At 39.5% G+C, this 144,179-nt stretch overlaps 6 protein-coding genes across 10 annotated transcripts; 3 read left to right on the top strand and 3 right to left on the bottom strand.

Moving 5' to 3' along the window:
• Positions 1-38,329: 38,329 nt before the first annotated feature.
• LOC147127850 (uncharacterized) lies at positions 38,330-58,973 on the bottom strand. 2 transcript variants are annotated; one of them, XM_086018740.1, is made up of 8 exons: positions 45,585-45,656; positions 45,442-45,481; positions 41,920-42,108; positions 41,632-41,816; positions 41,314-41,570; positions 40,446-40,566; positions 39,604-39,739; positions 38,330-39,506 (listed from the first exon to the last, which is right to left on the bottom strand). In XM_086018740.1, the coding sequence occupies exons 3-8, from the start codon at positions 42,101-42,103 to the stop codon at positions 39,316-39,318; spliced, it is 1,074 nt and encodes a 357-aa protein (XP_085874866.1). In that variant the 5' UTR covers positions 42,104-42,108; positions 45,442-45,481; positions 45,585-45,656; the 3' UTR covers positions 38,330-39,315. The 2 variants fall into 2 exon arrangements, with proteins under 2 accessions (XP_085874866.1, XP_085874865.1); XM_086018739.1 differs by lacking the exons at positions 45,442-45,481; positions 45,585-45,656 and adding an exon at positions 58,661-58,973.
• Positions 52,082-60,374, top strand: katna1 (katanin p60 (ATPase containing) subunit A 1). Its single transcript, XM_086018737.1, has 11 exons — positions 52,082-52,418; positions 52,933-53,098; positions 53,172-53,311; positions 54,644-54,836; positions 55,137-55,252; positions 55,704-55,809; positions 55,895-56,053; positions 56,171-56,297; positions 56,375-56,509; positions 58,242-58,368; positions 59,602-60,374. The coding sequence occupies exons 2-11, from the start codon at positions 52,937-52,939 to the stop codon at positions 59,798-59,800; spliced, it is 1,464 nt and encodes a 487-aa protein (XP_085874863.1). The 5' UTR covers positions 52,082-52,418; positions 52,933-52,936; the 3' UTR covers positions 59,801-60,374.
• A 2,670-nt stretch (positions 60,375-63,044) lies between these two features.
• ginm1 (glycoprotein integral membrane 1) lies at positions 63,045-66,488 on the bottom strand. Its single transcript, XM_086018741.1, has 8 exons — positions 66,326-66,488; positions 66,034-66,099; positions 65,856-65,955; positions 65,623-65,777; positions 65,113-65,272; positions 64,820-65,040; positions 63,936-64,099; positions 63,045-63,802 (listed from the first exon to the last, which is right to left on the bottom strand). Exons 1-8 carry the CDS (start codon positions 66,398-66,400, stop codon positions 63,709-63,711), a joined length of 1,035 nt encoding a protein of 344 aa, XP_085874867.1. The 5' UTR covers positions 66,401-66,488; the 3' UTR covers positions 63,045-63,708.
• Positions 66,427-71,960, top strand: ppil4 (peptidylprolyl isomerase (cyclophilin)-like 4). Its single transcript, XM_086018738.1, has 13 exons — positions 66,427-66,593; positions 66,864-66,931; positions 67,544-67,608; positions 67,688-67,805; positions 67,887-68,029; positions 68,142-68,238; positions 68,322-68,438; positions 68,523-68,647; positions 68,734-68,800; positions 69,697-69,808; positions 69,887-69,983; positions 70,099-70,246; positions 71,178-71,960. The coding sequence occupies exons 1-13, from the start codon at positions 66,524-66,526 to the stop codon at positions 71,370-71,372; spliced, it is 1,422 nt and encodes a 473-aa protein (XP_085874864.1). The 5' UTR covers positions 66,427-66,523; the 3' UTR covers positions 71,373-71,960.
• Positions 71,961-75,465: 3,505 nt separating this feature from the next.
• LOC147127846 (putative ribonuclease ZC3H12D) lies at positions 75,466-89,835 on the top strand. The gene is made up of 6 exons (XM_086019673.1): positions 75,466-75,562; positions 77,789-78,164; positions 82,626-82,765; positions 86,802-87,036; positions 87,134-87,240; positions 87,432-89,835. The coding sequence occupies exons 2-6, from the start codon at positions 77,878-77,880 to the stop codon at positions 88,274-88,276; spliced, it is 1,614 nt and encodes a 537-aa protein (XP_085875799.1). The 5' UTR covers positions 75,466-75,562; positions 77,789-77,877; the 3' UTR covers positions 88,277-89,835.
• Positions 89,836-92,434: 2,599 nt separating this feature from the next.
• Positions 92,435-141,803, bottom strand: tab2 (TGF-beta activated kinase 1 (MAP3K7) binding protein 2). 4 transcript variants are annotated; one of them, XM_086019414.1, is made up of 7 exons: positions 141,465-141,803; positions 104,871-105,062; positions 102,863-104,573; positions 100,026-100,186; positions 99,746-99,839; positions 96,559-96,654; positions 92,435-93,864 (listed from the first exon to the last, which is right to left on the bottom strand). In XM_086019414.1, the coding sequence occupies exons 2-7, from the start codon at positions 104,970-104,972 to the stop codon at positions 93,740-93,742; spliced, it is 2,289 nt and encodes a 762-aa protein (XP_085875540.1). In that variant the 5' UTR covers positions 104,973-105,062; positions 141,465-141,803; the 3' UTR covers positions 92,435-93,739. The 4 variants fall into 4 exon arrangements, with proteins under 4 accessions (XP_085875540.1, XP_085875542.1, XP_085875541.1 ...); XM_086019416.1 differs by lacking the exon at positions 141,465-141,803 and adding an exon at positions 138,805-138,879; XM_086019415.1 differs by lacking the exon at positions 141,465-141,803 and adding an exon at positions 132,168-132,325 and having other exon boundaries at positions 104,871-105,058.
• Between the last annotated feature and the right edge of the window lie 2,376 nt (positions 141,804-144,179).

Below are 144,179 nucleotides of genomic sequence, written 5' to 3'. Positions count from 1 at the left end.
CGATCTCTTCTTCATATTTCTACGCTTGGTAAAAAACACACACTTCTAAAATTACAAATTTGCTCAAATTACCTTTAATTATATGTTATTATCTATCCATCATCCATACCGCTTATCCTCACAAGGGTCGCGGGCGTGCTGGAGCCTATCCCAGCAGTCTTCGGGCAGTAGGCGGGGGACACCCCGAATTGGTTGCCAGCCAATCGCAGGGCACACAGAGACAAACAAACATCCGCATTCACAATCACACCTAGGGGCAATTTAGAGGGTTCAATTAACCTGCCATGCATGTTTTTGGGATGTGAGAGGAAACCGGAATACCCGGAGAAAACCCACGCAGGCACGGTGAGAACATGCAAACTCCACACAGGGAGGCAGGACCCGGGATCGAACCCACGACTTCTGAACTGTGAGGCGGACATGCTAACCAGTCGACCACCGTGCCGCCCTATGTTATTATTAATACTGTAATTAAAGTTATTTGTCTGTGTGAAGACAAAACATTTGTCAACAAGGATTTAACAGGATAATATCAAATATCAGTATGCTATAAATATTTCTATAAATCTATAAATCTCTGCAAGTGTTTTCATTTGAAAATCATCACATTTACAACTGTCCTGGGAAATCACAATGTCCCCTTACTGATAAACTTTTTTTAGAACAGGCCCGCGGGCTACCCTTGGGGTCAGTGGTGGCTATCTAGTGCCATGTCTCCTGCTTGAGAGGTATGGGAAACCTAAGTGATGAAAATATTCATTCCGAGTAAGCGAGCAAAATCATGTTTCAACATCAGCATTGATATTTTTCACTAAGCCCGCCGATTGGCTGACAATCCATCTGGGCCGTACCCCGCCTCTCGCGCAACTCGGCCTTTGATCAACTCCAGCTCACCCACAACCCCAGTGGGGATAAGGAACATAAGGAATGGATGGATGAATGAATTTTATGCTGAAATTAGCATAATTCAAATGCTAACTAATGGCTAATTCAGCCATTAGATTTTAACCCGTCTGCCTAAATCAGAAATTACTCTCATTGCCACTCAACAAATCAAAACACATACTTTATGGTTTTCAGTGTTTTGTTTCTCAAAATCAATTGTGATAAAAGTGGTTGTCAGCTGCTCCCCAAACAAAATGCACAGTTTTTTTTTCCTCTCGGCCTCATACAAAAAAATGTCGGGATAAAATGTGTTTTCATGAAGCCAGTCGTGAAATCGCCTTCAGAGACATAACGAAGATGGCGAACAATGCTTTTAAGTACCCTGAAATATAATCTTGAACATTCCTAAGGGTGTTAAAAGGATCTCATCACAAATACATTTTCTCCATTTTTTTAACTGCCTATCCATCACTTTCTGTTAGCGGTGTCCCTGGTGATCTCTGCATCCTCAGCCACAAAAAGGCAGACAAACGTAGACGGGCCAGTAGAAACCGTCATGGCACAGAATGATGAGCCATCTCGCAACCCCGGCATTCCCTCTGTCCTCAGGTGACCATCCTGTCAAACTACATCCATCCATCCACTCTCTGTACCACTTATCCTCACTAGGGTCACGGGGTGGGCTTTAGCCTATCCCAGAACGAAAAATTTTGCTCAGTATTTTACATATATATTCAAACCTCAATTTAACGAACTGATTGGGGCAAGGGGTAATCCATTACAGGCAATGGTCATCATTTTGTACATTTTTCGTAGCCTAAAAATGTCCACTACAATTCAAAATTGTGAATAAATACACTGTAAAATGAAAAATAAAAATGATAATTTTAGAGATACAAGTTATCCATACTTAGCTTGTCAACCCTTTACACAGTATAGCAGCCACACTCAAGATGAAGATTTTCATTCCTCTGTGCACTTTCTACCCGGTCCACATATAACGGTTTGCTCATGATCTTTTAGCTCATTACTTTGATTTCATCCAGATAGCACACTACCTGCCCAACCACAGATGAGTTGCATTCGCCTTATCTTTCCTTGTTATTTCTTTTAAGGATCATCTCATCTCATCTCATTTCAGTCTACTGCGCCTCTGGCAATGTAGTTCCATTGAGGGAGCAGAATCAACCTTTGTGCCATTTGGAGAATTCCTCTCGCTTTATCGCAAAAGCAAACATATTGTCTGTCAGACATCTTCTATGGCCATAGCTGAAGGCTCACATGTAAAGTTATAGCCAAGATCATTACTCTCTTCTAAGCTAAAATAAATAATAAAATACAATAATAAAATAAGATTCGGTACGAGAACTGTATCATAAATTATGCCGATCAAAAGTGAATACGATCATACGACTGAGTTTTAGTTCACACTGTTAAATTACTTGTTTTTAAATTACTGCATGCCGGTGATTAAAGCTGAATTAAAACGACATTTAAATAATATATTAGTACTTGCAGTATAAGTACCCCTCATTCATAATGTCTTAACCTAAGTCTAGACATTTAGATAGAGACACAACCATGTACAGTAGTTTGACTTAGCGTAAAACATTACAGTACAGTGGAGCTATAGAGTACAGCACATTCGTCCATTCCTGAAGTCGTAAAAGGTGTCATCGAGAGCAGGGAACAATAAGAACGGAACATCTGCTGTGACATAGTCAGGTCAGAGGGGATAAGAACATACCTTCAAGCAATGGTTGCACTCTGGACCTGCCATCAGCAATAGTTTGCACAGAGAAGAATTATATTAGCATGGCTGCATGTGACAGGTAGAAGCCACGGTTGCTACTGTAGAAATGTGTACTGTTTTGATTAGGAATATTGTTGTCGTAACAATTTTGATTCTTGCTGGGCATTATCATTGCACTTATTATTTATTTACTAGAATGTTTCAATTACTACTGAGAAATTCATGGTCATATTCAACCACAGTAATGGTTGAATTACCCATCGGGCACCTGCCGATTCTTTTACTGATATTGTTTATATGAACCATAAATTTGCTCAACAATCAAGATTTATTTTCGTTCAGCTCAAATTGAACGCTGAATTTTAATAACATTGAATGTATGGGGAGGGGTGAATCAGGGCTTCATTAAAATGTAATCAAATAATGGAGAAAAAAAAAGGCAATTAAAAATGGTGCTGAAAAGCCATTTCTTTCCTGGAAATTGCTATTAAAAAAATCTTTATCCAGCCTTCTATTTTCTATACTACGTTTTTAGGGTTAAATGTGACCTGGGTGCTATCCCTGCTGATTCTGGGTTAGAGGCAGGGTACAACCTTGGGTCGCCGACAGCCATCACAGGTTAAAAGCTCTCGTAAAATAATAATCATATACTCTCTGACAAAGCCTGCTGGCCAAATTATCTTTTTTGTAATATATGCGGTTTGCTGGCGATCAGTCCATGATGTACCCAACCTATCACCCACAGTTAGTTGACTCCAGCTCATTCGCAACTCTAGTGAGGATAAGCAGCAGAAAAAAACTGAGACATAAATATTGAGATACTAATTCAAAATAAACATGCTCCTAGTATTACAGTTGTTGTTTTTTTTAACTTTAATATTTTGATAAGCCTATGGACTTTGTCTGCCTTTTATTTCTTTTGTGAAGGAATACTTTGAGATTCATTTTGCTCCTTAGTCTTGCATCTCTGCTTTCCTGCACTTGCATGCAAAACTCTGACATCCTGTTTACAAAATCTAGGTTGTGAAAGATTTAAATGGGGTGCAAACATCTGCATATTCTTCCTTGTGCTTAAGTTAGAAAAGGCACACTTGCTATGCCCTTTTTGGACTGGGCAAATTTTCCCCATTTACTTAAGTGTGTCAATAACGCACCGCCATGAAATGTACGCACTGTCATGTTTTGGGCCTGTCTCCCTCGGCTGGAACTTGGGGGGCGTGTCCTACCTTGCCGCACCTGTGGTGCATTAGCAATCAGTGACTAAAAGGACTGCCACCGCGACAGATCTTCGTCGGATTATTCCCCCTTGCTCGCATTCATTGCCTCAAGTGAAACGATTTTCTAGACATCCTAGCTTGTATCTTGGGTGAGTTTGATTCGCGTGTTTTTGTTCGTGTATAGCTGTTTTTGGTTTGTTTATGCTGACGGGTTTTTGTTTATTTCAAATTGGGTTTTTCCTTGTTCCGTGGTTAACAAGTGATTTCGTATTTTGTCTTTCTCCTCGCATTTTAGCGAGCGTCCTTTTGTTCATTATTTTTCTTAGCAGTGTTTCGCCAGAGACTTCTGTTGTACTTTATTCGGCAGTAATCCTTATTGTAAATAATTTTTTTGTTAAATCAAATTTTTGAGTTCTCTCTGTCTACGTTTGTGGGATCCACTTTATTCCAGTTGTCACTGGAACGTGTCACGCACTGAGTAAAGCGTCCTTGACATGAGGGAGTTCCCTGACTGATCTAACCGTGCCCAGGAGGCTGTACTAATTCTACGTTCAGGTCTGACGTAAAATATCACAACATGCATTTTTGGTCATGTGGTGACTACACTGGGGTATCTTCGAGTGGACAGGAGGAGGGGCTCTTTTCGTCCGACAGAAAAGAAAAAAAAGAGTTTGAACATTGCCAATAATTTTGGTGACCGGTGGTTTTGTTTGCTGCTGGATGCTATTTTGGTTGACAGTCCGCTCACAACATATTCCAACTTCCTTGCTCCCAGTTCGCCAAGCTTTTTTTGTCTCTGTCCTGGCTGGTAAAGGACAACTGGTGTTGCATATACCTCTCGGTGCCACAGACAGCAATGATATTGTCCCACATTGTTTCACGTTTTAATTTCACCACGCTATGCGTGTGTCTTTCTCTTTTTTTTTTTTTTTTTTTAACTATTTGGCTGTGTCTGCTCGCTCTGCACATGCTTGTGATGTAGTAAGTACATCCCCAATGCCGATTGGTTGTCGCTGACATGCCACCGCGAAGTGTTCGCTTCAGCCTATCACGGCGAAGGGGCCAAATTTTGTTTCAAACGCACCCTTACCGGATCACACGATCTACATTGACTGTATGTGGAAACGCTCCGCCAGAAACGCTGTGCACGCCAGGGGCGGAGCCAGAATGTGGCTAATGTTTGGGCCTGAAAAAATCAGGGTGGGCTGAATATTTCTCTCACGTACATTTCTCTCAGGTATATTCAAATAAAATGGCAAACTGAATAATATGAAGTTCAGATCTTCCTTAGACAATACAATTTTATTTCGTAACAGCGAGAGCTGTAACAAAGCACTTTACATACAAAGAATGATGCCATTATTAATATTCAATAAAATAAACGACACAACAAAACACACATTCAAAAATAATTGAATAATAATTTACAAAAAATGTATAAATATTTTTTCATGAATCTCACTGGGTGGACAGTCTGTCAATCTGGGTGGGCCTGTGCACACCCACACCCACCCATGGCTCCGCCCCTGGTGCAAGCATTCAATCTAACCGTAGCATAAAGTCTAGCGCCACTTGAAGTCAAACATCATATTGCACACGTCCTTCCTCCGCTGGTGACAGAGCGAATGCTGACTTGTGCTGTCAGCTTGGAATTTGTCTGAAAGCGACGCTCACAACAACTGCGCTCATTGTAATGATGGCAAGTGTGAGTTCAATTTTTAATCATTTGTTTTTGTTTCATATATATCGGTCCCGAAATCTAAAGAAGTGATGTGCCCACATGTGCAGTGAGACGTTTTGCTAGGCAACACTTAAAAAACGTCTGGCTCACTTGCTTTTCTACTGATGCAAACATGCATTCAGTCATGAACACAGTACTCTGATTCAATTATTTCTATTCTTTTTATTAAATACAGAAATACAAATGCTCTCCAAAGTAGCCTGTTAGATAAGCCGAGCACACATCACTGGTGACGATCAGCATAACTTCCGTATATACTACACAAGTTAATTTCACATTTGTCAAATATTATCGAAATGGATCTTTGTGGAATTTACGTCTCAGGAAAAATCCACAATCTGCGACTTGCAAGAATCCTCAGAATTCTGTGACTCACACCTCTTTGCTCTTTGATGGCTGCGTGCGGATCCCCAGGTTATGCATGACGGGTGTGTCAGAAGTCTTGATGGGAGAATTGCTGCACCTTGAAAATGTGGAAGAAAGGCGCGTAAGAAATTGAATTATGCACAAATGGGACAATATGCCCCATTGTGAGAGATCGCTTACCATATGATGAAGGTAAAAAATAATTCTCAAAATGACCAACACAGCATCCCACAAACAAAATAGTGTCTCCAAAAATCACATCTCCTCCCCTGAACGAGATGTCTGTCATAGTACCAAAACTGACCTATGAGAGGCAGCATGGTGCCACTGGGAATCTTGACTACCAGAATATATAGAAAATACGTATTTTAGTACCGTATTTTACGGACTATAAGGGGCACCTTTATATAAGCCGCTCCCACTCTATTTAGGGAAAAAAAATCAATAAATTAATGAAAAAGACATATATAAGGCGCACCTTTGTATCAGCCGCACCTATCTATGTGGAAAAATAGGGCCCATGCACGGCGCGTCATTGCTGACGTCGCTATCGGGCGGTATATTGGGAGCACACTGGAAGCGACGTGACTACTGTTGTTACATGCAAGACGAACTCGCTGTGTTTCTCGCTTGATTTAGACGGACGAAATATATAAACGTGGTGAACCGGTGCTGTGTTAGGGGGTGCAGCAATGCCACCCACGATCGCAAAGGAAGAATATTTTAAACAAACTGAGTTTTTAAGGGTTTCTTGCTCGGCGGAAGGGCCAAGGGAACGCTCGTTTTGTGAAAAGAAAGTCGGATGGTTTGGTTATCGGCTGTAAGATGAAAACATTTCAACAATAAACAATCTTCCATCTTGGGCAAGAGTTTTTTTCATAGCTTTTCATAGCGGTAGGTTAAAATAAAGTTTCGAATCATATTGCTTTCTCTCTTTTAGTCACATACGTGCATGCACTCGGTGAGTGAGGTAAAAGGAAAAAAGGAATGATCAACGATCACATACACTGTTAAAAAGGAAATAATTACGTTCGTTTGTGTAGCTTAAGTGGGCGGCAAACACACAGCACGTTCCTTAGTCCGAATGACAGTGTTGTTATTGTTTGCCTCCTTCATCAACTACAGGTCCTGCACCTACCCATTTGAGGAGAGGCTAAAGATTTATAATGTTTAAATTGCAAAATGCTAAATTGTAGGCACTACACACAAGGTACGCAAAAATATCCGGCCCACACAAAGGAGGAAGTAGGTCCGGTTCATAGCTCCACTCAGTATTGGGAATTCTGTAGTGATCCAAACCATTTATAAGGTCTATTTTTGCAAGATATTGGTCTCTGGCTTCACTGTCTAATTTATCCTTGTAAAGCCTTGCCAATTTCTTGCATTTTAATATGTTTTTGAATCGACAAATACACAGCCTTTAACATGCCGCTGCCACCGCAGTTTGTCAGATATACTTCCCCATACCACGTATAATTCATAACCTAGTGCATAGCGCCCTTGCCTGTTGAACTCCTCCACCTGCAGTCACATCCTGTTAATGGCAATTGTATTATAAATCCAGTTAGATTGCCCCTACAGGTGGAAGAAAATTCCACAGAATAGCCACACCGGTCTATAAGCCGCATGGTTCAAAACCTAGGAAAAAGGTAGCGGCTTATAGTCCAGAAAATACGGTACTTAAAGCAGCAACTAAACTGACGATTAACTAACCTGGTAACACTGCGGTTTCAAACTATTCTCCTTGACAGTTTTTACTGATTTGCAGAGCTTTGCACTTGACCCTTTTTTGCCCGTCCGGTCGCGACCCTCCACCCTTGACCTGGGTACCCTTCCGGCCACGACCCCCCGGCCATATTCATAAAAATTGTCGGCCCCCGCCCCATTCCGACAACCGCTCACTCAGCCCTCCAAAAAAAAAAAAAAAAAAACATGCATGATGCCCCCGCGGAAGAGATGCTAACGGAAGAGGTTTATTTAAAGACAACTAGCTGGCTAATTTACTATTCAAACCCGCTGTGGACACGCTTCAAATGCGCCACTTACTCACGTACTTACCCAGCTGCGTGTACTAACTTCCATTGCGAGCCCTGGGGTTGGTTTTGTCGTATTGGATAATTATTTGGGTCCAACTGACGACAAGTCTGCAAGCAACAAGTTACCTATTTTCCACACTTCCCCTCCTTCACACTTCCCGGCCTTCAAAATAAAAGCATGCCAGCAAACCACTACACAGCAGTTTTGCTACAGCGTATTTCCGCAAGTAGGAAAGTGCATGATGTGCCATACTTGAGTGCTGCGCGCCGCTTGAATATACTTCCGGACACAAGTTGTTTGGAAGAAGCCTAAAAAGAAGCCTTTCACCGAGTAGACTGAGATGAAATTTGGCCGCCTCGCGAGCACGTCACGCGCATGAGGGTCGATTAGTGGGTCGGACTAAAATCCACTTCCGGCCATGCTTAGTCCAGCCATTATTTTAAATTTGTCGCCCTTCCCACCCCTCCGCCCCAAAAATGGGCATCCGGCCGGGCCAGAGGGTCCAACCGGTCCGGCCCAGGGACGGACTGCCCAGCTCTGCTGATTTGGGTGACATGTTAAACAAACACTCAACACAACCAGTTGGTCCTCTATTTGTGGCCAGCAACAGTGTGATCTTCCAGTCGTCTCCTAATATTCTATTGTTACATTTCACCTCAATCATGCAGTCCATGACAACACACACACAAGGATTTGCAACAGAAAACATCATCACAGGATAATCAGTCAGGATAATCTTTTCAACTTTGATGGATGACACCAATGGGATACAAGAACATTAAATACATTTCAAAATGTATATATTATAAACCTATAAGTAATAAAAATATGAGTATTCTGCAGTTAATTCCTGTAAAAAGTACTTCTGGAAAGGAGTGATTTACACATGCAAGCAATGACCATGCGTAGCTTGGAAAGACACAGATGCGGGGCTCTCTGTGGGAGTGCTAATTAGCCAAGATGTGTTCTTTTCCTTATCGCCGAGCTGACCTTCAACACTCTTCCAATAAACAAGCGCCCGTAAGCCCCCGCACACACATGCTGCAAAATAACACTGTTACTTACCTATAAGTCTCTCTTCTCTATCTGCTTCAGTCTGAAAGCTGAGGACTGTGCGGCAATAATAATTTTGTATGGGCTACACTACCAGGGTGCTAATGAAACCAAATCGCACTCTAATATAGTATGAGCAATTAATTGACCTCATGTAGATTTGTGGTCTTGCACACCCCCTAGAGACAGTCCACGTACCCCCACAGCCAAGGAACCACATACATAACAGACTCATAACTGGTATACATTTATTATTTATTGGGGGCCAGAGAACTGCCAGATCAAGTCTTGCAACAATCAAATACATTTCTAAATAGTGCATAACAATTGGGAAGGTGCCAGCTAAGGTTGGGTGATATTACGGTACTACAGTATCGCGCAGTGTCTACAAATAACAACAGTGTCACTTTCAACACCGTCATAAAAAAAATAAACTGCAGCGCATAAGGACCTGATATGATATTAAATAATGTTTTGATACACTATATAAATGTGTAGTTGTGTTTTCAACTTAATTATTTTCAGGCACGTGATAGTCAGGGGCACGCTCGTAACTCAAGCGCATTGGTCACCCCAAAAATGCAACTGCTACAATGTGGCAACTTTTTTTTTCAGTTGTTAGTTCAACCGCCAACAGTGCAACAAGTTGACATGCTGCTCAAGACATTTCGAAATGCTACAGGGGTTGACAATTATCTGGAAAAAGGAAACAAAATGCGCAGGCGGCCGTCGGTGCATGAATATCGATTGATAAAGCCTTGACTCTGAGCGGCTGACGAGTTAACAGGGAGTCCCGAGATGGTCTCTGTGTTAAAGCCCCGATTGCAAAATGACACGTAGCTTGTATCATAGCTGCATGTCTGATGTTTGTAACAAACCAATATGTCTCAAAATCTCTAAAGAATTCAATGCGTTAAGAGTGAAGAGAGAAAAGAGCACATGCATCATGTGAAACCCAGCTAGCTTAAGAGCACTTAGCGCGAGCGAACCCGGAATTGCTGGCCGGCAATCGAGCTTTCGATTCACCTCTTAAGCTGTCAGCGAAGTCCAGCTAGTAGACAGTTTATCAATGCCGTTGTCTTTGTTATTTCATTGCTAGCCTCTCACAGCGGCATACGAAGAGAGCTTGGCCATTTCTATGCCATAGAGAAGACAAAAACACTTGGGCTAGCTTGACGACACACGGATGCATTTAAAATAGGTCCAAAGGGATAAGCGGTTCAGAAAATGGATGGATGGATGGCTGGTTGGAAGAACTTGATTAGCAGCCTAGCTGCAAAGTCATGGGTGGAGAAACTCAGTGTGGGAGTGGTTTACTTAGTTGGGTAATTTTCAATGTGATGGATGAAAACAATGTCTTATCGCACACTTGAAAAAAAAAAGGGTTTGCTCAACCGTATTAGCTGTAAATGAGCAATTTGGAAAATGAACTGACTCAACTCAACTTTATGTATAGAGCACTTTAAAAACAACCAGAGTTGTGTACAAAGTCCTGTACATAAAGTAAAAATCATACATGTGAAAACAGAGACAGTTAAAACAAATTCACATTAAAAACAGGGAACAATAAAACACTAAAACAATGCATGCTGAGTCCACTTACTTTATCTTCCTATGAGGGGCACCTATGTTCCTGCACTGTCCTTTCTTTTGTTTTTAGGTTGTTTTTTTTTTTTGCAGTAAACATGAGATATTGTATTATCAAAGAGCCCCAGGGCTGATTCAGACAGTGAAACTCCCAAAATAGAGCCACCAACCCACACTACGATGATACATTTTTACCTCAACATGAGAATTTTGCTGCAGCCCCTTTTTCGTCTTCCAGTGAGGAGGTTTACAGTTTTTACTGCTGTCTTAAGCACATTTTTTGTAACTATTGGCTATAGGCTACCATATTTTTTTTTTTTTTACCAGAGTTCCTTGAAGCCATCCATAACACGTTCTCCCTAGCCCTTAAACTCCTCCCACACTAGTTTTTGCCTTACCACGAAAGCTGCATTCACACTTGGACTGCCAATACCTTATAAGCTGCCTAAACTGTGGTTAGCCCATGGATAGGGGGACCCATGTTGTTTCTTCAGGCTGTGACAGGCTGTGACTCATGAACGTATGATTGGCCACCAGGCCCGTGCTTTGTCTGGTCCTTCACTTACCTGTTAGCCTGGGTGACACTACCAAACTATAGCCGGCATATGAAAAATGCCCGGTATGATTCTTTCATTCATTGATAACTTTCATTCATTGATAACTGACTTTTTTTAAATGACCAAAATCCTACATCATGTCTTCTGTTTCTTTTATTCTACTTGCCTTCTCCTTCCTCGCCATTTTTTCCCAGCCCACTTAGTTTCTGTCTCACATTCCTATCACCATCTCAACTTTTCTTGTTACTACCATATTGTGAAGACAGTAACAACGGCTCCTCGTAGTGTTGCAGATCAATTTCACTGCCCGCTGCTATTGAATGGTGTCTTTGTGTTGGAGTAATGTATTACATTCAGCGACCTCCATTCTGCTGCTCGACCCGGTGCTTTACTGGAAGCTATCAACGTTGCCCAGCCTGCTGCAATCTCTCATTTCCTCTTCCATCCGCTGACAGCACTGACACGTTCAATTAAACAAGGCATTGTTGCTTGGGAATTACTATTTCATAATGAGATAGTTGCTTGAGCTCTAAAGAGGTAAGATATCTCAAGGGGTCCATACTGCATATAATGCGAGCAGGCAGCATGTGAAAATAATACCAGGGACCTTCATCAATTGCCAGAGAGACTTTTAACCTGCAGTAAAGCTGCACAGTAGCCAGCAACCATGACGGCTATGTGATTGGATCAGCATCTTCCTCTGTATAAATTGCTTTTCAGTGATGCTGCGGTGTAGGAAAAGGCCAGGTTGCAAACAAGCACCATCTTGCAAAAGCTATATATCTGTATAATATCAACAACAGCAGCAAATTCAACAGCTAGATTTATTATTTATGAAAGAGAGAATATAGGTGTATATTAGGGCTGCCAAGATTAGTCGACTAATCACGATGTCGTCGACGATTTAGATCGTCGACGATTAAGTTAAGTCGTCGACGAGTCGTTTATATATTTATTTATTTGGCGCACTGCTTTTCTCTTGAAACAGCCTCGTCTCGCGCTTTTCCCCGCTGGCAGGTTGACTGTCAAGAGCGCACATGCGCAGTTGCGGTCTTCGTGATCTACACAGAAGCATTGTGGGAATGTGGGTAGTGACGCAGGGTGTATGGCTACCTGGTATTGGTAACAGAGACCTAAAGTTACGGCACATTTCACCCACAAATACTTACGATGCAAACCTCCCTCTCATGGCAGCATGACGGATTCTCGATAATCGAGAAAAGAAGCACGTTGTGGCTGATGCCTTTTTCCATTTCTGACATGTTCAGTCGCGTCTGAAAGCTAGCTGTAGTTAGCACACACATACCGGTTATGATGTGTGTTTGATGTCCTTTATGCTACGCTAACATATTGTAGCGTCTAATATGGATTAAGTAGGCATTAGTCAGCGAACTCGCGTTTTTAACAACCACAACAGTATGCCGTGTTTGACATCGAAGCAGAAAGATCTCTCTTGAACGAGTGATGCGTTCACTGGGAACTGGGAAATTCCAGTATTCAAAGTAACAAAACGTGATTTATATGCCACAAGCCCTCATTGGTGTCACATAACAATAAAACACATAGGTTTTTTGCTATATACTATGTTATAGTACTAACAAAAAAAAATGTAAAAATATGTTCCTCTTAATCGTTAAAAAAAATGTTCCCCTGTTGAATTGATTGTGCAGACCAATTTACTACTAATAAATTACCCATATTTATTAGTGAAGAAGGACAAAACGTTTGGGATAAAGGTTAAATGAAAACAAAACTTAAAACCAATACAAGTGTTTATTTTAGTTTTCTTTAGCACAGTGCTTTTTCCTAATTTACTCCTCTGGTTTCACTACTTTCTACATAAGAAAAATGCTTTGTGCCAAAATAGAGTATTCCTTTTTGTATTTATAGATAGTATAATGGAATCTTAGTGCAACTCTGCATAGTGTAGAGTTTTTGTTTCATTTTAAAATGCACTAAACAATTGCAGCCAAAACTTTTAAAAGACACAATATTGACTTCAATTTAAGCTGCACCATCATTTAAGAACATCTGAGAACTGCTGGTACAAGCCACAAAGTTTAATCAAAGTTGAATGTTGTATCATCTCATTAATTTGTACATACATAAAGTAATCAAGCTGTAAACTAATTATGGTTATATAAGAGCAGCTGCTTGCTGGTGCGACACGCCGCAATTTACATATGATCCGATTAGTCGACTCATTGTGACTACTGTTGGTGATTTGTCAACTACCGAAATAATCGTCTGTGGCAGCCCTAGGGTATATACAAAATTGCTGACAGCGATCATTAGTCACACTGCAAGGCTTGTGTCCCAAAAACATCAATAAAGACATAACTCCTGATCAAAATCTCAAGACCAGTTAAAAAATTGCAAGAATTTGCATTTTGCATTGTTGCATCTTAGGAAGGTTCTAAGTAGAGTTTCAAAATGCAAAAAGAAGAAATAGGAACAAGAGACCAAATGTTTTGAACATTCAATTTATTGAAAAGAACAATTTAACTGAAATAGGCTGATCAAAAGTTTAGGACCACATCTTTTAAAAGCCCAAATCTGTGCAAAAATTTCAAGTAATCACACTGTCGAGACCTCTTGATGGGAAAAGCAAAAAAACGCATTGCCTTCGAACGTGGCAGGATTGTTGAGCTGCATAGACAAGGCCTCTCACAGCGTGCCATCGCTGCTGAGGTTGGACGCAGTAAGACAGTCATTTTGCATTTCTTAAAAGATCCTGAGGTTTATGGAACAAAAAAATCAAGTGGTAGACCCAAAAAAATCTCACCGGCACTGAGCCGGAGGATCCGTAGGGCTGTCCGTCAGGACACGGGACGATCCTCATCCCAAATTAAGGCCATTACTGGTGCTGACTGCAGTCCAATAACCATCAGACGGCATCTGCAAAGGAACGGCTTCAAAAACAAAAAACGTCTTGAAAGGCCACGTCTTCTTCAATGCCACAAAATTGCCTGTTTGGCCTTTGCAAGGGAGCACCAAACATGGGATGTTCAAAGCTAGAACGACACACTCTGTATTTAACAAACATAATGACAACATAACATTAAGTAACATATAAACTGATGAAACTGTTGATTTCAGTTCCAAACGTGGTTTAGTACCGTAATTTGCAGACTATAAGCCGCTACTTTTTTTCCCAAAATTTTGAACCCTACGACGTTGTTTATTGACACATTTGTACTGACAAGCTTCAAGCCGTCAATGGATTTACCCATTGTCTCATGATATATGACCAATGAAATTACCGAACACGTCACAGCGGGCCACTGAAATTGTCAGAGTCCGCCCTCATATTGAATATTCATTAGCCGTTTTCCATTGGAGTGCGCATGCGTGAGGGTGGAGCGGGCTGCCTGAAGAGAAGGAGGAGGAAGTTTGTTTGCGTAGTGGTGCACGGCTGTTTACGGAGCACATGAGAGTGAAAATAAGCATCATGATTTGAGTTTAATGAACATAGGGAACGAGTGCCATAAATACAGCCATCTCTGCAGTGTGACCCCCGTCCGTCTCTCTGTTGTTTGTTTGGCGACTGACAGGACAAGAAGTCCTGCCATGGAGCAACATCCCCTCACGGATTAATATCTAATAAGTCTGTGCATCCCCTGCTGTCTCCCCAACATGTAACAGACTGGTTTCCAAAGGCTGCAGTGCTGCGTGGTGAAGCTCGTAATGAATTTGCCTCATATGACAATGAGAGACTGAGAGGTTCTGGAACGCAAATATGTAATTAGCTGCATTCTGCATTGTTTTTGGGGGCGGAAAGTGTGTCTACTGTTGTTTAAGGTAAATAAAACTTTTTAAAAAGCTATCTGTGTGACGTTTTTCTTTGTAAATATCCCATGTTATAGCGTGGAGACCCGCGGCTATTAATACAAACACCAGTGTGTGTGCAAATTTGTTTTTATGTCAAATTGTTATTGTTTTGTGTAAACGTAGCTGTTGCGACTTTCAATGAGGTGTGTTTTGTAGTGAGGACTTTGTAATAGCGGCACGGTGGTCAACTGGTTAGCACGTTCGCCTCACAGAACATGATCAAATTATAAACTACTTTTTTTTATGTTAAAGGAGCACGATTAAGTTGAGAAGTTTCTACAGTGCACTCGGCTTTTTGTAAATATACTGTAGCTTGGTGAACTGTCCAGTTACAACAATTATTAAACTTATGTAGAAAGGCTGTTGTGTTCAATGCTTTACTAGTGCAATATTTCACATTGCACAGCAAACCTTCTTGTGGTTCCCTGACACTGACCAATATCTGCTGTCCCACAACGTTTCTTTTGATGTATTTTCATGTTTCACCGTGTGAAAAGAACCAGGAATTAGCAGACAAAGTTTAAGAACGCATGAATTAATTTCCATTTGGAAGTATGTTACTACGCATACAGTCATGGAATAATACTTAGGGTGTTTTTTGTTTTTGTATTGGAGCATCGTCAGAACTACATCTAAACGTCAATTTTAGTGATGTGGCACATGACATTGCCAAACACAAATGCACCCCCCACCCTAAATCACCATCTGCCACTTATTAAAAGCTAATGCTGGTAAAAATATTAGATGATGTTAATTTGTGCTAACACTAATGCTCTGATTATCTTTTGTGTTTGAAAGATAGTGCTTCTGCAGTCAATTGAAAGCAGTTGCTTCATTCAGGAACTTTGAAGCAACCGAGTTGCCGATCCAGTGGGAGAGAAACTAGTTGTAGGGTTGATTATTGTTTAAATTAGCACGGCACGCTCACAGACACATTTTCAAAAAATTGATTTGCTTCCCCCACACACACTTGATGGGTGGGCATGAGGCACTGAAGGAACCCTGGAGTGTGCATCTGAGGCAAGTGGAATTTTGTGTTAATTTGCTGTCAGAGTACAGTGTTTGTGTTTAAGAGACATTTGGATTGAATTAATATCAATAAAAGGTTAGTGTAACAGCAACACCACATGATGCCCCTTCAGTTGCTTTCACTTTTCTCTCAACACTGCGATTAAGCATGTGAGCACCTTTGCATGTTTGTTGGAGTGTGCTCTTTGTGTTCCATCTCAGCGTGATCTCCATTTTGCTCCCAGCGTGTATGTCCGGGTTTGGAGGAAGACCTTCAGATTGCCGGTAGTTTTAAACCAGCGCCACATGGATCCGGTGCATAAATATTAACAACCTCAGCATGACAAGAACGTATGAATGCACTCACAATAAAGTCAATCTAAAATATTTCTATAAGTATAAAATGTTGACCTGGTAACAGCTGAAAGCAATAGTGTTTCATAAATTGAATGGTGACAGGCCATCCATCTATATAGTTTATCCTTATTAGGGATATGTGTAGCCATAGCTGACTGAGACAGGGCACAAGGAAAACAATAATACACATTCACACCTAAAGACCATTTAGGACAGGGGTGTCGAACTCGTTTTTTTTCGCACGCCACATTATAGTTTTTGTTTTTTTATAACCAATATAAATGTATGATCACATTATATTATCACATATACACAATAAATTCACGGATAACTCGTTTTGAAATCAGAAGCCAGTAAACAGTTTGTTCAACTATTTTTCAATTTATTTTAAAGGAGGGATCGGTAACAAATGTTTGCAATGTCTCATATGTAGTGATAAAAGTGGAGACAATTTCAAAGGAACATGTCAAGTCAACACACATGATTTGACTTTGCGGGCCACATAAAATGATGTTGCGGGCCGTATCTGCCCCCCCGGGCCTTGAGTTTGACACCCGTGATTTAGAGTCTTCATTGAATGAAACAGGCGTTTTTTTTGGGAATGTAGGAGGAAGCCATTCAAGTTCAAATGTGCTCCTTGCACTTCTTGTAACAACATTCAATAGATCTATAAAGAAACAGGTATTTGTAAGTATTAGAGCAGGGGTCACCAACTCCGGTCCTCGAGGGCACATGTCCTGCAGGTTTTCCATCTCTCCCTGCTGTAACACACCTGTTAAAATGATCAGCTCTGATCAGCTCTGATCATTTTAACAGGTGTGTTACAGCAGGAAGAGATGGAAAACCTGTAGGACAGGTGCCTTCGAGGACTGTAGTTGGTGACCCCTGTATTAGAGGTTCAAAGTCTTCTCATCACAAAGTGTGATCCTGCAATTACTGCTGGATGCTATTGAGTCACATTTTCTCTGATCAAAGTGCAACGTGATGATGAATGTGAAAACAGTCTTGTGGTGCAGAGACAATTAGAATTCTTTTACTCCCATCATGACGACAGTGCCTTCATCTTTTGCATCTTTTGATGTTGCTCATATTAATGAACTACTGTCATTTCCAAAGTCGGAAAACATCATTTCACATAACAAAAACAAAACAATCCTTTATGTCCCTTTGAAGGGAAACTCAATTTACAGTGCTAATTGTTTTCGTACAGCTAAATAAATATAGCCCGGAATTATCCACAGTGAAATGTTTATGATCAAAAGAATTCTGAGATTGAAAAACTATAGTACCCTCTCTTGTTGCCTAATGTGCTTTTCCCCCCTTTCAATTTCTAACGGCAATATTATAAATCAGCGCAGACGACTCAAATCATTCATTATTCATTAAATAACTTAACAACAATGGGTGTAGATACAAACTGCTTCAATTAAAGTGGTATGCAAAAACCTAATCTGAAAAAGTGTAGTATGTTTAGTGCTACCTCTAAACTATCACTTTACTAATATTCCATTTACAGTGGTCGAGTTCCAAAATTGTGAAAATTCCTGCTTTCAAGCACTAATGACACTATATGTATCCCTTTGTTAATGGCTACTCTGCATTATTGTGACTCTCTTCGTACACAAGGTTCCAAATAAATTTACACAATATATCTCAGTGGATAGATTGATTGGTGTGTCGTCATATTAGTCGACACCTCAGTGTTCATTAGAGGGAAGTAGGGAAGCGTGGCCCTCTTCACATTTGCCCTGAGCAGTGATTAAAAGTTAGATATACATTTATTGATAGCAATTTTAAAAAAGGACTCATTAAGAAAACATAACCACATGCCAATTAATACTAGTGCTTTTTCCTTCCTTCAGCACATGAATACAAATGCAGATGGCTTGGAACATGAATCCCAGCTGGTAACAGGAACACAGAGGGACAGGAAACTAGCTGCAAATTATTTTCATCAAGCGTGACACATCTCAGAGAGAGAGAAAAAAAAAGAGAAGTGTTGAAAGCATTAGAATAGCCAACATTGAAACTACTAAATCATTTTATATGTAGCTCTTTCTGCTGTTTCGTATTAGTGTGAGTGTAGAAATTTTTAGGCTGGATGAAGTTTAAACGGTCTACCGTATGTGACCAGAATGACCCATTTTTCACTCAGACACTCTTTTGTATGCATTTTTTGATCAGGAAAATGTAATAAGCTTGCATTTTCAATTTTATCATTTTGTTTTGGAGAAATCAGTAACTGACTACTGTTGTAACGTCTTCTTTTTCTTCCATTTCGACACGCCTCCCTCCCTGCCCCCATAACTTGATGTGACGTCAGCGGAGGAATTGGACATTGTTCAATGACTTATGTTTATGGTACATGCTCCTCAAAAATATATGAAATAATGTGGTGTTCCGCAAGGATCAATTTTAGGCCCTGTTCTATTTCTTTTATTGCTCCCTCTTGGCAGTGTCATCAGACGGCACGGAGTGAACTTTCACAGCTACGCTGACCATACGCATCTGTACGTTTCCTGGTGACACCAGTACAGCGGTTGCTCTTTTTTAGTTGTAATTTTGAAATCAAATCTTGGACGGCGGAGAATACTTAACCCCTACAAAAGTTACGTTTTGGTCATCGGTCCTAAGGCCTAAAGAGAGAAATTTATGACTAAATTACAATTTCTGTCCTTAAACATTCCTCACAGATGGAAAAACCCGGGCGTTATTTTCGACTCTGAGAAAAAAAAAACAATGATGTATTAATTGACCGATTGATAAAGTTGATGAATCAGTGGGACTATGTTATGCCTGGATACATGCTCCTCAAAAATCAATTAAATAATGTGGTGTTCCGCAAGGATCAATTTCAGGCCCTTTGTTCTATTTAATTTATGACTCCCTTTTGGCAGCATCATCAGGAGCTACGGAGTGAAATTTCAGAGCTACGCTGAGGATACGCTGCTATGTGTCTCCTGATGACACCAGTCCAACGGATGCTCTTTTTAATTGTAATTTAGACATCAAATGTTGGATGACATTTCTTCACTTAACCAAAACCAAAGTGAAGTTTTGGTCATCGGTCCAAAGGACAAAAGAGAGAAACTTATGACTAAATTACAATTTCTGTCCTTAAACATCCCTCACAGATGAAAAATCTGGACATTATTTTTTACTTTGAGCTAAAAAAATAACATTTAATCATTGATTGATTGATAAAGGTAATCAATGAGTGGGACTTTCTTTCTTTCGCTGTGAGACACCAAATATTTAAACTAAAGTGAACAACACATTCAACTCATTAGAGATGAATTTTATCATCCGCCAGATTTGTATTTCTTCCACCTCCAAGTATTAATGGTGTTAATTGTGCTTCTGATCATAAATCAATTGTACATTGAACACCATGTACATGATATTTCAAATAAATCAACTGTTCATGAGCATCATTTGACCTTAAAATGAGCATGTCAAGCTTACACACACACACACGCACACACCAACAGACAGTGTTTTCCTGACCACTGAGGTGGGTGATAACCCATGAGAGTTCAGTATTAGAAACTTTCTGCTTGGCTAGGCTGCAGCATTGTTACTAAAGAGCACTGACAAAGAGGAATGCCGTTTATCTCAGATCTGAATCACAGTTGGGTGGCTGCAGTGGACTGCATAACTTCGAAAACTATTGGTTTCATTGAGCGATAGTGATGGATGCATATGAAGACAGAATGGAAGACAGAATAGAATTAAGTGTCGCTGGAAAAAAGGTTGCCCTTCAGAAGGCCTTATGTTGTTTTTTTTAATGCCCTAGATGTGTAAATGCACATACAAATTATTTTGTGACATCAAGCATGAAGTGGCACAGTGGCAGATGTGGCTAGCATGCTTGCTTTTAGAGTGTAGAGGTTTGAATCTTGACTGTGCCTTTCTGTGTGAAATGTGCATATTTAACCTCTGCTTGCATAGATTTGCAGGTTTTAAGAACCATGCATGTGAGCGTAATTGGTGCCTCAAAACTGTGTACGTTTGTTTGTACTGTAAATGGGAAAGGCTGGTTATGTACAAGATAATGGATGGACGTTCCAAAATGTGTCACTGATGACCAAGAGGGTTTGGGAAAAAATAATTGGAAATTAATAAAAAGGTTTCTTAATAAGATGAGTTTTTGTCTTGTGGAAAATAGTCTGTTTTGTGGACGATATGTCATGTAAATGCACCAAAGCTGACTCCAGATTTTGTTACCATGAGGACTTGGCATCGAACTAGGGGTAACAATTGGAGCCATGACCCCCAAATAGCTGCTGCTAAGCACAAGCAAAACACATTGATATTTTCTCTCGTGGAATCAGCCCTTCATCACCGAGCTGTTAAATAATCTACATTAGCAGCAGCAGTGGAAACAGACCATTGTGAGCATCGCTTACAAAAAATTGACGGTCATTATTCATCAACCGTCTGCAGTGCGGGTAACATTCCGTCGTCCGTCATTCGTCTTGTTTTCCGGGGGGAAAAAATAGTACCCGTCTATAGGCCAGTCAGCCTCTATTTTTAAACGGGCATCTGTCTGCGAGTCTGATGAAACTTTCCCTTGCCCCCTGATGCTGAACCAAAATCTGTGGAGTGCTTTGCAGCTATAGCCGGTCTGGTCAAGTAGGACAATGGAGCCCTAAGCCTTACGCTGCACTACCTCTGATAATGAATGGAAGCTGCGTAACCGATACCTTGAGGCAGGGTACTTTTTGGTCGATCACAAATTGTTGTACAAGGTCTGAAAAAATACGCTCTCTGCATGGGGGCTCGCAGAAGAAAAACGCGTGGCCATCATGGCCAACAATGGCGGCAATGTCGTCAAAGCCGCACAGCTCAATTGATAATACTTAAAATGATGAAGATACTAATTAGAGGCAGAACGTTTGACTGTTTTAAAATACTTTTTTTCATTTCGGATTGCAGATAATAATCCAAACACTCTTAACAGTAAAATTTGTAGGTTTCCAAAAGGAAATTCAGTGGGCCTTATCTTTACCATTACTGATCAAAATATACGAAAACGACTCTCCTTCATTGTTGCGATTCTTTATGTATTATCCAGGTTGGCACCTTTGGTCTTGCTCCACTGTCAAATTCATATTTTAAATTTCTGTGCTGATACTTTGACATGAGTGTCAACAGTCAGCGCCCATTTAACAGCCTGTATGTGATGTCCGAGGCAGAAATTGCCCAAAACTGCCTCACTCGTGGTTACATGACATTTAAACTACACCCAGGAGCAAAGAATGGCTCTATAAAATATCACTGGTTATATAAAGGTTTTTTTTCCAGATGGGACTAATTATAGCAGAAGGTCAAGTTTGTATTTTTAATGTTTTACAAGGCATAACTATTCAATGATATGTTGTTATTTTGTCAAACCAGACACATAAGACTTTTTTCCCCCGGGAAATAGAACAATAAACGGAAACAAGCAACATGTATTTCAAAGTGCCAAATGCATCATTGCGGTATAACATCCCTACTGTATGTAGGTATGTAAAGATGAAGATGGAACTGGGTCACAGAGAAGCCCTTCGAAATATACAACCACCAGAGCAATCCTTGGCTGGTTGCAAACATGCAGCCTTAGTCGCCATCTTGAAGTCTCCGGCGATCTCTTCCATTCACTTGTAGTGAGGTAACTGTTTGGCTCCAATAAATTCATAAACTCGACAAATTCTTTCCCAATTTTGACACAGATTGGTTTGGTAGAAACATCAGAAATGCAGTTATTATAGACAGATAGGTCATTTTATTATCAGGGCTTGCATAACATATTAAACATTAAGGGAAGATGAAATGCAATTTTAACTTAAAAAGATCTCCAACAAACAACAGCAACCCAACAACAATGAACTTCACCTTATATTAAATATTCTTTTGTCTTTGCTGCTATATTGTTGAACAGAGTCGAATCAATCGAAAAATAATTTATAGCTTTGAAAACAAGTATTCCAAAATTCTATTTTGACCTTATTTGCGACATGTATTAATGAAGGTCAAAATTGAATTATAGGCTAACTAATGGCTTCATATTTTTATATCTGACCCCAGGGAAGTAATGCCTCGCCAGTCATGAACCTCACCGCACATCTCTGTTATATACAGTATATGTTGTATGCAGTACTGTGTACAGCCAAAGTATATGTATACATACATACAAACTGTACATGTATAGCCAATCATATCATCCCATCTGAATGGTGTTTACTGCAGGCTCTTTTTTTGTGAGGTAGCACTCTCATTTCCATATGAGATGATGCAATCATTTCTCCTGGCATCTTATGATGATTTCATTCTTTTCAATTTCAGCTTCCCCCAGGAGATTTATCCGAGGAAAAACGAGGTCCAAGAAAGAAGTTCAAGTAGTTACTGGAGCAGCATGAAGCATTTCGTGCATGTGTTTGGGGGAAAAAATTGTGCATCCATTCAAAGCTAATTGAGTAGCTTAGTTTTCGCTAATAAAGCAATAAAAATCTTTTGGAAAGGAAATGGGGAAGAGGAAGAAAAAGTTTTGGCCATGGACTTTTTCAGGCAAATCAGAAGTCCTCAGCCATCTGGCTGCACAAAAAAAGCTTGTCAGAGTTTACATCAGTGAGTCAGATGGCTTTTTTTTCTCTTTTTTTTTTTTTTAAACCAAACTAAGGTACGTGTAGTCAATGCTATACAATATACTACTATAGAACAGGTGCTTTTGGTATTACAAGCCAAGTCTAGTATTTTATGTATGTATAATCCTGCTCAAATAAAAACATTGCTGAGCTGTTGACAGTGCAAAATGACATTATACATTTTTCATGTATTTGAAACGAAAGGGAACACTGCCATGGTGTAAGTCACACTTACAGCCACGCCCTTTTTATCCATTTGATGACTTATTCCATTGTAGTGAATAATAATTCTTGAGTCATGGTTACAACTTTTCATTGGCTGTTTTACATTGGCAAATTTTTTCTAATTCATTGTTCAGTTTGCCAGGTCATGGCTACAAAATGTTTATCATGATCATTAGGAGGTGACTTGCTATTTGAAATGTAAAATTATTATATACTTTCACAAAAAAATATATTTTAGTTAACCCTGATTGCCTTACGGTAAAGGTGAATTTCTTCATGCATAAATATATCTTTTAGGCATTAACAAACAAATTGGAAAATATTTTTAGTACAGCAATCTACGACTCAACCGACTCGACCTGTCACATAAATGAAGTGGGTAAACACGACAAATATTTGAATAGGTTCTATTTTGCGCTGTGTCGATACGAGTTGAGGTTGACCTTCATGAAAGTGAGTCGGTTTCTCATTCATATACTGTACATTGCTATCAGCCTTCCTGATTGGCTGCATGTGCATGTAACATACTGCCTATTGCTATCAGCTGTCTCTGACAGCCACTATCAGGTTACTGAGAGTCTTATTATAGGATTTAGACGGATGTTATGGTGCCTGTTCCTGATATTGGATTCTAAGGGGGATTTTAACCCTTTGACCTCTGTTAGCCTAAGATAATTATGCCTGATGCCTCTTGGATATTAATATTTAAAGTAATAATATATTGTCTAGGACTCAATCTGGAATTTCTGGCAAGTACTGGCTGTTTAGCATACACGTTGTACGCTCGGGAAAATGTCCAACCTCAAATCGGGAATATGAAACATGTATGTGTATGTATATATATATATATATATATATATATATATATATATATATATATATATATATATATATATGTATGTATGTGTGTGTGTGTGAAAAACACTTATCTCCAATTTTAACTGTGGAGATTAGGGCTGTTCTATTTCGCCTAACAAGAAAATCCCGATTATTTTCTCTCAAACCCAATTTTACGATTTCGATTTCTTTATGAAATAAAAAAAATAATGAAAAATGAAGTATTTTGAATGTCTTTTATTTCAACTTATTTTTTCTTTCTTTGAACTCAAAATGCCAGTCAATTTAACTTAATACACACAGAACCATCCATTGGGATTAACAGCATTTTACTTACACAATAGATTTCAGATCTGTTCTTAATTAAACCAATAATGAAAGAAGAAAGTGCATATACCATCTGAAATGAAATCATCAACATGAGAGAAGGTAGACAGTCAATTCTGTAAACCAAACAGTCTGTCAGCAAGTCATTTTTCCAACCAGCTTGTGACTAGCCTTTCACCTTTCTCTCTGGTCTTACTTAAACATAAATCAATGATTAGTGCAAAACTGTCACTCAATAATACAATGCACTGTCAATCTTAAAAGTACGGATGTACCAGCTGGCCAGATGTCAGTTGTAGAGGAGAAAAAAAGGGATGCGTTTCAGACGTAGAGTTACTTGCTCGAGGGATGTCTTGTACATGCGGGGCACACACTACACTACAGATTTATGTTTGCCCGACTTATTAACTAAACGCTCACTTGCCTGAGCAAATAGCAGAATTGCCGGTAGCCATAGATGGTGTTGTAGTTTTTCCGGTATGCACGCTCGTGAGAGGTAGCGGAAATGCAGAGGAAACTGGCTTAGATACACCAAAAATTAAAAAAAATCGAAAGTGCAGATTTGAACGTTTTTAACATCGTTTTATCCAGAAAATTTGGTTTCGGTTCAAAATCGATTAATCGAACAGCCCTAATGGAGATTAATTTAAATTTCACTCAGTTAACTCAGTTTTATTTACTTCCTGTAGCAGCTGACCTCTGCTCACTGTGCAGCCAAACCTATAGGAAAGTCACTATCGCAAAGACAGACTTACGTAGTTTTACTTAAAAAGTTGCTTGAGAAATCCCAAATAATTTGCACACTTTGCACAGCCAAATTCAAATACCGTATTAGTTGTACGTCTTTGGTGTATCGTTCAACTGTTGCATTTTGCAGGAAAATAATCGTATTCAAGGATCAAAGAGGGCTATTAGAACAGTTTTTGAATTTAAATCTACTTTTATTTTTTTTCCACATTTATTCCAAGATTTTACTCAAGTAAATAACGGTTACAAGCTTCATAAAAAATTGTAATGGAAAAATATGGTTAATCGCGATTAATTCTGGAAAAGTTTGCGATTAATTAGTTTTAAAAATGGAGAGAGAGAGATGCGATTAATTAGTTTTAAAAATGGGGAGAGAGAGGGGCGGGGGTGCTTGAAACAACTGTTATAGCTACAGTAGCTTGCAGTTGCATCAAAATTTTGGTGACCTTAAGCAGATAAAAGGAAAAGCAGCGTGACTTTTTCCAAGCATGACATCAATGAGTGGTGGTTGCAACATCCCATACACACACTTCCAAGGACGGCAGGACAATATAGCTCAGATATTATATCAGGCAATACAGATTTTTAAAAATACTTGCATGGCAAATTCTGCATCATAGCTAAAGGATTGTGTATCAAATGCGTAGTTTCATTTTGCAAGATAACTTAGACTGCAATTCACATTTTCTTATTGAATTGTATACATACATTGAGTCATGTGACTTTAAAGGATCTTATGAGGGCTCTTGCAATTACTGACTCATCCAGTCAACGTCCTTGTGCTTGTGAGGAGGGTTCCACAAGGACATTGAAATGCTAACACAGGAAGCCGTGACAGTGAGTAACATGGGAGCGGCGGGAGTGGGTGAGATTGTGTGACTGGACTGGGAAAGAGAGACTGAATGAAGCGGAGCTAAAAGAAATAACATGGGATTAATTAGAGCCTACTGAGTAGCTGGTTCTTTACGATCCGCTAATGACTTGTATAAGCAGTAGTCGGATCAACAACTTCAATTTCAATAATGTGTGCTTTGATCCAGTGTTTGTGCTAAAATTAAAAAAAAAAAAAAAAACATCCTATATTTTTTTAACTATATATTTTACTGCATTTGCCCTTGCGAACAGAACCAAGGCAACTTTATGAGGGGTTTTAGTGAGAAGCAGTTTGTAAAATAACACACAAGATCTCCCCTTCCCCAGCATGCATGTAAGAGTGCAATTGGTCATGCCTAGGCACGTTTGCAGCATAGGAGACATGTCGTACAATTACTGTAATGTGATTGCTCCGTTCCTTGCCAGTTATTAATCTCCAGATTGCATAACATAAACAAACACAAAGACTTGAAATAAGACAAAGTCAATGCATGCAGTAAAGATGCGCAATATGAATTAGATGCCATATGCTGTAATTAATGCAATCGCTCCTCTCGGCAGTTAGAAATGTTGCCCGCCACTTTGCACAGTATAAATGACAGAGAACGACTACAAGTAATCACAGTTAGGACGGAATTACAGTTATATAATAAGGTGATGGCAAATGGAAAACAAGATAAAAAACGGACTCTGTAGAGGAAAGCTGTTTTGCGTCATAAATGGAACAATTCGGTGCTATTACACCACCAAAGATTTACAAAGGTGACACGAAAGCTGTTTGTTTTTCCTCATAAGGAATGGTTTTCATGGATGGATGAAAGTGAAATCAATAGTACTAATTGTGTTGTGGCAGCACGGTGGTCGACTGGTTAGCACGTCCGCCTCACAGTTCAGAGGTCGTGGGTTCGATCCTTCTCCGGCCTCCCTATGTGGAGTTTGCATGTTCTCCCCGTGCCTGCGTGGGTTTTCTCCGGGCACTCCGGTTTCCTCCCACATTCCAAAAACATGCTTGGTAGGTTAATTGGACACTCTAAATTGCCCCTAGGTGTGATTGTGACTGCGGATGTTTGTTTGTCTCTGTGTGCTCTGGGATTGGCTGGCAACCAATTCAGGGTGTCCCCCGCCTACTGCTCGAAGACAGCTGGGATAGGCTCCAGCACTCCCTGTACCCTTGTGAGGATAAGTGGTATAGATAATGGATGGATGGATAATTGTGTTGTTGAAAAAAAAAAAAAAAATCCATTTTGTTACAATCTTATGGCATGGGTGCATAAGGTGTGAATAAGATGTTTTCTTCCTCCAAGGGGAGACATGTTTGAGAACCATTGAAATAAGTTAATGGTACTTTGCAGAGCTGCGCAGTCCGTCCCTGGGCCGGACCGGGGGGTGACAAATTTAAAAAGATGGCTGGACTAAGCATGGCCGGAAGTGGATTTTAGTCCGGCCCACTAATCGGCCCTTATGCATGTGGCGTGCTCGCGAGGCGGCCAAATTCATCTCAGCCTACTCGGCGAAAGGCTTCTTTTCAGGCTTCTTTCAAAACAACTTGTGTCTGGGAGTATATTCAAGCTGTGCGCAGCACTCAAGTATGGCACATCATGCACTTTCCTACTTCCGGAAATACAACGTAGCAAAAATGCTGTGTAGTGTTTTGCTGGCATGCTTTTATTTTGAAGGCCGGGAAGTGTGAAGGAGGGGAAGTGTGGAAAATAAGTAACTTGTTAAATGCTTGCAGACTTGTCGTCTGTTGGACCCAAGTAATTATACAATCCGACAAAACCAACTCCAGGGCTCGCAATGGAAGTTAGTACACGCAGCTGGGTAAGTACGTGAGTAAGTGGCGTGTTTGAAGTGGGTTTGAATAGTAAGTTGAATAGTAAGTTAGCCAGCTAATTGTCTTTAAATAAACCTCTTCTGTTAGTATCTCTCCTGCGGGGGCATCATGAATGTTTTTTTTTTTGGGGGGGGGGGGGGGGGAGGCGGTTGGGGCCGGGGGCTGACAATGTTTATGAATATGGCCGGGGGATCGCGGCCGGAAGGGTACCCATGTCAAGGGTAAAAAAGGGTCGAAACAAAAAAACAAAGGGCAAAAAACATGTTTCCTCTACGATACTTTAAACTTTAGAAAAATATCACCATTCAGATGGCAGACATCACTTAGTTGTACTTGCACCAGGTCTTAAAACTTAAAACTCCAACATACTCACAAACAGATTTTTTTAAATATTATGTAAGAAATCAAATTTAAGTATTTGAATTCAGGATCACCAAAAATAATGATTTTGTTTAACGTTAAGAAATACATTTACTTGAAGGTAAAATTTTCATGTTACACCAAATAAATATCTTACGTAATACGCACACGCACACATCAGGAATTGTTGCTGCTCTGGTCGGTCCATTATGTCACATGTTGCGATGACATACAGTTTCCCACAGAGGAGAGAATGCACCACGCAGCTTGTTGCTGCTGCAAAGCAAACTAGTTTGGCAGCGGCGTGGGTGTTATGTCACGTATGTGTGTGAAAAGAAGCTACTCACCCACGTTTCCCCTTGCAGGACGTTTTCGCAATACAATTAAATTTATCGTCAAGTCATCTTGGCCCCTTTATGGTTGTAGCAGGCACGATATCCATTGTTGTCGCTGTCTTTTTGAAGCGACGCCCACAGACTTGAAATGTAACTGTTTCAAAACAACTTGTCTCCGCGGGTATAGTCAAGCTGCGCGCTGCACCCAAGGATGACGCTGGCACATCAAGGTGGAGTTCATGCACTTCTTCTGGTGTCTTTCCTACTTCCGGAAATACGCCGTAGCAAACCTGCTGTGTATAGTTGTTTGCTCGTATGCTTTTATTTTGAAGGCGTGAAGGAGGGGAAGTGTGGAAAATAAATAAGTAACTTGTTGAATACTTGCAGATTGTCGTCTGTTGGACCCAAATAATTATACAATACGACAAAACCAACCCCAGGGCTCGCGATGGAAGTAAGCACACGCAGCTGGGTAAGTACTAGTGGTGCGTATGAAGCATGTTTGAAGCGTGTCCACAGCGGGCTTGAATAGTAAATTAAACAGCTAATGGTCTTTAAATAAAACTATTCCGTTAAGCATCTCTCCTGCGGCAGTGTCATGCAGGTTTTTTTTTTGGGGGGGGGGGGGGGGGATAATTTTTATGAATAAGGCGGTCGAGGCCGGAAGGGCACCCAGGTCAAGGGTGGAGGGTGGCGGCCTGACGGGCAAAAAAGGGTCAAGTGCCAAGCTCTGCGTAATACATATTACATGTGACAGATTTCTTCAATTGATTTAAGTTCATCCGGTGTCTTATTTATTTTAATTTCATTGTAGCCACTCTGTAGTGCATCATCAAATAACAACTCTGTTTTTTCATCAGTGGAGAGGAAACCAGGCACACTTTAAAATTAATATTAATGCAGAATGCACCTATTGACATTGACTTTGAAGGACACTCATGATGTTAAGGTGGCAAGGTGGGCTGGCTAATGCACTGTGTACAAATGGAAGTTGAAGAAGTCTTAAGTATTTCTTTGTGACTAACCCTGTCGGACAGCAGTGGAAGAAAGGTTGGCGCAGAACTAAATTTGCATTTAGCAGAGTGGTGTAATGAGTTATATAAACATACCAAAAGCAACAGACTAGCCTATGTCACACAACAGACAGATTGTTTCATTAATGTCAGAGAACGGTGTCGAGGAGTGGCATGGTGGACTCAAAAACGGGACTGTGAGATTTTAATTATATGTGACCGGAGAAGAAGGGCTTGACGTGACTGGAAAAATTAGGCTTTAATCTATGAAACATGATACAGGACTCCCACCGCAAGACACCACGCAAAGATACACTAAGACAATGACTTGCACAGACAAAGACACGCAAAGACAACGACAATGACCCAACAAAGAAAACTAGGAACTAAATACAGTACAGGCATACTGACGAGACAACGAGGAACACCTGGACAAGCCACACAGGGTAGGAGGGAGCTGAGTGGAGTGGAAGGAACACAGGTGGACACAATAATCATGACGAGACGGATGCAGAAACACTGAGAAAAACATGAAATTAAAAGAACCAAAACAGACCAAACATGACAATTAAAGCATTTTTAAAAAATCTAAAGAAATTAACTGTAACTGCAACTTGAATGAACTTTTAGCATGTCACATTAGGAGATATTTAAGTTGAACAATAGAGTGCGTGATTTACTTGGGTTTGCATTCGTGGGCACTAACTGCCCGTTCACTCTGACAGCTTGCTTCCGCCGTTGGTAGGCATGCTGTGCTGCCACAATTATTACAAAGAGTTGTGATGTTTAGTAAGTCTAGGAATAAAGTTATCATTCCTCTTCGGTCTCAAACCGAGTGGCAGCGGAAAATGAACCAGGCGGTTTGCAGTCCCCAGGATGAAAATCCCACGTACACAACAACTCCAACCTGTTGCCTCACTGCAGGAGCTACTCTGTCCCAACTCGGCAATGTAATTCAAGAGGACTGCCCTGAGAAGGTTCCAGAGGTGCTAGCACCATTTCACAACATTAGGGTTATGTCTTATGTCTCGTGGCTCTGGTGCTCATGTGTATAGTAGTCCCTAACACCTTGAGTATTCTTGCCATAGTCCACGAGGGACATTAATTGAGGGGGACACTTATTGCATTTAGATGCAATTAGAGAAAATGGAATTATTATATTGGGGTAGTCCAGCTCAAGATGAACTTTTAACATTAAGGGCTCCATATTCAGGCCCAGCACAGGTCTAGGGGAAAAGATTCATTTTCAGGAAATTACACTGGGACTTTGTTGTAGTGATGGTTTTTTTTCATGCGGAATTTGGGGTACTGGCAGATTTACAGTGTATAAAAGCTATATTTGAGGCCTGTCTCACACGGAGTCGATATTCCGTTTGAATTCATGATAGATAAGACTGACAAAAGAAGACAGTATGATGTCAAAACACAGGAAATTACTAAGATGCACATAACAATGTGATGTAGAAATAACAGCTATGATACTTGTGTTTGGTAGAACAGAAGCAGAAAGATCAAATAAAGAAAACCAAAATGGGGGACAATAAAATTGGAGCAAAGGACAGAAAGGGATAAAGACGTGAGCATAAGAGAGAGGCAGTGGGGGATCACTGAAAACAGCCAAAAGGCATAATAACAGAGGACACTGCCACATACACACAGCATAAGCTGCAGCCCATTACAATACTCAGTGGGTACAGTACACACTAGGATATGACCCGTTACATTAGTCGAGAGACGAATGGGTTAGCTGCAGGATCGCCTCCCCTAGGGAATATGCTCTCAGAATAACAAGCTCTGTATGTACGTGAGGGTCAGAATGAAGGTAGACATATTGTGAAGCAAGAATACATATGAGCTCTCAGTTGTGCATAAACAGAGAAACAAAAACGGAGGCAGCTCCAGCAATCCTTTTGATGTGTTCGATATGGTGCGCTCAAAGGAAGCGCCATGGGGCTGAGCCAGACATGCAGCGAGAGAAAAAAGTGAAGGGATGGAGACTGAAGAAACGCAAGTAAAAACAAAATCTGTTTTTTACGTGAGGGGGCCACTTATTGCGTTTGGATGCCATTAGAGAAAATGCAATAATTATATTCAGCTCAAGATGGGCTTTTAACATTTAGGATACAGATTTGGTCTAAATGTCCACACGGGTGGAGCTTTCTTTCTTTTGGTATTGCGCGCAGATGCACGCAGTAGCAAATGAGCGGTTTGCGCCATTGTGGGCGTGAACACAGCCGGCGAGCTTCACAGCCAATGGAAAGCGGCTCCACTTATTTCCTTTAAGTTGAGCGCGCAATTGGATCTAAGGAGATCACAGATCATTGCTGTGAAGTGGATCCTTGGAGATTGCCATCCAACCCGATCGTCTGTGTCCATGTGATACCCTCACTACCCCCCATATCTGTGACATGGCCTAGGGCCATGATTTTAAAAATATAATAATGATGATTATGATAATAATGTATTCAATGAATTGATTTCGACAATTATTCAGAGAGGTCAATGCGTGTTGTTGTCACATTTATGAATGAAATGTGATGACATCCACCACACATATTCAAGCAGTTATAAGTTTAGTTATACTCATGGCCATGGATGAATGGATGGATGGATGGATGGATAATAAATTTTTCGAAGATGTTTAGTTATACTCATTGGCGGATGGATGGATGGATGGATGGATGATGGCTGGATGGAAGGATGGATGGATGGATACATTTTCAAATATTTTTAGTTATTCTCACTACTGGATGGATGGATGGATGGATGGATGGATGCATGGATGGATGAATGCATGGATGGATAATACATTTTCCAAGATTTTTAGTTATACTCACGGATGGATGGATGGATGGATGGATGGATGGATGGATGGATACATTTTCAAACATTTTTAGTTATACTCACTACTGGATGGATGGATGGATGCATGGATGGATGAATGCATGGATGGATAATACATTTTCCAAAATTTTTAGTTATACTCACGGATGGATGGATGGATGGATGGATGGATGGATGGATGGATGGATGGATGGATGGATAATACATTTTCCAAGATTTTTAGTTATACTCATGGATGGATGGATGGATGGAGAATACATTTTTGAAGATGTGTAGTTATACTCACTAATGGATGGACAGACGGACGAAGGGATAGTTGGAGGTGGATGACAGATACCTGAATGTTGTTTTGCTCATTTTCCTGCTCTGCGACTTCTGTCTTATCTCTTGATCCTCCTTTGCTGTCGACCCAACGATGATGTTAATTACTACAGTTTTACTCCAGAAAAACTGAAGAAAGATAAGATGTGCAAAGTGCTGACACACTGATATGGCTAATAGTTAGTTTTCAGACCCAAATCCCCCTTTCATCATGATCATTAGTTTCCAGTTTTGCTTCCCCAATCCCAAGGTTTTTAGTTTTCCTCATTTAAAACGCATGCTCACAAAAGATGAAGAAAATCAGAGGAAATTGTGTGTGACTTGGGACCAGCTGGTGCAGAAGTAACTGTTCAACTGCTGAGAGATGTCGATGAGGGGAAAATACTCCCAGTTTCAAGTGTGCCCTCCACAAGCTATCATTACAGCAGATAGTCGGCATCCTCCCTCAGGCTACAAGCCATTGGTTTCTCATTAAAACAATATATGTGGCACGGAATTTCTTGCTATATGTAATCACTCAAAGTTCATTCACATGCCAAATCGCGTTCAGGATGTGTTGATGCATTTGTGGCACTGCTGTGAAATAATCAGCTGTGAATAGCAGAAAAAGCACATGAATCATGCTTATTACTGTGAACAGTCCAGTTTCCTCTCCCCTGAGTGTTCCAGCCCAGTGAAAAGAACATCAACAATCCGCTAGTTACTTCTGCTTTAAGACACTCTTTCAGCACCACTTAATTTAATGTAATTGCGTAAACTTGGTTGTCTGCAAAGGTTTACACAATATATGATACCAGCATACCATTCCTGTGTCCAAATACTGTTGCTGCTAAAGTTCCCCTGGCATTCTACAAATTGTTTTTTGCAACAAAAAAAAATGCAGAACCAACCTTCCACCGTATGACTTGTATGCATAGCGGTGTGAGTAAAACATGGTGGAGTAGAACGCCTGACTGATGAATTGTTCAACACATCAGCAGTCATCTGATGAATGTTTTTACTTAATTATTTTTCAGCATTGAATCTAGGGGACTACCTGATTTCTACTAGGACACATTAAAATGCAACTATAATGAGCTTTAAGATTTGACATTAAATGTTTGATGTATTGTTTACATTGACGATTGTTAACGAACCGGAAATGAGAGACATGCAATCGCCCATGCGGAATGAGTAATCCGTACTAATTTTACTGCCCGTTGTTAGACGATGGCCACAAATTGAATTTGATTCCCTTGCTTTAGCTATCCCTCGGTTAATGTGAATGTAGACAGGCAAGGAAAATACACACGCACAAGACTGCTGCTCCTATCAACAAAACAGACGGCAGTGCCATCGCATAACAGTGAAACCTAACGTCTGTCTGGTAGGACTAACCCTAAAGGCATGTAGCCCGAGTGCAGACACAGACTGCAGTGATTGACTGTTGCTGCGCCACTGCGGCACAATGTGCTACAATCCTGTACAGACACACACCGCAAAGTCTTTTTGACAAATCAAAATTGTATATGTTTTCCTGTTGTTGGTATGGTCAAAGTGTATAAACATTTTTACAACTTCGTGTGACCATTCAGTCATCTTGATGTGGGTTGTGGATCGTAAAAGGCTGATTACATCCTGGACTGGCCACCAGCATCGCGCGCAATTGCAACGTTTTACAGAGGAGGTGGAAGAGAGATGGAGAGAAACGGAATAGAAACATGAGCAAAAAATACAGTTTTCAATTTTTTTCTTGGTTTGGGAATTGTTGCACAGAGCTCGCTTCTTTTTTGTTATTTTGCTTTCTTGTACCCAAGTCAGTTCATTTATTGCAAAAAAAAGACTCAAAAGGCCATTTACCAAGATGTAGATGATCAATAGTATTTTACAGCAGTGGTGTCAAATGTATGGCAAGCGAGGTCCACTTCAAACGAACATCATAGCCACTTTTCCATTCCATTTTTCCATTTCAGCCTGGTTCCACAATGTGTGGATGCTTTTCCATATAACCTTTTCAAGGTTGGGCACCGTTCCTCAGAACCTCCTAAAGTACTAATAGATTACAAAATGGTGTCTAAAGAACTGAAAGATGGCATTCTTAGTTTTTCCATGTGTTTATTAGGGTAGAAAAGAGTAGTGCATCTTTATGCATACCTAGAGGCAATTAAGCTCCTATGTTAAACAGCAATGCCCTTGTAAATAGTCAAATTAGGCCAGTCCCTGGATGTTAACATGGTGCTGCTACTGACCTGTTTAAATACTTTAGACGGTCAACAGGACAGTTTACTTAACCTCTACTTAATCAATAACATGACCCTTTTTCATGAAATTGCCATGCAGCTTTTTTTTTTTTTTTTTTAACATTATAACTTTTTGTAAAAGCGACTAAGTCCCAAAAGATCTGCTTAGAGGCTTATAATATTTGTAATTATACTGGTCGTTTCATAACATGTAGGTTAATTTACAAAAACAAGACGTGAAAAGTGCTTTGTCAGCTATTAGCGGTTTGAAACTCTTAAAAAGCTTTGAAAGAAATGTCAATCTTTCAGTGAATGCCAAAAACATCAAATGGAAGGTTGTAAGCATCATTTTTTTTCTAGGTCAAAGATGAATAATGATTGTCTCAAAGGTGCCGCTGACTGCCCCAGTTAATAGGTCCAGTGGACAACTGGGGGAGCTTTATATGGACAGCACCTCTTTGCTCACTTTCCATCCAGACTGCAATGTGCTCTAATGTTTAACCGAGGCCAAATGGTCCAAACTTGGAACGCAGACGAAGAAGTCATGTTTGTGCTCTTATACTGTACATCCTTCTTGCCAACCTTCAAATTTTGATTGATTGGATTATGGTTGGTAAAAAAAAAAAAAAAGAAACAATAATCAAAAATACTGCACATTATTTAAAGGTGCTACCAATGCTACTATATAATGCCAAATTTTGTCCATCATTGTTTTTTCTCTCCCACAAGCCAATCGGGTGATCTGTGAGGTTTTGTTGAGTCTCTTTGGTTCAGCTTTGGTTTGGTACACTTTGGGTTTATCCTCTCACAATGACTTTTTTTTTTTTTAAGTCTGCGTGAAATGAATTTCAACCATGTCCAACAGTCGTCCTATTTTGCTCAGTCACCGGCTTCACATAATTTGTGGGAATCCCGCTGGGGTAACTCTGAAAACAATCAGAGGACAGAAACATGCTGACTCAGAATATGTTCCATGTTCCTACTAGTCTAAACATGACATTCGGATTAAGATTGCGTTTGTGGAATATGAGAAATCCACCTCTTTTTAGCTAGATCTGGGGGCGGCCATTTTGTCACTTCTGTCGACTGAAGATGACATCAAAGTTGCTCAGGGCTCAGATAACGACCAATCATGACTCGGTTTCTGAAAACAGGTGTCAGAAGTGACAAAATGGCCGCCCCCTGAGATGGCTAAACGTGGGTGCATTTTGATGCGTAATTTATATTCCACAAATGCAATATTAATCAGAATGCCGTATTTCAACTCGTGGGCCTGCATAGAACATATTCAGGAAAAAAATGTTTGGGCTGACTTCCCCTTTCAGCCACCTAAGTAAACCTTGTACCACCTCTCAGTCAAAATGAATTAGATTTGGGGGTTTTGTTACTTACTCATAACATATTACATGGATTAGCACTTTCTATCTTGCTGAATTGGTGGTACCTTATGTTGCATCCTGAGACTTATACTTGCAACATGCATGTCTTTTGGTGACTGAGAGCTAAAAAGAAACACGTAGACTCTAGATCAGTGTTTTTCAAACTCTGTGCCACGGCATACTGGTGTTGTCAAGTGTTGTCAGGTGTGCCGTGGGAAATGACCTAATCTGTGTGCCTGTGCGGTCTAGCGCCTGGCAGCGTAATCATGTCAATACTACATTGTAGTACTCTTCCATACCAGCAGGTGGCAGCAGCAGGTAGCTAATTGTCTTTGTTTAGAGACAAGGAATTAGTGACGCATGTTTATCCAAACAGGCCCATGTTTCACGCTGACTAAGTATCAATATGGAAAATTATAAAATACTTTTTTATTTGTGTTCATTTAATTCCTATTCAAGACGTTATTATATAACGTCATTCTTCAATGTTGAAAAATGCTTATAAAAACAATATAACGCTTATATTGTTAAAATAAGCTTTTCTTTCACAATTTCAGCTCGTGGTGTGCCGCGGGATTTTTTCAATGAAATAAATGTGCCTTGACTCAAAAAAGTTTGAAAAACACTGCTCTAGAGCATCCCTACTTAGGCTCCAATACTCTGGAATGCCCCATCCTTGACAATTAGTATGGTAGAAACCTCTGTAGAAAAGTTCATGAAAGTTGTTCAAATTTGGATCCAATAACAAGGTTGGCTAAAACACATACCTTTTAATGACAAAATGAGGAAAAACTAAATTGAATATGAGTTGTTTCATGAGCCCAACCGTCAAAAAAAGGGTGTGTCGGGAGGGATGAGCTCAAAAGTAATCAATCCAAATAAACCCACCCAACAAACAAAGTGAGAAGGAGAAATCATCACCCCCAGTGTCTCCAACCTACTACTGTATATTGAAAAGATGCTCTCCTATAAAACAGATTTAATGCAGGTGAGAAGTGTGGTGATCTCCCCCTCTTGAAGCAGGATATGCCACTAATTCTAATGTTGTTCTGTGAGGAGTGTTATTATCATTGTCTTCCATCCAAAAAACCCCTTTTCTACATGTTATCTGTTAGTTTCTACCCATAAAATAAAATGTAACATGATGCAGCGTGTGGCAGTGTCACAGAGGCACGGATGAGCGATGTTGCAGTATAGCAGCAGCAGAGTGTGACGAGTGATCTAGGAGTACAGGCACAGGGGAGAAGCATAATGGTTTAGCATTCCAGCCCCCCACCCACCACCCACCCCCTCTGGTGTTGTATTTGTTAATCTAGCCCTCAAAGTAACAGCTTCAGAATTGTTTTGACGGTACAGTATCTTCTAATTGGGGGAATACAAGTTCTACCATTACCATGGCAACCCCAGATCACTCCCGTTACTGGTGTCTAACAGGGATATCATAATGCATAATGGTTGTCCTCGGAGGGCCAATTGTGAGTGTAAAAGTATCTTCCCGGCATTGTTTTAGATAAATGTGTCTTCATTTAGTAAACGACTTTTAATATTCCGCAATGACATGTAGGGTGTGATGTCAACTAGTCACAGGTTTTGTGTTTTGGGCTCAAGGAGAAGGTAGAGCCACTTGCAGCAACAGATGAATGCACTGAATTAAATTGGTCTGTCACGTTAATTAATTTAATGGTCTTCTATTTCTGAATGTTTAGTTTGGTGAGTGAGGGGGAACCTATAGTGGTGGGGGAAAAGCCAGGCTCGAGCAGGATTTTGAATGATTTTTCAACCCACATCATGAAAGTGGAAGGAGAGCAGTGAATTATTATTGCACTACACGCGGAAATGCCATTTTCATTTAGGGGTGTACTCACTTTTGTTGCCAGTTAGACATTAAAATGGAAGTCAACCCAAACATATTTTTTTCAAGGATATGTTCCCAGCAGGCCCACTAGTTGAAACACAGCATTCTGATTAATTTAGCGTTTTTGGAATATAAATTAAGCAGCAAAATGCACATGTTTTTAGCCATCTGAGGGGGCGGCCATTTTGTCTTCTGTTGACTGAAAATGACATCACAACTGCTCACAACGACCAATCACGACCTGTTTTCAGAATCTGAGCCATATTTGCATATGCTTAAAAAATGTTAGTAAATTATTATTCAATTATTTTTGAATTTGTGTTTTGTTGTGTTTTTGTAATTGAATATTAAAAATGGCATAATTGTGGTTGTCTAAGGCTGATCTGAACTTCATGTTATTCGGTTTGTCATTTTATCTGAATTTACGATGTGTCGGGACAGGAGGATTGTGCGAAGTAAAAGAAATATTCAGGCCCACCCTGATTTTTCCAGGCCCATCCATTAGCCACATTCTGGCTCCGCCCCTGCTATAGGGATATGTTTTTCAGGTACATTCTTGATGGCTCTGTTGTGATAGTTGGCAGGATTATCCACTGGAATGTTTGAATAAATTCAACGTTTTTACCCCCAATCTACTTTGGAAATTTCGATTTGCAATTCTTTTTAAGATAACACGCTATCTCATCTTTGAGTTTAAATATGAAAATTGTAGCATTTCCAACCGCAATCTTATTGCCTTTATACCACATTTTACTCTAGTGTTATTTAAAAAGATTACAGAAAGCACTCTTCTTGAAATTGGATTAATAAAATCCCTCTGCGAGTAATCTGTCATATTCCAAGACTGCGGAGCTGCTACTGGATATGACAAGCAATGTAAGATTATAATAATAATCTGAGTGTAACCTGAAGGAGAAACATCTTCCTCTACATTGAAAATAATATTGTGACTTCCTAAAATACCTTAAAACTGCATTTAAAAATGACTGACGTGAATTAAACTCCAAAGGACGTGGAATCAAGGCAACACGGTGCACATACTTCTTCAAAAGTGTGTGTGTGAGGGGCGGGGGGCATATTTCATTTGTTGGGTTGTCAAAGCCTTCATCCATCTTCTATCTGGCTTTATGAATGGCAAAGCAGCGTTGATTCTTGGAGGCTGCTTAAGGTCTTTTTTTTTAGCTCAAGAGGACTCTCACACTTCAGGGCCTCCCGCGGTGACAGGGTTACATTTGTTTGTTTCATCCATTGCACCAAGGGGACGATATTACAGTCGCACAGCCAAGGATTGTCATGCAGGTGCAATTTCTTCAGTGCTAGGAGGGGTTTGAAAGAGAGAGAACATTAGTGAATCCCATTGACATTGACAGATTGAGTCATTTCAGGTGCCATTTGGAATCGAGTGGGTCTTACAAGGAATTTGGGCCAACATGTTTCCATCCACTGCCTTAAGGCGGTTTCTACTGAGACCCAGCTGAGAAAGCCTCGGCATGTCCTTGAACACATCAGATGGCAGGTGCTCCAGATCATTGTTCCTCAAGTAGAGTTCCTGTGGTAGAATTTAGCGCGTTATTTTTTTCTGCTAGTTGTCAAGTCTCTCTTACCGTAAGTTGCCTCTCAAAAGTGAGACTTTGACGAATAAACATTTGCTACGTTCGCTCGCTCGGGCTTTCACAAATGAAGAAGTTGGACAAAAGAAGCTTGCTAAATACTTTGGCCTCGATTTTGCATGTCTGGTGCAATACACAGGCTAAAAATCCATGCAGGGGTGGGCTTGACTTGGTTTTGGTATTTTCACAGGCACATGCAGCTTGGCACAATAAAAAACTGGTGTTTTGCACCATCGTGGGGATGAACACTGCGGACTCGGTTTGCTGCCAATCGCGGCGGCTCTCCTCATTTGCCTTTAAAATCGCCGCGTGAGAGGCGCAGTCCTCAACATGGCGGAAGAAGAAACTGATTTGCTCGAGTCCATGCAGGAGGTAGAAGCATGCAAAGTACAGTACGTTTATAAGGAACTGCAAACAGATCTCATCAGATATCATAGGAAATGCCCTCACTACACCCAGCATGGTACAGAGCTTTACTCACATCCATACAATCTCAAAGTTTTTGCTTGACACGGCTTTTAATTTTTACATCAGTAGCTCTAGCATGAACCCTGCTACTATCATTCTATGCGTTCCGTTTGAGGATAAATTTCTACCTTCAAAATTCTCTTTTTGTACATAAAATGTGTTGAAGGCAAATGTTACCTGCAACACACCCAGTCCACCAAACACTGCAGGCCTCAGAGTAGACAGAAGATTGTTGTCCAGGACAAGCATCTCCAGAGAGCTTAACGGCTTGAATGCTCCAGCAGGAAGAATCTTCAGACTGGATTTAGGGGAAACAATCACATTTTAGTTTTGCATTGTTCATAATGACAAAAGTCAAAATGATAATTATTATTTTGTGGACCATGACAATCTTAATTTATTTGTTGCATCATGCAAGTGTACAAATACCAGAGGCGGAGCCACATGTGGGCCTGCTTGTGTACAGACCAACCCAGATTGACAGACTGCCCACCCAGTGAGACTCATGAAAAAATATACACATTTACATTTTTAGTAAATTATTATTCAATTATTTTTTAATTTGTGTTTTGTTGTGTTTTTTTTTATTTTATTGAATATTAAGAATGGCATAATATGGAAGGAAGGAAGATCTGAACTTCATTATTCATTTTGTCATTTTATTTGAATATACGATTTGTCGGGACAGGAGGATTGTGCTCAGTCAGAGAAATATTCAGGCCCACCCTGATTTTTCCAGGCCCACCCATTAGCCACATTCTGGCTCCGCCCCTGACAAATACCATAGCATTGTGTGCCATAATAGTTTGATAATAAGTCAACAAATATAGCCAAGTCAATATGGAAAATGTGATACAATCCTCCCCCAAAAGACTGAAAAAAAATATTCATTTTAGTGTCTATTTATGCAGTCATATAAAAAAATCGATCCTAGAGGCTTATACACTCCTCACCCATGAATTTGTTCTCATTTTAAAATGAACTGCTAGGATAACCCCTAGCGTAACATTTCACAGGGTTGATGTTATTTTCTTATATCCACTACCTGTTGTTGTCCAGATTTAGGAACATGAGATGTCTGAGTCCAGTGAAGGCCTTTGGCGAGATCTTTTGGATGCGATTCAGGGAAAGATCTAAGACCTTGAGAGCAATCAAAGATTTGAAGGAATTGGATGGAAGCCCTGTCAGGGCGTTTTCAGGAAGGTCCAGCTCTGACAGGTTCCTCATGCCGAGAAACATATTAGGCTTGAGTGTGCCAATCTGGTTCTGTCCCAACATGAGGAAGCGAAGGTTTAAGAGATCCTACAAAAAATAAAGTAACATTGTTAAAATGATCATAATACAATTGCAAAATTGTTTGTACCTTGAATCCCCTTGGTGGAAGATTTTTTATGTGATTGCTATGAAGATTAAGCAGCGTCAGCGTCTTTGCGCCAGAGAAGGCACGAGGCTGGATGGACTTGATGGCATTATGTTCCAAATTTACGCTTTCAATTTTTGGAACTAATCCCAGAATGTTGGCCCGCAGGTCTGTGATGCCATTCTCACCTTTTAAGCATCCAGGAATTTGGATTAACACATTAATTCTTACATAACCGAAACATCACAACACTTTGAGCGATGCATTGATTAAGACTCGCAATGTGCCTACCAAGTTTGAGGATCCAAGCATCTGAAGGAAGTTTGGAGGGAAAGGCACGAAGACCTCTCTTACGACAGTTGACCTCTGTCTTTTCTTGCCCAGACTTCTTGGTGCATTTGCAGGCATCGGGACAGACGTCCGCCTCAGTCTGAATCCAAATCATCACCAACATCAACCACTTGAAGTATTTCATCTCTTCTACAAAACGAAGGGCAGAGAAATATGTCAATCTGTCATTTTCTTGGCATGCGTGAGCTGATGGATGTGTGTTACTATACAGCAACACACTTCCTAAACCGCAGGAAAGTTCACCCTTATATGTTAAAATGTCTGGTTTAACCTACTGCTTTCCAACCGTGGCATACAGACTGGTATAATTTTTTTTTAATTACGTTTGATACGTGGCCAAATGTGGATCATGATAAGAAATGTTCGGTTAAAATGGATGGGTAACTTATTATTATTTTTATATAAATATTAGGGCTGTCAAAGTTAAAGCATTAACTATGGAGATTAGTTTAAATTTTATAAAGCATAAAAGAAAATGAACTCAGTTAACTCAGTTTTGTTTTTTTTACTTTATTTACTTCCTGTGGCACCTTCCCTCTGCTCACTTTGCAGCCAAACTTAGAGGCGAGTCACTGTCACGAAGACAGACTTTTACATAGTTTTACTTTAAAAAGTTACTCGACGGCTCAATGGAGAAATCCAAAATAATGTGCGCACTTCACAAAGCCAAATTCAAATACCATATTAGTTGTACGTCTTTGGTGTTCATCGTTGAACAGTTTTTACAGGAAAAGAATCGTGTCCAAGGATCAAAGAAAGCTGTTAGAAAAGTCTTTGAATCAAAATATACTTACATTTTTTTTCCATATTAATTCCAAGATTTTACTCAAGCAAATATTGTAAAAAATAGTTGAAAAATATGATTAATCGCGATTAATAATGTAAAAACTTGCGATTAATTATTTTTAAAAGATTTAATCGCTTGACAGCATTAATAAATACATTTATTTTTCACTTTTTTATAGAAATTACAAGGGAAGGCGTGCCTCCAAAATGATACTTGAATGAACTTTGTCTATTTCGCTTGCAAATAATAAAACATTTTGTTTTAACACGAGACTGCAAGGACCACAGTCAGTCCTTCATATTTAAATATTTTTCTTAAGTTCATATGGTGAATTTGCAGGCAGTATGCCTCTTCACAAACTTTCCCATATTCTGCTTCTGTGTTCACAAGCTGTGTTATAAGATTCAAGTGTTTGAACTGTTTTGAGAGCTTTTCCTCTAAAATCAGAGGTCTGTTATAGCTTTAAAAAGGCAGAATAGAAGCAGCAACAAAAATTGCAGTTGCGTAAGTAGGCCTGTTCATGTCCATTAACCCAACATATTCGGCAGATTAGCATAAATATGGTAATACCTGCGCATTGAAAGTTGCAAATAGTATGCATTATATGCTTGAACATATTACTGTGTTATGAAGTAGGCCTGAATGTCAGTTACACAATCTTTGGGTGTATTTGACTATAGCTTACCAAATTTTCATCCCTTTCTTTCTTACCCATCAACAATAACACTGGCCAACAATTTTTCATAATTTTTCCATTTTTAATCAGACATGCAAATAAACCTTTCTAGATTAACTTTTTGCATTGATTTTGAATCTGCTCTTGTTTTTTCTCTAGCACATCAGGTTTTCAAAAATATATAATAATAATAAAATAACAAGAATACAAAATGTAATATAGTCATATTTTATAATATTTATAAATTACGGGCAACAAGTGGATTTTTTTCTGAAACGTCATAGCTATCAATTACAACGCTTGGTAAAATTGGTATTGTGCAAGCTTTTAGATGTCAAACTTAAAAACACAAAATGAAAATACAGTATCTCAACAACCTGATAAAATCTGGAAAAAGCAAAGACATTTTTTAAATCAACATCAAAAATACTTTTAGGAACACATCGCTGATTCAAATTAGCTGTTTTCTAGTGTAATAAAAACAAACTTGCTTTTTCCCACACTGCACATTAAAATTGGTAATCAATCGTTAAATCCTCTGATATTACGGTAATGCTGAAAAATTAACTTTAGTCATAGTTGGTTGTGGAATCAATCATGTAATCATTCCAACAATATACTGTATATCATTATTCTACTATTATCAAAACTGGGATGACTGATATTAGCACTAATCACAATCACACAACACACAAGTACCTTTGTGTTCCTCTAGCTTTCCTTATTTTAAAGGACGGGTTGGGTCATAAATTACTAAAATATCAAAAGGAGTGCAAAGCAAATATACTACTAACACTACTTTAGTATTTCTTTGGCTTGTACATACTCCGCAAGGAGGCAAGAACGAGAAAGATGTATATTCTGGTTATGATATTTCATGTGACATTGGTGACATAGTCTCTGTAGTTAGTCATTTGTAGTTCTCTCTTATTTTGAAATTGTTGCAGTTCTGTTTCCTGTTTTGGCCTCTGTCTTTGTTTTGTTTTCAGGGCTGGGTGTGGCCAGGTGTGCTGAGCTCCACACGCAGCTGTTCCTTATCATTCATCACCTTCAGTATTTAGGTTCCGCTCAGACTTCCACTCCTCGCCAGAATGTCTTGTCTTATTATCAATGATCTCAAGTTTTTGTTGTTGACCTTTGACATTGATCCTAGTGTTCACTGGTGATTTTCTATTAATTATATTTGTATTTTTCAGTTTGTTTGTTACTGTGTTTCTTTGTTTAATAAAGTTCATTTGTTACTGTAATGTCAATATCCGCTTTTGGGTCCGACCACGATACGCTCACACATCCCATGCAGTCTCTCTTCTGTGCACAATATTTTTGTTAGCTCTTTCCATTAATAAGTTGTGTCTTCACATTCCTTACAAGATGCGTAGAGATGTTCAAAACTATTCATTGCTTGAAAGTTGTCCTTAAATGAAAGCGGTAATGACATTTTCATTTCCCCACATTAACTTCCAACCATTTCAGGTGTTTTTTTTCTCTCTCTTCTTGCAGAATTAGTGTACACCATTGGTGACTTCCCAGTAATCTGTGTTTTATACTTATCACATTTGCATGGTCAGCAGATTCACTTATTTATAAAAATGTTTTGAAAGCTCATTTTGCCAAAAGTATTCAACAATTAAATAATTTTGTATTGTTAATTTGTTTTTTATCAATAGCCTGATTGCTCAATATTGGGATTAGGGGCTGAGCACAACTAAAGTTTGTATTCTAGATTCACCACTAGTAAACAGAAAAGGGTCAGAGTTGGTGTCATAGTACCGTAAACCTGCACATGTGGTGGGAAAAAAAAAAATATATATATATATATATATATATATATATATATATACTACTTCATCCAACTTTGTTACAAGTCAAGAACAACCAGTATACATCTTCATACTCTTCAGTATCAGCCAAGTATTCTTAAATATAACAGGAAATGTAATAACTGATCAGTACATTTTAAGCAATTTTGGCGGTTTTCTTCTCAGTCTGTAACACTTACCTTGGCAAACTTTGATCCAAATGTTGCAGACGCCAATCCACTTTGTAATTACCGCAAAAGAAAAATACTTTTTGTTATTAAGGTAAATACAATGAAAAATTGAATTTCAAATCCAAAATACTATCTTGAAGAAATGGTCCTACAGTATATGTCTCCAGTTGTCCACTTAGTATTCAAGTTTTTTTGGCTTCAACTTCTAATTCCAGGTCTTGACAACACCAGCGGAATCTTGCAGAATGAACTGCACTCAATATGTTAGGAAAATATACGCAGCACAGGGACCTCTATGTCATATGTCTGACAAAAACATCTATTGAAGAAAAAAAAAAAGATTTGACACTGTGGCGGTGTTTGAGAGCACACCTTAAACCTCAGCAAACAGTGAAAAATTGGTGTGAAGTTCTGCGGTTTCACAGAACCCGGAGAAATGTGACAGCTACAGAATATGGCACCGTGCATGTTACAGTGTGTGAAAACAATATGTGCCACTTTGCTTTTTCCTTAGGTGTTTTAACCTCAAAACAAGTATTGAAAGTATTGAAAATGAAGACGATTTAAGGCTCTCACATCTCAAAGCTTTGTAGCAGCAGTAAACAATGCCACACATGATATCTGTATTTATATATTGCAAACTACTATTTAACTACTGGAATAATTTAAGTTTTTACACAATATTCAAATTTATTAAGATTCACTTATTTTTGTCTCAGATTTCAACAATGTCCTTCTGGTATTCTCTAACGACTACAAGGTGTGTCACATACTGCAGTTGGAACATCCTCCTCTTTATGGCAACGCAAACTGTTGCTATGTAGATTTAACTGCTTGTGGAACTGGGTCAGGACGGTAATTCCCTGTGAGAGGAGAACACAGAGAAGCTGCCAAAACATGTCACCCTCTATTACGCAGCAATGAAAGGAATGTGACTTCTGACGATGGAGAAAGGGCGTCAGAGAAGTTACCGGCAGGAACAAACGACTCTGACGCAAATTTCGTAATGGAGAAAGAATGCAGAGTATAGCCGTGTTGCTAATAACAGCACAGATGATCAAAGCGAAGGAGAGAAAGCCATTGGAAGGGAGCCAGGGGAGGAAACGTCAAAACAGGCGAGAATACATCATGTGTTGGAGGCTAACACTGAGCTGTGCGGCAGAGTTGGGATTAATCGACACACGTGTGGAGAAAGAAGCGGTGGATAAACAGCCGTGCTGACTAGACTGATTCTTTTGTCAGAGGAAGATGAATGATCCTTTTCAAATCTGTCCAGCACACTCTCACATTCATACGGTGTTGACAAGCCATCTGGAGGAGGATCATTTGGCAGTGTTTACACAGATAGGGAAGGAGAACGGACTTTATAGGACGAGAAATGAACATAGCATCTACCAAGAGTCTGTGGGCTGTCTTTATTATAGTTTCAAAAATAGATTTCTTCAAACTCTTGAGTTAATTTTTATTACTCATTGAAATACTGACAATTCTCTGGTACAGGGATTGTCAACTCGTGGGTCGGGACCCAAAAGTGGGTCATGAACCCGTTTTGGCTAGGTCACACAGCTAGCAAAACATTGGCTACATTCATACAGAGGTGTACCGAGTTCCCACAAAGAACAGATACTGTAGATATGCGGATTCACCTTTTCACATTTTTTTTAAACTAACCAATACAGAATTCGTGCTTTACCACTATTTTGTGGAATTTATTGTAAACATTTTGGGGGCAGCAATTACTCACTGATTTTTGCCTCACTTTCAAGCCACTTGTAAACAAATTCAGTGCAGCCCAGCCTCTGACTAGCGGATGTCATGGCTAGAGATAAGCTATTAGCAGTTCATCAAACACAATTTGAAACAGCATTAAAATTTTGATGTAGTTTATGTGTGTTTTCAGTAGACTCAAATCGACATATTTGTTGTACAATGCAATTATCTGAACTAGAGATATTGGAAGTCAAGGAGGCTGATAACTGATATTTGGAGCCAATATTCATTTTCAGTCAAAAGGAAAATATTGGTATCAAAATCTCAAGAAAAATGTACTCTTAACTTTGTTGCATGTTAAGCATGTTTATTGAACAATGTTTCAGATTTACGTAATGTTGATTTTTTTTTTAAGTAACTATTTCAAGAAATTTTTGACAATATACATCTCTGTTATAAAATTCTAACAAAACGTTCAGGGAGCACCCGGTGTTGTTAGCATGTCTTAAAAAGGATCAATGAAAACTTAAACAATAGCTTCATGTAGTTTTATACAGTAAATGAAAATTTGAAAAAGGCAGAAATGTTAAACTTTCACATATCTTTGTTTTGATTTCCACAGTTTCAAATTGATTTATTATCGGCCAGCAGGGTTTTAAAAAAGGCCGATGCCGATATTCGTCAAAAAGCCAAATATTATTGCCGCTAATCAGTCTATCCCTAATCTGAACACAAAGGCTGTATTTTCACAAAAAAAAAAAAAACTATTTCATTTCAGTCGGTAGGCTTTATTTTTTTATATGCATGTGTATTTGATTTATATATTACCACTTATTTACAGTATTTTTGTTTCCAGATAAGCACAGTGCTTAATAAGTGCAGTCCACATGTTTACATATCTCATTGTTATACTATACTATGTATTTTATATTATTCCTTTCAAATTAAGAATAAAACAACCTGGCCTCTATCAAAACATATTTCTTGTACTCTTATTTTGACCAAACCATCATCTATCAAATACAATGGAAAATGAAAGCATTAACATATACTCGCTAGGGGGAAAAAAATTCTAAAAAAAAAAAAATGTGCTTTAAAATATGTTGAGAATTTTACTATTTCTCACTTCCACACATCACAGAACCTTTCTTAGTGCTCCTGATTCCAAGCATGCCAATAACACTAAGTGCAAATTGTGCAACAATACTTTGGCTTCTCAAGCACTTCAATGCATAACATGTGACAGTGAGAACCAACACCAGAGCTAATGTTAGCATCAATAAGTTTAGTGTGAGCGAGGCTATTTTCCTTAGTAACTGCTCGTAAAAGGAGACGAAATAGACTCAGAGGCATTTTGAAGCTCTATCTGTGGCGTTTTATAGAGAAACACGCCATTTGCTGTGTCTCGACTGACACTAAACGACCCTGTAAAATGGACCGAGTGCTTATTGATGACACGAAGACACAACTTTGCATGGAGTCAATAGAGTGCAAATGTTATTGCCTGATGGTGCACTGGAGTGTTCTTCACATAACAGGGATTTGGTGTCAATTTAGGAGTTAGTGCTGCAATGTACGACGTCTCAGTGTGGTTAGACAATAAATAAGGTGCATTTTATATTGATGAGGTCATTAACTATTCCAGAAATACAATTCAAATAAAGAATATAGCTAGAACAAAGCAAATGATGCATCCTCTTAATGTTTTATGTGTTAGAGACTAAAACCAAAGCACGGGAACCGTTTCACAAAGTAATTACAGTATATCATGAAAAAAGGGAGTGAATTCTTAAATAGAAGGTAACCTCAGATGATACCTTTGTAAAAAGGATCCATGACCAGTCAACAAAATGCTAATTATTTGCTTTAAAATACATTTGGTTAAAGCTCTTCCATTTACATGAGGAAACTCAGCTCTGAAACACTGAGTAACATAATGGTAAGCCAAACTGAGAACTCTGGTTAAAATATATTCTCTGCTATCTATTGTGAAAGACGAAGTCAACCCAATTATTATTTTTTTTTCAGTAATATGTTCTATGCACCTCCACTAGCCTAAACATAGCATTCTGATTAATATTGCGTTTGTTGAACATGAGTTAAGTAGCAAAATCCACCCGTTTTTAGTCATTTCAGGGGGCGGCCATTTTGCCACTGGCTGTCGACTGAAGATGACATCGAAGTAGCTCAGGGCTCAGGTAACAACCAATCATGGCTCACCTGTTTTCTGAAGCTGAGACATGATTGGCTGTTATCTGATCCCTGAGCAACTGTGTTGCTCATTTTCAGTTGACATCAAGTGACAAAATGGCCGCCCCCTGATATGAACAAAAACAGGTGGATTTTACTACTTCACACTCATTTTCCACAAACACAATTGTAATCAGATTGCTGTGGTTAGACTAGTGGGTCTTATGTTACATTTACAGCATAGAAACACAAGCATTTTAGAAGTACAGTATACAAATTGCTCAGTCAGTTTGAAGTGTGAATTTTAGGCAAGTTGTATGTTGAATTGAGAATTGTACAACCTCGGCGGCATTCCACTGAAGGAGTTTTACTGTATTTAAAATATGTTGAGTGAATTAAGAAACAGAAGACTTGACCTTGCAATTTGTGTAGTTCAGTGGCTAACTCAAGCATTCCCACCACAGTGAATATCAGATAACAAAGCAGGACAATGACAAAGCAGACACTAATGAAAGCAAAAGAGTTGAGTCCTTATCTTTTGACTCCCGTTAGAGAAAAGTTTGTAATTGCTGATTCAAGTTGCGTTTTTTAGTACACTTACTCCATAGAAAGCTGTACATTCAAAGTGGACACTTCCTTTTCAATCTAGCTGAATATATGCAGTCTTCAGGGACACTGCGGCAAGGTCAGGATTACAGCTGAAAGAGATAAAGTCAGCACCTGACGGCTCAGATTCCTCTTTTTTTTCTTACGGCTAAAATACTGCAAACATTCCCTGAAGCACCTTGAAAGAGAAAATGATATAGTACTGTAATACAGCTGGAGATGTCGTTGGAAAACGCTCCGTTATTTAAATTTGGATAAACAGTTGTAATCAACTATAATTTCATTAACAAATAATTTTCCCCAGATTTCGCGTGGTGTGTGGGGCCACCTCGTGAATGCAACGATTTGGAGTTGGTCTCCCCGTTGTTGCTATAATTGCTTCTATGTTACGTTTAAGTTTCTTCACTCATCCAGATTAGAGATTAACATTCATGCACAAGTGTTGTTGTGGTTCATGATAGTGCCTTTCATGCAAACAGCATGGGTTTGATAAAAGGCTTGTATCTCACTACCAAGCGTGAATAAAAAAAAAAAAAATGGTGGGTGGCAATCGTGGCAACCCCTCGATGGGACAAGACAAAAGTTGCAACAACAACAGAACATCTGTGGTCAAAGATCTTTTATTTTGGATGATAGGGCAACCTGTACGTCTGCATGTGATCTATGTTATGAGGTTGATTTCACGGCTTTCATTCAATTTCTTCCACACCATGTCTTCAACATCCCCCTGAGACACGGCTGTAATGTCCTTAAGGAAGATACTGATAGCCTGCTCTATCACCTGCTCCAGTGTGTGCCATTAACAGAATGTGTTTGCTGTGTCCCCAACTGTGAAGGGTCAAATGCAGAGGTCAAATCTCATTCGCGTGTGTGTCACATGACAAATAAAGATGATCCTTCTTCATCTGTTCCCCCTAAATGTCCGAGACATGTAATCATCCAAATAAATGTCTTGTTATTATTAATATAATGAAGAACCGGGACAACCACAAGGTGCAGCCCATTCCCTGATTCTGTTGCTGCTGAGAACCCCGAGCCTGCAGGCAGGGGCACTCCCATTGTCTGGAGTCTTTAATACTGAACTTATGGCAGTTACTAGCTCAGTTTATTATAGTTCTCTATTACCACCTGCTGGTAGACAATGGATAGTACTTATTATAGAAGCTGCAGTCTTTTCACAATACAGTCAGTACTGGTTAGCTAGACTTTGAAAATTAAAATGATGACAATTAACAATTATATAACAATAACTGACCCACCCCATTTAAGGGTATCCTATAAGAGTATTCTAAAGGAAACCGTTTCATCCATCTATTTCTACTGCTTGGCCTAATATGTTTTAAGTAATTGGTATAACTCGTCCATTCATTATTCAGAAACACGAGATATGCAATTATGTTACTCCAGCATAATATGTCACTTTTTTTCCATTTTATTTGATAGTAATAGCATCTCGCTGAGGTTTTATGACTTTTTAACCACTCCGTTTATTTTGAAAATCGTGGCGGAAATCCAACATGTTTTCACGTCGTTTTCAAGTCACACTTCCTTTACAACATAAGTCATAGAACATTTAAAATAATTTAAAATTTTCAAAATTATTCACAGATTTTACTCTATGCAAGGTTTTCTTACAGCGGTTCATGAAAGACATTGACATTGTTTGCTCTTATTGTGAAAGGATGTGTTTCGTTTGTTTTGGGATTGTTATATATTATTATTATTAGTAGTAGTAGTAGTAGTAGTAGTAGTAGTAGTATTAGTATTATTAGCCCATATTCTGTTTAAATTTCTGAAAGATATTTATAATTTTTTTGCTATTTTAGAGCCACACGTTTCCCTTCGTTTTCAAAATATATTGTTTGGCTTCAGTGATTATTACTCTTCTGTAAATAAAAACAAAATGTTGGCTAATGTCATAGCATAAATGTCGATACATTTATCAGAGACCTAATCTTTGTATGTTTGAAAATGTCAAACAATACATTAAAACTATTGGACAATCCACAAATGTGAACGCACATAAGATTTTATATTTGTATGTTTGCAGTACAGTATAGGTTTCTTTGCCTTTTTGTTTGACTCCACGAGTGTTGTTTCTGTGTTCCTAAATAAAGTTACTACAAAAAAAGTCAAACTTCCGCTGCAAAAACGTGACAAGTTTTTCCCTCAAAGAATAATAAGGCTGTTAACATAATTTACCTCTGGTTAAGAACAGCCTGTGCCCTGTTTGGATTATCTACTAATATCACAACCGTCAGTGCGATCGGGTTTGGCGGTCCCATGAACGGCTAACTTTACTAGACTGTCCTCTTCCCTTGTAGCTCCAGGAAAGGGCGCTGTTTTCCACTTCCGCGTACCGGACGCCGCGACTGCGGCCGGAGGAAAGTGTTTATCTTGTGTCGTCTCCTGTTTGAATTGCTACGGCGGAATCCGTCACGTCTGTTGTTCCTTCAACTCTGTGTGGGCTCATTCGAAAAGTTGAGTATCGTGCCTGTTTTGTTCCATTTCAAGCAGTAAAAACTTAGTGGAAAGTCAGCCAACAGCGATGTAACCTTCAGTGAAAGACGCCGTCAGGAGTTTAAAGTGCAGCTAAATTATTCCTACACAGTGTACAGTACAACGATGCATGTGTCCGTTTGCTAGCAACTGTTTTGTTTTGCTTAATTAGCGACCGAATCCACTTGCCAAACTTAATTTGTCAAACCATTAAACACAGCGTGTGACCACTGTGCTCTTTATAGGTAATATCGTGGAAATGTGTTTTGTTATTTCAATAACAAGGGCAGGAGGGTGGTTGTAGTGGTTAGCACGACTGCTTGACATTTCTTATGCTGGAGGTTTGCATTTTTTTCTTGTGTGGAGTTTGCATGTTCTCCCTGTGCTAGTGTGGGTTTTCTTCGTCTACTTTGGCCTCCTCCAAAATTGTGTTGAAAATGACCAAATGTGAAGAGGTAGTATGAGTGACACTCATCCACCTCCCTGTTTGTACAGCACGATGAGTTTACAAGAGATATTTGAGAACATGAAGCAGGCCCGGGAATATGCTTTGCTGGGAAACTACAACTCAGCTAGTGTTCTCTACCAAGGCCTGCTAGAACAAATCAAGAAACATATCTATACTACACGAGACTCCAGTCTTCAGCAGAGATGGCAGAAGGTAAAATTACAAATAAGACCTGCGAGGATCCGTTCATCTGAAGTGTAATGATAAATGTGTATTCTTTCTCCAGTTGTGGGAACAAGTTAGCGAGGAGAGCAGACAAGTTCAAGACCTCCTGTCGACACTGGAGAGCGTTCAACTGGACGCTGTGCCTATTAAACCAATTGACCCTGATGATTATGACATAAGGCCTGTGTGTGTCGAACCAAGGTAAGGCAACTACAAGACTGTTTTTATACTTAAAAAAAAATCTAACTATGCATATAGATATAATCAATATCCATATACACAGATTTAGAATGAATTTGAAGGTTCTTTTGTGCGTGAACTATAATCCTGATTTGGTCCTATGGTCCAGATTAGTAAACTGGAGTCGCTGTTATGAGCGGTTTTTTTTCTGTGTAAATAACGTCTACACACCCGTTCAAACACCAGGTTTTTGTGGTATTAAAAAAAAAATGCCATTAAAGTCACCTATAATTTGTATGACACAAAAATCTTTTGCAAAGTAAAAGTAAAGCAACTGTGATATGTGGTTGTGCAAGTTTGCACTCTCTCTCCTAAATGGGGATGTGGCTTTGTTCAAAATCAACCAATAACAGTCAAATTCATGTTAATGGGAGTCAGCACACGCCTGTCACAATTTAAGGTGCCTCTAATTAACCCCAAATACCGTTCAGCAGCTTGAAGCAGCTCAGAATGAGGCAACAGTGGCTACTTTTACGTGGAGACATTTATTCGAATTAAAACCCTGATCGGAATAAAAAATGTTTCATGTACACACCCCATTCGGAGTATTCTGACCAAATGAAGCGAAATAAAATCAAGATTTTATTCCGAACGAGAGAGGTGGTTTATGTCAATTGTTAAGCCGATCGGCGCGCATGAAAAAACTTATTTCGGAACAAACCGTCTTTACCGGGCATGTCTGTGACGTCAGTATACACGTTTCTGTTATTCCCGCAAGCTAATAGAAGCAGAGCGAGCAAAAGACATGGCGGGCGCAAGACTGAACTGGTCTGTATCCGAGACAAACACGTTGCTGGAGAGATATTAAAAGATTGTAAAATTGTTGAACGACTTGATGGCGACATGCGTGAAATGATGCTAATGTTTAAAGTATAAATGGACGGAGCGATGTTTTGTTGACAGGGAAGTCGCTACGCCTTCTTCTTCTACTACTACTATTTCCAGTATATTTGGTCAATCTGCGCATGTCAAAATAATTTGTTCCGATCAAAAGTGTGATGCATGAACACGCAAGTCCTAATCGGATCAATATTTTTAGTGTCCATGAAAACAGTGCATCCGGTCATAATTTTAATCTGACCTCTGATTGGATTAAAGAAACATAGCCGCTGTAGTAGTGGTTTTAAGGTATAAATGGAAACGGCTATCTATCAGTCCGATAAAATAAGATCAATCCACCTTGCTTCAAATCTTCCATCTGTCTGAAGTATTTCATTTTAGTAATAATAAGTGCACTTTGGTAAAATACTGTATATCTTGAGTAACATTTCCTTCTTTATTTTTCATTCACAGGCATTCGCCGTGTCCTGTCAGACGGCCTACAAACCCTTACAAAGACAGTAAGCCGATCAACAACCGCCTCAGCGTGGCCGTGAAGGCCCAGCAGAAGCAGTTAGCTCGCGGGACCAACGGGGACAGACACAAAGCCCCCAAGGCCAAAACAAAAGAAGCGAAGGAAGCTGCTGGCAAAGCAAAGGACAATAAGGTGAAGACTTTGCTCTTCTACTCTAAATTATCCATGCAAAATGGTCAATCACGCAGTCGTTTCCTTAATATTCTTGGGCAGGTGTAAATATTTGAAATTAGCAGTTATTATAGTTCTCAGACATAATATTTCTTTAACCAAAAAAAACGTGCATTCAAATATTATTGTACTAATTGCCCTATAATCCTTTTCCATTCTGCTTCAGAGAGCTCAGCACCCTTAAAAGTTTAGACTGAGCAATTATTCTCATTCTCAGTTAAGGCACAATTAAAAAGAGTTTTGTGTTGGTTTCTTTCCCAGAGCAAAGGAGACGGCCAGGAAAAAGAATTGAAAAAGTTTGATGGTACAGGATATGACAAAGACCTCGTGGAAGCCCTGGAGAGGGATATCATATCTCAGAATCCAAACATTAAATGGTATGTGTTCATCTGTTTTTGGCTTGGTTTAAAGCGGAGGTCAACCCTCAGATTTTCTTGACAATGATATGTTCTATGCGCCTCCGCTAGTCAAGCACGGCATCCGATTAATATTGCGTTTGTGGATTATGAGTTAAGCAGAAAAATCGACCTGTTTTTAGCCTTCTCAGGGGGCGGCCATTTTGTCACTTCTGTCGACTGAAAATGACATCACAGTTGACAAAGTGGCAAAATGGCCGCCACCTGAGATGTCAAAAAACAGGTGGATTTTATTGCTTAACTCATATTGCACAAATGCAATATGAATTAGAATGCTGTGTTTAGACTAGTGGGGCTGCATAGAACATATTATGTGGGTTTACTTCCCCTTTTAATGTTAAGGCCTAACCAAATATTGCACGACATACTATCTCCAGCTAAGTTCGACCTATAGAGTGTTTGTAATTCTCAGGGACGACATTGCAGACCTGGGTGATGCCAAAAAACTGCTGAAAGAAGCGGTTGTGTTGCCAATGTGGATGCCAGCCTTTTTCAAAGGCATACGGAGACCATGGAAGGTACAGTACTTGATACTTAACCATGTCTAGATTCAAATGGGCGTTAATGTGTCACTGACAGCAGCCCGTGACCTTGTCACCTCAGGGAGTGCTCATGGTGGGACCTCCCGGCACAGGGAAAACTCTTTTAGCAAAAGCAGTTGCTACTGAATGCAGGACTACTTTCTTCAACGTCTCCTCATCCACGCTGACTTCTAAATATAGAGGAGAGTCGGAGAAGTTGGTGCGCCTGCTCTTCGAGATGGTAAGACTTTGGTGTCATCGTAAAATGATAAAAGGGATTTTTGACTGCTTAAAGTGACCATCGGTTGTTGCTAACTATTAGCTATAAATGAGAAATGATGGCATTATCCTTGTTTAGGCCCGCTTTTATGCTCCCACTACGATCTTCATCGATGAAATCGATTCCATGTGCAGTCGAAGAGGTACCTCCGAGGAACATGAGGCCAGTCGGAGAGTTAAGGCGGAACTGCTGGTGCAGATGGACGGTAAAAGATTCCTGGAAAATTTACCCACAAACTGCTGGTAGAAAGACATTTCTTTTGCGTTTGTTTGTTTTGCGCAGGTGTTGGTGGAGCATCGGAAGGCGATGACCCATCAAAGATGGTGATGGTCCTGGCTGCCACCAACTTCCCGTGGGACATTGATGAGGCTCTGAGAAGACGTTTAGAGAAGAGGATCTACATTCCCCTGCCCTCAGGTACACCTCTTTAACAATGTGGTGGACATATTAGTCCTGGAATTTGCCTCCTTTCTGTTGTGGGCCTCATCGTAGTTCGTTTTCCTCAGAGGACCTTTATCTGTATCACTGTACCGTTTTACACATACACAATTGGCCCTGCATTTCGTCATGTGTATTTATCACAACACGTTGAAAAAATCTTGGAGAATAGTGGAAAGCAAAATATTGAAGTACTGTATACAGATATTGTACTCATATGGGACACACAAACTGATGTGGAGGGCTAGATATGGCACCCAGGCCTTAATTTTGACACCTGCGACCGACAGGGCTGGATGATTAGAGTACAATATCAAACAATACTACAGTGCGCTCTAGACTTACTGCATAATGTGGGGCCATATCTGGATTAACCCCCCCAGCCACCCCTCAACACAAATTGGCTTCCTTAGCTCCACATTCCTATCATTCTGTCCCTCACTCTTTTCAACCTTTAGTACAGTTCTTTGTATTTTCCACTGGGCCTCAGTAAATAACCTTTAATCCTGATGGAATTACTAGTTCTTAGGAGCACAATCGGGGATTTATTTAAGGATGTCCTTGGGTACCTTTTGTCACCAAATATTAATGTAGTGTCATATGATTCCACAATAGTAAACATAAAATAAAGAGGACAAAAGTGTGCATTGTTGAGCTATGGAATTGGATCTGATTTAGTGGTTGTAGTGTACCTGATGAAGTGGTCTCAGTTACAGATTATTTGCACAAAATAGAAAGGTAGGCAACTAATGGTTTCTCTCTCTCTCTTTCATGCTGTCTTGCACACGCTCTCTCTTTATATTCTGTGCTATTTATTTTTTTGTATGCATTAGCCTAGTCTGTTAGCTTCAGGTGGTTGCTCATGCATGCCTGTGTAGACTGACTTATCAGAGCAAATTTTCCAGGAGGCTTAAAGGGAAAAGTGGCTAATATGGAGTGTTAGCAAACACTGTTGGATCGCCCCAGCATTGCAGGCTAGGATATTATCGAGTATATTACAGAAATAGGGCGTTTGAATCAGGTTGCACTGGCTAACAGGTTGTTTCAATTTGATGCCAAAATGGTGCATCCGTCCATCCATCCATCCATTATCTATACCGCTTATCCTCACAAGGGTCGCAGGGAGTGCTGGAGCCTATCCCAGCAGTCTTCGGGCAGTAGGCGGGGGACACCCCGAATTGGTTGCCAGCCAATCGCACGGCACACGGAGACAAACAAACATCCGCACTCGCAATCACACCTAGGGGCAATTTTTTAGAGTGTCCAATTAACCTATCAAGCATGCTTTTGGAATGTGGGAGTAAACCGCAGTACCCGGAGAAAACCCACACAGGCACGGGAAGAACATGCAAACTCCACACAGGGAGGCCGGAGCCGGGATCGAACCCACGACCTCTGAACTGTGAGGCGGACGTGCTAACCAGTCGATCACCGTGCCGCCTTGCATCCGTCCGCTCTTTTTCTATTCTATATTCCATTCTGTGTCCCTGTCTGTCGCGGGCGAGCTGAAGCCTATCCTGGCAATTTAGAATTAGAATCTAAATCCCCTAATGATCATAACTGTAAATTATGTGTGTGTTAATCGTTTGTCCGTATTCCTGTTGTAAGAATGATTTAAATTACCAGGCCTTGTCCAGCTGTTTTGTTTGGTGCTGGATGGATACCAACAGTAAAACGTTTCAGCCATTTGCCCTCAACTTTGTGTCCTCAGGAAAAGGACGGGTGGAGCTGCTGCGGATTAACTTGAAGGAGTTGGAGCTGGCCAGTGACGTTGACTTGGACAAGATTGCTGAGCAGATGGAAGGTTACTCAGGAGCTGACATCACAAACGTGTGCAGGTTGGACTAAAATCTGTCTAACAGGCAATAAAACTACAGTCTTAACATTTTTATTAATCTGCACATTTTGCAGAAAGAGTCTGTGACAGGGGTGCCCACACTTTTGGAGCCCGAGAGCTACTTATGACATGACCGAGTTCAAAATGATCTACCACCTACTAAAAATGCAAAACACATTGTTTATAAATATATTGAGAATTATTTTTATATGTACCGTATATGCTGGTGTACCTTGCATGACTGCATCAACCTCTATAGCACAATACAACAACAAAAAATGTTTTGTAATTACCTTACTCTGATGACTTGCACCGAATGGAATCAGCCAGGGACGCATAGGCCGGACAGTAGCTGCTGATAGCCAGCCTCAAGCAGATTTGCAGCAACAACAATCCGACCATTCGCTTCATTCGGCGCGTATAGAACAAGTCAACTTTTTTGCACGCTATGCTAATGCTATCAATATTGCTGTCTTGGTAAAGTTATTATGCCGCCGCCCCTGTGTGACCTATATCTTTGCTACTGTAACAATGAAAATTTCCCCACTGTGGGATCAATAAAGGCATTCTTATTCTTATTCTTATTCTTAAGTTCAAGAACTGTAAAAAAAAAAAAAAAAAAAAAAAAAAAAGCAGCCGAGTGAACAGGACGCTGTGTGGCTTTGTGTGATGGACGTAGTATGCCTGATGCTCATTGGCTGAGGCAAAATGGCAAAAAGGTTGACTTGTTTTACACGCACCGAGCTAATGGGCGGGTTTCTGGTGCTTTGCTCTACGTCCCACCGCTCCAAACGCATCATTCGCACCGCCCTGCACGCAACCGCGCGGTTTTTGTTTTTTCTCTATACTAGACTCTTTCTATCATCATAGCACAAACAATTGTTTAATCTCCCATCGAGAGTTTTGTATTATATTGTATTATGTGAATAAAAAATAAAAAAAACAGTAGTGAGGACGGATGATAGGCTGGCGATCTACCCACAATGCCTTTGACAAAATGGGCACCTCTCGTCTGTGATGTTTTTTTTTAATTTATTTACAAATTCTTTATTAGTACTCACAGAAGAGATAATGCTCTGTATTTAACCATATATTTATTATAGGGGGTTATTTGAAAGGTGGTACGGTATATTTTTAATAGGGTTTTTATTTATTTGGTCATTTAACTATTACTTAATCCAGAGAGTTGCTTCAAAGTGTTTGGAAATAAAAGCATTGTTTTGTATCACTGCAGGGACGCCTCTTTGATGGCCATGAGGCGAAGAATCGAAGGACTCACACCGGAGGAGATCCGCAACATCTCCCGCGATGAGATGCATATGCCCACCACCATGGAGGACTTTGAATCATCCCTGAAGAAAGTTTCCAAATCTGTGTCGGCAGCAGACCTCGAGAAGTATGAAAAGTGGATTGAGGAGTTTGGGTCCTGTTGAAGGGTTGAGACTGGGCCGGGTAGCACGAGTTGCTCTTCGCAGCTGCCTGGCGATGATGAAGAAAGGTCGTTTATTTACAACCCTTATTGTTGTTTTGTAAATGTGTTAATAATCTTCAGATCAGTAGTTTTTTTTTTTTTTTTTTTTTAAGTTAAAAATAACTGACATGTGGACATTGTGTTTACAACACAAACAATAGACCTGAGCAGCACATATTGTGAATTTGGTTTTGTGCCTTTGCAAATGCCTTGAATCATTGTGACAAAATTATCCAACCACAACACTTCCAAAAGGTCATCTCTCCCTTGACATTTTCATGCACTTGCTTTTATATGGAACTGTGTAGTTCTTGCACATTCTAGTAATGCAATTCAAAGCTATAATTCTAAGAATAAAATACTGTTTTATAAAGAAAACAATGGTGTGATGTTCAAATATAGTATTCCCTTTGAAATGTCTGCTCACAGGCTTCATTTTGTTCAGAAGAATTTTATGGGGCTTTTCCAGCACATTTTAGTCATGATCAAGCTGGCTTGGTCCTTATATTTCCTTATGTATATACACAAATGTTTTGAGACATTTGAGACACCCCAATCCAGATGCAGTTGGAAAACATGCATTTCCCTATTCAATTTTTTTAGTCAAACTCACACAATATTTAACTCATTCACTGCCAAACATTTTCAGACCCTCTTTTAACCTAATGTTTGAAAAAAAATTGAAAAAATATATAAATAAGTTCCTGGGAGTCAATGGCGGGTTGTGAAAAGACAAATACGTCGATGGCAGTGAATGAGGTAATTTTACTTTTTAAAATTGTGATGATTATTTCCTACTGCTAACTTTTGTTGGCAGAAAATGAATGAATCCAAGCTGTTAAAATGAATTTTGGTAAAGATTGAATTTTTTTTTTAATCAACTGCAAACAGACAATGTACATACAATGAAAAATGTGATCTTGCTGACAGGGTGCACAATGAGGGCTGCATTTTTTTGGGCAAATGTTAGCATTTAATGAGCACATGGTAGGCCTTCACATAAGATTTACTGTAGTTAAGCAGACTGTACTATTTAAACATACAGTATATTTCAGAATCTACAAGCTGTTTTTTGTTTGTTTTTGAATTAAAACAATTGATATTTCACAATGACAGTGTTAAACTTGACAACATCCAACTACACACAATATAATTTCATATTGTTTCATACAAAGCAGGTACCACTCATGCTATCATACATAAAAATACACAGTGGATTTGCGTTTATTGTTGTTGTAGCATTTTAATTCAAAAATAATTGTGCGTGCCCGCTGATTCACAAATGAACATTCAGCACTTCACAAGCAGAATTGAATATTTACAAATTATAAGTCATGAGAAATGCACACATAACAATAAAAAAAATAATAAAAAAAACACGTGAAAAAGATCACGCTCACATTTGTGGCTCTGCAAAACGTGAAAATCGCAAAGATATTTGTGGCTCTGAAAAACACGTCCAGCCATCCATTATATATACAGCTTGTCCTCACATGGGTCACGGGCACGCCTATCCCAGCTGTCATCGGGCAGTAGGCAGGGGACACCCCGAACCAGCCCATCGCAGGGCACACAGAGACAAACAAACATTCGCACTCACAATCACACCTATGGGCAAATTTTAGAGTGATCAATTAAACTGCCACGCAAGGTTAATGTTTTGTTTTGGAATGTGGGAGGAAACCGGAGAACCTGGAGAAAACCCACACAGGCACGGGGATGCAAACTCCACACAGGGAGGCCGAAGCCAGGATTGAACCCTCGACCTCTGAACAGTGAGACGGACGTGCTAACCAGTCGACCGCCGTGCCGCCCTTGTAAAACATGTGAAAATCGCAAACATATTTGTGGATCTGAAAAACACGTGAAAATAGCAAATATATTTGTGGATCTGAAAAACACGGGAAATTCACGGATGCATTTGTGTGAATAATTATGAGACAAATCTATCCCCAACTCGCTCCTTTTCCATTCCATCGAGGAGAGATGAGATTGTCAAAGGAGCGAGGCGGGAGGAGTTTTTTTTATTTTTTTATTTAAAGAACAAATACAAACAACATAAGCATTTAACATTCCAAACAATCCAAATATATATAAAGAGTCATGCAGCGTACATAAAGACAAACAACAATACAAAACAAATTAAACACACACACACCCCTAAGGGCATTCTAACTTCTTCCCTCTAAGCAGTGAAAACAATTCAATGGCTTTCCTAATCTCCACAAATTTCTATGTTGCTTATACATTACAGTGAATGCGAAAAACTGTGAAGAACCATCAAAATGTTTTTCTTCATGGGGCCAAATACATTTGAGAAATAGCAGCCTAATACTGCAAACCTTAGAAACAGCAGTTGGTTCAGTGTAGTAACCACCGTGAGCCAGTATTTGGTATCAAGTACTGCCCCAGATACAACAGACACTCAGCAAAATATGTATATTCAAACTAAAATAATCAAGAAATGACACGATCGAGGGTTATGTAACTATTTAATTTGAAGTCCGGCTCCTGTGTCGCTTACGCTCCAGCTGGCACACGCCCGTTTTCATACGCCACCCTCGAGAAGCTACAAAAATTCCACAGAGGATACATCAGACGTCCCTCATCCCTAGCTCCTTGAGGCTCGATCATCGCACCTTGATCACGGATGTACCGGTATATACTGTAATAACCTGGACTGCCAGTTATGGAGTTCTTGCTCCATACTGATGCCGATAAAGCCTTGAATCCAAACGGTTATAGACACGCATGCAGTCCAGCTGTAATTGACAAAATATATGCTAACAAATGTACCAATATTTCATGGGCCAAATACTATTATAAGAACAATTGAATACATTTGAGCACATGCCTGCTATGCAGTTGTCTTACCACTAGTAAGTATTAAAGTTGAGCCGTTATCATTGAGGTCCCAAGCAGTAGGTAGAACAGAAAAATGCACTCGCTAGACTGACGGCATGCATCTCAATAATGCGGTACATCATGCAGTGTGCAGCGAAAATGGACCGCTAAGATGCTACAGAGCCCCCTTAGGTGCACACAGATCCACGCATTGATTCAAGAAAGCACATCAATGAATACTTACAAAGCATTACAAAAGCTTCTCAAATTGTCCATGTGCCTCCACCGCCTGCTTGACTCGTGACTAAGCATCCATGCTGATTTGAGTCCAGTATAATTGTAAAAGGCAAGATTTAAAAAAGTTCGGTGTTTCATAACTGTATTGTGCACATGCTTTGTATTAATAGTTAAACGCACACAGGCAACTCCCCAAATTTATATACCATTACAGTAGATCTTGTAGCATTGTGAAAAGGACATTAACTCATTCACTGCCAGACATTTTCAAATACTCTTTTACCCTAACATTTGAAAATATTTTGGGAAAAAGAAGTTATTGGGATTGAAGGGCTGAGAAAAGACAAATAAATCCGTCAATGGCAGTGAATGAGTTAAAGCGACTGTGTCAGGAAGGTGTCATTCACAAAAACAACATTTCATTTGAAGAGCAAACACACATTTTATGACACTGATTTAACGTGTTATCCATGCAATAAATTTACCAATTCATAAAAATAATTACCTAAATAAGCGCAACAATCTTTTCATACAGCATATGTCCACTCACTGGCTATAAAATTCATCCAAGAACGTATCAATCCTGATTTAACAAACAACTACAGATTAATGACAGTGATGACAATTGCCCTGAAGACAATTTGATGGATACAGATTGCATCTGTGTTAAATAGCATCAGGGCAAAACCTCATTTCCAGCAACCGAACCGGCCTATATGACTTCTGCTAACTTCACAAGATGCAAAAGAAAATGAAGAAAAACTGACAGTACAGTCTTCGTTTGATGCCTTACTCCTCCGCTTCTTCTAATTCTGTGTTCTCCAGGAGAATGTGCTTCTCTTCGTCCGGCAACGGAGTGAATGACTTTAGATGACAAATCCGCCTGTGAGAATCACCCCCCACCCCAAAAAAAAAAAAAACGGACTTTAGCTGGCAATCAAAATGTGTACTAGTTGTTCATAACAGATTATCTACCAATTCAAAGTCAGGTAAAATAGTGCTCAAACCAAACTCACTTGTGTTCACAAGTTGGGAAGAACAAGTCCAGTATTTTGACAATGACTGCTGATCCAGCGACACCAATGACGACCACCCACATAACCAGGAAGAAGAGCGGCAGTGACTCGGAGCAGAAGTGTTTCAGACGCTCCCTGGTTTCTTCCACCCAACGACACATGGCCTGGCAAGGCACAACAGTAAAACAGAGATGACGTTTTATTTCCTCATATTATGGCAACAAGCATTTTACTCATCTGCACAGAGTACCAGGTCTCTCTCTATCGCTCTCTCTCACACCAAGTACGGTACCACCTAAAAGATAATAAGCGCTCCTGGTACCGGCATAATTCCCAACATTAAAATACGGAAGCATAGTGGTTCTAAGTGTTCATGAGTGTTAAATACAACTGATCTGTACTCTGGCAGTGATTCTTTCAATTTAGTACCACTTGCTTGAGACAGAGTACTTCTACTGGTACTAGTACTACACGTTGAGAATCACAAGTCTGTTTGAGGTGCGCCGTTCACGTAAATTATGGACCAGGATTTCAATTTAAATCCAGTATTATGTTTCCTCGAACACTTGAAATTTTAATTCCCACCAGTCACAACTAAAACTTCAGGGGAAGTCAAGTATTTACAATTCTTCCTATGCACCCCACTTGTCGAGACATGGCATTCTGATTAACACTGCATTTCGGAAGATGATTTAAGCCGCAAAATTCATCCGTTTTTATCCATCGCATGTTGACACTTGCTGTTGACTAAAAATGACATCCTAATTCATATTGTACAAACAAAATCTTAATCAGAATGCTGTGTTTAGACTTGTGGGCCCGCATAGAACATATTACAAAGAGAATCTTTAATGACAGTACGGCATAAAAAGGTATTTTCGCACCGAGTACGAGAGGAATTCTTTTGGTGAACTCTCAGTTGGAATCTGGTCTTCTTGGCCCAGGTCTCCATAGTCACTTTCTTCAGATTTGATATAGTCCAAGAGGTCAGGATCCATGCGAAGCGGTGTCTCCGGGAGTTTTCCCGGAGCAGCGATCTCTTCTTGTGTCGTCTCTGATTGTTTTAGAGGGTACTGACTGGTCGTCTGTAGCATCATTTGCTCCTCTGATGATTAAAAAAGGGAGAAAAAATTAACTGGTAGGTTTATTGCCTGTGACCAACGTGTGTTCACAATACCTTTTTTATGGTTTGTCGGATCTGTGACGACCACGTCATTGTCTCTGGAAACTTTGAAGATCTCACTGTGTCCGATGGGGTAAATGTTGGTAAACTGAGCCAACTTCTGAAAATCTGGGCTCATCAGTATTTTCACCTCACACATATCAGGCTGCTGAACCTACAAAACAAAAATACATATTTGGTGCATTAATTTCTCGCATTCCTTCCACTTTGATAGTGTCAGCTGAAAAAGTATTCAAAATCCTCTTCAGCCTTCTTTACCGGGTTTTCCTCACTTACCAAGATGCACATTCAGAAATAGAATGCAAATTGAAGGTGGAAGACTAATTGAATTCAGTGCACTCAGCTCTGCCTCGACCTCAGGCCAAAAGCACTAGTCACCGAGTAAATACAGCCCTTACCTTCTATTGATCTATCTGTAAATTAAACAATAACAAATTGTACACTCTGAAAAAAGAATTGAAAGATATTGAGAAAAACATGATCACCATATTATTTCATGTGTACCTGTTTGCCTTCCAACTCAATGACTTCACTAAACACTTGCATAGCCACCAACTCTTCCAAGTCACTATACAGTCGGTTCTGGGTCACCATAACCCGAGTGACAGTAGATACCAGGTCCCCTTCTTCATACTCCCTGCTCCCATTAGTGCTATTCACTGACAAAAACAAGGACGTCGTGGGCATTAGTGTTAATAGAGGAGAAAGAACATCATTTTGGTGGGACGTTAACTTACAGAGAAGTGCTTGACATTTGAATCTGGTCACCCCTGATAACTGAACAGGAACATCATTTACCAAGACCTCCTCCTCGCCCACCGATATGTTTAACGTAATCTGGAACAACAAAACAAAACATCTTTTGTCAGATTGTTAATTGTTAGGACACCAGAAAGTGAACTTTCTGCACTGTACCTGCAAGTTGTTCGACTCTTGTGTATCTGCCAGTGCCCCTGCTGTCACATTGATCAGGATATTTTCCTACAAAAATCAATATATTAATCACCAACGTTGTGAAATATAATGCTAGCCCAGAGGCATCAACAGAACCTCTGCAAAATGAACAATTTTTTGAAGTAAAGATACAGCGAACCTAATGGCTAGCACGTGAAAAAACAAAACAATTCAGGCTAATTTAGGACCACTAAAATACTGACCGCAATGTCAGTGTCATTAGTATAATAGTGTTTATCAGCGAGGAGCTTACCGTAGTCGGTGATGACTCGGTATGCTCTATATAGACAAAAAATAGAAATATTACAAAAAATGTTGTCCCTGCCATTTTAATTCTAGTCTATCTTATCTTTCCAGCAGTACGATGGGACCCTTTTGACAAGGAAATAGAAACTGCGCACGCGCGTGAAATGAGTAGCCCGTATTTTCTCGCGAGATCTCACACGCAGGCATGGCGGTCCTTCTTGAAACGACGCTCGGCGATATTGTGATTGATTTATTCACAGAAGAAAGGCCGAAAAGTACGTAAATCCCGTCAGTATTTGAAAGCAACGGCTGTCATATGTCAATTACTCGTTCAGTATAGTCTCGGGAAGCTTTGATTAATTCAAGAATAAGCATCTGCGGGCTGTAGCTATTAGCTTGCTCGCTACTTAGTTATTCAGCTAGTAAACGTCCAGTCAACAACACACCGTTGAAGACTTTCTTCAGGCTTCAGAAAAGAGTGGAAAGTGAAAAATTTGGGGAAATGTAACAAACAACATTAACTACATTATGTGTTTTCTTTACAGCTTGCCTCAACTTTCTGAAATTATGCAAGATAAAATACTACAACTACTGTCTCATCCACAACGTACAGGTAAGTACAAGGCTACGAGCTATTCCTATTAGTGATCAAGAAAGAGTTAATTTTTCGAAGCTTAATGTGCAAAACCTACCTGCTGGCCAGGTGTATAATCACAAACCTTAAATGCATTCGTCCTGTTTTTTCTCAGGACATAACTTTACCACATTGTCTGCAGGGCAAACGTCGTGGCAACTGTAAAGCTTGCAATGAAGTTGAAAGAGAAATTGCCAACGTTTTGCATTGTGTAGCTTTGTGGAGAAAATGCTACCAAACATTTCCACATTGACCATAAATGAGTCAGTGATTCTAAAGTGACAAGAATAGTGTGTGCCTCAATGAAACCCATCGAGACATTTACCTGTCATATTCTAGCTGTCTATTAAAAAACATCCATCCACGGTTTTTCTTTTAATCCCACATATGAGTTGTTGTTGTTGGTATGCATTCATGCAAACTCTTTCATTTGTAGTGAGACCTACACTAAGTATTTGTCAAACTTTGTATGTGTGTTTTAATTACAACAATAGTAAACCGAAATGTGTTTCGCCACTAATCTTTTTTATTTGTTCCCCGCATTTTATTATATCATTATCATTATTATTATTTTTTCAATTTTATTTACAGAGAGACTTCATCATCCAAACTGGTGACCCCACAGGGACGGGTCGGGGAGGAGAGTCAGTCTACTGGTGGGCCATCTTTATCTCTATTGCTACCTTTCTTCAATATGGCATGTTGACAGCGGTGTCCTCTTTTGTGTGTCATTAGCAAACTGTACGGGGACCAGGCGCGTTTTTTCGATTCAGAGAAAGCACCGCGTATTAAACACAAAAAAAAGGGAACCGTGTCTATGGTTAACAATGGGAGTGACCAGCATGGTTCACAGGTGAGTACAAGTGTTATAAAACTTTCATCTGACATTATTATAGAACAGTGATAAAAGTTGTTTTTGTTGGTTTTTTTTCAGTTCCTTATTACCACTGGTGAAAACCTGGATTACCTGGATGGCGTGCATACTGTTTTTGGGGAAGTGTCAGAGGGATTGGATATTGTGGCTAAAATCAATGAGACTTTTGTCGACACAGACTTTCTTCCATTTCAGGACATCAGGTGAGTTGGATTGTGACTCAAATAAATGTCATCTTAATGTTGTACTGTTTACTGCATTTGTTCTGATCTGATTAATATCAAACAAAGCTTTGTTTATATCAATTTACATTAGAATAAACCACACTGTGATCCTTGATGACCCTTTTGATGATCCTCTGGATCTCCCAGTGCCTGATCGGTCTCCTGATCCCACCAAAGAGCAACTAGATGTGAGTGCAGGATTTTTGGTCTACTTTGTTGCTAGAGTCCTGCACCCAATTATCAACTTAATAATTATTTGATGTGGGTTAAGAGTGGCCGGATTGGCGCAGATGAAGTGATAGATGACGCCGATGGGAAAGTGGCTGAAGAAGTGGAGGAGAGACTTCAGGAGAAAGAAGCCAAAACCCGAGCCATCCTGCTGGAGATGGTAAGAAGGGCCTCAAACCTCGAGTGAAGTTACTCGAGATGCGTCGTCACGATTGTGTTAAGTGTCCGTCTGCCGTTCCTCCAGGTGGGCGACCTCCCTGATGCAGACGTAAAGCCTCCAGAGGATGTGCTGTTTGTGTGCAAGCTGAACCCAGTGACCACAGATGAAGACCTGGAAATCATCTTTTCTCGCTTCGGCCACATTAAAAGGTAAACAAAGTTTCTTTCAATATATAATATGCGCTGTGCACGTGTATGTTGTGCTTTACTACTGTCTTTGGTTCTGTCCTGTACAGCTGCGAAATCATTCGTGACTGGAAGACTGGAGATTCCCTCTGCTATGCTTTCATCGAATTTGAAAAGGTGAGCTTTATCTGCACTCACTGGCACAAACAGTGCTAACCAAAGTCCCCCCGCCATCCCTCCCGTTTCGGGTAATATTTTATATCTTTCCATGGGACAGCACTGAAGAAATGCCACTGTACAGTTTAAAGTAGTCAGTGTAAGTGTAAATTTACTCTCCTCAAGTTAACTCAACACACAGCTATTAATGTCTGAACCGCTGGCAACAAAAGTGAGTCCACCCCTAAGTGAAAATGTCCATATTGGATCCAAATATCAATATGTCAATATTTTGCGTGGCCACCTTTATTCTGCGTTAACCCTCTTTATTCTGCGTTAACCCTCTTTAGGCGTGGAGTTGACCTTAGTGTCACAAGTTACATCTGGAATCCTCTTACACTCCCCCATGAACTGTTGCTCCCCTCTGCTGGCAGTACACAGACTATGCAAGACACAACTACATGATGCCACACTTGACACCGTTTGAACCAAATAAATTAATCTTGTCTCATCAGACCACAGAAAATGATTCCAGCAATCCATGTCATTAGTCTGCTTGTCTGTAGCGGGCTTTCTTGTGCATCATCAGAAGCTCTGATAATTATCAACATGCAATTACTATCAATCTCTGCAAGTAACCAGAGGGCTGCTTATGTGGTGCCTGCATGGACCTAGGTGACCCCTACTGGAAGTACTAAAACACTCGAGAAGAAAATGAGGCAGAGCTGCTGAAAAATCAAACCATTAATGAATACATTTTTTTATGATACATTTTTGACCATATACTTACAATTTGAAGTGCAATGTTTCCCGTAAAAGTGTTTAAAATAGTTTTTGGTACCTTTCAGAGGAGTGTCTTTTAATGCTACCTTAATTCTTGCATTTTGTTTTTTATTGTCTGTCCTGTGTCTTGCCAGCAAGAAGACTGTGAAAAGGCCTATTTCAAAATGGATAACGTGCTCATCGACGATCGGCGCATTCATGTCGACTTCAGCCAGTCTGTGTCCAAGATCAAATGGAAAGGGAAAGGTAGTCTTTGCCATGTGCGGCCCTTATGGTTGAAAATGTTTTGTGCCGAGTAACCATCTTCCTCATGATGCGTTGTAGGTGGGAAGTACACCAAAGAAGACTTCAAGGCTTATGAGAACGACTTGGAGAAGCGATCCAAACTGACTCTGAAAGATCAAGCGAAGCCCAAACAAGAGTATCCTCACATGTTTACTTGGGATGTTTTACTTTGGTCAGAATAGGATTTGTACCTTACCTCTGGTCATGGGCTATTATTAGCATCTTTAAGTTTTCCTTAACCCCTCCAAAAGTTCCCGATATGACCTGCTGTTGGAGGAGGAGGAGGAGGAGGAGGCGTCCGGACAGAAAAAACACAAAGAGAAGAGACATAACCATCAGCATCATCATCATCATCATCATTCAGATGGTGAAGGAAGCAAGAAGTACAAAAAACACAAGGTACTGTGTAAAAGTCAACCTGGTGATGGTTTACCACTACCCTCTGCTGGCTGCTTGGCTCATTGCCACTCTAAAAGTGCTTGCAGTTTTAAGGGCCAGCTCATCAGACCCATATCGACCCCTCCTAATGAAGAAATGTATAAAACGACGCACTGGAGCATTTTGAAGTGCAAGTACAAGTTTGATATGTGCTGGTCAGTGGAAGGAGTAGCATGAAACAAATGTTGGTTTCATTTCGCGGCATTAACGATGGCTTGAAAAGTTTGCATTTCAGTGGACAGCCGCAATGTCAATATTGGATGCATTTTGCACCATGAGCAATAAAAATGATTTATTGCAATATCGATTTTTTTTTTCTTTTGCCCCACCCCTAATGGTTACATGCATTATTTAGATCAAGACTGTATTCCTGATTACGTGGGCTTTATTGTTGCTGGAAGCAGAAGTTTGACTCATGCCCAGTCATGCAAAACACAAGAGCTTGTGTTATGTAGTATCAGTATTTTATCTTGCGTACACTTCCTTGTTCCTTCTTTTAGTATTAAATGATATTCAGCCTTTAGGGTGAGTAAATTAAGTCTAACTGGTTCCTTTTAGCTTGCTAACACTCATTGATGTTGACATCCACTGAAGAAAGCCAAGCTATTGCATTTAACCGATTGAAACCAGCCTTTTATAATGCGTGTCAACGTCTTAAACTCATGGTGCCGACAGTGTTTGGGTTTGCCACAAAGAAGGATAGAACCATAAATAGTTTGATCTGAATGCAACTTTATCCAGCACTAATTTGGAAGAGTCATGATTCCAGTGAATCTGATTCCACAAGCTTTTTTTTTTTCATTCTTTTTCTGCTGCCATGCCGCATATCCCAATTGTGCCACTTGAAATATGCAGCATTAGTATTCCATTCTCTGTACTCTCATCTCTCCAGGACGACGAGGATGGCCGGCGAGACAGAAAGATGGATCGGCATCGCTCCCGCTCGCGTTCCCGCTCTAGAGATAAGGACCGCAGGCATGCCAAGTCCCGGGACAAACATGTGAAAGAGGGACGGGACAGGAGTCGAAGGAGTCGCAGTCAGTCGCCCAGGAAGTTCAAGGACAAAGACAGAAGCAGATACAGATGAACTGCGTGCACTTCATCTGTCTTCATTATAGAACAACAAAAACTCTTTTCCACCCCCTCATCTTTGTCAAACTGTCTTACATAGGGCACACACGTCGCATGCATTTTAATGAAAGTCTTCGCCATTGAATTTCAACGAGGTGGTGTGTGCATTCACCTACACTATATGGATAAAAGTATTGAGACACGTTTCGTCTATGTGCGGCTACGTGCGCCCATTTCGACTGTAACAGCTTCTGGGAAGATTTTCTACGCCATTTATGATTTTCCACACCATTTATGACTGTTGGAAAGGAGATCATTTGTGAGGTTAGGCTCTGATGTTAAATGAGGTTAAGTCCTTATAGTGTGCAGTCGATTGTCACACGGAATGTAAAAAAAAACAAAAAAAAACCTCAATATCACTCGGTCCCATGAAAGGAACTTTTGTACATGTGATTATGTATTAAAGAGCACCATACTGAGGCTACATCAGGTCATGCGTGTTTACTGAAAGATAAAATCTCATGAGAGACTCTTGAATTATGCTAATGACTTGTTTGCCACTTATATACAGCATCGGACTTCACAATAAATGTTCCGTTTTCACTTTGTGTGTCCAACATTTTTCCTCCTACTACAACTACAGTATTCAATAAGCTTGTGTGCTTAGCTGTCACTTCAAGGCTTAGTCCACTCAAAGATTCAAGCACATATGCATTGTTTTGTCTTCCGCTCAATACGTTCATTTGTGCAAACACACGCCTTAAGTGCACAGTATAAGGAACAAAGATCATTCTTTCAGCGGGTCTAGTTTCACCGTCATTCGGCCTGCAGGGATTGGATGAGAAACTGAAATAAAGAAAACGATGCACTATAAACAGGGCTGGACTGGTAATCTGGGCATAATCAGCAAATTCAGGTTAAAAACTGTTGGATTTTCTCCAAAGGAACCAGTCACCCGCCACCCGGTCAATGTCGCTGTGCTTATTTTCATATTTTATATTTCACCATCAACATCAAGTCAAATGTATTTATGTAGCCCGTAATAATTACGAAATCCCCTGATCTTGACGTCCCCCAAGGGCAAACAAAAACAACAAACAGACAAAAAAAGGCAAGTGGAAGTCTCAAATTTGGTGCCTTATAAAACAAAATCTTCCAACACCAAAAGGCGAATACAAATATCAAAATATTTCCCTTACTACTACTACTCCTACTACTGTTGTATACACCATACGGTGTTGTTGTTATTGTTGTTTGAAGAGCCGTTGCACAATTTGTAAAACACGCGTTTCTTTCCATTTGCTTCTCATACCGTACAGTCGCACACATTCTTTGACCTACGGTAGATTGATCGATCATAAGATATTGCTTGCCAAATGCCTTTGCGATCTCCCGTCCAGTCGGTGGCGATATGCACCAAGGAGATGTAACCCGCCAAAAACAAGGCGAAGAAGAAGCAGCATTGTCCGTCCGCTTATTGATTGGTCTGAACAAACCACTTCAGTTCAGCAATGTTCTTGGGATACCTAGTGTGAATCACACTCATGCCACAGCATCTGGGTTAAAAGGGCCGCTCCAGAAAATAGTATTTGATGAAGCCATTCTCTTATTTACAGAGGCTTATTGAGAATAGCAAACATAAAAAGAACAAATAAAAAGCAATGTAAGGAGTTTATTTTTGGAGCAATCATGAAACTGAATTGGAATCTTGTAAATCACTTGCAATGTTTAATAAGCTTTAAAAATAAATAATTTTTAAAAAATGACAATCAGGTGTAAATAGGAGAAACTAGAATTCTAACTTGTTGCTGTGTTCGCATTAGAGTGATAAAATTATATGTAGTTGTATGTGTAAGATAATGATTTGACTATATGCATATGTGTGAGAATGGAAGACAGTTTTTGGGTTGACTTCCCCTTGAATGTGAGGGTGGAACAACATAAAACAAAAGCAACAGGCTCCAGAAGTACGTCTTTATTATCCCAAATACAATATACTTGAACATTCCAGTACACATTCAGCTTCAGCAGCCTTCAGACGTTGAAGAGAACAGCACGTGCTTTTGGATGCCATAAAGAAGCACCCTTTATGCACCCCAAGAAGCTTTCTTGGGCTTCCGGATTCTCTGGGAAGAACACATACAGTAGTTGGGAAATTTAAAAGTAAATCAAATATACAAGTGTAGTGGTTGGCGGGGCACTGTTGGATTCTTCATCATCCAGGCGAGAATGTTGGTCTTCCCCATGGTTGTAGTGGAGTATGTATGCCCGAAAATGTTGGCCAACTGACTTCTTACAAGTTGGAAGACATCTGTGATGCTAATTCAACGACACATTGGTTGAACATGTCCATATGATCATATTATTTTCAATCTTTTCTCGGAGTACCACCATTTTTGTCCAGGCCTCTTTCTTGAGTTTATGATTATCATTTTAAAATAAAGCTGTTCAACCATAATTCAAAAGCTATTTCTGATTTTCATTAGTTAGTTTTCATTGAAATTTTATTTATTTTTGTTAGTTTTCTTCTATTATTATAATATTATTATTATTACTATCTCTTTAACAGATGATACCAACAATTTCTTTTCCAGGTTACAATACAGGTCACGATATCGTCTTCAGGCGCTACGCTGTCGCCATCTCCTGGTCACTAGGAGAAATGCTTTTGGTGACAACTTCCGGAATTTAAAACCAATATACGAGCCGTATTTCGATTTGTGTCACGTGCTGTATTCTATTTTCGTTTTAGAATTAAAAATGGAAAATAAAACCGTTTTTAGACTGCCCCTTACTCGTTCCAGACAACAAAATAGAAAATTTGGCTGTATTTCAATTTTGGTTTGTATTTTAAAATAAAAATCAAATAACGAGTCGTTTTTCCATTTTTCACATCTGCTTCCAAACATAATATCCAATGCCCAAAAGAGAAACGGACCATTTAAGTACCCTGCAAACTTCTCTAATTCATACTAGCTGCCTGTTTACAACAGTGGATGTGGTCTACTTAATGTTGTGACTACAAAGTGTATGTTATGCATACCAAGGCTTCACCTCTTTCACCCACCATTTTAGATCTTTGATGTTATAATTAATCATTATTATTACTCTTAATTTAGATACAACTTGAGTCTGCAAACACTTGGTGAGGCTGACACTGCAAATCATTTCAACACTCTGAAGAACTTTGACATCCTGGTTACCAGATAAGAGTTAAAGTGCACTTTCATTGTGAGTAAACTACTTCCCTGTCTTTTAGTGTAGTAAACTTTGTCCAGGGTTCTATTCTATTTTCAACATTCCCACCATACTTAAACATAAATAAAAGGAAATAACATTTAACTCCAGTCTGAGCACTTCTCAATTCATGAAACTTCCCCACTTGACAAGCTTGTTAAACAATCATAGGTTAATTGTTAGTTGAAAACAGAACAGGTTTTTTTGGGGGCCAAGCTCTGCTCGACCCTGAATGGGATCAGTGGTATTGAAAATTAATCAACTGACGGATGGGCAACAATACAGCTGTCTTTTCCCTTCATTTCCAGTGTGTATATTTAATGTCATTATTCAATTGTGAAAATTCTTGTCCTCTCTATCCAGGGGGTCATCACCTACTGCCCCTAGTTCGAAAATCCTGAACAAATGACTTTGGTTCACAATTTCTACCTACCAACAAGTAGTCATGGCACACATCACATGGCCATGAATAAGAATGATTTTTGATCAGCATTGCCATGTTTAGTCAATCATGAAAGTTAGATTTTTTTGGGGGTGGTTATGAGATTGTCGTTTGAAGTAAAAATGAAAAAGATTCAAGTATTGTGAAATGGAAACCTCCAGTAAACCACTCAGTGATACTTAACTACATTTGTTGTGGTTTCAGTTAGAAAGAAAAAAACAGTTATGGGTGATTCCACACTTTTGGCATTGAAATGTGGACAAGTTGCAACTTTTCAGTAAATGTTGAAGCACCCTACCAGGAAGAGCTCAAAGGGAAAATAAACCCCTCAGGCTGAGAGTCCTGGACAAGGAAGTGAGTGCAAATTTACTTCTTTTTTTTCTTCTTCTACTGCTCTCAGCAGCTACTTCCTCCTATGAGTAATAAGAGTCGTTCACAATGACGGCTGCATTGCTCAGAGTGGTGAGGCACAGCGAGCAAGAGAGACGCTCCAAATTGGCTCTGTGATCCGGCTTATGCTCTCATATGTAAGTACTTTACAAGATTCCTCTCAAAAATCTTCAATGTCATTATTTTAAATGTGAAGCTGAGTACATTTGGGACTTGTCATTGTTCTAATGGTGAGTTAGGGTTGCGTTATGTGTTGTTCATATACAGCTGATGAGTGATACACATACAAAAGGTACCAAAAGTATGAGCAAATAGAGTCCAATTCTGGTTGGGTCTGGACTTTTTCCACAGAATTTCTTCGTGGAATTGTTCATGCGTAGAAAAGGCCAAAATCTTCATGCTTTGTTCCTCATACTTGAAAAAAAAAAACACAGGGAACACAGTACTGTAAATGGTTCAAGTCAGAACACCTGAGAGGCAGATGGCAATGTTTTATTGGTAATATAAGGACAGGAAGTTATTTTTCTGTGTGTTTGTATAGTGATTTAGTTTAGTCATAATGTGTTGTTTTTCTACACTGGTATCCAATTCACTACCTCATACCTTTGCACACATCTGCACATCACTGGATGCACAACATCCACGAATGTGGCGAGTTTTTGTGTTTTGTTTTACTTCACCTATGGTGCACTATTTTTGTTGAAAATGTGGCTAATTGCACTATTTTGTATTTTTGGGTGGCTACTAACATGCCTTTGTTAACCAATTCCAAGCATATATGTGTTTTTATTAGAATTACAAATCAAAGCACCTTGATTTGGGGATGAAGCAGCCTAAGTGACAAAAGTATTGGGACAAAATATTCATGCATCTAGAGGAAGTTAAATTAAAAATGGATGTGCCATAATAGCAACTTCACTTCCTGGAAGACTTTCTACAAGATGTTGGGCCTGGAGGGAGTCTGCTGGTTTCTCATCTAATTCATCCCAAATCGCTATTACACTTTTTTTTTGAGTGGGTGAAGACATTTTGAACACACACAAAAAAAAAAAGAAAAATACAAGTGGACCTCGGTTTGCAACAGTTCTGACGTATGACATTTGAATGGTGCCCAATGAACTCGTTTGGTCCCAATGCAAGTTGACTATAATGAGAAAATATGCATTCGTACATGTGGCACTTCCTACCCAAAGTATTGCCACAAATGTTGTATGTAATGTTCCTAAATGTCTTAAAGTGAGTTAAGGTAAGGAGGCCGAAAGAACCGGATACATGATTAGTGAAATGAGTAAAGCTGGGTCCAAACATATACATTTTTAAAACATGAAAGACCCTACACATGATGAAAAAAAAATGTTATGAGGGGATGTCAAATCAATAACAAAAAACTATACACCAGAGGATAATCGGTCAGAATAATCGCTGAAAGATAGTTAACAATCAGGCCTTTGCTGACTCAAATAAGAAAAAAATATCAAATTGCGATTTATTTTTTATTCATATATATATATATATATATATATATATATATATATATATATATATATATATATATATATATATATATATATATATATATATATATATATATATATATATATATATATGTTAGGGCTGTCAAAATTAAAGCATTAACTATGGAGATTAATTTAAATTTCATAACGCACAAAAAAAATGAACTCAGTTAACTCAGTTTAAATTACTTCCTGTAGCAGCTGACCTCTGCTCACTGTGCAGCCAAACTTAGAGGAGAGTCACTGTCACAAATACAGACTTCTACGTAGTTTTACTTTTAAAAAGTTGCTTGACAGCTCATTGGAGAAATCCAAAATAATTTGCACACTTTGCACAGCAAAATTCAAATACCATATTAGTTGAATGTTTTTGGTGTATCGTTCAACTGATGTATTTTACAGGAAAGGAATCGCATTCAAGGATCAAAGAAAGCTATTACAACAGTCTTTGAATCGAAATATACTTTTATTTCTTTAATTCCAAGATTTTACTCAAGTAAATAACGGTTCTAAGCTTCGTAAAAAATAGTAGTTGAAAAATACGATTAGTCGCGATTAATTATGGAAAATTTTGTGATTAATTAGTTAAAAAATTGTAATCTTTTAACAGCACTATATATATATATATATATATATATATATATATATATATATATCAGATTGTTTTTTTATTTATTGTTCAGCCCTAAAGAGAAAAATCTCAATGTTTTTCTACACACTTATATCAGTTCCATTCATGTTTTCATGAGTCAGGGTGCAGATAATCTGAAGTCTGTCCCCGTTGCTGTCATGAGGTTAAGGTGGAGAAAGACACCTGCTTTAATCACTTTCATCTGTTCCAAAACACAGGCCGATCGCCATGGAGATGCAGATGAACCAATGGTAAAAAGGTTCCAACGGTGTAAGAACAAGATTCCAACATCCCCCTGAACCGTGTCATGGACCACCGAAAGCAGCACGCCAAAGTGGAGCGTTTTCTCAAGCTGGGCTACTCCCACAAGGACATTGATCGGGTGCTGAAGAGCCTCGACCATGACGCCCAGACCAACGATATTCTAGAAGAGCTCATCAAGACTTGCCACATTCGCAGTGACAAAAGCGTCCCCAGCAGCCCCAAACTGGTGTCAAGAGGCTGCAGCCCCGGACCCACCAGACCAGTGCTGGACAAAGACACTGCTTTTGCCTTCAGACCAGTAGTCTTAGATGGAAGCAATGTTGCCATGAGGTGAGTCAGCTGCTGTATTATGCTTTGGTTTATCGTAGTGTGTGCCTAAAGGCTTTAGAGGAGGTGCAGTGGATGGAGAAAAATAAAGACACATGGTATGGCAGGAACATAATGTGAATGGTTGTGTGGTAATATGAAAAGCTGTATACAGTATGCATGGTGTACATAATAATGAATTATCAAACTACTGTAATGTAAAAAAAAAATCTTAAAATTTCACTTAAGTCTCCCATTGAGTTTCTCAATCACACATTATAAAAACATAGACTAGGAACATAATTAAATTGAAAGTAAAAATTAGACAGTTTGTGCATCCTGATTTAATACTTCAATTCAATTCATTCTGCTGCTCTTTCCGGTGTGCTCACCTTGGCCACTGGGGGCAGTATAGTACAGTCACACTGACAAACAAAGAGGAAATTGACTCTTCTTCACATTCACAATGACTCAAAAATATGCAATGGTATTGGTCTTTTTTGGGAGAGGATAAAGAACATATCGTTGCTGTCCTGTGAAAAATGTGTATCTCCACTTTTGGAAACTTTTTTAATTTTCACATTAATGCGATGTCTAATGCGGAAACACCATTCATGTAAAACTAAGAAAAATGGGAAAAAATGGAGACAAGTGTTTTTCACATGACATCGACGATATGCGGAGTATGGTAATATTGTCGGTGTACATGCATTGCTCCGCCCTTCGCCTAAAGCGTTAAAAAAAACGTGACTAGCGATGCTAATCGTTAGCATGTCAAACATCGTGTGTTAGCTCGGCAATTTTTTTTTAGGCAGTATTGTGGTTCTTTCAAGTACACATGTAAGTCTCTTTGTTTGTTTAGTTTGACAGTAAATTTAAACTGGGAGAGGCATTAAACAGCCTGAAGCCTCTTTTACTTTAAGAATAACTCAAGTGAGTTGAATTCATAGAATGTTCCTATCTCAATATCTCAAACAACTCGTAGGTCGGGTCGCCCGTACCCAAGACACCACTGTATACATTTTACATTTCCAGCTAACATACTAAGGTAAATTGCCATGTAGCAAGTTCAAGCTACTGTCACACTGGGTAATTATTCATCCCAGTAAATTTCGGATAGTGCGGTTTTTAAGTCTGAAAATTGTAAATACTGTAATATCTTTAATGATGTGCTAGCATTAAAAGGTAACACAGAGCTAAAAGTGGGATCACTATTTGGCAAGCAGTAAACCACTAAACTTCTATCATAGCAATCAATTCTCTACAAAATGTGAACAAACTAAGTGGCTATTTTTGTTAACTCGCCTGATATCAGTGACTGTTTGTTTTTTCAGTTCACATTCAACCTCACTTCCTCTTTACAGTAGCAGGAAGTGAAAACATGTTGTTCGTGTCTCTCTCTTTTTCAAGCAACTGCACAGGGCAAAGCGCCACTTTTAAGGAGCCGACGCATTCCAACAACTGACTCACGAAGATGTAACACATCACTTGTAACAGTTGTGTCTGCGTGAGCAACATTAGCTCACAAGGAAGTTGTTAGTAAAGGAGGGCCAAATTGTTCTCGGTCACACCTTCATGCTAACCTGACACAATTATGATAAGGAATATCAAAACAATTGAAACTATTTAGAGAGCTTAAGGTACTTTAACCGTCTTGTAAAAACAAATTCCAACACACCATTTCCACCCTAGTTCTCCATACATGTCAGTTTAACCATATCCTAGCGCACCTTCATAGTTTATTCTCCTGAATATAAATCATCCATCCATCCATTATCTATACCGCTTATCCTCACAATTGCAGGGCACACAGAGACAAACACCCGCACTCACAATCACACCTAGGGGAAATTTTAGAGAGTCCAATCAACTTACCATGCATGTTTGTGGAATGTGGGAGGAAACCGGAGTACCCGGAGAAAACCCACGCAGGCACGGGGAGAACATGCAAACTCCACGCAGGGAGGCCGGAGCCGGGATTGAACCCTTGATCGCTGAACTGTGAGGCGGACGTGCTAACCAATCGCCCACCGTGCCGCCCGAATATAAATCAGTAAGGTGTAAAAAAAAAAAAACACTTCCTGCTATCAGCCAAGTACTATACTAAGGGTAATAATAAGGGTAGATAAGGAGTAGATAAGGATAGATGTATTTTCCCACTTTGGTTAACACTTTGACCGTGTTGGAGGTCTGCACTCACTTGAACGACATTAGTAAGTCTTTATCACATTTCCAAAATGACAAATCTAACATGGCAGAAGAAATTTGGCAACATACACAATGCTTAGACCAGCAGTTTTCAAACTGCTTACATGAAATAAAATTTAAAAAAGAGAGGTTTTATTCCTATAAAGTATATTTGGATTTTTATGTAAGCTCCTGAAACATTATACACATAAAATTGCACTTACTGTACTTACAGTAAACAATGATTCAATTCAAATGTGGTGCACATTATAATTTGATTTTAAAAATTGCTCCTAAATAAACGTTTGAAAACAATCCGTTTTAAAGGGGAGATCAAACCAAAAATGTTCTCTTCAATAATATATTCTATGCGCCTCCACTAGTCTAAACATGGCATTCTGATTAATATTGCATTTGCGTAATATGAGTTAAGCAGCAAAATCCACCCGTTTTTAGCCATTTCAGGGAGCGGCCATTTTGTCAGTTGCTGTCGACTACGTTTATATGCAGTCAATATTCGGGTTAAGGTCAAAATGCTGATTTCCGAGTCATTCGGAATAACCTGTTTAGATGGCTTCAGCGGACAGAGTTCCCCCCCCTCCCCCCACATTTAAATAACCCGGTTGAAATGGCGACGCACGGACGGCATGACACAATTATACGTGATCTCCGCTTGTTACTTGCTTCGGTCAATAACACATTATATTCCAAATGAAGCACTCGTTTTAAGAGTGTAGTGTCGTACTTAATCGAGCTTTCATCATGTTTTGTTTATCACTAAACATGTATTTCCAGTGCATTTTTCTGAACGACAAAGCGCAGAGTGTCCCGTGCGAACGGGGTATATTGATCACCGCATACATGCGCTCATATTTGGTTTATAAAAGGAGTAACCCAGGCATGATATTCAGAATTTTAAAAGGGCATATTTGGGTTAGTGTGCACGTTTATGTGGTTTTTAAAAACGCAAATACTGTCAATATTCAGGTTTTAAAAGTTTTATTGACTGCATGTAAACGTAGTCACACTTGCTCAGGGCTCAGGTAACGACCAATCGCGGCTGAGAAAACAGGTGAGCTGTGATTGGTCGTTACCTGAGCCTTGAGCAACTCTGATGTCATTTTCAGTCGGGAGCAAGTGACAAAATGGCCGCCCCCTAAAAAACGGGTGGATTTTGCTGCTTAACTCATATTCCACAAATGCAATATTAATCGGAATGCCGTGTTTAGACTAAAGGGGCTACATAGAACATATTCTTTTTAAGTTAAATACAACTGAACCATGCTTGACAAAAGTACTGAACTAGATGAGGATAAAAAGTAAAAGCCAGTCACATTAGACAGTTTGAAAATTTTCATTCAGTGATGCTTTTGTGTACCTCTAGAGGGAGCCGACTAACACTAATCACATTTTGAGAGTCACTGCTTGAGACTTTTACGGGTCTTTTAAACTATTTTGAAATTGTCCAAAAATAAAAACAAAGGGCACCTGTAGCAAACTGCCGCAAGTTTGCTCGATTTGCAAACAAGTACCTTGGGGTCCACCTTTCCGAGGACCTCATCTGGAGCCGAAACATTTCCGGTCTGCTGAAGAAGGCTCACCGATGTCTCTACTTCCACCGGACTGGATAGAAGTGCGTTGAGGAGCTTCTACAGATGTGCGGTAGAGACTGTCCTCAGCACCAGCATCACGTGATACAGCGGCTGCAGAAAGAAGGCGCTTCAAAGCACAATAAATGCCGCTCAAAAGATTGTGGGGTACAGCCTTCGCACACCCACTTCACCAGCAGATACAGAAAGAGACCCTCCACACCCCGCACACACGGAGCATCCCGGAGCCGGACCACCCGCCAAACAGTGCTCTGTCACCCCAACTGTTTTTAATTTCACCTACTGTGCTAACCTGCGACCTCGGGTGTCATATTTTGTGCCACATCATGTGGAAAGGTGTGTTGGCATGACAGTAAAAGTCCCTTGAATCCCTGAATCATTTTTGAATCAAAATGAAAGATCAACATTTTTGATCTTTCATTTTGATGTAAACCAGCGTGAGTTTCATTCTTTGATTTGTAGCCAGCCAAACTTTTTGAACTTTTTGAACACACCTTGCATGAAACCGCAAGGTTTACCGTATAAGGTACAATACTCGGTTATGTGCAGTATTACTTTACTGGTATTTTTCACAAGCGTCACTGTTGAGCGGTGTACTTCCTTATAAAAAGAGGAAGCTTTTATAATGTGCTCAGTTTTGTGCTTTTGTTGACTGTAAACTTATGTGTGTGTGTGTGTATGTGCGTAGCCATGGAGACAAGAAGGTGTTCTCATGTCAGGGCCTCCAGATGGCAGTGAACTGGTTTTGGGAAAAGGGACTGCGAGACATCACCGTGTTCATTCCCATGTGGAGGAAGGAGCAGCCGCGGCCCGAGGCCCCTATCACAGGTAGTCACATGACCCGTCATTGCAACATGACACAGCCGGTTTTAAAAGCAAGAATTTACAAGCCTGACTGCACCCACCGTTGAAGCGACAACAGCATCAACTTCACTGGTGTGATTCCTCTCATTAAGCACAAATCAGAAGGCAAAACATTTTTCATTTCGCTGCCGTCGGGCAGAACTCCCGTATCTCCAATAATAAACCAGCACTTTTCAGGAAACTGTTGGAAAACACACTCTAGGAAAACGAATGAAAACGAAATAAATGAATATTTTACTGTACGGTCAGCAAGTCCTGCTGGGGTCTTCACGAAATGGTGAGACGTGGACAACAATAAAAATAGCACAGGATTTCGGATTGTGATGACCACAAAATCGCCTGGTTGGGACTGCAAAAGCCCCCGAATCTTGTCTCTCACTTTTATGATGCTGGCAAGTTTGGAAGGCAGGCTAGCTAGCACAATAGGACAAAACACAGTTTGTAGAAGGAACTTTTTGCCTTGTGGGTGAGATGCCCGCATGCAGAAGGGCTGAAAACAAGACTTCAAAAGTTGATGTTCTCGTCCTAGTTTGTTTTGTCATCCCTATGTTTAATTTATAATAATTCGTTAATTTAAAGCGGAAGCCAAATTTTCTTTGCAATATTATGTTCTATGTAGCCCCACTAGTCTGCATATGTGGTTAATATTACTTTTGTGGAATATGAGTTAAGCAGTAAAATCCACCAGTTTTTCTCCATCTCAGGCGACCATTTTGACCCTTTCTGTCGACCGAAAATGACATCACAGCTGCTCAGGGCTCGGTTAACAACCAATCACGACTCACCTGTTTTCTGAAGCTTAGCCATGGTTAGTTGTTACCTGAGCCCTGTGCAACTGTGATGTCATTTTCAGTTGACAGAAAGGGTCAAAATGGCCCCCCTTTTCTGCTTAATGCGGAAGTCAACCCAAACATATTTTTTTCAAGAATATGTTCCCAGCAGGCCCACTAGTTGAAACATGACATTCTGATTAATTTTGCATTTGTGGAATATAAGTTAAGCACCAAAATGTACTCGTTTTGAGCCATCTCCGGGGGCGGCCATTTTGTCTTCTGTCGGCTGAAAATGACATCACAACTGCTCACAACGACCAATCACGGCTGACCTGTTCTCTGAATCTGAGCTGTGATTGGTCGTTGTGAGCAGTTGTGATGTCATTTTCAGCCGACAGAAGACAAAATGGCCGCCCCCGGAGATGGCTAAAAACGAGTGCATTTTGCTGCTTAACTTATAGTCCACAAATGCAAAATTAATCAGAATGCCATGTTTCAAGTAGTGGGCCTGTTGGGAATATATTCTTGAAAAAAATGTTTGGGTTGACTTCCGCTTTAACTCATATTCCACAAATGCAGTCTTAACCAGAATGTCATGTTTAGACTAGAGGAGGTGCATAGAACATAATATTGTCAAGAAATTTGGGAGATGACTTCCGCTTTAAGAAAGAAGAACTTTTGTGACAACACTAGCAGTTTGATTAGAAGCCAGAAAGGCCTCAATCCATTTCGACCGTGTGCACTATGAATAGACAGCATTTCTTTACTTCAGAGGGGTCAAGTTCAATAAATCATCACATGTTGAAATGGTCTGGATGACGGAAGATGGGCTGCCGGTTGTTCTTCCTGTATTGTGCGTTGTCAGATGAAGGGTCAAGAGGGGGGTGCAGAGAGAAGCTCAAAGGCAGGGGCTTGATTTGCTGTGTGTTTATCGACAGCATCTACCCACATATTCCATTCCCGCACCCGGTCTAAATAGTTGTTGGGCAGAAACAATTTGATGACTCCAAATACGCCTACCATCTGACTTCAGGAAATTCCAATAACGACAGAGCGGGCCAATATCACGTGCAACGCCAGAACACACCTGGAATCAGTGTAAATGGTGACAGATTGATCTGCTGCTAATCCGCATGCCTCAGTGAGTGCAATAAGTTCATATGCCGACACTGAGTAACAATATGAAAGAGAACCGGAACACGGTGTCAGAATCAGAGACAACAGCAAAATCCACATTGTTCACTTTTGCAGACATTGTGGGAATATTCTAAACTGTTGCAAAGTTCAACATGAGACATTGCTGGTGACTCATATTAGCTTTGGCTTTTGGCATAGTCCATATAGGTCCTCTCTTAAATTTTGTAGTTTGGAGCTCCGGGGGCACAAAGTGTCATTTTGGATGAATTCTGAATCAATAACAATCGCATGGTGGTGTGAAGAACATTTCTACATGTTTACTAGCGAATGAGCCTCATTGTAATTATGAACATTACCACCGTCACTGTGTAATTGTGGTTGTGGTTTGGTTTTACTCAAATAGTGGCCTTTAATAGATGTCATGGTTGAATTAATTACAGGGTGCGTAGTCTAATTGAGAAAAAAAAAAAGACACAGTGGCTAACAAGAGACACCTGCTTTCTTAGCATGGCACAAACAGTTCCACTAGAACAGTTGTTCGCCAACTTTTTACAACAAATATCACCTCAAAAAGTACTTTGCTCTCCAAGTACCACCATCATGGCAAATATTAAAATGCAGTACATAAGCATAGTAGGCCCAAGTGTTCATGAAAAATAAACAGGATTAAAAGTATTTTAATATTAGACACCACTGTAACATTATGCAATTTGAAAATTAACACTGAACTTAAAATATATACTTTACTGTACACACTTTACTGTATGTTTTTAACCTCTAAGCTCACATGGGTATTATTTGCTCAGGAAAATTAAAGTGGCATTTATTTTCAATTTTATGAATAATTTTTGTCGAAATAATAATCTGTAAATAGTTGCCCCTTTATCGTCACCAAAATCGATACAGCCGCATGTTTTTGTGTTCATGTCAGAACACAACATGTCAGAACATGTTTGTCATGGACAAAGGCATGTAAAGTGGCAGTATTGAATATTTTATATATTGTTGCAGAATGGCCCCCATATAAAACATGACAATTTTTCTGGGGAAAAAAAAGAAGAAATTCATTGTTTCTATTGACGTCAGTCATGGTTCTTTGAGATTTTGAGTCTTGTTTTTTGGATTTTTGTTTGTTCAGAATTTTTAATGATTCCAAAGTATCTTGTACTGTATGGCGCCTGTTGCCAGCATTAGTAGCTAACAGCGTTAGCCCGCTAGCGGCGCTCAAGTGACTCATATAGGTTGGCGAGAGAGTTGTCGGGTTACTTTTCAAAGGCAATTTAATAGACGTAAATGATTCTGCGCACACTTTGATGCTGACAGCGTGACACTATTGTCGTTCCTATTGATCAGTTTTTAACAAACCAGGCTTAATCAAATGTGCTGTTTGAACCGGCAAAATCGCTACTGTGGTTCTGACGTCACTTAGTCTCATGGACCAAAATCTACGGGGGGAGATTTATCTTAAATGTTTCTAGAGAGGAAACTAACAAAAAAAATATCTGAAAATTATGGATTATCTAAAAATGAAAATCAGTTGGTCGTTCATTATTAAGTGGAAATTTTATTTCTTCTGCGTTTATAATCGTCCCTTTACAAAGCAAAAATATGTTTCTTCAGTACATTTTTCAGTAGGATATCCAAATAGCAAAATATTCAATATCTGCAGCCCTTCAGTATTATTGCATGTGGCCTGACCAATGTCAATAAATGGCCCTTTGACTCATTGAAAAAAAAAAATTGTTTCCCTATGTATGTATTTGAGTACTCCTACCTAGGAAGGGGCTCATCCGTAAGGACTTTTGTTTTTGGAACTGGAGGGTCAGTGTTCGTTCATGTGCCACTGAAGACAAAAAGTAAAATGACAGTTGTTGGAGAGATGCCCGTCTGCTTCCTGACTACTGTCAAAGTGTTCTTGAGCAAGGGATTGATAGATGGAATCAATTATGGTACATGTTTTTAGCGCACCACACGGTAGCACATTCCAGCAAGAGCGAAAATAGTTTTTTTTATTTTTCCCCAGTTAAAAATGTCCCATTGTATGTATAGAAATGTGATTTTAGGCTCTTCTGCTCCCATGCGCCTGACAGATCAACACATTCTCCATGAGCTAGAGAGGAGGAAGATCTTAGTGTACACGCCATCCCGTTGTGTGAACGGCAAGAGGGTGGTGTGCTATGACGACCGCTACATCGTGAGGCTGGCTTACGACCTAGACGGCATCATCGTGTCCAACGACAACTACCGAGATCTTCAGATGGAGAATCCTCAATGGAAAAAATTCATTGAGGAGAGGCTGCTTATGTACACCTTCGCCAATGACAAGTAAGATGTGTTGGGAAACATCTTTTATTTTGCATGCAATATTCATATTTGTCAAGTGAATCCATTTGATATTAACGATTCTTTTGTGCTTCGGCAGGTTCATGCCCCCTGATGATCCTTTGGGTAGAAACGGTCCCACCATTGATGATTTTCTACGAAAGAAGCCAAAAAACGTAGACAACAAACTGCAACACTGCCCTTATGGTTGGTTCATGTCTCTATGATGAAAATCTGATGAGATCCAAACCAAATTTGCTTCAAAAACCCACTACTTGGCAGAGATCTTATGACTGAATCATTATTTCCTCTTAATGACAATACGTGCAAATATGACACGCTCCCGACGCTTTTCGAATGTCGCGCTACTCAGGGCTGACATCAGTTCTTTCTTTCAGGGAAAAAGTGTACATATGGTGTGAAGTGCAAGTTCTACCACCCAGAGAGGGTCAACCAATCACAGCTGTCCGTGGCCGATGAGCTCAGAGACCGAGCCAAGACGTCAAACTACAAACAAGGCGCGCGAGACGCGGACACACACACGTCCACCCCCTCCACCAACACAGGCGAGCCTCTGCACAGTGACCACGTCACGCCTCAAAGAGACAGCGGCGGCGGCGCCGGCCCCAGGGGTCCACCAGGCCTGCCGTCCTGGCCAAACGTGGAAGCGGATGAGGCGTTCGGCTCACTGGACAGCGGCATGTCCAGACTCTACATCCTGGACGGGCCCCGCAACATGAGCAGGCCCCCCTACAGCCACAGCAGCGGGGTGGCCAGCTGCAGCCTGAGCCACGACGACTACTCCCCGTCGGGGTCGCACAGCGGCACCAACCAAAGGTTTGCAGGAACTTACTACTTTCCTCAGAATAGCTGCGCATGCGACCACTGTACGTGTGGTCACTATCAGACCGGGGTGCCCCCCGGCGCCCGCCCCCCTGCGTGGGCCTCGTGCCCGGCCGTGCCCCTGCATCAGCGGGAGCATCTCCTAAGCTTTTCCAATAAGGACTACTTCAGGCAGCCCGCGCACAAGCAGAGCCAAAGCCTGCCCAGGGATGCGCGGGGCCTCGGCAACAGCCCCGGCAGCCCGCCCGGCGAGCTGCGCAACGAGATGAGGAGCAAGCTGAGCACGCTCTACCCTAAGGACACAGTCGACGGAGTCATGAACGCCTACCCACACGTGTCAGAGGTGTCGGAATTGATCGCCCTGATCCAGAGTTACAGGAGTAGCCACATTGCTCTCTGATTCCAGAAGCAAAATTTGTGCTGAAAAAAACACAACAGTGCGTCCGATTTATTCGGATTGCAAATACATTTTCCCATAGGAAACAATGGAAATCTAATCAACCCATTCCAGGGTCAGACTGTCAGTCATATAAACATTATTAATGTACAGGTAATGTTTGTAAGTAATAGATTCATTCTTAATTATCATGTAAAATAAGCTTACCGCTTAAACTCATTACGGAATACCGTTTGAACCTTTGATATTCTCCATATCCATGTACGAGTACGTTTTGTTCTTTCTTATGAATAGAACCTATGTCCAATTAAATCTTACTGCTGTGTTGCACTAGTAGGATCCGAGATTATTAGTTAACACAAACGAGTAAAGTAAAACTAAAATTGAAAAAACATTTTTGTTAACGAAAAAAATAAAACATGCTTTAAAAAAACGATAGCTCCCTGAAACTACGCCTTATCTTTTTAAAACTAACTAAAAATAACTATAGAAACAGAAAACGTTTATACTATACTCCATATAATATACACCATATATTTAAAAAATAAAACGAATACTAAAACTAATAAAAACTAAACTCAAATTTTTAAAAAATACAAACCTGCTTTGAAAAATGTATTAAAACTGAATTTAAAAAATAAAACAAACTGTAATGAAAAATCCCAAACTATTATAACGCTGCTGGGGTCTTCAGAAACAGGAGAATAATTTTGAAAATAATGAGAAATAGAATTGGATCAAAACTGGCACGCAAGGAGACAGTTCAAATGCGACCAGGATGGCTGCTGCAAAGAGACATTTTAGCTTTGTTTTACAGCATCTTAATAATATAATCAGAGAGAGCGACAGGAACAAGGTCTCCTTTCTTATTTTTGAACGAAAATCCCAAAATATGAGGTACATATTGTATATATATACATTTTATAAGCACAAAGAAATGTTTTTCTAACAGCAACAGTGGAAAAACTGTACTAGTAATCCAGTTCTACTAGTTCGCTACTAGTTCGCTGAATTGAAAAGGACAAAGAGTATACTAGTACATGGATCTCAAGCGGGATATCGAAAAAAATGTTCATACGGCTTTTTAGATCACATCATTAACTTTGAGTTCACTCAGATTGTTCGCATATGCGGAAAATTGCTTACCAATCACTTTCTGTTTGTATTGTATGGATGAAATAGACCAAAGTTGCCCTTAATTCATTCACTGCCAGACATTTTCAGACCCTCTTTTACCCTAACGTTTGAAAAAAAATATAAATAAATTCCTGGGATTGAATGGCTGGGCTATAAGTAAATATGTCAATGGCACTGAATGAATTAAAGGGGATGCACCTCTTTTGGCATCATTAAAAAAAAAAAAAATCCCATTTCTTTGCTCTTTACAAAGTGTAAGTGTGCAATGCACTGTTCTCCTAACAAGCTACTGACTGTAGCTACTGACTTTTGAAATTGAAGCAGCAAGTGTTGTTTTTTCGTGTTGCCTCAAAGTGAGGAAGGCTATTGTGTACCTAACTGTATCGGTATGATGTTTTTTTTAAATAAATACAAGCACTCAGTCATTTTTGTTCAATACAATAAGTGGTCCTTCTCACTCAGGTCATCAGTCACAATGAGACACCCTGAAGTCAGGATGGTCAAAGATGGAGGAAAAAGTACATCATTGGTACCTTTATTTTATTTTATTTTTTAGTTCAGACATTTCCTTTTACGATAATTGGTTAACAGGCAAGTGCTTGTTAGCAAACTGATTGAGTCGCCAATTACAAAACAGGTTTTGGCTGAATCAATTTTTTCGGAACATGGTTTGTTGCGCAAGTTTGTTTCTATAAATACCGTATGTTAGGGAAAACCCATACCAAATGATTATGAAAGTTACAGAAATAAAATTTTCCCCAAGATGCGGGTGGCAGGAGAGTGCACGTACACCATGTCGCTCCGCACCTGCATGAAAACATTCCATTAAATCCATCCATTTTTATTCATAACGGGGACAAAGAAGGATATATATTTCTGCCTAATGAAAAGCCTTGCAAATGGAATGAAAACACTGGACCTTTAAAGGAAAATCACTGTACTGTTACATAATTTGCGTGTGGTTCACAAAGCAAGATTTGTGTTGATAAAGCTGAGACAAGGAAAAGTTCTGCATTGTATCAAGAGAGGAGTCATTAAAAAGCCATTGATCAGCAGCAAGCAGTTTTTCAGAGCTGCATGTGTCTCTGGAGTCCCTGCAAGATCCTCCAAAGGCTTGCATCATGCATGAAGATGTATTTTCAGCAATGGAGGTGGTGGTGTAATGTTTTGGGCTGGAATAATGGTCGGCCCCTTTAGGGTGCCTGGAATAAGTTACAGATTGTCACTGACCAGGTCCTGCCATAAAAAGACCTTTGTCATCTGTGATCAAATACAACTAAAAACATTGACGCTTCAGCTTGTACCATTATAAAGCAGGAAAAACTCACGTGTGGCAACCCTCATCCCCCGACCTCAACCCTATTAAGAAACTGTGGGACACACCCTTTAAAGAATGTGACCTACAAACAGGACTTGCCTTTGACACGGGCATTTTAAAAGCAAGCACATTGTGGGTGATTCCATTTCTGATGAACAGGGTGAGTTATCACTGTCAGCTATATGGCTAGTGACGTGTCTACGTGGCAGCCATGTTGGTGGGGCCAGCGCTCCCATCAAAGCTGATGCATGTAAATTGAAAACAATTACTTGCTCATTTCTCAACAGATTTTCGTAAGGATGACTTTTTTTGCTGACGTTACAGCAAGGGGTAAAAATGCTTTTACCTATGAATATCATTCATAACCCTTAATATGATTGCATAGTTTATGGTTCCATTTTAACATGCGCTAAACATTTACTGCTAAAAATGTTAAAGGCCAGAGTATTTTATTCATCTTAAATTTCGCTATAATACACACAAGGACAAAATTGTTGGTAGTTGTAAATGAACGTTCTTCTTAAACTCGTTTTTTAAGTTTAATTGTAAGTCAGGGACCGAATGAACTTGATTCAGTTCTTCTTAAATTATGATCAATCACACCATTATATGTTTAGTGAGTCTGTCACTGAGCAGGAATGTGTGACTTAAGAAATGATGGACTTGCTTGAAATTTAGTGGGGACTTGTTTTCTGCTAGTTACTTGAGCCTTGAAAATCAAAAACTAAAAAGGTTATGAACCAAGACTTGCGCCTGTTACTCCCACCTGATTGTATACATTTAAAGCGTGAAATACTTCTGTGAGGAACTCCCGTATACATCCACACAGACCTCCAACACACCAGGATTACCCTGCCCATCACATTATATAGTATCAAAAATCAAATAGAATCAATAATTATCAATCTTCTGTGGTCTGATGTTCACTCCGAGTTGACACTATGATGATGAGTTTGCAGTTGGGGAGTTTAACAAGCAATGCTTGTATCATAGACTAGAAATGAAATTGGTGGCGACAATAATTCTGACAATGGATGGAATTCATGCGTGACACCTTGAAACTAAGCAATTAACTGCCACCTAGTGGACAAAATGTCACAGTCAAACCCGCGCTCATTCCCAAAAATCAGAATTGATTTAATTCCTTTTTATTTATTTTTAAAATTTGTTTTATCCATTTATTTACATTTTTATTGTTTTGTTTTACAAATAACTTTTAGACTTTGAAAAGACATGTTAGATATTGAAATTATTACTTTTCTTCTCCATTTGATCCAACTAAAAATTGCCTCTTCAGACCACGGCGCAGATCAAGTTGAAATTTTTTTTCTTTGGGTTGGGAAAAAAGGACAATGGTTTGGCATCAAGTGGTTCAGAGACATTTCTTCATCTTTTACTTTTGATGGATTTAAAATTGGGTTGTAAAATATAGATGAAAAGATACACATTTACTAGTTGTAAAGGAACAAATGCAAGTATATTTTGTTTTTAAACGCAAGCGAAAAATGTCGAAAAAAAATCCACGTTAAGGTTAACTCATTCATTACCTGACGTTTTCAGACCCTCTTTTACCCTAATGCTTGAAAGAATTTGGAAAAAACACATATAAATAAATTACTAATAAGTTACCGTAAGTAGGAGCACCCTCGTCAATAAAAGCTTGAGGATGAACTAAGCCAAACAGAAAAAAAAGCAGTACACAAAGGTAACAGTCAAGTTGTGCTTTTTATGGTTTCCCTCAATGTAAAAATTCTGACCTTTATTAAGGACACTTTTGACATATTCACTATGAACCTCAGTACCACAAAAAAAAAAAAAAAAAAAAGAAAAAAACAGACGCACAATAACAAACAGGACAATTTCATTAACTGTTCAAGGAGCATTCAGATGTGAAGATTGTACTGGAAATGATGTCTTTTTGCTGTCCCCAAATATTAAACCCACATTCCAGTTGTCAGATAAAAAAAAAAAAAAAAAAAAAAAAGTCAAGGCAGATTGTAATTGTGATTTCTGGCATTTTTGATGTCCTGGGAAGGAGGGGGGGATGCTGCTTTGCTTCCTCTGCAGATGGTCCACAGAACTGCGAGCAGTGAAATGAGTGCCGATGAAGCCACTGCAGGTGGCGCTTTCTGATGACTGAGATTCTTTCTTTCCTGCTCCTGCAAGGCTTCAACTCTCGCAGAAATCTACTAACATGCTTACAAAGGGAAGGGTGGTCGTGTCACTGAGTTAATAAGAGGGAAACTAAACAAGTAATAAAGTCTATAAAGCTATACTTACAGGAAATACAGGTGATTCATAGTGTGAGGAAGAAGGCACATTCGAAAATTATGTACACTAAAAAGGGACTTTCTGTACACAAAGCATGCATTTTTTTTCATTTCTGAAGTCAAAGGGAAGTAATATTGTAAAACAGAGGGGTATGAGGCACATTTCAAAGGCAGCGAGGCTGCCAGCTTGCCCTTTAACATCCTCTAGAAACAGCAAACAAGGTCCATGAGTAGTCTGTTAGTTTTCCCTTCAGATAGAGCGCGGCGGCCCGACGTTCCCAAATCACCGCGACAAACCACCGCGGGAGGGGAAAACTCAGTTCGGCAAAAGACACACGTCGGCGCCCGTGGTGCGTATGTGACACTGGAAGGGGGGTCACGCTCGTAATACTGTGAGTGAGAGCAGCAAGGTGTCCCCCCTGAGCGAGGGGGACGTTGAGCGGGAAAGAAAAAAGACAGGGCCCCACACAATCTGAGTGTCTAACGTGAGGTATTATCCAACTGTGCCTGCCTTTAGGAAAAAAAAAAAACACAAGCTGTAAACAGTATCCAGTCAAACCTTCAGGAGGACAGCATTCTGCAAACTTTAGTGGGTCAAAATATGGAGGAAAGAGGCTGCGCGATGATTAGAACCCATCAGTTTTCATACAACTGGGGAAAGAATCACAAAGCCCCCTTTATTTTCCCCGATTCAAGCGTGGTAGAAAGCAGGCGGGAGGGGCGCGTCGCGGCCTCTCTGGTTTATAAGTCCCGTGGGAGGTCGCACTCTTCACAGCGGTTGAGGGCTGGGTGGTTGAGGAAGGTGCAGCCGGTGCAGCCCCACTGCGTCCCCTCGTCTTCCTCCTGCTCTGCCAGACTCTTACTGTCTGCCATGGAGAGGAACACGACGGTGAGTGAATTGCATCCACATTATCCAGATTAGGCTTGACGTTCAAAATCGGCAAAATGGTGCAAAATTCAAAGAGAGAATATGCCAGCCTCACAAAAAACGTTTTTAATGAGGAAAAATAGCCATTTATAATATTGTACATAATAAAAGCATGACAATTCAAAACAAACAGCTTTTATAACACGTTTTCTTTCAATGCACATTGTGCTGCTCATTTTCGTGCGTGTGCCTTGACCAGCTGGGGGCAGTCTAAGTACACAGATGGATTTAGGATGGATTTCTATATGTATGAAACGCTACAAAATACAAAGGAGAACCCACTGTTTAACAAGGCTAACAACAATGCTTTAGTATGGTCACTATGGTAACGATTAAACATGGAACAGATACCACAGAACTAGGGCTGTCAAATGATTAAAAATTTTAACTGAGTTAATCACATCTTAAAAAATAATTGATCATAATCGCAATTCGAACTCTCGAAAATGCCATATTTGTCTGTAAATTGTTGTTGGAATGGAAAGATAAAAGACACAAGACGGATATATACATTCAACATACTGTTCATATGTAATGTATTTTTTTTATTACAGCAACAAATCCTCATGAGATGAAAATTAAAATTTTTAAATTAAAATTACCAAGATTCTTTCTGTAGTAGACAGTATTTTTATTCACTACAAAAACAAAAACGCAAGAGAGCCTCAGAACAGTGACAGAAATATTTCAAATGTGTGCAAAGTGTGTGTATGTGTAATGTACACATTTATATGTGGCCCTTGTAATATTCTTTGATTTTATGTTTTCCAATTGGTCCCGGAAGTGCACACGAATGTGATTGGCTATGTTATGCTGTGCTATGCTGTAGGTGGTATCATCACATCGTGTGTTCCTCCTTTAAACTGACTTTATTAACACAAAACAAGACAGCCCTCTCCTCTACACATCCTCAATCGCTGAGGCAAACCAATTTATTCAAATTTCTGAGATTGAAAGCTGCCCTCTTCTTTCGAAATGCTTCGTTACACTCCCGTGGGCACACGGGTCCGCTCTGCTGCTTACTGTGTACTTCTGAGTGGGATTATGCATCGACGGTCATTCTGCGCATGCTAAATACGTCAAATATTTTGACGCGATCAATTACAAAATTTAATTACCACCCGATAACGCGGTAAATTTGACATCACTACACATAACATATCTAAAGTGCATGAAAATGTATAACTCACAATAATACTAAATCAAGTGTCGCTCTCAGCATATTGTGCAGAGCGAGCTTGGTGCGTGGGAATCGCCCGTTGCGGTCAATCTATATTTCAAGTAGGTCTCTTGAATTGTCTGGGAAATGCACCTCTTTTTTTCTTCTTGGTCGTAGGTTCTTGTGTTGTTTCATCACTGAGCATCTTCCCCATTGCGAAGAAACCCTCCAAATAAGTATGTTATTTTCTTCACTTATTTTGCTAGCTTGCTTGTGACATATTAGCGTTACGCGACCGAAACAATTAGCATTTAGAAATTCGTCAAGAGTATGTCATTGATGGACGTAAAAAATCCAGTCACTTTTCAAAATGAAAAATTTCCAGCTTTGGATAATAAATAAACCGGAAATTAATTATAAGTTTTTTTTTATTTCATCTGTGCGGCCCTAAAAGTGGCCCGCGGCTCAGTAGTTGGGGACCACTGTCTTATCGGGTATGCTAGACCATAATTCCAAGCCACTAAATGAGTAGGATGCATCAGGAAGGGCATTCAGTCTAAATACTATGCCAAACGTATGGAGACACCTGACGAGATGTGCCCCTAGCACGGAAAATGTCACTGACTGCAGTGTCAACTTTCCACCAAGAGAGGGTGCTAATCAACTTGCTATTAGTGTAAAGTCATGAGTGGTTTAGATTAGTACAATGGACTTATGTGGCCTGGAAATGTCTGTGTGCATGGCATACAATGGTACTCGTAATGCCTCGGAGTAAAAAAAATGTTGTATCTACCAATTTTTGTGGTCGACTTTTTTTTCCACTCAGCCCTATTTGAAAGCCTTCAGTTGACAGTGGAAATAAACAGCTTAAAGTCTCTTTTTTGAAGAATATTTACTAATTATATGTCAAACTGAGTTTTTTTTACCTGCCACCATACAGCGCTCATATCTAAAGTTTCTGCTCGAAAAAGAAAGAATGAATAAAAAAAAAAAAAAGCAGTCTATAGATGGCTCGTTTCTTGAAAAACTAGTGAATCAGGTCACTCGTACCTCAAGGCACAATTGTACACTGCACTGAAACAATGACAATCTCGTCTCTATTCGCAAAGGTACTTAGTGTAAATTCTGGGCCTGTTTAGCTGAAAAGATTGACGTGCCACGGCACAGAGGTCGAATATCGCTGACACTGGAAAGTCTCAAAGTTAAGGTTCGGGGCTCAAATCTCAGGTCCAGCCTTCCTATGTGGACAGCAAAATCCACCCGTTTTTAGCCATGTCAATGGACGGCCATTTTGCCACTTTCTGTCAACTGAAAATGACATCACAATGCTTGAGGGCTCATCTTGTAAATATCACAAAACCAAACCCAGAAAATAGGTAAGCCGTGTCACTACTACTATTAATAACACTACTACTACTAATAATAATAATTTAGAAATTAGGTAGGTACACCATGCAATCCTCCTAAACTTACCAATTGAAAAAGTACTTTTGGAATTAGGTGGAACAGGACCAATGAATCCAATGTTGTCATAGAAATTATGGATTGCGCTGGGATTGAAGTGTGTTCCTGTAAATAGATAAAGAGAAATCTTTTACATTTTAAACTGCATGTACTAGCGGATTTGCATTTCTGGTTACCGTGTTTTTACACTAGGACTACCAGGATTTTCAAACTATTAGACCTACGAGAGCCGTCATTTTGAGGGATTGCGCTCTGACAATGACGCCATCGACTAAAATGATTATTACTCGCTGCTCGAGTGACTAATAAAGGTATTTTGTGCATTAAAATTCTGTCGTGAGTATCTTTTAATGTAAATTATGTCATAAGAAATAAATGAATGAAAAACAGTTGGTGGAGCGCCTTTTGTCCCGTGCGGCTTAATTTAGTGCCGAAGGAAAAGGGACAAGGTGTCACCAAAAAAAAAAATTAAGGCACACAAAATAACTCCATCCCAAGTGCACCCCGAAACTTTTTTTTTTCCATGGGAAATTATGTCAACAAGTACCACATAAGCTCATTATTGTACTGATTTGGACTGACTATTATATCTAACAGCCTTTTATACTACACATGACGCGGCTCCTCTTGGCCGGGGGTAGGGGGACACTCTGACTCGCTGTGTGTCAGTCAAGCGATTCATCCTCAGCCTTGTCAATATTTTGAAGCAGATGCAATGCCTTCTCTACACTACAAGATTTTTCACAGATCATGGAGACCAGCAGCATTTCAATTTAGCCGCTGGTTGCTATAGAGACCCGACTGCGCCTTCCCAGCGCAACGTGCGAGGATGAAGTAGAGCTGAAAAATTGACGGGCACGCAGTAGTTTTAAAGTAATCATGACTTGTAACTATTTTTATTTTGTTGAATATAAATTGTTGAGGCCACGAGCATCATAGATCAATACATGCAGAGTAATAACACATCAAAGTTAGAAAACAGTCATAATGACGGCTCTCTTAGTCCTAGTGTTAACCACAGCCCATCAATTTAGTTTTACAATTTATCTGAGCAGTCTGAATTCCCTCAAATATTTACTTCTGCGGCCGATGACACCAAGCTACATTCAAAGTTGCAATTTTAACAAATCAATTCAATAAATAACTGACTCACCTTAATTAAATAGAAGCCTTCTTATCCCTCCTCTTGAATAACACAGTATAAAGCGACAGAGCCACTAGAGATCTTTAATTATCTTCTTTACTATAGTTTCAACCAAGCAGTGCAGTTAAGTTGACGTGGGGATGGTTTAGAACATTGTACTCCGATTTGGTTAGCGTTTTCGCCACAGGTGTGTTAATTTATTTTTGCTCGTTAGGTTTAAAAAAAAAAAATAACAACAACAAAAAAAACAAAAAAAACAGCAATAGTTGCCAGCCATGCCGTGTGTTCACGCACGTACACAACAAACATTCAAGCAGCAACATGTCTGACAGCAGAGCAGCAAGTCAGTATGAGGACCACTTGCATGAATGAATATAAGCTATTGGAGTCAATAACTAACTTCCATGAGCTTAATTTGAAACTTTTCAAGATTGGGACACGCAAATCACTCATATGGGTGTTCAACGGAATCATGGGATGCAAAACCGAAAACTTGAAAATATGTCGACCTTTCCAGAGTTTGTCTGTGGCCCCGGCTTTGAGAAAGGTGACCACTTCACACGTCAGTGATGTCACACACAGAGCAAGACGGCGGTCAGATCTCATTTCTTTATTTGCAACCTCCTCTGTCCTCGATCTGCTCACATGATAGCGCATCCCACAACAAACTACTGAGGAGATGAGAGAACAGAAGAGCGAGGTGGGAAAATCGTATTCATTCATTATTCGGGCTATGTCGTTTTTTCGTGGAGATGACGATTGGAGATGACGATGATGTAAAGAACTGACATGTGGCTTATGTACAATTTTATGTGAAATGCAAAACAGCATTACACAATCAAATCAAAAGGTATTTTTCAACTAAAATAAACAAGTTTTAAATTCTGCTCCGTTTAAGATCAAGTTGGCCTCCATTTTTGTATGTGAATGTGACCATGTAGGAGATAAATGACTGTAAAGAAAACAGTGGTTCCACGATCAGCGCTTCTCCCGTGAAACCTCCTCGATGCTCGATTCTCGCTCCTCGATGTGCATTCAAAGACAACTGAGATGCTCCTTAGTATGGCGGCAGGAGAACAGCTTTCAGGTCATAATTAAAGCACCATAAAAGGAATAGCAAGGAACGTCCGCCCTTTGTTATTGATGTGAGTGATCGCAAACATTGTTAGGATTTGTTTTTAATACAAACAGCCTGAAACTATCCTGCTGGCTCTTTGCAATGCTGCGAAAAATTTGTTGGCATTTTATTTATTTATTCATTCATTCATACAGCTCTTCCATTTTACTATTAATAAAATAAATATATATATCTGTAAATTATTGTAATTAATTTATTGTATGGATCATTACTAAAAACTTGTGAAAGTATTGGGCTGCCCCCGCCAAAAATAAATAAATGATAATCATAATAATAATAATAATAATAATAATAATAGTGTAAGGAAATTATATCCCACTGTAACACGGAAGTACCAAGTTGTTCATTGACCAATCAGTGGACAGCTGAATGTCTAGCTCCACCCTTGCATAAGGATTTCCACAATTAAAAAAAAAACTCTTAAATACAGTAGATGCCTCACTTAAAACAAATGGTACTCTGTGCGGTCAGGCACCACAAGCAAATACCCAATAATTATCACCTTCATTTTTGGAACCTTAAGGCAGTGACTTGCACTCTCTATCAAACAACTCTTGTGTGGCATAATAATTGATAACATCTATTGACTGGATCAGCTTTTAAAAGCTCATATCTAACTGTTCATGCACGTTTTATCAAAGTGGCTGGTTTCTGGCTTTATATCAGTCACCAGTGGGGTGCTCGGAGGGCCAATAAATCCCGTGTTACTAAACAGCTACAGGATGCAATTCAGGAAGAACCAGTAGTTAACATTACAATAGCAGCACCTTGTCAGCATGTGCAGGGAGGATGTGACAAGCCCCGGGCTCATGCCCTACCTGACCTCCAACAGCCAAGCCTTATTTTCAGCACATCAACCAAAAGAGAGGCACTACCAAAGTCTTTCACATGTTCATTATAAGAGATACGCTTACCTCGTTTTTGAAAGAGATCAATTTCTTTGGTGAGGCAGTCAATGTCAATTTGTAGTAATCTGTTTTCGCATCGTAACTGCTTCATTTCCTCGATCTGAGAATGAGATAGGATAAGCTAATTAGACAGACATCCTGGAATAGAGGAAAGGCAGTGGCACAAGCACAATGGGCCTCATTCACCAAGGTGGCATCATTAACTAAAATCTGGCGTTCTTCTTCTCAGCCCATCCCTGCATCGTTGCCCATTTTTCTTTTGGTAAAATCACGGTAGTAAGCTTACTGAAGGAATTTGGGAGGCAGAGTTCGATCTCTCCAGTCGTCTCCTTGTCAGGTCATTCTCCATCTCATTGACCTCCTCTTTTAGCTTCTCCAGCTTCTTTTTCTTTAGCTCCAGTTCATGCCACAGTCTCTCCATGCGAGCCTTCTGATGGACCAACAATGCTAAGAAAAGAAGCACAGTTGGTTTCTACAATGGAACAAACATCAAGCTAATAAGAACATTATCATTTCATAAACAGTGAAACAAAAACATTTAAGTTTCACCGATTCTGTGGTCAAACAACTTAGAATTCAACCTAAAATGTAAAAATATTAACAAGATTTCAGAAACAGCCGCATTGCATCACGTGACCGGTGCGTTGTGCTGCGCGACACGTCTGAAACACACGTCTGAAATTGTGGTCGCTGCCTGCGTGAGTATAAAGATGCCTTAATTAGGCAAGGTCCTAAATTAAAGCATCTGTATTGTGCAAAAATCTACTTTTTGAGCTTTTAGCCATATTAAAATTCTAATTCATTACCCCCAAAGTGGTGTTTTCCTCCATTCACCCATCTCGGAGTATTCCTGCTCATCCCTGCTCTCTAAGCACCAGCTCCGCCCATCCCCAAAAAACTATTGGGAGTCCCCTCCGTACCACCCCTGCAGACCAAACACACTTTCTCAAGCAACCAGCAGGCTGCCCAACAAGCGTATTGTTGGCATTTTATTTATTTAGCGTGTGTGTGTTATATATTATATATATACACACACATATATATATATATATACACACAAAACTTTTTTTTTTTTAATGTAAATATGTGTTTTTTACAGGGCAGTGACGATATATAAAGCTGTATGCGGACCAGTCAAATGTTATCTGCAATTTAGTGACATGCCTCAAGTAAAGTAACAATAGGAGCAATGAATACTTTTGATTGATAGATAGGTAACAGGGCGTGTCTCATTTACTTATGTAACAGAGTCTAGAACGCCTGCAACCTATGATGTGGTAATACGACAAGCGTTACCTTTGAAGAGTGCGTAACGCAACTGAAACAACTGAGTCACAGAATCAAAAGGGGATTCGCAGCAGGTATTCTTTGTTTGGGACGCCATGCAATTTTACACAAATGACATAACTACATTTGAGGTCTTTCGGTAGCTATTCACAACATGACCTTAAAAATAATTTGGTATTTCAGTTACTCCTCCTATTCTCCTGCCTAACATTCTGAAATCATGTGCATAATTCACAGCTATGTGGTGAGGATCTGGATTTGAATGAGCGCCATTCAAATAATGTAGCAAAAAAAAAAAAAAAGACTGATCAGCTGCGATACTTTTGAAGGTAAAGGGAGCAGGAAGCACAAGGCTGAGGACGGGGGTCAGCAGAAGAGGCCCATTGTGAAGACCCTCCCGTTGGAGTGACTGCAATGTAAGAATCACAGCCAGTGACTCACATGTAATTTAGTCAAAAGCCCAAATAAGGAAACACTTGTGTGCGCCGACACGTTTGACTCACTATAGGATCTGCTGTGCTCTAGCAGTCGCAGCAAAGACAGCATTTAGTGAAGACAGCTCACACTACAGTCATCCCACCGGGACTCAGAAGAAGTCACCTTTGCTTTTATTGGACTACTTTCTAAACTGACTGTACATTCACAACAACAAATGTTTCTAAAAGAGCTCACTTTGTGGTAAAATGAGCCTCTTGGCAGGGACAAATGGAAAAACAATTCAGACTTGTCAGGGGTATAAAAAACTATTATGGCTCTAAAAACAAGCCTTTTATCCTGAAAACTAATGTGCACGTTGTTTAAAGAAGATTTCACTCTTAAGTCACATTCTATTTACTAAATAAGTAATAAAAGAAGCCCTAACAAGACGTCAAATCTTTAATAAGGGTACGTTTACAGTGTATGGCAATGACCAAGCAAACGGCACAAGTTTTGGTTTGCATTTTTAAAAAGTTCCATGTGCAGACAATAACGTTGTCGGAATGATTTCCTTTAACAATGACCTATAAAAATGTTTGGATATGCCAAAGTAAAACCACTTTTTGTATTCGTATTCGAGGTTTTGAATTTTAAGCATGTACTCTACATGATCTGAATATTGGACCCATTATCAGTGTACTAAATACGTGATTTGATGTAGAAGTGTCAACAAAACAAATCATCGCCGTCATGTGAAAAACACTTATGTCCATTTTTTTTTATTTTCTTATTTTTATGTGAACGCTGTTTCCGCGTTACAGACATCGCATTAACGTGAAAATTATTCCCCCCCCCCCCCCCCCCAAATTGGACATAAGTGTTTTACACAGGACAGCGACGAAATGCTACAACAGCACAGTGGTCCGCCATTGTTTTGACGGCCGTAACCTCCATGCGCATGCCCTGACCCGAACAGTTAACATGCATGTTCTCTGTAACGACGAGACTGAAACAATAACAGTGTCATTTTCAAAAACCTACAAGTTTTTAGGCTCCAAAAGAAAATTGTGATGTACATCATCTAGAGCTGGTCAGTTGAATCACCCGGGTTAGTGATTTGAATCTTGTAAGAAATCACAAGCCAGAGGCCTCGATTACCATGGCTCCTATGAGTCCTCTGGCAACATTTGTTATTCCTAAAACATAAACTAGTTGAGACCGAATTAACAGAGCCTTTGATTGTTGCAGCAACATTTTGCCTACATTTCTTTAATAGACGGTTCATAAAAAAATAATAACCAACTGTTAAAAGAGACAGCTGAGGCTAAACCTGCTTATTCATCAGCACAGTGCCCATTCATGATGTTGCTTCCTGTCCAAATGCTTCTACTGTGTGAATAAGGGCTGACAGCAGCTTACCTTGAGTGTACGCCGCATCATCAGAGCCCATGCTGAGTCTGCGAGGCTCGCTTGGTCTCTCGTTGTGTGCAGAAAGCGGGTCTGAGAGATGGAGGGGTTCTGGCTCCACAAAGTGATGGTCTGGAGGCAGGCTGAGGAGGTTGTTGGGCTCAAATGTAGGAGACACAACCCCAGGGGACACTGCTGGGGGCTTATTGGGGGACACAGTGATTTTAAAAGTATATTTTGTGTTGGGTTGAGTCACCACCACACGTGGCGAGGAAGCCGTGTTTCCCACTCCCACCGAGGCCCGGGATTTAGGTGGATGGTGGTGGATATAGGCAGGGCCCATGCTCACCTGGCCCCCAATGTTCCTCGCACCTGGCGGCCCCTGCATTGGAGGGTTAGCTGAGATGTAGACCGTGGGAGGGTTCCTACCCCCACTGTCATCGCTGGAGGAATTAGCTGAAATGTAAAACTTGGGTTGTGAGCGGGATCCGCCGGAAGCCAGGACAGCCTCCTCGGAAGGCGTGGTAGCAGCAGTGGGCGGGCTAGCGGAGATGTACACAGTGGGCTGGCTACGGCTCAGACCTGAGCCTCCGATGGAGAGGGGGGTGCTCGGGACAGTCGTAACCCCGGTTGAGGAGGAGGAGGTGGAGGAGGAAGGGCAGGAGGATGAGGCGGACGTAGAACGGGACCCACCACCTGTTCGCAGCACAGCTGTTGTTGTGGTGGAGTTGCTCCTCTGAGGAGATTCAAGTTTGATCTCGATCTGATTCTTCCGCGGGCCAGTGGAGATGTTCTGGATGTTGTACTGGCTGATAGCAGAGAGCGAGGTGGGCATGACAGAGGAAGAGGAGGACGAGGAGGAAGACGAGCAAGAAGACGAGACCCCAGATGAAGACGGCTGGCTTCCGGAGGGGAACATGGAGGGCGCCTGGGAATTTGTGGGCGAGCTGATCGGCATGTAGACATGAGATGTCTGGTGGCCCTGGCTGTGATGCTGTGAGGTATGTGAGGAAGAAGACTGCTGAGGGCCGGACCATGACCCTGACAAGGACGAAGGATGAGAGATCTGGTAGATCTGCTGCTGAGGCTGAGAGGTGGGGCTATACTGGGCCCTGCCTCCCTGCTGCGGGTTCGGCCGGGTCGTACCACACTGACTTAAATAGGGCCTAATGTAGATTGAGTTACCCTGTGGACTGCTTAGGCCGGACTGTGGCCCGCCATGTATGTGTAAAGAAGTAGGAGTGTTGCGGCCTGTCTGAATATGAGGAGCTAGCGTCACGGTGATAGGGTTGAAACGCGGTGTTTGCTGGAGACCCATGGTCGTTCCTTTGACACCCAAAGGGTAGAGTCCAAGGTGCTGCGGAGGCTGCGGTTTGCGCGAGGGCTCCATCGCGCTAAACACATTGAGACTGGGGGGCCCTTCGACGGGAGCAGACTGCGGCTCCTGCTGGAAGAAGTTACTGTTCGGTGCCTGGCCAGTCTGCAGGGGCCCTTCGCTCAGGCTATGGGCCAGAGTCCGGCTGCCGTTCATTCTCAGGCCGTCTCGCGCTGGTGCCACATGCACATTCTGAGACTGCAGGCCCAGGTTCAGCTGGGTCATGTGATTACGGAGCCTGGTCAAGTTGGTGTCGTCAGAAAAGGTGATGTTGCCTTCTTCACTGTACAAGTAGCTTGGACTGACCTGGGACAAATATTCACAGCACGCGTCTAAATTGTTGTTATTCTGAGAGAGAGAGAGAGAGAGAGAGAGAGAGAGGTAGAGAGAGAGGGACAGAAGAAAATAATACATAGGTTAGTTTATTTAGTCGTTTCCCACATCAGGAAATTCTGTTATAAGGAGAGATTGAACAATGCAAATATGATTCCTTACTAGAGAATACTTACTGTACCACAACAGGAGGGAAAAGCCTAACTTCGACAACTGACATACACTAAAGATCATGTTTACATACAAGTTTTGAGAAAAGGTACATTTTTTCCCTTGAATAATGCTTATATGACAGATTGAAAATCTGCTTACCTGCAGAACACACTGAGACACAACACCCTCTGGGACTTCAGGGAACTTCTGGCGCAGGTCATGCAAAACCTGAATGTCAATATGGTGGCTTCCCTGGGCCATTCGTATGTTGCCAGGTCAGGACTACTTGTTCTAGTCGGCACACTCTGGCATTAGTTGCGGTAGCAAAAAGCCTTCATCTTGAACATCTTCCTGAGGGGGACAGGCAGAGAAAAAGGGAAGGTTATGGGTCTGACAGAAACAAAGACATAAACCTTTTCTCAGCTCATAATGTTATGGTATATAATCCTGAGGTATGCATTTTGCTAACATAACAACAAGAAAAAGGAGCACAACTGTGGTAAACTCCAAGTACACCCAAAATATGTCAAATAGACGGGGGGTTGTCTGCTTCATTCTGCCTGGGGCTTATAAGAAATCATTTTAGCCATTGTCTCAGAGAATAGGCTCCATTTATCTCAAAATCCCTCTGAAGCACAGAACTGAATAAAAAAAAAAAAAAAAGAGAAGCAGAGGGAGGAAGTCAACTTTGATCACAAAACAATGGTCTATTAAACTATCAACTGTACAGCATTGCAGTGACACTGTTTCTCTCTACACTTATTTGTTGGCTACATTAACATGGACTAAATTTCTTTAATCCGATCAGAGTTTGGATTAAAATTGTGATTGATGGTTTTCATGGACAGTAAAAATATTGATCTAATTAGGACTTGTGTTCATGCATCACATTTTCAATCAGAACAAATTATTTTGATATGCGCAGATTGACCAAATATACCAGAAGTAGTAGTAGAAGAAGAAGCCGTAGCGACTTCTGTGTCGACAAAACATCGCTGAGTCCATCTCTACTTAAAAAATTTGCATTATTTCGCATATTTTTCCCGTTTGTCTTGTTATGCCAAGTTAATACTTCCAAATGAGCAGTTTAAGTCTTGCGCCCACCATGTCTTTTGCTGGCTCTTCTTCTACTAGCTTCCGGGAATAACAGAAACATGTTTACTAGTGTTGTCACGACACCAAATTTTTAACCTCGATTTGATACTAGCAAAAATTACTCGATACTCGATACCGATTTCGATATCACTGTTTGAAAAAAATATTGAACATTTTTAGTAACAGTGCAAACAAATGCAATTTTACTGTCTTACATTTTTGTAAACATTAACTCATTCACTGCCAGACATTTTAAGACCCTCTGTTATACTAACTTTTGAAAAAATATAAATAAATTCCTCGGATTGAATGGCTGGACTGTGAAATTGGAACAAATTGGAACTCTATTTGTGGAGCGAGCTTTATTTGCGGATGTACTGCTTTATCAGACCATGTGTAACTTTAAACTTCTCCGTGTGGGCTTGTCTCTGTCTGATAACAACAGTACAACATATTACGTGTAAAATGGAGACAAGCTTTGCTAAAAGTGCCACGATGGACGCAAAAATAGATTAAGCTAACCGTTAGCTTTAGTGTTACGGATATGTTCTCAAGTCGCAGCTTCGCCAAGCTTTTACTGTATTTGTTGGTGCAACCCAACATATGCTCACTAGTAACCAGCCCCGATAGATGTAAAAATAGAGGAAGCTAACCGTTAGCTTTAATGATATTTCGGAGGAAGCAGCTTCTTCTTCGTCTATTTCCCGCACACTGATGTACACAGCCACACCATTGGCGTGTGGAAGGACCGTGCGTGTCAACGTAATCAGATTGAGGCTGCGAGACTGAAAAGTATCGTAATCAAAGCAATTTAATACCTTGAATCGATACTATATTTAATATCGATTAATATAGATTTTTTTTTGACAACCCTAGTGTTTACTGACATCACATATGAGCGGTAAAGACAGTTTGGTGCGAAATTTCGGAGTGTTTTCATGCACGCCAATCGGATTATCAATCAACATAAACCACACTTCTCATTCGGGAAAAAATCTTGATCGGAATGGCTTCGGGTCAGAGTATTCCAAATGAGGTGTGTACATGAAGCATTTTTATTCCGATCAGACTTAATACGAATGAATAATGTCCATGTAAACATAGACACTCATATATACGTTTACACAATGCTAAATGTTCTACCGATATGATTTTTTTCTTGCTCATATCGCCCACTCGTACTCCTGCATTTTTCAAAGAGCGAAACCTAACCTGTTAATGGCTAAATGTAAATATTGGATACATTGATGATGACGTCATAATGAACATTCCCTATTGTCCATAATTTTACAGGTTTATAGTACAGATGTATATGCAAATTGCACTTAATGTGATGAATGACATAGATGCCAGAGTCCCATGTCCATCAAGACTTGTACAATGTCAGCTTCCCGTTTCATTTAGTCATGCAGGAGTTTTGACAAATTACATTTTTAATGAAATAATTTAGGAAAAAAATGTCACTAAATATTTAGTTTAAATTTTTTTTCGACTGCATGTTTGAAAAAAAACCTATTTATTTTCATTTGTTAATTAATATACATTGATCCACTTGAAAAAAACGTATTGAAATAGACATTGCTCCATCTTGTAATCGGTTATTGTTTTGTTTTTCTAACTCACTGATCGGCAGCCCCAAAATTCCTGATCATGTAAAACCTACATAATTTGTACACACACATTATACATACATATATATGGATATGTATACAGATATATACATACATATGTATGTATGTGTACATGTATGTATATGTTATGTGTGTTTAAAGTATGTACACATTGTTCGTAAATATAGTGAAAACAAAATTTGTAATAATTTACATGAGTAAAGATATATATAGACAGTAAAACTTTAAAACTATCATCATGTTTAATGATAAACCAACTCTTCAAAAGCCAAAAAAAAACCAGTCTATGACTTTGCCCCAGACTCAGCAAACCAACTGTCAATATGTTTTCCTTTGTATTCCATGGAAATGGAACATTTAGCAATTATGCTGATGATATTGTGGCAATTTTGATATCGCGATATCGCTTTTATCATTACATTCCCACTGGTAGAACAGACCTTCAGGCATGCTGCTCTGATAACAGAGATAGGGACAAAGCTTCTATTGCTGAATCTGGTATTCACTGTGCCATTGCATTGAACCACAGTACTACACTAATTTTTTGGAGCAGCAGACCTGTCGTGCCCTATCAATTGTCTCATTCATCCCTCCTTTGTGAACGCACTAAAAGCCTCCAATTCAATTACAGGCGAAACAAAATGTGAACAAAGTAATCAACAAGAGGCTTTAGTATGATATGAAAGTAAAAAAACAAATACTACAAAAGTTTGAAGTATACACAACAAGATACTGATTTAACTGTAGGCCTAGCGAATTTGCAATCGTAATCTGGATAGGTTTGAAAAATTCACTTGAGAAACCGCACTCCTTACACGTATGAAAAAAACAAATCAGATAGCCAACTATATAATCCTTAGATGCTTGTGGAGCTCATGTCTTACATGATATGCTGACATCTTGCATGACGTAATGCGCGAAAGCGGTTTGAACTCTGATGTTGGGTGCATTTCTCCCAGATAATTGGTCCAACTGCAACTTGTACAACTTAAGAAGCATTCAACCACATTGGTCCTGAGAGATATCTCACTTCAAAAATGGTGGCCCCTGTCTGCAGACCAGACAGTATCAGTCTCTGATAGAAAGAAAGAAAAACTACAGAGGCTGTTATCTGTTCTAGTGCAGCAACATGGAGAGAAATGTAACACAAGTAAATAGTCTTAACAAGGCTGTTTTTTTTTAGTGATCACCAAAATGTGTAATAGTTGATTCAAAGTGAATTCCCAACCATATTCATGTCACGCGACAAAATCAAATAGACCTCAAGGTATAAGTGCAAACCTGGAACAGCTGTGCTTTTCATCATGACTTTCTTGAAACCTTATCTATGGAAAGGCCAAACTTAAAATAGATAATTGATCATTTATTCAAACTACACCATAATTAAGGAGGGGAAGCAGCGATAGATTGAGGACATGCACATTGCTACATACTGTCCAACACTGTCTTTGATTCCACACATCTCCAGAACAGAAACCACATTTTATGTGCACAACCCAAATTGCTCCAAACTGTGCTTCTCAGAGCACACAAAACTAGGATCAACTTTGCAAGACAGCCTTGCTCAGCTTTTAGTTGCCCGCTTTTGAAAACAGCAGTTGACGTGCCCATGTGTAAATGTGTGTGTGTGTGTGTGTGTGGGGGGGTGTGTGTGTCTGCAAGCATGCACTGGTGGTGGTGAGGCAGTGTGTGTGTGTGCAGGAAATCAAACATTCTTTAGTACCGCAGCCTGCAGCTGGCGGTTGATGGGAAACAGGCAAGGGCACAAGTTTCCCAGGTTGACCCATCCCACTCAAGAAAACCCGGGTACGGTGGGAACTCTGAGAAGCATGCGCAAACCTTAATTTCAATTAAGTCCAGACACTGTGTAAAACAAAAATAAAAACAATGATAAACTGATGCTACATTCAGAACAGAAGAAGCGTGATGAGCATTTCTTGTGTTGCATTTCCATATATAGTCAATGCAGTTCACGTGGCCAGGTGGAGTTGCGTGCCGATTTGAAGCGTATGAAGTAAAAAATTTGTTCCCTTGACCATGTTGTCGTGATGGACTCAAGTGGAGTTTTGGTGGCAGCACGGCGGCAACAGCCAATCGGCGTTGAGAATGTAGTTATTATGTCACACTCATGCGCAGCACAAGCAGACACAGCCAAATAAAGTTGAAAAAAAAAAAAAAAGAAATAAAATAAAACCAATGTGGGACAATATCATTGCGGTATGTGGGACCGAGAGGTACAAAACACAGCCAGCTTAAGTGGCCGGAACCGAGACAAAAGGAGCAGGCTTGTAGAATTGGGAGCAAGGAAGTTGGAGAATATTGTGAGTGGATTGATATTTCACATTTGACCTGAACAGTTTAAGATTTCTCAACATAAAATTGCAAGGAATCTAGGGATTTCATTATCTACGGTCCATAATATCATCAAAAGATTCCGAGAATCTGGAGGAATCTCTGCATGTAAGCGGCAAGGCTGAAAAACAACTTTGAATGCCCATGCCCTTGCCCTCAGGTGGCACTGCATGAAAAACACCCTTCAGAAAACCATTGTGAGTTAACACAGTTGTTTTCTGCATCTACAAATGTTAAAACTCAACCGTGCAAAGTGAAAGCTATATACTGTAACAACAACACCCAGAAACACCGCTGGCTTTCTGGGCCCAAGCTCATCTAAGATGGACTGATGCACTGAGTGGAAATGTGTGCTGTGGTCTGACAAGTCCACATTTCAAATTATTTATGGAAATTGTGGACGTCGTGTCCTCCGGTGCAAAGAGGAAAAGGAACATCCAGATTGTTATGAGTGCAAACTTAAAAAAACAGCATCTATTGACGGTGTTGGAGGTGAACTGGTGTCCATGGCATGGGTAACTTGCACATCTGTGAAGGCAGCATTAATGCTGAAAGGTACATACAGGGTCTGGAGCAACATGCTGCCTGCCATTCAAGCAACATCTTTTTCAGGAATGTCCCTGCTTATTTCAGCAAGAGAAAGCCAAACCACATTCTACATGTGTTAACCGCGTGGCTTCGTAGTAAAAGTGGGTGTTTTCAAGTAATTCAGACTTGATTCGTGCATCACCCGTAGAATGAATGTGTATGTATGAAGACAGTGTATCACAATGCCGTCACATTTTGTAGATAAGTCATCAATTCACATCTCTGAATATAAAAAGTAAATAAAGTAATATATCGGTGGCGTCGGGCCAAAATCTCACAAGTCATAATTTATTCATTTCAAAAATTATCCTACTGATCAATCCACGTGTGTGTGTTATTTTTACAAATTATTGACCAATCTAAAGTATTGAAAATTGCTTTTTTTCTTTCTCTCCAATGCCAGCAATATTTTTAATATCCTGTAAATTAACCTTGTAATTAGGGCAGAGATATATAGCAAAAAAATTATCATGATTTTTTTTTCATATTGTCCGCTTTTGATTATCACAATTTTTTAATTCCGTTTTTAAACTGACAGTTTTAAAGCAGCTACATCTATGACCTACTGAAATGTTGGTTAATGAATAATACATGATAATACAAAAAAGAAGCATGTTCGTCAAATGCACAATGACAAAAAACTGTAGTTAACTATCTATTAGCGATTGTTAAATAAATTTTGTGAACAGAAATGATAATCAAAATAATTTTTAATCACAGAACTTTACCCCACAAAAATACAAAATGCATGAAAATACATTCAATACATCTAAGCAATATCTCAAATCTATCTACTTCAGGAACACCTTCTTATGGAAGGAGCACATTTTGCCAATAAAAAAAGACTAACATCAAGCACAAAAAACAAGGCAAAAAAAAATGCAAACGCTTCGTGATACTGTTTAAAATGAATTAAAAAAATAAATAAATACAATAAAACCCCAAAATACAGGACATCAAAATAAAACAGTACTCATGGATAAAGTTCTGGAAAAAAAAGTTTTAATTTCCTATATCAATGCATTCATTTATCATTTCATTGCATGAGTTGAGGACTTTGAAAAAAAAATAATCGCCATTATGACAGTATATAAAACCACTGTTGCAATGGAAAAACTGTTCCGACATACAACTGAAAAGAACCCCCTGCCCCCAAAAAAAGAACGAAAATAATTGCATATTGAATCACAATCGCAATATTATTGGAAAAAAACAAAACAAAACAAAAAACAATTACAGTACATTATTTTCCCCAAGCAGTTTTGCGAGGCAGGGTTTGTTTCTGAACACTCACCTCCTGTTTGCTTTCCATAGCCAATATATAGGACCGAAGTTTGATCTTAAAATACAAACTGCAACACCCTAAACATAGCTTTGTTTAGAAAATGTCAACAAATTCCAAATTAAAGACTGTGCAAGCAATCTACAAATCAAAATATGAAACCAAAAAAAAAAAACTGAGTGTGGCAATAACAAGGCAGGAGGGCATGCCGCATTTTTTTTTTTTTTTATTGCATTGTGCAAACAATCGCCAACTGACAAGCCCCAACAGCATGTTTGGAAGGAGGAAAACCCTTTACAAAATATTGCTGTGAGAAATTATAAGGAGGAAAGACATACATGGTATAACAAACCCAATCAATACAATGGGATGCGTGTCTTAAAATGTAAAATAATGAAGGATGCATGTCTGAGTGCCGAACGCCACAATTTAGGACAAGAGCAGCATAGACTGGGATCTTACCCAAGCAAATACTGAATAGCTATTGTCTTTCTGCTCCATATAATCTTATTATTCTCAGCTCAGCTCAGCATGTCTGGTGGATGTGTTATATTTGGACAGCCTTTGAGACAGTTTTCATATTACTCATTGATAGCTTCTCAGATCCTCTCCCAATAACAAAAAGTTCACAGCACAAACGGTTGAAAATGGCCAAGACTGATTTATGTGGTGAGCATCAAGGAGAAGTGACAGGACTGATGTTTTGTTTTTGTTTGTTCTTTAACGTTTAGTGAAAGCTCTAAAGTTGAATGCCCCTGAGATTGTAGCATTTGGAATTCGGCCGAGACTTTCGAGGAAACTCTATATTAAAAGTTGGACAAAAATTCAGAGTTCAAACCAACATTTTGCATGAGACCTACGTATGCCTCAAGATGTCAATGAGCACTCATGGATTAACTCAGGGTTTTTTATGGCTTTTGGTGAAACTTAAAGAACAAAAAGAAGGATCCACTTTACTAAAGGTTGTTTGGAAAAGAACAGGGCAGGGCATACCGGCTACGTGACGGTTCGCCTATACACCTATGACGGACGCTCATTTTGTCAGTGATCAACGGGACAGTACAATGGGGATTGGCCAACATTTGCATTTTCGTTGTTAAGCGCGTTGCTATGGGTCTAATTATGAATCTGGGTGGGTTGTGTCATAAAAACCAACAAAAGTATGCTTAAAATAGTTTTAGCCGTTAGTCTTACTCAAAAGATGGTTGGCTAAGTTTACTTCACACTTGGAGTTTATACATCTTTTGTTTTCTGTGCTAGAAACCGCATCAAAGTTGCGTTACATATTGTCCATGGTGGCCTGAAACGTGGCTGCTGTGGCAGTAGCGAACATAGTGTAAACATGGCCTCCGCTTTAGTTCTACAAAACAAAGCAAATATAGAAGGTGACTCAGGTGAGGTTGAAAGCGGAAGTAGGGTTTTAAAGGGCAGATAAGGCTGCCAAGGGAGATAACTGGCTATAAACATGCCCTTTTAAAACATATTTTCACTGTTTGTTCAGTAACAAACACTGCATGCAGGAGGACACAGAGCATGTCATTACACTCGGTCAAAATCATGCTTTTGTTGGTTCAAGACAACAAAACACAATTCTAAACGGACCAATATATTCAATATTTATGCGCATCCCTACGTTTGACTGCATCATGAATTCATTTTCAATGGAGCTCTTGCTTGAAACAAATTAGATAAATAATCCATAAAGTGTAAAGCGGCACTGAGAATTAATTGTGCCTGACAGACCGCTAATAAGGACTGTGTAACGTTTTTCTTGCTCGGATGTACAGTCGACTATAGCCCCTAAAATGTTATCAGATATGTCAGTAAGTTCTGCGCTTGAACGTACATTGAACAAATATCAAAATGAAAAACTTGCTTTTGGTCCCATTTTTCATGATCTGTATTCAAAGCACTAAGACTTTGTCTAAGTACACAAAAGGGCAATTTCTTTCAAATATTGTTCATTGTTTTGGAACATTGGAAATATGCCACCAGAAAAGCTCAGCTTGCGTTGGGTCTAAAAGGCGACCGCAGCATAGGGGAGTAGGACAACATTCCCATGATTGTTAGACACGGAAGCATGAAGTAGTTATAGTTCTGGTATGACAAAAACAGAATGAGCACACGGACATAAAAGAAAGAAATCTGAATTTAAGACGATAGGTGAAAAGCCAACATCCGTCCATACACAAGGCACTCCAGATTGTCGATTTTTGTGAAATGAAAGGATTTTAAAGCAACTCAGCAATTCAGGACATTTGTATTTTTTTTTGGGTGCCAGGGGTGCTCCCATCCTCCTCACAGTTTCTTAGTGCTAGTAAAAACGATACAGACCCACCAGGGTATGACAAAAGTCCCATTCAACTACTTGTAAGTCAATGTTTCATCAAAAGAGTTGTGAACATTTTTTATTAAGGTCGAATTCTTGTCCAGTGCTGCTTTAAGTGCACATTATGGTCCGAAAAATACGGTCCATCTATTACAGGTTATTCACACTAAGAATGCAAGTAACGATTATTTTTGTAATAGATTAAATTGACAATTTTTTTTTCAGACATTTATTATGATTCTGTTACTGGTTTCATCCATAACATGTATGAAAAGAAGAAAAAATGCCATTCATTGTTTTTCAAAGTAAAAGCAGGTGTTTGCAATTATTTTATTTTGATTGATCACAAAAGATAATCAGTCTGCTTTCATGAACTACTACAGAAGTTTGATAATATATACTGTTGAGGCTCAAACCAGAGGATTTTTACTATTTTAAGTTAAAAGAGACTCTAAACCAATTTCCCCAACCACCGGTCTGCTCTAAACAATTATTAAAATAGTTGTCGATTCATTTGAAGATCGATTAATCGCTTAATTTAAGACACCTCTATCATGTATCTCCCAATCTCCCACCCTTAATTACAATGGTATTTTTTCTGCTAGCGCTTTCTCGCAACTCCAAGCACAGGGGCACAGGGATTCATGCTGGTAATTTTCTCCAGCTATATTTGAGGCTTGGGTGGCAGTGTCATCTCTCAGCACTCCCTGCTAGGCAGTTGAACACAATGAGATGGTTTGCACTGGGGTGCTTAGCGATGACATGCCAAGTATGCACCAGTCAAATCTTCACTCTTTATTGCCTTATGAAAAGCACTTACAAAATGTCAACATGCTCTTTGAAGCACACAGTCTGCAGGACAGCAGAATTTGTCTTTGGGTCAACTCATTCCATCAATTCACTACACCACTTGTGTAATGACGTCCACAAAATGAATGTCTACCCTTATATTATTTAGAAGAATGCATGTTAACGTTGATATGACTGATAATGTGGTGATAAATACTGGAATATGTTGAATGTGGAAGTAAACATGTACCTGTATAATCATCAGATTTTAAAAACTACATCCGTTGTTTCTAGTGCCAATCTGTAACACAAATGTAATTAATGTGTGTAAAAGGGTGAATGAAAGGCATTAACTTTGTGCACTTTGTTAGTTTTCATTTCTTGAAGTTGATGTGTATTAGTTTTCAACTATGACGGCCCTGCTCACGACCAGAAAAGTACTCTTTGTATGGACTATGGAGCAAAAATTTGTCATACAACAAAGTTGGTTAAAACAATAAATTAATTAACATAAAAATAGTAAATCCCGACAAAACACTAAAAATATACAGAGTAGTGTTGTCACGATATCAACATTTTGACTTTGATACTATACCTGCATAAAATACCTCGATACAGGTACCACGACAAAAATCTAAAATCGGGAAAAAGGAGCAAAATCAAAACTGTCAAAAGAACTTCACATTGTTTTAAATGTGTTATTAATTCCATATTTTAGGATATGCTTGGTAAGAAAATAATATTTTAAACGGTGTTAAACACTTGCGTACAGCTGCACACATGTGGGGGAGTGAGATATGTTACTGTTTCTTTCTTATTTATACACTACACTTATTTATATTTTAGAGACATGTAAATTAAACTTCAAGAAAACTAGTTCCCATTTATTTTAAAACATCACTAATTGAAAGTGTGCACAAAGGTTTTTAGAGCCATTAGTGTGACATCTACTGTAATGCAGCATTGAGTAGGTTATGATCATTTTTATGGCCAGATATGCAGCTGTATAGCCTCTATGCTTTTTGGACACAGAATTTGCCAATTCTGATTTTAAGAACTGCGATGGGCTGGCAACCAATTTGGGGTGTTACCCGGCTACTGCCCGAAGACTGCTGGGATAGGCTCCAGCACTCCCCGCGACCCTTGTAAGGATGAGCGGTATATACAATGGATGGACAGATGGATGATTTTAAGAATTATTTCCTTAAATAATGAGATCAATGCCTGCATTTATATGTTTGTATAAGCATAATGTATATGTGTCAATGTATATACATATATATATATATATATATATATATATATATATATATATATATATATATATTTATTCACTAAGCTTTTACATTACATGCCATATCTTTGATCTATTTGACTGCATTTCATGTAATCCATTGTTATTAATATTATATTGACAATACTTTTGCACCATTACGGTCAAGCAAATATGTTAATTTAATTGATAGTGACTCAACGTAATGTTGCTTTGAAGGCTTCTTTATACTCCCATGGGCGACGTCCGTGAGCAGTTTCACTAGTCAGGGGGCGTCGCTACGGCAAGTACAACGCAGTGTGGAATTTATTCTGCCTTTTATGGCCAATAACGTCAGTGTTTTTACTGCTGAGCAATGATCAAAACAGCGACAACAATGGATATCGCGCTTGCTACAACAAAAGCGACCTCGATGACTAGACGATGCATTTCATTGTATGGCGAAATCAATCAGACAGGTGGTGGGGAACGCCGGACGTGCACGTGTAGGCTTTACAGACACACACACACGCACCACCGCCCCCCCCCCCCCAACACACACACACACACACACAAGTGACATAACACCCACGCCGCTGTCAAACTAGTTTGCTTCGGAGCAGCAACAACCTGCGTGGTGGATCCTCTCTGTGATGACACTTTTTGTGATGAAAAAAAATACATACAATAACAGTTACAATTATTGCTAACTATATTAAAACTCTTTTAATAATGAAAAAAATACAGTAACTTTAAAAAGTCATTATGAAATTGTATACTTTTTAGGCATTGAAATCTTTGAATGTTCAACAGCATATTGTAACGAATTGGGTTATCTGTGTTGTGGTGGGATTTGTGTGTTGCCGAGTTGTGATGTTTCTGAGGTTCATGAATGCACCGTATGGCAAGCGAGTGGGGCAGCGGAGAAAGAAGAGCGCGAGCAGTTGTACTTGGATTAATAAAAGCGTGATAATTCAACTATGTCTGGCTCTCTCTTTTGGGGCTCTCTCTTTTGTGCGCTACCCTCCTCTCCCGCATGCAACAGTCAGTAGCGCCCGTGCGTAAGCTCACGCTAATAATAAAAACTGATCAGAAACGGTTCGCAAGGTGGACCGAACAGAACATGCCATACCGAAACGTATTAATACACCCACGTGTACCGTTACACCCCTAGTGTTCAGGCAACATCCTTTTTGTTGTTTGTGCACTTTTCTGCACTGTCAATTTGAAATAACGTCCAGTCAATGGCTGGCAATTTAAACTTTTTTTTTTTTTTTTTTAAGTCGGATTCATCGATTAATAGGGAAAAAAATAATTGACAGGTTAATTGATTATTTCAATAATTATGTTTTACCATCAATTTGTGTAAAAAATTAAAAAGAACTAAGTTAAATTGATATTGGTGTAGTATAAGGCTAGGTTCACACACTGCAGGCAAATGCGACCCAGAATGGATTCAGATTTTTTTTATGACAGTCTGAACGGCTCAATTCCCATTTTTTCAAATGCAACCTGGGCTAGTTTCATGTAGTCCGAGATCCGATGGATATCGTATTTTTTGCAATTGCAACAGCAGTCTGACGACATTGACATCATCCAGAGTCCAAAATGCGCTCTGCGTGGGCGGAGGAAGAGTGCTTGCAGCAGGCAGATCGAATCTGCAAAGTTGTTTTCAGTAACAGTATTGTCTTTATATTTGACTTTAATTTAATCTCACTTGAAACCTGAAGCATAAAGCGGACATTTACGGTGATCGTAGTAAATCAGTCACAGTTCAAATTGGTTCATTCTTTACGTGAGGTTATGACGTGACATTATCTTTAGTGACATCTCCATGAAATGAGATCGAAAAGTCTTGCCTTATCATTTCCCCCAATTGTTGAATTTGTACCTCCTACCGAATCGCTCCACTGTAGAAATGCCCCGACATGCTGGACCACATTTACTTCCGTAAACACCATGTTGTGAGTGATATCGTCTCTTCTGCGCATGCGGGTCATGTTTGGGATGCATATGCTCACACACGAGAAACACTGAGGTCGCATTAACAATGTAATATGAACGCTTACAACCACAAAAAAAAAAAAATCTGATTTTTTTTCCCAAAATCCTAATTGAGCATTAAGACCTGCGGTGTCAACCTAGCCTAAATTACATCTTGGTATAAATCTGTATGTATGGAAATGTAATTCCCATAGTGGCAGAATGCTTATTGAAGCATTGGTTCTATTGCGGTGACCTCGATGTGCTTGGCTGAGAAAAAAAACAAGCAGCCGGAAATGCTTCCTGCAGCTGCTAGGAGTATCATTCCCCACCTTGAGGCCAACCAAAAGACAAACAGCAGCCAAGTCATAATACTCCTCTGCTGCTGAAATGCCATTTTGCCTTTAACCAGCTCCCAAGTCATTCAACTCACACTTGCCTTTAGCAGTCGCTGAGTGATTTGACCTCACATCAAGACAGGCATGATACATATTTGCCTCATATGATAGGATCTTTGCAAACGAGTCGTGATGTAGGGCAGATTTTACAATACAGTACATGTTGTGGAGTCTGGAATGCGTGAAAAGTTACTTTGGTTGCTACTGTTTTAACATTTCTAATTGTATTAACTTAGTTGATTGTTTTAACAGAGTGCAACTGGGCAATAAGCCAGAATGGCACAAAAAAAATGTTGGCCATTTAATAAAGGAGACTACGAAAAAAATAGACAGTTCAACAAAGAATTCTGAGCAAATTACGAAAATGGGAGGTTTTCTTTCTCCTCCCTCTCCCCTCTTTGCCATTTTTCATATCAAATCTTCAATGAAAGTGATGTTTAATATTCAGTTATCAATTAATATCTTTAGTTACTTATATATGGCCATTCAAAATATCTTGCTGTCCAACTAGCTGGTAAGGAATTTAATAATGAAGTGCTTCAAGTAACAGGTATGTCAACCATTTAAACAGTAAATGTGTCAAAAAATAAAGGTTGAAATTTAGGAACAGAAGTTGTCAGCTTGTTCTGACATGAAATGAAACCTCTTCAAATAACGTGTTGTTTTTTTTTTTTTTACGTCTCACATGCTGAGGAATAAGAAGACAAGCAGGTCCACTTTCTCAAGTGCTGTGCCTTGTACCTTTTTTTGTTTCCATCACTTTGTGGTTTTGATGTAACATTAGTGCTTTGTCACAACTTCACGCTGTCTGAGAAAAGATTTGATGTATTGGCGACATCATTTCAAGATGTCCGTTTTCTGGTCGGTGACTGACTTTTTCAAACCAAACCATGGAATGAGAGTTCTCTCTTTGATGTTGTTTACATCCATGCTGCTCTAGCGGTGCTATAAATGTGTTATTTGTGGATGATGTAAAGACGCCCGCAAAGTAGTTAAATGGCGTTGCTGCAGTTAGATAAACCTGTTTTGTCGGCACTTTGAGCATATGAAACTGCATCTAATCCTCAGTCTCACAGTGATTGGCAAATTAAATAAAAAAAATTTAAAAAACAGAGTAAAATAAATAATTTCAACTCGGGATGCTCCGATCGATCGGGCACCGATAGCGATCGGCCGATTTTCGTGAAAAATGACGTGCTCGGCATATTCGATCAAAGCCTTTTATTGCCGATCAAAGAATACGATCACCCGCAGCTCATGCGGTGTGCTGTGTGTAGTTTGCGTCTAGTAATATATGCCATGAAAAGATACCTCGCGGGGGGAACATGGCCACAAGTTTCAACACCACCAACTTAATCCGACATTTGAAGAACAAGCAAATGGAAGACTATGGTGAGTTTACGAGGCTCACTGCATTGAATCAGCAGCAACAATGAAACGGCAGCTAACGCAGCCCATGCTGAATAATTCAAACCCATATCAGCGCGACAGGCAAAAGGCAACGCAAATAACCAGGAAAATAATAACATTTATCGGACTTGATGACCAACCGTTCTCTGTGGTGGAAGACACCGGATTCCGCCGTCTGCTTTCCCAACTTCGAGCCTCGCTAGCTACCTGCTACCGGGACGCAAATACTTCACAGACGTAGCTCCACCACAGAGTGTATTGTTGCATCAAAAGTTTCCTAAAAGAAGGCCTATCATCCTGTAAGTTTTACAAGTGTTAAATGGAGCACGGATGTCAGTCCTGTGTCGATGTTGAGGGAGTTTTTCGCTCACGTACTGCTTTTAATGACAATGTTTGAACGAGGCATATGTATTCCAAAATGTGTTATGCATGATGCATTACTTTTTTCTTGTTGACAAATGCACAAGATGGTTTGTCTATGCACAAGAGAAGAAACCAAGCTCCTGAGTCGTTTCAATTTAGGAATTCATTGAATAGTTTATTCGAGCGAAGCCTGCATGTGACTATTCTTTATACTTTGATTATATTCTGAACCATGCAATGTTTAGGTGGCATGTAATTTATTTGACTTTTTGCATAATTAAGTATTTTGAGACTGTTGATTGTTTTGATCGCTTAAAAATTGTGTGACTAAAAGCTGTTTTTTTCAATTATCTTTGTGACTGAGTATGTTGTATTGTGCCAGCAACGGTTTTGTATTTCTTCACGCTTTTGAAAATATATATAGATTTTTGTCAAAATTACGGCAATAACATGGCTGTTTTTTTCCGATAATATTGCATAATAGCAGTCACCATAAATAAATGGAAAAATATACAGGTATTCCATGTGATCGGAATTGGTATCGGCCGATCTCACTCGTGCACGATCGCTATCGGTGTCATAAAACCTGATCGGAACATCCCTAATTGCAAGACAGTGTCACTTTTGGCTTTCTTAAAGTTGACGTGGTACACTGCGGTGCATACAGTACATCTGTCATGCAAACACAAATACACAGCTGGTCTTTCTACAGGCAGACCTCAACTGAGCTGGAGCCAGTAAATGACAGGAGGGACACAACATTGATTGTGCCCCGACTGGCACCGACAGGTGTGCATAGGAGGATGCCAGCGCTTTACAACATGAACTGAGCCACGGCGCACATGCTACCAAAGCAGTACAAAGGGAAAGGCACCCAACATATTGGCCCAGCGCCAATGATATCTGGCCCACCAGATGACGATGCAGCAAGTATTCCCTGATACGAAAGGCGGAAAACAGAGAGGTGATGAGGGCATAACAACTTCCAGTGATTTCCCTAACAGAATATGAACACTCCATAATGTTTATCAGCTCTGTTTTTGATTACACAAATGAGTCCAAATGTTGTCAACGTCAATTGCTCACTTCTTCAAGAACAAAAAATTTTACTGGATATTGTAAACATACTTTATTTCACGGAAGACTTTTTCCACTTTCTATATAGTTTTGGAATTGTTTATGATATCGATTAATTAGATAAAATTGTATTTTGCATTAAAATGTATTAGAATTTGACTACGTTTATTAACCCATTCTTGTTGTTTACCTTGTATTGTTTAGTGATAACACAACAAAACGACAATATACCACAGGAGAAGGATTGATGTACTCACCAACCTTTTTGAAATGCATTCAGTTATTGGTTCCTGCATTGTTTTCCAAAGTAAAAGCAGACGTTTGCAAATGTCTTATTTTAATTAAACACAAAACTTAATCAAGTCTGTTTTCTTACGGGACTACAGAAATACGCGACTAGGCTGAAATCTTGGACAATTTTAAGTTAAAAAATGGCTGGGAACGATTACTCAATTATCAAAATTGTTCTCAATTTGTTTGATAAACAATTAGCTGTCCAATTATCAATTAATTTGGACACCTCTATTGTGAGTATAGCATGATTATTCCTCCAGAGGTTATGCAGGGATACAAATGTAAACACTCGGACAGGGACAGATGTGCGTGGTCTTTTTGACGTTGGAAAACCTTCCTGCAATACCGTGAGATTCCCCATATCGCAATAATTATTGTACCGTAAGAGTACCATATTTTTCGGACCATAAGGCGTACTTAAAATCAAAAGCAGGCGTCTATGATTTCATTGTTGGAGCTAGGACTACTTTTTTTCTTTCTTTTTTTTTTTTAAATAGACACGTTCATTGATATTGCGCCCAATGGTCCGTAAAATATGGTACTACTGTAATAAAGCCGAACTATGAGCTTTAGAAACCATTACATACCCATTTAATACTAATACGACATTTTTAGTAGGAAATACAGGGTTTTCCTGATGAAAACGTAATTTCGGCTTGTGATTGAATTGTTAGAAAAACATTGGGCTCAGGGCCAAACATAGTTGCCGACCCCTGCCATAGGGGAAGGTTCAGTTGGTGGTAGGTGGATTCGTGCACAGCAGCTGCAACTCATTAAGTACAACAAGAGATCCGAAATGCTGCTTTGTCATTACCTGGCCACCCAAACCATTGGTATTTGTTAGGGTTAGGAAAACCGGACCTCTCAAATACTTATAGTGGTCGTTGCTTACATTGTGCAACAACAATAAAGATTCTAATTTTACTTCTCGGAAGCACGGGTGCTTATACTTCTGGGATGCAAAATGTGTACCAGTGGAAAAAATATTAATTGACCCCAATCCCCCACCCCCACCCGAAAAAGCTGATTAACATTAAATATAGCATCTTTACATGTTGTAAACATCTTCTCTGACATTTATGAAAAACAAATGCATAAACATCGACAGTTATTCAGCTGGCCGGGGCTTTTGTTCAAACTATCAGTTCAACAGCTGTAATCAAGTCCATACACTTATTTACCAGCTACGCCAAGTAGCCAATGCCTTCTCCTTTTTGGCTCATATTGGAAGCTGGCTGTGTTGTACAAGTCTTGGTGCCCACAGACCGTAACGATTATTTTGTCCAACATTGTTTGTCCACTTTTCACCTGGCATATATGTTGTCTCTTTGTAAGCACGTTCTTGAAGCTGTTTGGCTCCAGTGTAGCTGTACAGATTGGGCCTCATCTATGCAAACTGTTTTGACTTTATATGTAATCGCGTCACGAGAATAGCTCAACTCACGTTCCGCGTGACCGCATTATTTGCCGTATCCTCATTTAGCAAACGTTTTGTGTGTCTGTCAACAATTGTTCAAACAACACGCCTGCCTGCTGGTTGCATCTGTGATTGGCTGAATGTGCGTGGCCGAAAGTTCACTTAACTTAGGCTGAGTGATGAAAGCTATTTTGAATTAATGTTAAAATTAAAGCGCACATACAGTACTGTAGCTAGTTCTCTTTTTTCATGTAAATAAAATGTTTTGGGGAATTTTTACCTGTTAAATAGAAAAACTACATGCTCCCACGATACGACCCAAGGCTAAAAATAGATTAGCTTTAGGGATTACATATGCAAGCACAGCACACAACGACTCGGAAGTGAACAAGGTTGTTTGCTGGAAAGTCTTACTTCGCAGATCCCATTTCGATACACTGCATCATATCGGTGTAGTCGACCCAAAGGTAGAAGCAAATGGGCTGGATGCAAAACGCTGAAAAACATTGTCCAGCGTTGAATTTGTTTTAATAGACCATTACTGCTGCAAACGACAAACATAAGGCATTTCAGTAGGGTGGACTCCACTGTCTACTGCATCCTGACAATATGTTTTCGGAGTGAGACAGCAAGGGAGTATGAGAGCCTGAGGCCCACACTCATACTGATAGAACGTTAGATCAAAGCCCTTTCCCATGGTCAGCGAGCACAACAACCTGGGAGATGAAAGACTATGGGCAGACTGTGGGAGAAATGAAGGACAGAGAAGAATCTCCATGGCATTTGCAAACAGCTCACAGTAAGTCAAGCATTCTGTGATGCATCGAGGAGGAAACGTTTGTGAGGGGGTGGGAGACGACACGGTGCCAGAATTTAGCAACAGGATAAGCAGCGCAACGATAAGCCTGCTGTTTGCATTGTATTGGGGCAAAAAAACAAGTGGGATCATGCTTGTAAATACTGATTCTCAGTCATTAACAATCTTCATATTGATACAATTTAATTGAAACCATTGTGTCGCTGCTGATTTAGTCAAGTCGTGGAGGTTTCGTTAACGTTTAAAACTGTTTTGGATTGTCAAACAAATTAAGAAGTCAGGAAGCTACTATTAAAAAGAATGCACAAGGAAACATGCTTCCCTAAATAAGGTGTTGGCAAAAGAGCACAAAAATATGAGCTGTTTTATTTGTCTGTTTTTAATCACCGCTTAAAAAGCAGTATACAAATATTTAGAATTGTCAGACTTTGTTCTGCCCCGTCACAGAAAACTGTAAACTGGTGAGTGTTTCCCTGAATAATGTAAGGTTAAAAATAAAAAATGTGCAAATCATCAGAGTCATCAGTGCCCGACATCAAGTATGAAGTGTGTCCACTGTACAGTCTGTTTCCTTTCATCACTGTATTTTGCTAACAATAATAGTCTTAATTATATAGGCTGTTCTTCTTAAATCATACATATTAATTATATAGGCTGCTCTTCTTAATTTAAACCATACATATGAAACCTTAAGTTCATCAAGTGCATTCTCAACCTCCACACAGAAGCTAGTGCAGCTATCACCATGCCCTTGGGTTGGGTATTATATCAGGAATACTGTATTATAAAGTCCAATTCCTATCTGCATACCATCTGAAGTTCCTGTCATATAACTTTAATACACGGCATTAATAGAAAGAGATTAAAAATCAAATGACATTGTCCACCCCAAAGTATGAGCTGTGTACTTATGCTACTTTTGCAACTAGAAGCACCTAGTTATATTAGCGTCTAGTGCTAAAAACCACAAGCATTTAATGAGGTTGGACAGTATTTTTCTTGAGCGGTAACATGACACCGCTAGTGTTCTTATCTTGCCCATTTGTTTGTTCCCATCCGTTGAGTAAACTGACCTAGGGGCACATGGCTTTATAGACGCTGCTGTTACAATCGTAAAATGAATTTAAAGTTTTAACCGTCTACATCTATCACCTTTTGAGATGCATTCTAGTGCTTATTCAGTGCTAAAGCACTCTCTTTAGATATAATTAAAAAATGACAAAATGTATGTATACAGAGCCCATTTGTGGGGCTAAACAGCACTAAAGTCTAATCAGGATGCTCTGTTAGGTTCTGGATGATTTGGCGCCATTTTGTTCCACGTTTTTCATTTCCAATATGCTACACACTTTGTCATCATAAAGTGTTTGACCATTTTCCTCACTGTCTGTAGTATTAGCAGACTGGAGTGTGTTTAGCAGAGAAGCTCCAGACAAACTGGGACACCAGGTTCAGGATGTCGCGTAAGTTCTGGAAACACTCAGGGAGCTATCAGTACAGTGACTAGTCGTTAGAGTAAAGGGCGGCGGGGGAGAAACCAAACTAGGTAAACTTTCCGGTAATACCATTTTCATCACATCTAAGATTGTGAGATGTTGTCAGACCAAATTTGTCCATCTTACAAGACATCTAGTCACCTGGCTTGGAGCGGAGAGGAGTAACTCATCCAATATGAAAATGAAGCGCAATGACTTAGTACATGTCTTAACTAAGTAGATGCTTGTTTGACACGTGAGGATATTCATACAGTTTTGTATCTGTTTGCAAACATAACTGCTGCAACATGTAATTAGAGATCTAAAAGAAAATCACAAAGGGAGTAATTTATTTTTGGATTCGTTATAGAAGATAGGTGACTTTCTTCTAGTATCTTTTGTTGGCAACACAAGGCAACAGTATCTGTTGACACAGAGGAAGCTGAATGTGAAAATGCAAACTCTGGTGTTTGTAAGAAAGTTCTTATCAGAGGAAGTGTTTGTCAGTGTTTCTCTCTTTACCTTAAAGGAGCACACAGGCCAAAGATAAGGGCTTCACCATATTCCTGTTTGCTGTCACTCACATTGTTACAGAAGTTTAACACTAGGATATGCAGTGGATTTTTGGATGAAAGGCTGGTGGGCTATTGTACTTTTGAATATTTAATTGTAGCACGAGGAAAAGTTACACTGAGCCAGTGTGAATTCTGAGCAATGTTTTTGCTTAAAAATCCAAAACAGCCATCAAGTGATGTGGAAGAACATGACGCTGTGGGTGGTTTGATGTTTTACTTATTTAGAAAGAAAAAAAAAAAAGAAAATGGGAAAAACAAATCTTGAACTCATCTTTATCATGTTAGTACGGCAATATAAGTAAGTAGTTGAGGACCCCAGAATGACCAATCGTTAAAAACATGAACTGACATTTCCTGAGATGAATGCACCTCATACTGGTTTTATGTGGAAGCAAAGTTGGCTAAGACTTGTGGTGCCAGCATAACGCTCTGAAGTTGTAGTTTCTGTTCTCAAACCAAACTTGAAAAATGTAGTGTGGGAATCAATGCTCCAATCCCAACATTGCCACTAACAAAGTCAAAATGGCTAAAACACTGCTGTCTCTGAAAACACGCCTGTTCAACACACCATGTACTCTGGTTCCAATTAGGTAAAGTGCTACATCCAAAGGAAGCCAGCAGAGAACTCCTTAATATTCCTTTAATTGACGGTTGTGCTACTATCCTATTTCATAGCAGAGGTTCTCCAAAGGAAACTTGAAAAACACTTCATTAGCATGACAAGTTGGCTCTTTAATTATTCCATCATGTCTAATTTACAGGGGGATATTATTTAGAGATAATAAATAAATAAATAATATGCAGAAGTCATATTTATTAATATTGGGGTTAATGTACATTTGTTTTCTATCTGAAAGGGGAAGTCAAACATTTTCTCAGCTTCAGAAAACAGATGAGCCGTGATTGGTTGTTACCTGAGCCCCAAGCAACTGTGACATCAGTTTCAGACAGAAAGTGACAAAATGGCCGCCCCGCCGACATGACTAAAAACGGGTGGATTTTGCTGCTTAACTCATATTCCACAAATCCAATATTAATCAGAATGCCGTGTTTAGATTAGTGGAGGCACATAGAGAATATTAACCATTTCATGCAAAGTGGTCACTACAGTGGACAGTCGGGATGGGACGAGACAAAAATCCCACGAGACGAGATGTCTCACGAGATTGAGTCCGCGAGAATGAGACGAGACGAGATTTTTGTGAAATTTCGAATATAAAAAAATACCTAATGTAATTTTTTCAGTTTTCAAAATGTTTTTTATCGAACAGACTGCAAGAAAATTAATCATGTAGCTCTAAAGTGCAAACGCAAACAGGAGTTACTTTCATTACATGCTCTCAAATATTGCTGCAATAACAGCTAAAGCTGAGCTCTTTCCTCTTGCTGAATACTTTTGACAAAATCCAACTGTGCTCGTGGGGCGGTAACTCAATTGTATATAGTGGTTTATGTTAATTTATTGGCTTTATTTATTTATATATTTGTTAATATTTGTTGAAATATTTATTAATAGATGTATCACGGCCTCTTATTGTTTTCTTTATTTATTGTATTGTTTTTAAAGTGCTGTTACAGCTCTAGCTGTTATGAAATGCGCTATATAAAAAACATTGTATTGTATTGCAGAGTTCAACTTGTTTCTCAGTCGATCTTCAACAAGAGGAATGTCACTGCTTCTGTGTCAAGGTTTCTGCAACTCGCCGTAGTTCTGGGCTCCTCAGAACCGCAGATACGGCACCCCGCTGCTCGAGATCGCGAGCAATCATGTCCAAAGAGTTGTTCTAGCGCGTGATTACGTCCATGATTAGTTTGTGCGCGGGCAGCTCGAGCTGTCTTTATTTAGACGTCAAAAGTGCTGCTGCTGTTGAGCATCGGTGAAAAAAAGAAACTATACGCTTGACACGTCTAAAAAAACATGATACGCGGCCAACTTTGGACCAGCTGTACTAGCGTTGCGTTCGTTGCTTGCACGATAAGCACTTAATGTGTGGCTCAAAGCCAGCCTCACGTATCGCCACATTCATGTTGCGAGCGTTGTCGGTCACAACGGCGACTCCTCGGAAGTTCCCATTGCTATATACACCCGGACTCCAAAACACCGTCAAAAGAAAATAGATGTTGTGCTGTGCAGGGACGAGAAATCTTGTGGCGTTCTAATCCCGCCATCCCTAGTGGACAACTATTTAAAAGTTGCTTTCGCCTATATTAATTAAACAAAAAAATATATTTATATTTTAAATAACATTAAATCATAATTAATGCATGAAAGGGTTAAAAATATTTTTAAAAATTTGGATTAGTTAATATAGGCGAAAGCAACTTTTAAATAGCTGCCCACTGTAGTCACCACTATGCATGAAAGGGTTAATGTAAAGAAAATTTCGGGGGGGTTGACTTTCGCTTTATATTTGTATTCATTGTGCTAGCAAGAAGAGCCACGAGATAGTGCTACTAAAATATGGGCAAGTGAATTCCATAACTCTCAACCATATCTGTTTTTATTCGGCCAAAGTTGATGAGCCATTTTTTCACTCAGATGGATTATGTTGTTTTCCATACTAATACAGTATGCTGCTCCTCTGCTCTCAGACATGTTGTGGCTTGACTATTTGTTATGTGCACACTAGAACATATGTATAGTGGTGCCTTGACTTACAAGTTGAGTTTGTTCCCTGACCAGGCTCGTAACTCAAATCACCCGTATCGCTAAATGTTTTTGCCCACTGAAATGGAAGGAATGCCATTAATCTGTTACAGGCCCACCATAAAAACACCAGCAAAAATTATGTAACATTTTAGAGCATTGTACTGTATAAAACAAACCGTGGAACCTCGACTTGCCTTTTGATGAACTTCAAATTACACACAAAATTTTGGTAGAAAATATGCCTCTCTATTATGTACGGTTCATTATGCGAACCATCTCAGCGTGGATGAGCGGATGGATCAGAGCTGTGCTTTATACAATCATCGGCACCGTGCGTAACTCACTGTGATAGTTGTGCTGTCTTTTTTTACTCTCAATTAGACCACGGAATAATTGAAAGGTTACGGTTCACTGTAAGCAGTGTTGTTTTCGTCGACGATGACGTTAACGCCCGTTTTTTCATGACGATAACGAGACGATGACCATCTAAACGTGGCTCTTTGATGACGAAAACATGACGTGACGTACATTAATTTTCGGTGACAAGACAAGACAGGATGAAATTGTTAGCGTGTGGTCCGTCAGACGTTCAGAATTTATGACATCCCTGCCTATTGTACACGTAATCTGTTTTTCAAAAAAATGCAATGCTGGCCCATCCTCGTTTGGGCACGCCCACCGCCGGGAAAGCACGCAATAATAATAATAAACGCGAATCCACAATTTTTTTTTATTTCACCAATATTGAATGACTTTTTAGCCTTAGCAATGCGGTTAGCCGCCAAAGTGCTTACATTTTTTTGATGAATCAGTTAAAAAATGTTTGCCTTTATGTACGGAATGTATGTACGAAATATTGTATGCATATTTTTAACTAAAATGAACTAAAACCTTTTTGAATTTTCGTCGACTAAATTTACAAAAACTAGATTAAAACTTTTTGGGGGAGTTTTCGTAGACTAAAACAGTTTTCGTTGACTAAAACTAGACTTAAACTATCACTAATAGGAATGACTAAATGTGACGAAAACTAATAAGCATTTTCGTCCAAAAGACTAAGACTAAATCTAAAATGCCTGCCAAAAACAACACTGACTGTAAGCGCCCCAAAAACCCACATAAAACTCGATGTCTCCTCTGCGGCAGCAAATGATAGAAAGTTGTCGTGCGTGCAGCCGGAGGTTCCACTTACACACACACGCTTCTTCAACTCACAATTCGCACAGCGGCCGCCTAAAAAAAAAAACGTTTGACTCTGTATGATATATACAGTATTTACTAGGGCTGCACGATGTTGGAAAAAAATGACATTGCGATTTCTTGGGGGGGTTGCGATATATTGCAATATATATTGCGATGTTAAAAATGGAATTTTTACCGGATGACTCGAATAGATTTGTTTGGGAATAATTTGGTTAACTCACCATGACATCATTGTATTCATATAATATCATTTCATCCAGACTAAGGGGGTTCATCTGTGAATGACGATTGCTGTATATAAAAGGGATCATGTCTCTGTAACATAATTATTTAACATTGTATTTCACACTTCAATGTGAACAGCAGCAAAATATTAAACATATTTTAAACCAAAAAATAAAAAGAGCAGGTGCACTACTCATTTAAAAAAAATAGAAGAAAATAAAAAACCTCTAAAGCAGCAGCAGAGTTCTAAACACCTATAAAATATTAAAAAATTAAAAGGCAGGTGAACTAGCGCCTGAGTTGTTTGCAAAAATATAACATTAATATAAAAAAAACTTTGTGAAACTGCAGCAAAGGGGTAAACAAATTAGAACAAAAATATTAAAATTAGTCCCCTGAGTTGTTCACAAAAATATAACTAAAACGGTCTGTAAAATATATTGCATCCATGATTTGTCGATGCTGTTTGGACTTCTTATCATACGGAGTTATGCTGGCGAAGGCGTCTGTAATTGTTTTTTGAGTCAAAGTTTCACCTCGGGTCCCACTTCTTAGTTTGAACTGCTCATAAAGGGGCTTGTGACGGCAATTGCAGCAACGGCAAGGCACTGTTGGCAAAGGATGTTTTGTTCTTCTGAATCTTCCTTTTTATAGCCGAAATACTTTCATATTTTGGATGTTGACTTTCTTTTGGGGACTAAATCCACTGCTGCCTTTGCCGCTGTCGTCTCCTCCATGAGTGTCTTCACGGCAGACAGCCGTTGCTGTGAGAGTGGAGGGGGAGAGGCCGGTGACTGATTGGCAGGAAGGAGGGGGTGAGCGAGACAGGCTGTGTAGCACGGAGTAGCTTGCTGCTTTTTTGAAGCAAAACAAAAGTTTGCGTGTTCGAAGAAAAAAAAAAAAAGTTAAAACATCGCACGTCCTACGATGTGATTATCGCGCATGCGCACATCGCAATCGCGATGTTCAACCGACACATCGTGCAGGCCTAGTATTTACTGTATTGGAGCGTGTCTTAAATTAAAAAAAAAAAAAAATTGCAGCAAGTGCAGACTGTCGTGTTATGCGAATATAAAAGAGAGTTAGTTCTACTATGACAAGGTCCAATACTGTAGGCTTTATTTCACGTAGGCATTCACCGAAATAACTGTTTCGCAGCGCCCACCCAATCAACATGTTCGGGTCAATGGACCATACCAAACGCAAAGGGGTGTCCAGGTCAAACTATTATAGTGTATCTAAACAGATCACACCACACCAACAACACACAGACAGCAACGAAGACGACAGGATAATGCTCTTGGGGTGTGATAATTATGGATGCGCGACACAGGTCAAAAGTGTGGCTGCGGTTAATAAAAAAAAAAAAAAGACCAAGCAGCTCAATGCAACACGTAAAAAAATTATCTCGCGCAAAGGAGGTTGCGCGTCGAAGATGATTAAACATATCTGTTTACACGGGGTGGAATTGTTAAAGTGTTCGGTCTTTGACTCTGCGTCAACCTACCGGTGTTCTGAAATGCCTTCCTCCCTGCCGAGACGTCCTACCAATGCTTAGTGTGCTCACGCACGCATGCTCACGATGCCGTTAGTGAGGTGGGGTCGCCAGCTCCGAGTCCGACCCTCAGCCAAGTGATACAGACCGCACCGCAGTCAGAATCGAGTAAGTGTACAAATGAAATGAAATATGTTTAATGCCCACATCGAGCACAAGTTTTTCTTTTTACACTTGGCTTCCCATTAATGGGTGTTAAGTAGCATGCTATAAGATACATTATTGTATTGTATTTTCTGTAGGTTCTCCAAAACAAAGCTCTCTTGTGGATAATTCAAGCTCATAGGTTTGATATTAATATGTCAAAAATATCAATTTAGAAAATAAAATTAAAAAAAAAAAAAAAGTAAAATTCATAAACAGTAGAAAAGTTAATTTATTTATCTAACGTTATGGCTACATGAATACTATACTGTAGATGTACTGTATGTGGACATTTTTAGAGCAGCTGTTGCGACTCCGCTCTACGACTATTACATTTTTGTTTTGACTATAATCTACACAACCCAGTGAAGTCCGTGCACTGCAAAAACAGCCAGTGAAAAGATATGCTTTACAACAAAATACCAATGTACAGGAGATCCTCGGGTTACGAACGTTATTTTCCAACGTTGGAATCCGAATTTCCACGTAAACCGAAATTAACGCTTTAATACCCCCTAAATCTCAAAATAAATATCCGATGTTCATCGCGACTTGCCTTTCTCCAACCTTTTGATGATATCCAGCGTCGTTTCCATCGAAATGGCTTTCCTCTTGACTGAACCAACATCGCTAGTTGCTAGTGCTTTCTTTTTTTACATACACACACTTACACACACACACACACACACGCACACGCACACACTATTGGGCTGGAGACAAAATGGCGGACGAGACTCAGGCGTCATAAAGTCGAAACGGCATAGGTCGAGTAACGCATAACCCGAGGACCTCCTATATACCGTACGTACTGTGACTTCCTGTGTTCCATTTATGACTACATAAAATCTTCCGCTGCACAATCAAAACATCATTGATGCTCTTGAAAGAAAAAAAAACCTATGACCTAAATTTTCAAAGAAAAATTACCGCTGTTCACCTACTTTTTTAAGTTCACCAACAGTTTTGGTATCACGGCATCTTTGTGTCATTGAGGCTGTGCGTAGGGCCACTTTATTCGGTTATTGTCGGCAAAGAGGACCACAGCCTGGCTTTTTGTTCTTGTGGTGATGGTTTTGCTTACTTCCAGACATCTTGTATCCCATATTTAAGAGTGTTTCGTCAATATGGGACATTAAGAAGGGCACGCTAAGTGTAAAATGTGGCGTGAAGTGATGGAACTGTAAGAAGCAAACAACTATTACAAAATCAATTGCTCCAACAATTTTGGGGAAGCCAGCAATTGCATAAAAGCCCTTCTTTGTTTGATGTAACTGCCTGTACAGGTAATATGTTCTTGTAACAGTCCGCCCGAATAAAAGCTCGGGGACAGGCGCGCACCGATTGTGAAATGCTGAGGCGAAGGAAGTTTTGTCATTGTCGCTATAGCATGGCATGATTTCTTGTGACTGATTCAAAGTCAGCCCTAAGATCATCAAGAATCTCCAAAATTGCATAGCTGAATAAACCATATATCACAATAATTTTTGTTGGCACTTCAAAAATGTATTACTATGGTAATGCCATTTGAGATACTGCATAATATTTTGATTCACCTCCTGTGCATTTATACTCGGACCACACACATTTGGTAGAATGACTTAATCAAGCTAGTAGTAGTCGATGCAACTGTGCATGTAAACGTGTTCTCGGGAAATAAAATAGTTAACTGTCAGCGGCACTTCTCTCTTTCCTCCGGATGCAAACTGAGACGTGCGCATGAAGTAGTTGACTTAAACCACAATAGATCCAATTCTGAAACACACCTTGAACACACCTCAATATCAAATATCACTGAATACAAGAGCAATTTAAAGTAATAGTAAATGTTTGGTGCCAATATTTTCTAATGTAATACCAAAGTTGGTGTCTACCATTTCTGATGTGCTGTTGCTCTCATTACTTCAATTATTCTTACAGAAACACCCAAACGCTTTCAGCCAACATGTCATACCTACAAAGAAGCTCGGCTACCCGTCTGGTACAACAGTCACTGACAGATTTACATTCCCACCATCTGTACAGGTTATTGAGCAATCGCCAAAATTTCACTCTAAAGAAGGCAGGTCCAATGATGCATGGATTAAGGAACTTGGCATTCATTTCATATGAGAAACGAATTCAGTGAGGCTAACAGCTAAAGAAAGTCAAGCACAAAGAACACACCAAAACAGGCTAAAAGGCACGTTTATTACGTGACCATAAAAATGCAAGTGCTGTTTACACAACAAAGTTTTTACATGAAACCAGATGAAATGTCGTTTTACATGTGACTGATGTTTGCTGTTGTTTTGAAGTTTTGAGAAAAATGTCACCATTACTATTAACATAAACAGCCTGTGGAAATGGAGGACATGCATGTGCTTGCTATTCGTTCTGTCTAGGCATGCACGAGTACGAGCACACCACTGCCAAAATAATAATGCTACAACAGCACTGTTTTGGGGTATGTAAGCTTTTCCAGTCGTGTACATTAACTGCACCACCACAGCATCCAACAGCCACATTACTTAATTACTTCAAATTCTATGTTGACAAATACACAGAAAAGAGGTGTTGCATCATATTTTGATTTGGTGCATTTGCAAGTGGTGTTTCTCTATGCAGTCTTTAAAAATTGTCAATTGTTTTTTTACTACTGTAGGTCACTGGCATGCAAGTCTGTTCATAATGGAAGAAAAAAAAAAAAAAAAAGAAGTTAAGTTGGGCCCAGATTGTTTATCGGTATCATTTTATTAAAACGGGTCAGGGGTGAAAAAGGTGAAAAGTAAACGACTGCTCTTGCGGGTGTCCGGAGTAGAAAAATTGTAAATCTTTTGGAGTAAAATCAAGCAGAATTAAAAGACAGTATCAGCGTATAATAAAGTATCTATCTACACATGGTCACATAGGCTGGATAAGAAATAAGAGCGACAACTTCTCAAATTCTGATTTCGATATTTGATTTGCCCCGCCCACTCGTACGAATGTCCGAATTACCACCCATTTGCGCACAGCACTATATAATCAACAAGTGTGCCTCATTCTTCAAAAAGCACCCTTGCAGTTTCACAACAAGAGTTTCTCAGAACTAGTGGCATTAACACATATTAGCATAAACCTGATTACACCCTATTAAAATCAATTAGCAGCATACCTTTGTGCAAAACTGCTTCATCCTCAATAAAAACCCGATTTAGCACTTAGTTAAACAAGCTCTGAGCTACGTTGCCGAGTCTCTAAAAGTGACAAACTCGCAAGGCCTCCTAGCAAACATTTGCCCAGCTAGAGGCACACATGGTTTCAGTTAAGGCCCCGCACCTATAAACAGTTGGCCATGGAAGTGTATTGGTCAGGAAGTGCAATGTTGACTGCAAGTCACTGCAGGCGCAAGCTGCTAATGAATGATTACAGTTACGGCTATGACAACAGAGTGGAAGCTGTAAGTGTTTGAAAGGTGACAGCTCTTTGGAGTTTTTCTTTGCATTAAACTTCACTGACCCAAAGCAGCCAAGCAAGGAAGCCAAGCAAACTCAAAAGCCGATAAGCCTAGCTTGTAAAACAGTCAAGTGGGGCTTGTTTGTAGAGATGGAACGGTATGAAAATTTCACCCAAAAATATCAATGTTCTCAATATAGTTTCCAATAGTTATCAATGACCTACCACAAATTACAAATAATTTACAGGGGAACCTGCAAGTTGAACGCCTTTAAGATTGTTTAGTGTTAATTCCACCAAAATATTCAAGGAAAACTATGCTTCTATTGTAGTACAAAAAGTTGACATACCACACAAGACTTCAGTTTAGCAAGTTTGCTTTGTTTTTTGTTTTTTTTCTGGCATTGGTTAACTTATTTTTACACTTGTGTGACAAATGAAAATGGTAATGTAACTCCTGCCTGAGCTGAAGTGCGTCACTTGGGACCATTTCTGCCATGAACAATAATGAATAAATACGTAAATACATTTGGAAAACGGTGAAAACTAGTTTTAACGCTACATACATACTACCTGGCAAGTTGTACGCTTTCAGTGTAATTTGTAATTACGGTGTAATTTTCAAACATCGCAAATCTGTATCCAATGTCAATTTTATCATGTTTACTTTTTTTTTTAAATTCCACTATATATTTTTTGAATGGAGTTGTACTCCGTTGCTACCGCCATTTTCAAACTGCCATCTGCTCACTCACGACATTCTCGTGCCTCACGATATTTTCGCGTGACCTTGATTGCATCTGCTAAAGCTGATTTACGATCACGTGACAGCAGCCATTCAAAAATAATAACAGTTGAGCGACTTGAAAAGATAAAGACCAGAAAAACATCAAATGTCTATTGAAAATAGAGCTGGGGAAAAAAAACAACATTCTATGGTGTTTGTAGCCTACGCACTATAGTACTGTATTTTCATTTTGCAAATGAGACTTGTGTGAGTGCCACTGTTTCATGCCTTTCCCAAAGTACAGCTCACGGTTTGGTACTTTTTAAGTAAACTAGCACTAAAAAAGCTACAGCCTTGTCACTGTACGTCCCATCACTAAGCATCTTCCACTAAATCATCATGCCTTGTTAATAAACATGCACTGATGCAAGATGAAGCTTCTCCAGCTAACTTATCTTAGCATAGCTTACACCCGGCGTTTCTTATCAACACATCAGTGAATAGTGATCAAAGATGGGAAATCCAGGTTCAGAAAGTAGATTTAACGCAATCAGGGCTTTTGGGGGTCGATAAGTGAACAGAAGATGGAGCAATATATCTATTTAAATAACTCGTACAGTATATTTACTTTACAGTCGAACCAGGTCAAAGCAAAAACGCACTGGAAAAAATAATTTAAACCCCCAAAATTTAAAAAATAAAATAAAATGTGAAAAACGCTGTGCACATTAAGATAAACATTAAATAAAACATGTCATGTTTACAACATTTCCTCCTCCGATATTAATGAAAAAATGCATTAACATCGACAGTCATTCAAGCGACCGAGGCCTTTGCTAAAACTATTGCTTACCTTGGTTCAACAGCTGTATGATTAACAGAAATTTAAATTAGAATTTCGATTTTGGCTGCTCTCGAACTTTAAAACGTTATATTCAAAGAAACACGATTCATGTGCAGAACAGCGAGGTGCATTTACAAGTTCCCGACGTTGTATAAGTACCCTGAATGCACCATGTTGCATGGGTAGCAAGCATGTAGTGTAGCATATCGTTGCTGTCCTGTGAAAAACGCATCCATTTGTTTTCATTTTTCTTATTTTTACGTGCATGGGGCTTCTGGGTTACAGACATCGCATTAACGTGAACATTTTTTAAAATTCCAAAACAGAACCACCGTCTTTTTATTCACAGGACAGAGACGATATGTGATTCTGCCGTCCCTGAGCGTGCTTTATGCTGTGTAATGACACCCTACTTGAAGTTCACTGTAAAACTAAACAAAAATAATTAAACACATCGTATACTTAAATACAAAACATCCTTAATTTTTAAAACACTGCTAGCATTAATGCTCAAGTCAATGGAGGATCCCATTCAAAAGCTAACGGAAATTAGCATCGACTTGAGGGGGATTATTCCTTCAACTAATGAATGGTCACACACAAACACTGTGGAAACACTCACATACAGGTAAGATAACACTACTAAAAGGCACTCATTCTTCCCAATCTGTGAAAAATGAGTTCCATTTATAGAGTTAGATCGTAACTTTCTTCTGTTCCCATTCCAAGTGGGTATTCCATCAATGTAGGGCACCACATTGCCCCTAAGAGGCCAAAACAGGTAGGAACAGCCGGTATTTGTTTTTCAATTGCTATTATTGTAGTATGTTCTTATTTACCTTCTTACTATTTCCCCTTTCTTCAAAATTCAGAGATACAAAGATCCATGGCCTTATTTGTTTGTCGTACCAACACACATTTGCACATGACTTGAAACGAAATACAATCCCCAAGATCCCAGGTTAGCCTAGTAAATCCCAAGACTTATGAGAAAAACACAAGATAAAAATATATGATAAAGAGATAAGGGTAATGCTTACTCAAGGCTTCAATGTATGCACAGATGCACGGCAGGGTGTGGACGTAGTAAAACCAAAATTCAAGAAGCTTCAATTTCACATGATATTTACAAGGTCATTTGTACTTGATAGTAGAGATAGACCGATATGTTTTTTTCAGGGCCGATACCGATTATTAGTAGTCAAGGCGCCCGATAACCGATATTTTGAGCCGATATTAATTTTTTGTAAAAAAGAAAATCTTGGCATCAAAACCTAAAAATAAAAAATAAAAAATAAAAATTTAAAAAAGAAAGAAAATTCTTAACTTTGTTGAATTTTTCAGATTTGCATAAAGAATGTAGATTTTTTTGTTATTGTATTACTATTATTATTACTATAAATGTTTGACAATCTTTATCAAATTCTAACAAAAAGTTCAGGGAGCACCCAGGGTCGTCAGCATGTCTTAAAATGTGAAATGAAATCACTTTAACAACTAGCTCCATATAGTTTTCGTCAGTAAATGAAGTTTTCCAAAATTTCAAAATGACAGAATTTTTTTCTTTCACATATCTTTGTTTTGATTCCAACACCGTTTTAAATTGATTTATTATCGGCCATCAGATATTTTAAAAAGGCCGATGCCGATATTCCTCAAAATGCAGAATATCTGCGCTGATAATCGGCCCGGCCGATAATCGGTCCATCCCTACTTGATCCCTATTCAAGAATTAAGTGTTCAACGTGCAGGGATGAATGGACATGAGGTTGATAGTTTTGAGTAGTAGAATAAATACTAAGTTTTAAAATCATTCATCATCATTGAATAATCATTTTAATAATCATGATTTCAATCTCAATCAAAATTATAGCGATACGTTTTTTCCATAATCGCGCAGAGGCAATCGGGACAACCCTAGTTAGGACATCACTCCCCTTGTGTGATGTTGCTTAATTGTTGTTTTTGGGGGGTTGCTTAATCATTAAGCAATGACAAATAATGAAATATTATTGGTTAATAAACAGTAATTGTAAATTTAAAAAAATAGATTTCGCTATACATTAATGCAATTTTTTTTTCATCAGATTATTCAATGGAATAGTTAATAAAATAATAAATGAAATGATGAAATAAATGCCACCTCTCGCCTGGAGACAGCGGGGATAAGATACACCCACCTGGATGGATGGTTACATACAGACCTTTTCAAGGCTTGCAATAACGCAATGAATCCATTTATGACTAAAATTGTAAAAAAAACAAAAAACAAAACAAAGATTGCATTCATAATGCACTGTCAAAAATTATGCTAGAGCAGCAAATGTGACTCAAGTCCACTTTGTGCTCTGTGTCAAGGTCTGCTTAGTACAGATTGTTCTTGTTTTGGTACTGTGGAGATGTTTTGTTCCTGCTCAGTACAGGGACGATTCTATTCTAGTAGGACACAGGGCCACAAAAGCCTGAAAAATGATTGACTTTGTTCATCCCGTAGCTGTTTTACCTGCACTAATGGATTTGTTTCAGCAAGTTAAATAAATCAAAGGAGAAAAAAAGTCAAGAATGTCCATGTGGTCTATATTTTTTTGGGCGACCAATTGAAGAAAACGTCTTATCAGTCGCTCTAGGAATCTATAGAACAAAAGTGTTGAACCCGCGGAGAACAATCCTGATTCTGCGGAGAGGAATTTTTGATTATGCGGCTTGAAAGTCGATTTTCCATGGACATTAAAAAAAAAAAAAACGAAAATCACCAGTTGTAAAGAAAATTAATGTAAAAATTAAGTACGAATTATTTTCGGAAATTATTTGCAAAACCAAAACTCTGTGAAACATTGTGGTTATAAAATAATCAACATCAATATTTTCTTTGTCCCTCTTCGGCAGATTTATTTGCATTATATATAAAGTGCAAAACATTTCACCAAACTATGGAACAAAAAAACTCACATTTTTTCACCCAAAATATTTCTACCTCCTCCCGCGTCGCTCCTCTGTAGATATGAGATGATAAAAAGATGAACCCCTGCACAGTGGACCATATTTACTTCTGCAAAACACTGTCGCGTGACATCGTCTTTTGTGCATCACTCGACCTTGCGATTTGTGCGTATACGTGTCACATCACAGATGCATTGTGTTCACATTAGAAGCCGCATTTGTTTTTGTAATGTGAACGAGTGCATAATAAGATTGGATTAAACAAAAAATCCTAATTGGGCATCAAGCACTGCAATGTGAACATAACCTAAAATGCCATCTATCTGACCGCGACATCTAGCTGCCGTGATGAAAACTACATATATGTAAATGTAATATTCTGAACCTCATCCTAAATTCCACGGAGGGCTTTGAAATTTGTGGTAAATTCCGCAATTGCTGAATCGCAGATTCCTGGGGGGAATTTAAAGCTAATGTCATGCATGATGGTGGTACTTCTTGTGAAATAAGATAAAGAAAAGGTAACTCACATACAGAATGAATCCATTGACATTTACTCAGCTATTGCATCACACAAAATATAACGCCAGAAAGCAAAAACACAAACAAGAGCCTCGGGTATCCTTATTCTTAGCAAGTGCAAACAATGTAATCTCACACAGCATTTACAGTAAATCTCATTGCATCGTCTCTAAAGCTGGGCTTACATCTAATGATTTTTTCATAGTCTCTGACAAAAAATGAAAGGCAGAAGGAAGTTTCAGAGCTTTGCTGGAGTATAATAATGTAATAATAATAAAATGTAATACCACACGCTTGATATCATCACAAGTCTTTCAGTTTTGCGGTGACGTGACACAATCAAACAACCAATAGGCACGCTTTAACAAAACCAGAAACAGGAAACTTTGCAAACAATCACGAGAGAGCGCATGGATGAAGGGGAAACGTGACTGAGCATGATGGGAAAAATGTGCATTGTGGAGAAAAATGCCTAAAGAATCTAGTTGAAGGCAGCTTTATTTACTGTATATAGTACATTTCGTACACAAAACAGCTCAATGTGCACAAGCACACAAGCAAAGACACTTTTTAGGGTGTTGTGACTTTATCTTTTCTATGTTTCTTTCTCATTTACATGGACAAACACAACAGCTATCAATCAGACAATCAGAAGCAAAGCAGTAAATAATATGTGACCCTGCAAAATTCAGTCTTTGTAAAATCTCAATGTGAGACTAGGCTGTGAGTAAAAACTTGTTTCTAAATGTGAGCAGGTGTGAGATGATTGTTTTCCGAGGGTCTTTTTCAAATCTTAGTCTTATGATGTGCAGGTAGCTTTGACCAACCGTAGTAGTGATCAAACAGGTGAGTACATCACTCAAGACAGCCATACCATGCATTTAATACAGCAAGGAGTGCAGTAGTGAATAAACGACTAATGAATTACAGAGGAGTAGATCGATTTAAAGGCTTGTTAAACAGTGGGTTAATGGGCGCAGCCCCCAATTAATTGTTTAACCTTTCCATCCATTCAGACACTGAGCTCAATGGAAAAAGTAGCCCAACATGTCGACTCAGACGTAACGACCTGTAATAATAGTATTAATACTCATACTTGAAAAGAAGCAGAACTTTTAGGACTGTTAAATTAGCAACTCTATCTTGCCTCAGCCTGAGAGCCTCCCACTTCAAAAAGTTAGTTGGCTAAAGCTAGCCGACTGCTGTAACGTTACACAAACTTTTTCCACACCTCTCCAGTTTTCTCGCTTTTTTTTCTTCAACAAAAGTTAGAAAGTTAGTAGCGCTTTTCAGTGAGAAGTGGGTAAAGTACTTCTAAACTGCACATAAAGGAATTCCGTTATTGTTGTTAATAGTACAGGGGTGTGTGCTAACAGGTAAAAAGTTCTTGCGGCCAACTTACTTTCGCCGTCTCCGCTGCCGCTCCTCGGGCCGCCTTTGACACCCCTGAACGCCGCCGGACCTCCAGAGGGCCGCGGCGCTGGCACGGGAGAAGCCGAGAAAGGTCCAGCTAGTATCAGGCAGACGAAAAGCGAAGTTGCTCCGAGGCCCCGGGCCTTAATGTGTCCTCGAAATAACGCTCGCGGGAGGGAAAGCGAGCCCCAGCCGTCCGCTTTTAGACAGACTCGGGAATACCTTTTTGACAGCTCTTCTTCTTCAGCCCCCCCCTCCCCTCGACAGCCCTTCACTTTTCTCTTTTTCCTCACTTCCAGTAGATAGGAATCAAAATACTGTCACACAATATGGCGGCTGCAGAAGCAAGGTACTATCGCGAGAGGAAGACTTTTTTTTTCTTCCACTTTACAAAAGTTGTGCTGATGGTGGGAGGAGACTTGATTCTGTGATGGACTTTAACTTTATTGTGGCAAACGACGACACCATGCATCACCATCTAGGGTCAATTGAATGCTACATTTTTCAACCTGTTTATATTTTTCAAAACCGGACCGATACCGATGCATCTGAGCAGTAGCTAATGATATGTTTTATACTTTTTGTTTTGTATTAGTGTAATAAAGGTTGATCGAATTAAAAAAAAACTGTGACTAGCTTGCTATCTAGATACACAGACACACATTTTTAACTATCTTTGTACATTTACTTTTTTATTGGTGTCATAAGGTACAGTAAGTTCGATACCACTATTTTTCAGACCAATACCAGTACGAGTACTCACCGATACTACAAGTACTTTTACAAATACTGATATTTAGTAATTTTGATTGTTGACCTAATGTGTACGCTGCCATAACGAGCATAACAATGTGTTGTTTGAAGCCGAACTTGCTAAATAAATAAATAAAAATTCTTCATGGATGGTATCTTTGGACAAATGTTCAAGTCACCGCCCCGGAAAAAAAAAAATGCAATAATATGTTCTATGCGCCACAAATGTTCAAGTGGAAGTCACCGCCCCGAAAAAAAATATATATTTGCAATAATATGTTTTATGCGCCTTCACTAGTCTAAAAATGGTATTCTGATTAGTTTTGCATTTGTGGAAAATGAGTTAAGCAGCAAAATCCACACATTTTAGGCATCTCAAGGGGCGGCCATTTTGTCGCTTCTGTTGACTGAAATTCACATCACCGTTGCTCAGGTAATGACCAATCACTGGTCACCTGTTTTCTGATGGACAAAAACGGGTGGATTTTGCTGCTTAACTCATATTCCACAAATGCAATATTAATCAGCATGCCGGGTTACGAGAAGTGATTCTTGTTGACTTTAAAAGAGGGTCTGAAAATGTCTGGCGGTGAATGAGTTATGGGAGAAGTCAGGTCCAAAATTTTCTTTACAAAATCTATGTTCCATGCACCCCCACTAGTCTAAACATGGTATTCCTCTGAGGTGGGCATTCCGTCAGTACCGACAGAAGTCAGTCCATCACTGGCAAATGACGGTTTGGATCGGGATATTCCATTTGATCACAATTACCATGTACGGGAGTAACGCAGTCCAGTCCGCTCATGCATATAAATGAGTAATCACAATTTTTTCAGAAAACAGTATTTATACTTTGACCCAAATATTGAATGCATGTAAACTGAGTCATTGTCAGATATCTTTTCTCTAAGTATCCATGGCTTATATCGGCAGCCTTCATGAGTACTCAATACCTTAAAATAAGGCATTTATCGGCCTGGTACGATACCTGCTATGGGTACTCGCCCATCTCTAAATGTTATAAAGGTTGTTAAAACTGTCTAAGAAACAGTTATTTAAATACATAAGCTTTGAATTTTAATTTGTCTCTGGAATTGCAATCATTGAATTGCATTTTGTAATCAGAGATGCAAGTAAGCTTTTCGAGATTATTTTTTTGCTCCGATTCCGAATCTGCCCCTACATCAGGTTTCCAAAATAATATAATAACTACAATATGTAGTAATATAGTAATATATTTAGTAATATTTATGAATTAAGGGTTAGGTTCTGCAACAGGTGGAATTTCTTTCTGGAACATCATAGCTATAAATTACAGCGCATGGTCAAATCCGTACTGCGCGTATAGGGCAAACCAGAAAACGTCCATCCATCCAGTATTCATCCAAAGCACTTATCCTCACGAGGGTTGAAAAATGAAAATATCCCCCCCAAAAAAAGTAAAGTCATTTTTTAAATCAGAATCAAAAATATGTTAACGGACACATAAAGCCATGTCTGATTAAAATTTGCTGTTGACCATTGTTACCAATCATTTAGGTTTAGGTTCGAAAAATCTATTTGGTCATTTAAAGTGGAAGTCAACCCCAAAATGTTCTTTACAATAATGTGTTGTACTCGTCTAAACTTGATATTCTGATTAATATTATGTTTGTGGGATACAAATTAAGCAGCAAAATCCACCTGCTTTTATCCATCTCAGGGGGCGGCCATTTTGTCACTTGCTGTCGACTGAAAATGACATCACAGTTGCTTAGGGTTCAGGTAACAACCAATCACACCTCAGCTTCACAAAACAGGAGAGCTGTGATTGGTTGGTACCTGAGCAACTGTGATGTCATTTTCAGTTGATAGCAAGTGGCAAAATGCTATCAAAATGCGATGCATAAAAACAGTGGATTTTGCTTTCTTAACTCATTTCACAAACGCAATTATAATCAAAACGCCGTGT

The sequence above is a fragment of the Filicampus tigris genome, chromosome 20 (assembly GCF_054856515.1).
Source record: "Filicampus tigris isolate MCC_2025a chromosome 20, RoL_Ftig_1.0, whole genome shotgun sequence".
Lineage (NCBI taxonomy): Eukaryota > Metazoa > Chordata > Actinopteri > Syngnathiformes > Syngnathidae > Filicampus > Filicampus tigris.
Note: the sequence above shows the minus strand (reverse complement) of the source record. Positions and strands in the feature narration are given on the sequence as shown.

What these genes read in the sequence shown, in the direction of transcription:
- LOC147127850 (XM_086018739.1), bottom strand. Translation starts at nt 42,103, where the DNA reads ATGAAATACTTCAAGTGGTTGATGTTGGTGATGATTTGGATTCAGACT. An exon ending in CTAAATCTGGACAACAACAG is followed by an intron (nt 40,567 to 41,313) that starts GTAGTGGATATA and finishes CCCTAAATCCAG; the next exon opens with TCTGAAGATTCTTCCTGCTG. An exon ending in CATGTTGGCCCAAATTCCTT is followed by an intron (nt 39,507 to 39,603) that starts GTAAGACCCACT and finishes AACCCCTCCTAG; the next exon opens with CACTGAAGAAATTGCACCTG.
- LOC147127846 (XM_086019673.1), top strand. Translation starts at nt 77,878, where the DNA reads ATGGACCACCGAAAGCAGCACGCCAAAGTGGAGCGTTTTCTCAAGCTG. An exon ending in GCCCGAGGCCCCTATCACAG is followed by an intron (nt 82,766 to 86,801) that starts GTAGTCACATGA and finishes TGCGCCTGACAG; the next exon opens with ATCAACACATTCTCCATGAG. An exon ending in ACTGCAACACTGCCCTTATG is followed by an intron (nt 87,241 to 87,431) that starts GTTGGTTCATGT and finishes TCTTTCTTTCAG; the next exon opens with GGAAAAAGTGTACATATGGT.
- ppil4 (XM_086018738.1), top strand. Translation starts at nt 66,524, where the DNA reads ATGGCGGTCCTTCTTGAAACGACGCTCGGCGATATTGTGATTGATTTA. An exon ending in GTCTCATCCACAACGTACAG is followed by an intron (nt 66,932 to 67,543) that starts GTAAGTACAAGG and finishes TTTTATTTACAG; the next exon opens with AGAGACTTCATCATCCAAAC. An exon ending in CTTTCATCGAATTTGAAAAG is followed by an intron (nt 68,801 to 69,696) that starts GTGAGCTTTATC and finishes GTGTCTTGCCAG; the next exon opens with CAAGAAGACTGTGAAAAGGC.
- tab2 (XM_086019414.1), bottom strand. Translation starts at nt 104,972, where the DNA reads ATGGCCCAGGGAAGCCACCATATTGACATTCAGGTTTTGCATGACCTG. An exon ending in CTGCCTCCCAAATTCCTTCA is followed by an intron (nt 99,840 to 100,025) that starts GTAAGCTTACTA and finishes TCTCATTCTCAG; the next exon opens with ATCGAGGAAATGAAGCAGTT. An exon ending in CAAAAGTACTTTTTCAATTG is followed by an intron (nt 93,865 to 96,558) that starts GTAAGTTTAGGA and finishes TCTCCATGGCAG; the next exon opens with ACAGTAAGAGTCTGGCAGAG.
- ginm1 (XM_086018741.1), bottom strand. Translation starts at nt 66,400, where the DNA reads ATGGCAGGGACAACATTTTTTGTAATATTTCTATTTTTTGTCTATATA. An exon ending in AAGAGTCGAACAACTTGCAG is followed by an intron (nt 65,956 to 66,033) that starts GTACAGTGCAGA and finishes TTGTTGTTCCAG; the next exon opens with ATTACGTTAAACATATCGGT. An exon ending in TTGAGTTGGAAGGCAAACAG is followed by an intron (nt 65,273 to 65,622) that starts GTACACATGAAA and finishes TTTGTTTTGTAG; the next exon opens with GTTCAGCAGCCTGATATGTG.
- katna1 (XM_086018737.1), top strand. Translation starts at nt 52,937, where the DNA reads ATGAGTTTACAAGAGATATTTGAGAACATGAAGCAGGCCCGGGAATAT. An exon ending in GCAAAGCAAAGGACAATAAG is followed by an intron (nt 54,837 to 55,136) that starts GTGAAGACTTTG and finishes TTTCTTTCCCAG; the next exon opens with AGCAAAGGAGACGGCCAGGA. An exon ending in GACATCACAAACGTGTGCAG is followed by an intron (nt 58,369 to 59,601) that starts GTTGGACTAAAA and finishes GTATCACTGCAG; the next exon opens with GGACGCCTCTTTGATGGCCA.